Source organism: Narcine bancroftii, chromosome 3 (genome assembly GCF_036971445.1).
Source record: "Narcine bancroftii isolate sNarBan1 chromosome 3, sNarBan1.hap1, whole genome shotgun sequence".
Classification (NCBI taxonomy): domain Eukaryota; kingdom Metazoa; phylum Chordata; class Chondrichthyes; order Torpediniformes; family Narcinidae; genus Narcine; species Narcine bancroftii.
This window is the reverse complement of record NC_091471.1, coordinates 340,458,318-340,590,118: the sequence shown is the minus strand read 5'-3', so window position 1 is coordinate 340,590,118 and position 131,801 is coordinate 340,458,318. Positions and strand designations below refer to the sequence as shown.

Below are 131,801 nucleotides of genomic sequence, written 5' to 3'. Positions count from 1 at the left end.
AGAACTTTTCTGAACTTGTATTCACATACACGTCCGCTTAGAATTAAAAGGGGGTTCAGTTAAGGAATAAGTTAAAGTTTGATCCTGTTTTCATGTATAAAGATAATTAAAAACAATTTTTCTTTAAGTAACCATTTGTCTTGGTGAATTTCTATTGTTGCTGGGTTTTGGGGCCCTCTGGGCCCATAACAGTTGAAAATGATTTTAAATGAAAGCAACACCCCCATGAAGAGTAACATCAGCCACAATAAATAGCTGCATTTGACTGGCTGCCAAGAGACGTTTCTGGAGCCTAATAACTTTTTTTTACAAGTTCTTCTTGTGGACTGTTGTCTTAAAGCACATAAATCATTTGGTCTTCATCAAGCAGACTTGGCCTGTTTTGCACAGCAAAATTAAGTCCTGTTATCTTAGTGAAGTTCAGGTTACGTTCTCATATATAATGTTTTGCTTTTTCCATTGCACATCCCTTCACCTCATCAGATCTTCTGGAAATAAGCAAATCCCCACACTCGGAAGACTGTAGACCTGTTTCCTTTAAAACATCTTTATGACTAGAATATAAAATGTGTGGTAAATCCTGAAGCATGCAGCAAGCTGGCATCAATTGGTGTTTGTTGGAATTGATTTCACTGGCATGTTATTTAGTGTGTTGGATAACATACCTGCTCAACAAGGATTTTTGGGAGAAAGAAAGTGCCATAATTAAACATTTAAGAGGAGAATTCCCTTGAGAATTTGTTTTGATCATATTGGGTCTGAGGTTTTAGCAAGAGATTAGTTCTTATGATGAAACTTTTAAGATTTTTTTTTTAAAAAAGCAAGCTTAATATCTTTTTCTGGTGCCAATATGGAAATCTTTGAGAAATGTGGGAAGACAGTGGCACAGTCTTATGGTGTGAGTGGCTAGACCTACTCCTCTTGTTTCTACTTCAGGAAGAGGAGTTAGAAAAATGTTCTTGGTTTCTTAAAATAATTTTTTTTATTTTTCACACTGTGAACTATATCAAAATATGTACAAATGTATCTCATTAAATTTACACAGTGGTCTTTTCTCCCCTTACCCCCCTTTCCCTCCCTCCTCTCTTCTCACCCCCTCCAAAAACCCATAAATATTCAACATATACAATCTTCTTTGGCTTGGCTTCGCGGACGAAGATTTATGGAGGGGTAAATGTCCACGTCAGCTGCAGGCTTGTTTGTGGATGACAATTCCGATGCGGGACAGGCAGTTACGGTTGCAGTGATTGCAGGGGAAAATTGGTTGGTTGGGGTTGGGTGTTGGGTTTTTCCTCCTTTGTCTTTTGTCAGTGAGGTGGGCTCTGCGATCTTCTTCAAAGGAGGTTGCTGCCCTCTGAACTGTGAGGCGCCAAGATGCACGGTTTGAGGCGATATCTGCCCACTGGCGGTGGTCAATGTGGCAGGCACCAAGAGCTTTCTTTAGGCAGTCCTTGTACCTCTTCTTTGGTGCACCTCTGACACGATGGCCAGTGGAGAGCTCGCCATATAACACGATCTTGGGAAGGCGATGGTCCTCCATTCTGGAGACGTGACCTACCCAGCGCAGTTGGATCTTCAACAGCGTGGATTCGACGCTGTCGTTGTACCTCTTGGTGCACCTCTGACACGATGGCCAGTGGAGAGCTCGCCATATAACACGATCTTGGGGAGGCGATGGTCCTCCATTCTGGAGATGTGACCTACCCAGCGCAGTTGGATCCTCAACAGCGTGGATTCGACGCTGTCGTTGTACCTCTTCTTTGGTGCACCTCTGACACAATGGCGAGTGGAGAGCTCGCTATATAACACGATCTTGGGGAGGCGATGGTCCTCCATTCTGGAGACATGACCTACCCAGCGCAGTTGGATCTTCAACAGCGTGGATTCAATGCTATCGGCCTCTGCCATCTCGAGTACTTCGATGTTAGGGATGAAGTCGCTCCAATGAATGTTGAGGATGGAATGGAGACAACGCTGGTGGAAGCGTTCTAGGAGCCGTAGGTGATGCCGATAGAGGACCCATGATTCGGAGCCGAACATGAGCGTGGGCATGACAACGGCTCTGTATACGCTTATCTTTGTGTGGTTTTTCAGTTGGTTGTTTTTCCAGACTCTTTTGTGTAGTCTTCCAAAGGCGCTATTTGCCTTGGTGAGTCTGTTGTCTATCTCGTTGTCGATCTTTGCATCCGATGAAATGGTGCAGCCGAGATAGGTAAACTGGTTGACTGTTTTGAGATTTGTGTGCCCGATGGAGATGTGGGAGGGCTGATAGTCATGGTGGGGAGCTGGCTGATGGAGGACCTCAGTTTTCTTCAGGCTGACTTCCAGGCCAAACATTTTGGCAGTTTCCGCAAAACAAGATGTCAAGCGCTGAAGAGCCAACCCCCCCACATCTCCATCGGGCACTCAAAATGGTCAACCAGTTTACCTATCTCGGCTGCACCATTTCATCGGATGCAAGGATCGACAACGAGATAGACAACAGACTCGTCAAGGGAAATAGCGCCTTTGGAAGACTACACAAAAGAATCTGGAAAAACAACCAAATAAAAAACCGCACAAAGATAAGCGTATACAGAGCCATTGTCATACCCACACTCCTGTTTGGCTCCGAATCATGGGTCCTCTACCAGCATCACCTACGGCTCCTAGAATGCTTCCACCAGCGTTGTCTCCGCTCCATCCTCAACATTCATTGGAGCGACTTCATCCCTAACATATACAATACAATAAAACTATAAAACAATATTTTCACACAAAGGAAAATAAACAAGAAAAATGCATCATCTGTTTATTACACACTGATCTAGTCCTTTTGTCTTATCACTCTCATTCTCATTTTAGGGGATGGAGGTCATAGGCAAGCTCTCTCTGATATGTTCCATGTACGGTTCCCAATTTTGTTCAAACAATGTGACTTTATTTTTTAAATTATATGTTATTTTTTCCAATGGAATACATTTATTCATTTCCATGTACCATTGCTGTATATGCTCTCTTCCATTTTACAAGTTGACATCATACAATTTTTTTGCTATCGCTAAGGCTATCTAATGAAGTTTTTTTGCACTTTATCCATTTTGAATCTAATTCATTTTTTTTTAAATATCTCTGGTTTTTTTGGTATGTTATTTTTTTGTAATTTTATTTAGTATCTGATTTAATTCTTCCCAAAATGTATTTACTTTCTCACGTGCCCAAGTTGCATGTAATGTTGTTCCCATTTCCTTCTTACAGCGAAAACATCTATCTGATTATGTTAAATCCCATTTTTAAAATTTTTGAGGATGTCAATATATACCCCGTGTAACCAATTATACTGTATCATGCATAACCTTGTGTTTATTGTATTCTTCATAGTTCCAGAACATAACTTTTCCCATACTTCATTTTTTATCTTTATGTTTAGATCCTTTTCCCACTCTGCTTAGGTTTATAATTTATTTCATTTTCCTTATCTTGCAGCTTAATGTACATGTTCATTATAAATCTTTTAATTATCATTGTGTCTGTAATCACGTATTCAAAGCTGCTTCCTTTAGGTAATCTCAAGCTGTTTCCCAGTTTATCCTTTAAATAGGCTTTCTGTTGATGATATGCAAACATTGTACCATGAGTTATTCCATATTTGTACTTCAACTGTTCAAATGTTAATAAATTATTTTTTAAAAAAACATTTTTTTTATTTGATTCCTTTTCTCTCCCATTCTCTAAAGGAAAGGTTGTCTATTGTAAAAGGGATTAGCGGATTTTACATCAATAGTAATTTTGGTATTTGATCATTCTTTTTTTTTTCCTTTCTAAGTGGATCTTCCATGTATTAAGTAAATGATGCACCAGCTTTATATTGCACCAGCTTTTCATCCCACTTATAAAGTATATGTTCTGGTACCTTCTCCCCTATTTTATCTAGTTCTTAGGCCAGTCTGGTTTTTCTCGTCAGGTAAAAATCTGGTAAATACCTCAATTGTGCGGCTCTATAATAATTTCTAAAATTTGGTAACTGTAAACCTTGATTATACCTCTTTGCTAATTTATCTAATGCTACCCTTGGATTCCTCCCTTTCCACAAGAATTTCCTTATTATTCTCTTTAGTTCCTGAAATAATTTTTCAGTTAAGGGAATTGGTAATGTTTGAAATAAGTATTGTATCCTTGGGAAGACATTCATTTTAATGCAGTTTACCCTCCCTATCAACGTTAGCGATAATTCTTTCCAATGTTCTAAGTCTTCCTGCAATTTCTTTATTAGTGGCTGATAATTTAGTTTGTACAAATTATCATCTAACCTGATCCCTAGGTGTCAGATTGCTGTGCTTGCCATTTAAATGGAGATTCTTTTAAAAATTCTGTTTAGTCTGCGTTACTCATTGGCATCACTTCACTTTTATTTGCATTGATCTTGTACCCTGATATTTCTCCATATTCTTTCAATTTCTTATGTAATTCTTTTACTGATACCTCTGGTTCTGTTAGGTATACTATGATGTCATCTGCAAATAAGCTGATTTTATACTCCTCCTTTATTTTTATCCCTTTTATTTTCTATTTTATCAATTCTGCCAAAGGTTCTATTGCTTAGGCAAACAATGAGGGGGATAGTGGACATCCCTATCTAGTTGACCTACTTAATTTAACGTGACTCAATGCATATTCATTTACTGTTACCTTCGCCAATGGTCCATTATACAATGCTTTAATCCAATTTATATATTTTTCTGGTAGATTGAACTTCTGTAATACTTTAAATAAGTAATTCCACTCTACTCTGTCAAAGGCTTTTTCTCCATCTCGAGCAACAGCCACTGTTGGTTTCTTATTTCCTTGAACTGCATGGATTAGATTAATAAGTTTGCAGACATTGTCCGCTGTTCGTCTTAATAAATTCAGTTTGATCTTGTTTTACTATTTTAGGTACACAATCGGCCAATCTGTTTGCTAATAATTTCGCTATTATCTTATAGTCTGAGTTAAGTAGAGCTATTGGTCTATATGATACTGGTGTTAATGGATCATTCCCAGTCTTTGTTATTACTGTAATTATTGCTGTCTTACATGTATCTAGCAAGTTTTGTGTTTCTTCTACCTGGTTCATTATTTCCAGGAGAGGAGGAATTAATAATTCTTTAAATGTTTTATAAAATCTATTGGAAATCCATCCTCTCCTGGTGTTTTATTTTTTGGCAGATTTTTTAATATATCCTGTACTTCCTCTATTTCAAATGGTTTTATTAGTTTGTTTTGTTCCTCCTTGCAATTTCAGCATTTCAATTTTAGCTAAAAATTCCTCTATTTTATCATCTTTCCCCTCATTCTCAGTTTGATACAATTGTTCATAAAATTCCTTAAAGTTCTCGTTAATTTCCATTGGATTATATGTAATTTGTTTGTCCTTTTTCGTTGATGCCAGAATCGTTCTTTTAGCTTGTTCTGTTTCAAGTTGCCAGGCTAATATTTATGTGGTTTTTCTCCCAGTTCATAATACTTTTGCTTTGTTTTCATTATGTTCTTCTCCACCTTATAAGTTTGTAATGTTTTGTATTTAATTTTTTTGTCCACCAATTCTCTCTTTTTCATTATATCCCTTTTAACTAATTCTTTTTCTGTACTTACTATCTCCCTTTCCAACTGTTCTATTTCCCAATTGTATTCATTTTTTATCTTAGTTACATAACTTAATATAAATTTGTCTTTCACTGATCCTGTGTTTATTTCAAAATATGTTTTAATTTGGCATTCAATAAACTCCCTAAATTCCTGTCTTTTTAGTAGCATGGAGTTTAACCTCCATCTATATGTTCCTGGTGGGATGTTCTCCAGTTCTATTGCTAATAACAGGGGTGAATTATCTGATAGTATTCTAGCTTTATACTCAGTTTTCCTAACTCTCCCTTGAATATGGGCTGACAACAAAAACATATCAATCCTTGAGTAAGTTTTGTGCCTACTCAAATAATATGAAAATTCCTTCTCTCTTGGGTGTTGCTTCCTCCATATATCTGTAAGTTTCATTTCCTGCATTGATTTAACCATAAATTTGACTACTTTATTCTTTTAATTGTCTTTTTTCCAGATTTATCCAACATTGGGTCCAAATAAAGGTTAAAATCCCCTCCTATCAATATATTTCCTTGTGTGTCTGAAATCTTCAAAAAAAATATCTGCATAAACTTTTGATCCTCCTAGTAAGGTGCGTATATATTGAGCAAATTCTAAAATTCTGAGTATATCTGACACTTTATCATTGCATATCTCCCTGCTGGATCTATTATTTCCTCCTCTATTTTGATGGTACATTTTTGTTAACTAGTATGGCTACACCTCTAGCTTTTGAATTATAGGATGCTGCCATTACGTGTCCTACCCAGTCTCTCTTTAGTTTGTTATGTTCCACTTCAGTTAGATGCATTTCCTGCACAAATGCTGTCTATTTTTACCTTCTTCATTAAATTTAGTAGCCTCTTCCTTTTAATTTGTTTATGTATTCCATTAATGTTTATAGTCATATAGTTCAACATGGCGATCTTATATCTTGCATACACCTCTTTTCCACCTCTTCGCCACCTCCATCCTCCTTTTCCCCATTTTCATCTCTTAGTTTTCTCTTATTACACTTAATGTACGTCAACACATTTAAGATATAAAGTGCCCCCACAGCTCCCACATCCACGAATACCTTAAACCCAAAAGTTCCCTCCCCTCTCTGAGTTGCCCCATACCCTTTGCCAGGCAACCACAATTCCCCTTTTCATTCAGGTTGCGATCTTGTTCGCAGCGTCAACTGATTTTGCAGTGACGGTTATTCCCCCTCAACCCAGCCCTCTCTAGAAAACACTTTTTTAAACACATATAACAAAGCTCTCTCTCTTCCCCCCCCCACTTACTCACTCCCTTCCTTCCTTTCTCTTTTCCCTCTTTAGTTCTTTACATATACATTGTTTTTACATTTTTATATATACTTTATCGCCGTTCTTCATTCTTGTTACATCATCTCTTCTCCTGTCCTGCAAACATTCTGCAAATTCTTGTGCTTTCTCTGGATCCGAGAACAGTCTGTTTTGCTCCCCGGGTATAAATATTTTAAGCACGGTTGGATGTCTTAATATGAATTTGTAACCTTTTTTCCATAAAGTTGATTTCACTGTATTAAATTTCTTCCTCCCCTTTAAGAGTTCAAAACTTATGTCTGGGTAAAAAAAAAATATTTTTTGACCCTTGTATTCCAATGGTTTTTTATCTTCTCTAATTTTATTTCTTGCCCGTTCCAATATATTTTCTCTTATCGTGTATTTCAAAATTTTACTAAGATGGATCATGGTTTTTGATGTACCTGTGGTTTCTGAGCTAATGCTCTGTGTGCCTTTTCTATTTCCATTTCTTCCTGAATTTCTGTCGTTCCCAGGACCTTCCGGATCCATCCTTTTATAAATTTCTTCATGTCTGTGCCTTCTTTACCCTCCTTCAGGCCCACTATTTTTATGTTGTTTCGCCTACAATAATTTTCCAACATATCAATTTTCTGAGATAACAACTCTTGTGTCTCTTTAAATTTTTTTGTCACTTTCTTCCAATTTTTCTCTTCAGTCATTTACTTCCATTTCTACAGCCGTTTCCCGCTCTTCCACATTCTCTACTCTTTTTCCTATTTCAGTCATTACCAGTTCTAACCTTTGCATTTTATCTTCTGTTCTTTTCATTTTCCTTTTAATTGCATTAAACTCTAATGACCATTCTTTTAGTGATCTCATTTGTTCTTCAAAAAAGACTTTATCTATTTTCTGTTCATTAGTTTTACCTTTTATTTTTCTTTGTCCTTCAGTTTTACCTTCTATTTCTCTGTGAAGATCTTGGTCTTCTTCTTCCTCTTCTTCTGTGTCCCTATTTGTTTTTGTGTCTTTTTCTTCTTTGTGTCTGTGTCTCTTCTGTTCTTCCTGATGAGCTGCTTGTATCTCTTTGTCGGGCCTCTTCTTGCTGGGCCTCTTGTTGCTGTTCCTCCCCTCATGGGCTGCTCGTCTGTTGTGCTCCCTGACGTTGGTCTCCTTGTCGATCTTTCCTCCGTCTGTCTTCCACGTCTGTTTTGTCGCATCCTCTTCTGCTGTCTTCCTTATCCTCCAGCTGAGAGCCCTGGTGTCGGGCGTCCCTCAGCTGCTCAGTCTGTGACAGCCCGCTCCTCTGCTGAGCCCCCCTCGTGCCGGTGTCCTCTTTCTCCTTTGATTGCGCACTTTTGTTTGGCTCCGAGAGCCATTTTTGTAGCGCACCAGCTGGTGGGTCGCGACTCTGTAGGGCAGGCCCTGACCTCGAGGTCGGGTGCTTGTCGCCACAGCGTCTTGTTCCTTCCTGCAGGTAAGGCCTTCTTCTTTCTTCTCCAGCTGCTTTTTTACTTTTTTCCAGTTGTTCTTACTTTCTGCTTCTTGGAAGCCATCTTCTTTCTCTTCTCTGTTTCTTTATCTTCTCATTTTAGGGGATGGAGTTCGTAGGCAACCTCTCTCTTTTCCTCTCTTGCCTCTTATCTTAAATCTGTGCCCTCTTGCTCAACAATCAAGAATGAGACCATGACTCTGTGTGTTAATTTTATCCGTGTCCTCGTGATTTTATACGCTTCAACAATCTCATCTCAAAGCCTCTCTCTATAATTCAAGCCCTTGAGCTTTATAGTTCCATCTGTGAAGCCCACCTGTCCCACCCTGACCATGCTATGATTGTTACTGGAGACTTCGACCACACCAACCTGAAAACATTCTAACCGCAGTTTCAACAGCATGTGAACTTTGCCAACAGAGGAGAGAACACCGTGGATCATGTATTCACCAATGTCCCTGGTGCATACAAGGCCGCACCTCACCCTCATCTTGGTTACTTGGATCATGTGTGCATCCTGCTAACCCCGACATACTGCCAAAGCTAACTACGTCAGTTCACAGGGTGATCAGGACTTGGGTGGGGGCTGGGCACAGCAGGACTACAAGACATTTTTGAGACCATGGACTGGAGCTGTATCAAGGAGGTGGGCACCTGCAACAGGCATGTAAACATAGAGGTCAATGACGGGCTATTGAGGATATCACTGAGATTAAATACTTCACAACAAGGGCTAACCAGAAACCATGGTTGGATGCAGAAAAGTTCATGATGCTGCTTTCAGGATATGGAATAAAATGGCACTAAGTTCAGTCAGGGCCGATCTCTCCCATGTAATCTGGAAGGGAAAGCAGGGGTATGCACTGTGAAACTGGCACATGTGGCAAGTGATCAAGGCTGTACCAAATTACAAATCAACCTTGCAAGTTAAAGACAACACCACCTCCCCTCTGAACAGGCTGAATATCTTATATGCATGGCTTAATAATAAGAACAAGATGATGCCAAAAAAAGCTCTCTGTCCCTTAATGAATGTGGCTGAGGTGAGGTTAAGCTTATTGAAGGTGAACCCACACAAGAAAGCGGGACCAGATAACATACCTAGTCAGGAACTGAAGGACTGTGCAGACCAATTAACGGAAGTCTTCATGGACATCTTCAAGTCAAGTCAAATTTATTGTTATCTGATTGTACAAGTACAACCCGACGGAACAATGTTCTCCAGTCCTCGATGCAAAAGAAACAGACATGGCTCACGTACAGACAAAGAATACATATTTCATCTATACAAATAAATAAATATTGCTTCATGAATATGAGAGTCTCAGGTTGTTGATGTGAGCAGTTCCTTTGGTCGTTCAGCATTCACACCCCTCTTTAGGAAGAAGTTGTCCCTCACCTCACTTCAACACCTTACTGCAACAGTCCATCATACCTGCAGGGTTCAAGATGGCCACCACCACCCCAGTACCCAAAAGAGTGACAATAACAGGCCTCAATGACTACCTCCCTGTGGTTCTGACCTCCATCGTTATGAAATGCTTCAAGCGTCTGGTGATGGAATGTATCAAAGCACACCTCCCAGAGACATTGGATGCATTTAAATTTGCCTATAGAAGAAACTATTCCACTGTCAATGCTATAGTCTTGTCTCTTCACTCCATCCTGACCCATCTGGAGAACAATACCTCACACACCAGCCTGCTGTTCATTGGGTTCAGCTTGGGATTTAATAGGATCATTCTCCAGAGGCTGGTGGAGAAGCTGTCCTAGCTGTGACTCAACACCCTTCTCTGCAACTAGATTCTGGGCTTCCTAACAAAAAGAAATCTGTTTGTCTGGGTCAGGAGCAGAACTTTGAGCACTGTGTGCCCAGCCCACTCCTCTTCATGGTACTGACACACATCTGCATCACTAGATCCAGCTCCAACAATGTCATCAAGTTTGCCGACCTCATCAGTAGCTGGCCTCATCGATGACAACGATGAGATGCTCTACAGAGAAGAGGTGAGAAATCTCGTGAAATGGTGCAAGGATAACAACCTGAGACTCAATGTTGACAAGATGAAGGAGATGATCATGGACTTCAGGAGGACCATCCTCCACCGCACATCAACAACTCTGTAGTGGAGAGAGTGGAGAGCACCATGTTCCTTGGAGTTCACTACTGACCTATTGCGGACACACAACATCTCATCACTTGTCAGGAAGGCACAACAGTGTCTGCACTTCCTGAGAAGACTGAGGCAGACAAAGCTACCAACCTCCATTATGTCAACCGTCTACAGGAGCTCTATTAAGAGCATCCTGAAAGGCTGTATCAAAGTGTTGTATAGATGCTGCAGAGACATGAATCAGAGGTCAATCCACAGGACCATAAGAGTGGTACAGGGAATCACTGGAGTCTCCCTCCCCCCACCCCACCAACAATCAACGTGATCTACCGGGATCATTGTCTGAAGAGGGCACACAAAGTCATTGAAGTCCACTTCCACCCCACACGTGGCATCATCTTTCAGCTGCTCCTGTCAGGAAAGAGATACAGGGGTATCAGAGCCAGCACCGCCAGGTTAAGAAATAGCTTCCTCCCATGGGCACTGCTGACATTAATACCCGAAGTTCCCATATTCATGAAATGATTTTTATTTTTATGTACACTTTTATCTGCACATTTTAAAAATTTTTTACACTAACAATAAGTGATAAATCTGCCTTGCCCACCGAAAAAAGAATCTCTGGGTTGCATGTGATTTCATGTATGTACTTCGACAATAGCTCTGAAATCGGAATTTATGTATACTTGTCCTGCATGTGTATAGTTGTCTGTATGTTGTTATGTCTGGTGGTGTGTCTGAGCGTTTTGTTTCAAGGATCAGAGAACATCTGAAGGAAGCATGTTGCTGTATAATCTCAGAGCACACTGTAACTTGGATGATTTACGTAAGTATATCTTCATTTGTATTTTTATATTCTAGATTTAAAACACAAAGAGCTAATGTTGATCAATTCTTGTTTTAATTTAAGACTTATTCTCACTTGTTCCACGTCATCGGGATTTCAGATTTATTGTTATAGTTCACACATTCCATCACATACAAACCTGAGATTCTTTTTCCCGCAGGCAAGACAGAATCACCACCTATTGGTAATGCAAAGAAAACTATACACAACATACACATGTAAACAAATAAGTGAAAAAGTAAGACCCCTGGTTGAGTTTGTTGTTGAGAAGACTGATGGTGGAGGGGTTGCAGCTGTTCCTGAACCTGGTGGTGCGAGTCTTGTGGCATCTATACCCATTTCCTGATGGTAGCAGCAAGAACAGACCATGTGCTGGGTGGTGTCGATCCTTGACGATTGCTGCTGCTGTCCGACGGCAGCGTTCCCTGTAGTTGTTCTCGATGGTGGGGAGGGTTTTGCCTCTGGCATCCTGGGCTGCATCCATTACCTTTTGCGTGGCTCGACGCTCAGGGGTATTGGTGTCCCCATTACCAGACCCGGTCAGCACACTTTCCACCACACCTCTGTAGAAATTTGCCAGGGGTTTCGGGTGTCATACCAACCCTTCACAAACTCCTGAGGAAGTAGAAGTGCTGGCGTGCTTCCTTCATGAAGCCATCGGTGTGTTGGGTCAGGAAAGATTGTCCGAGGTAGCGACTCCCAAGAACTTAAATTTGCTCACCCTCTCCACCTCTTATCCCCCTCTGGTTTTCCTTTCCTGAAGTCAACAATCAGCTGGTTGTTGGTGCACCATTCAGCCAATTTTTAAATTTCCCTCCAGTAGGCTGACTCATCACCCCTTTTTATACAATCAACTACCATGGTACTGTCAATTAATTTGTAGATAGTGTTGTTGTCATACCGAGGCAAGTAGCGCGAGGGGCTAAGAACACAGCCCTGTGGTGCTCTGGTACTGGTGGAAATTGTGGAGATGTTTTTACCAATCCTCTCTCATTGTGGTCTGGAGGTTAGAAAATCCATGATCCAATTACACAGTGGGGCTTGAGTCTCATGTCTTGGAGTTTTCTGATCAATTTTACAATACAAATGAATTTATTATCATACACATTGTACTTTATAAAGAAATAAACAGCAATGACGAACACATCTAAAAGGGTGTCACGGTTAGTGGTTCTAATTACACGGGTTTGAATCCGCCACTGCCTATAAGAAGTTTGTACGTTTTCTGCATGACTGCATGGTCTCCTCTGGGTGCTCTAGTTTCCTCCCATGTTCCAAACAAGGGATTAGTAAATTAATTGGTCCTATGGGTGTAATTGACCAATATTAGGCTCATGGGCTGGGTGATCCTGTTACTGAGCTGCAACTCTAAATTATAAAAAAATTCCCAACAACAATAATGTACTTCATTGAATTAAAAAGAGAAAAAAATATAACAAAAGTGGATAGATAATAAATATTCAGTTATCCTAGTGCAAAAATATGTTGCTTTGCAATAGTGCAGACAATTCTTTGGTGCAAATGTATAATGCAAAGGGAAGAAACAACCAGTGTGATCAGGTGAGTTGATCATTTGCTTCATGATCTATGATATATTATTAACATGCAAGAAATGTACAGTGGAATAGAACTTCTAATTATGGATCCCATTTTGATAGCTCACAGTTGTAGAGTCATAGAGTCCTACATCATAGAAACAGGCTCACAAGCCCAGTTTGACCATGCCTAACAATGCCCCCCCCCCCAACTTTATCCTACTTGTCTACATTATGCCCATATCCCTTCAATCTCCTCCCATCCATTATTGTTATCCAAGTGATTTTTTAAGGAAGTTAATGTAACAACCTCCAGCTCTTCGTCTAAATGCCACCCCCTCATCTATAGTGATGTCCTCTCATCTAGATTCTCTCACTCTTGATTTATTCACTTCTCAACCTCCTACGCTCTAAAGTAAACAGGCCCCGTTTTCCTGTCTTTCACAATAACTGCTTTCCCAATCTTGGCAATAACTTTGTAACCTCCTCTGCACTTTTTCCAACTTTATAATATCCTTCCTATAAGGTGACAAAAACGGCACATAATATTCCAATAACCTTCTTTCCTCTAGTCTTGATAGATCCGAAATGTTGACTAAGCATCTCTACCCATGGACACTGTCTGACTCGGTGGGTTCCACCAGCAAATCTTGGTCTGATCAAGATTCCAGGCTTTTATGCATCTCATCAAAGTGAATGTTTGGAAACGCTGTACTTGCGTTTGTGAATTGTAGGAGGTATGGTGCCATCTAGAGCAATCCGATGATATTACTGTTGTAAGCAATTAAGTCTCCTCAGTCACCACAGCAAACCTGGAAATACACATTTCTTCCTGACCTATTCACGTTGTAGCAAAGATCTGGTGTCCCAATATTTAAGGTTGGGTAAATTGACGCCAATATGAATAACACAATCTGAGGATAGAGCACGGTTTAAAAAAATAAATTTTCCTTGAGAAATACATGACAATGTTTCAGAATTTATTTACTTATCACTACATGTCTTTGTTCCAAAATGCTCAGCATATAAAGAAGGGAACCAAAACTTCATGTTTAACTAAGTTGAGCACCCTAACATTCATTGTCACCACTGACCACATTAAGCAATTTAATTTGAATTAAACTCTAACAATTCCTTGCTGATTCACTTCATTGTTCAGCATCCAAGTATTTCAAATAATAATCATTCCACCTTGATATTGAGGAGCCAAGAAGATTAAACCACATTTGCCTCAAGCTTGCATGAATTATTGTTGTGTATTCAAGCTTGCATGTGCCACTACCATTTGTTTTAAAGTGAAAAATTGATTTACTCAGAATTTTTTTTCAAAGAAGCAAAGATAATTCTCAACATTACCCTGCCTAATCTACCTTTTCTGGGGTTCTATAACCTGAATGAAACATTGTTTAAATGGGAGATCTTCTGCAAAGCTTTTTTTTGGAATGATATTTAGCTGTCAAGCATGCAAATGAACATTCTTGTAAAATATATTTGTGGTATTTGTATTTTGTGCAAGTTCATGGGGACCCATAGAACATTTGGGGCAGCACGGCTAGTGTAGCGGTTAGCACAACGCTGTTGCAGCGCCAGTGATCAGGACCGGGGATCCAACCCTGCCCTGCCTGTAAGGAATTTATACCTTCTCCCTGTGTCTGCGTGGGTTTTCCCCTGGGGCTCTGGCTTCCTCCCACTGTTTGAAACATACTGGGGGTGGGTGGGGGGGGGGTGTCCTAGGTCAATTGGGTGTAATTGGGCAGCATGGGGTTGTGGGTCGTAAGGGCCTGTTACCGTGCTGTACGTCTGAATTTAAATTTAAGGTTTTTTTTATTGCTCCATGAGATCATTAGCGTTTTTTTATGAAAACGACTAAAAAGATGAGTTTGTTATTACTTTTCCTGAGAAAGATGAATAATATTTTTCTCATCTTCAAATTCATATAATAATAACATAACATTTACAGCACGGAAACAGGCCATTAGGCCCTTCTAGTCCGCACCGAACCAAACACTCCTCTCTAGTCCCACCTCCCTGCACAATGACCATAACCCTCCGTCTTCTTCTCATCCATATACCTGTCCAACTATTTCTCCCGGAAGATCATTCCACACGGCTACCACTCTCTGAGTAAAGAAGTTCCCCCTCATGTTACCTCTAAACCTCTGCCCCTTAATTCTTAACTCATGTCCTCTTGTTTCAATTTCTCCTACTCTTAACGGAAATAGTCTATCCACATCCACTCTGTCTATCCCTTTCATAATCTTAAATACCTCTATCAAATCCCCTCTCAACCTTCTACGCTCCAAAGAATAAAGACCTAATCTGCCCAATCTCTCCCTGTACTCTAGATGCTTAAACCCAGGTAACATTCTGGTAAATCTTCTCTGCACTCTTTCCACTCTGTTTATATCCTTCCTATAATTAGGCGACCAGAACTGCACACAGAACTCTAAATTAGGCCGCACCAACGCCTTATACAATCTCAACATCACTTCCCAACTCCTATATCCATGCAATGATTGATAAAGGCCAGCATACTAAAAGCCTTCTTCACCACCCTATTCACGTGAGTTTCTACCTTCAGGGATCGATGTACCGTTACTCCTAAATCCTTCTGCTTTTCTGTATTCATCAATGCTCTCCCATTTACTACGTATGTCCTGTTCTGGTTCTTCTTCATTGCAAATTGAAGGGTAAAAATAGATTATATTAAAAAAAAATACATTAGACATCAGGAGTGAAAGACGGGGATGATAACAAGTACCCACGTTACCGCTGTGCATGAATTGAATGTTCTGTGGTTCTAAATTTGAGGCAAGAATCAGCGAGGACGGTGGTTAAAATAGAAAACAGTAACACAAAATTAGTGCAGTCTCCTCTTCCCTGACTACACTACAGGTTATAACCTGGCAAGACCACTGCCCGTCCCTCTCTCTGGACTCTTAAATCCTATCAGGATCCCAAATAATTTGTAAGTATGAGACATGCCCACCCAATGGAGCCCAGGATATTGTGTGCAATTGGAAATTTGCAATGTGTAGGTGAATATGATAAATGTGATCACTTGCTGTCCATTACAACACCAGAAGTATGCACTAGAATTTCTGGCACATTTTTATTTCAGGATGCATATTTCTCATTTGAGAAATAAAACATTTTGAAAACTACTTTGATATTGCTGTTATTTTTATTAAGAATAGCAACTATTAAGTAGTAAATCAGACTGTACCTTAGCCCTCAAAAATCAAACTCTATTAAGTTGCAAGTTTTGTTAAACGTTCTTTGGCATAAAAAGAAAATGTTGGTCAGGCAATGCCTTTGGCATTGTCTCTAGTAAATGTCACGGATCTACAGTGGCCAAACATTTCAGATCTACGTCCCACTCCCATACTCACATGTCCATCCATCCCACCAAGATCACTCATAAATTGGAGGAACAACACTTGAATTTCCGTCTGGGCACTCTCCAGCCGGATGGCATTAACATCGACTTCTCTGGTTTCTGCTAACTCCCCTCTCCATTCTCCCTCCCTTCCCTTTCCCCTTGTGTTCTTTCCCTTAGCTCTCTACCACCTTCCCTCTATATTCACAGGACCATCCCTCCTCCCCCTGTTTGATGCAGTGCCCTCTCTCTCTTATCCACCTATTACCTTCTGCCTTTGGGACTGGGGTCCTCCCTTGCCCCTCCCCTCCATCATTTTGTTGGGGCATCTGCCTACATATTTCCATAACTTCATAAAGGGCTCAAGCCCAAAATGTTGGTTATGTATCTATATTTTTGTTATATGAAGTATACCATTTGGCCTGCTTTGTTTCTCCAGCATGGTGTTTTTGCTTCAACCACAGTGTCTGGAGATTTTTGTGTTTTATTTCTGTCTCTAGTCAGGGACCTTGGTACAGAACTTGACCTGCTGATTATTTCCAGCATAATTTATTTTTGTTAAAAGTTTACATATGCCCTTTATTACTTATGAAGACGCTGTTTGACTTGTTTGAGATGCAGGAAGCCACGAAAGCCATCATGCCTACCTTACAAACTTTCCACTACAGGCATCTCCCAGCAGGGGTCACTGGAGATTGTATAACCATCAGGAAAAGGAATCTCTCCCAAAGTTGCTCCACAATTCCAGACAGAATTGATCAGAGGAAGCCAAAAATTGAAGCTATTGTAAGAGAGGAATTTTCTTTCATATACATGGACTCCAGCATTGCTCGATGGCAGCAACTGTACTGGGCAAAATAATGCTACGGATAGCTTGCTTATATTATCTGCCTTTCCTGGAGCACCCGTTTTCTGCATTCATGTAGTTTTACTTCACCATTTGCAAGAGGAATGGGGGAACAGTGTTAAATGCTTTAAAGGCTTTAACATTAACTTAATAGCAAAAGTAGCATACGCTACAGGCCCCGCATTTTCAAGGGCCCCGCACTAAATGCTTGCAAGCTATCTATTCCGATTCTGCTCTATTCTTTCTTTCTCTTCTTCTTTGGCTTGGCTTCGCGGACGAAGATTTATGGAGGGGGTAAAAAGTCCACGTCAGCTGCAGGCTCGTTTGTGGCTGACCAGTCCGATGCGGGACAGGCAGACACGATTGCAGCGGTTGCAAGGGAAAATTGGTTGGTTGGGGTTGGGTGTTGGGTTTTTCCTCCTTTGCCTTTTGTCAGTGAGGTGGGCTCTGCGGTCTTCTTCAAAGGAGGCTGCTGCCCGCCAAACTGTGAGGCGCCAAGATGCACGGTTTGAGGCGTTATCAGCCCACTGGCGGTGGTCAATGTGGCAGGCACCAAGAGATTTCTTTAGGCAGTCCTTGTACCTTTTCTTTGGTGCACCTCTGTCACGGTGGCCAGTGGAGAGCTCGCCATATAATACGATCTTGGGAAGGCGATGGTCCTCCATTCTGGAGACGTGACCCATCCAGCGCAGCTGGATCTTCAGCAGCGTGGACTCGATGCTGTCGACCTCTGCCATCTCGAGTACCTCGACGTTAGGGGTGTGAGCGCTCCAATGGATGTTGAGGATGGAGCGGAGACAACGCTGGTGGAAGCGTTCTAGGAGCCGTAGGTGGTGCCGGTAGAGGACCCATGATTCGGAGCCGAACAGGAGTGTGGGTATGACAACGGCTCTGTATACGCTTATCTTTGTGAGGTTTTTCAGTTGGTTGTTTTTCCAGACTCTTTTGTGTAGTCTTCCAAAGGCGCTATTTGCCTTGGCGAGTCTGTTGTCTATCTCATTGTCGATCCTTGCATCTGATGAAATGGTGCAGCCGAGATAGGTAAACTGGTTGACCGTTTTGAGTTTTGTGTGCCCGATGGAGATGTGGGGGGGCTGGTAGTCATGGTGGGGAGCTGGCTGATGGAGGACCTCAGTTTTCTTCAGGCTGACTTCCAGGCCAAACATTTTGGCAGTTTCCGCAAAGCAGGACGTCAAGCGCTGAAGAGCTGGCTCTGAATGGGCAACTAAAGCGGCATCATCTGCAAAGAGTAGTTCACGGACAAGTTTCTCTTGTGTCTTGGTGTGAGCTTGCAGGCGCCTCAGATTGAAGAGACTGCCATCCGTGCGGTACCGGATGTAAACAGCGTCTTCATTGTTGGGGTCTTTCATGGCTTGGTTCAGCATCATGCTGAAGAAGATTGACCTTACAAAGCCGTCCTGTCCAGAGAAGAAACAAGCCTTCCGTCGCACATGCAGCCATCTTCAGCGCAAACTCCGGGAGATCCAAAATGAGTGGTGGACTAGCCTCGCCAAACGAACACAGCTCAGCGCGGACATTGGCGACTTCAGGGGTTTCTACGAGGCTCTAAAGGCTGTGTACGGCCCCTCACCCCAAGTCCAAAGCCCGCTGCGCAGCTCAGACGGCAAAGTCCTCCTCAGCGACAAGATCTCCATCCTCAACCGATGGTCAGAACACTTCCAATCTCTTTTCAGTACCAACCGCTCAGTCCAAGATTCCGCCCTGCTCCAGCTCCCTCAACAGCCCCTAAGGCTAGAGCTGGATGAGGTTCCCACCCTGGATGAGACATATAAGGCAATCGAACAACTGAAAAGTGGCAAAGCAGCAGGTATGGATGGAATCCCCCCAGAAGTCTGGAAGGCTGGCGGCAGAACTCTGCATGCCAAACTGCATGAGTTTTTCAAGCTTTGTTGGGACCAAGGTAAACTGCCTCAGGATCTTCGTGATGCCACCATCATCACCCTGTACAAAAACAAAGGCGAGAAATCAGACTGCTCAAACTACAGGGGAATCACGTTGCTCTCCATTGCAGGCAAAATCTTCGCTAGGATTCTACTAAATAGAATAATACCTAGTGTCGCTGAGAATATTCTCCCAGAATCACAGTGCGGCTTTCGCGCTAACAGAGGAACCACTGACATGGTCTTTGCCCTCAGACAGCTCCAAGAAAAGTGTAGAGAACAAAACAAAGGACTCTACATCACCTTTGTTGACCTCACCAAAGCCTTCGACACCGTGAGCAGGAAAGGGCTTTGGCAAATACTAGAGCGCATCGGATGTCCCCCAAAGTTCCTCAACATGATTATCCAACTGCACGAAAACCAACAAGGTCGGGTCAGATACAGCAATGAGCTCTCTGAACCCTTCTCCATTAACAATGGCGTGAAGCAAGGCTGTGTTCTCGCACCAACCCTCTTTTCAATCTTCTTCAGCATGATGCTGAACCAAGCCTGCTCTATTACTATAGTACTATACTGCCCAGCTTTTATGAACGACTGGGTGTTTAAGTTTAGCGATTTTAGCCAATCATCACCTTTAATCAGGGTTATTAGTTTAACACAGTATTTAATGGGAGTGTGGTATCCATGTGATACATATACCATGCCTAAATATGAAGATATTTGAAACTGAAGTCTCAGCCGCTGCATAAAGATGAAAATGAAAACACTGAACAGTGAAAACAAGCCTCAGGCCTTCATTTAGCTGGCTGGTTTGTTTACATGTTGGGGGAGCTGCAAGGTACCTCGTTAATAACTTGATACAAATAAATAATTTTGTTCAAGTTAAGTCTAGACCAGTGGTTCTCCAGCTTTTTCTTTCCACTCACAGACCACTTCAAGTATTCCCTATGCCATCGGTGCTCTGTGATTAGTAAGGGATTGCTTAAGGTGGTAAGTGGGTGGAAGGAAAAAAGTTTGGAAACCCCTGTTTTAATCGTACGTAATTGTCTCGTTATGTGCACGGTTTCATCACTCCAATGGAAATGGGCCAATGACAATTTTTCTCAAGTAAGATATTTCAGTAAAAATGGGTCTAGAGCAGTGATTCTGAACCTTCCCTTCCCACTCACACACCACCTTAAGCAATCCCTTACTAATCACAGAGCACCGATGGCATAGGTGCTTAAAGTGGAAAGAAAAAGGTTGAGAACTACTGATCTAGACTGATAAGTGTTATGTAAAAGTATGGTGAGATGTGAGGGAGTCGTGTGGATGTGCTTAGTGATGAGAAGATGTGGTGGATGTTTCAACTGTTTTTGTGGTACGACCCAGTTTATGATTTAATGAACGAGAGCTTAATTCCGTGTGGAACTGCCAGCATGTCTGAGATAAAAATCTCTGGAGCTTTAAGATTTTCATGTCAATGGGGAAGACTCAGATTTCATGAACTCCCCATGAAGTCTGCCAGTTGAACTGTAGGTTGGGAATGCATTTTTAGATCTTGCACCAAGTTCAACCTGATGCAGAATCCAAGAGTTCGCTCTCTCGGTTGGGTCTTGATAAACTCTAGAACAAAGATGGAAATAATACCAGTCATATTTTGAAAGTAGTTCTGTGTTTCAAAGGACTTTGAAGAGGTTTTGTTTGATTTTGCTTTGCATATTTTTGACATTTGTATTCAATTTTAGCTTTTTAAAATGCATGTTTATTTGTGTTAGCATTTACATGCCCCCAAATTTCAGGGAATCCTTTGAAGACTCAACAGCAAGCAACACGAGGTGGGGCTTTCAGTTTTCAAGGACTTCCAATGGAAGCTTGTGGTGGAACCATCCAGCATCATTCCACTACATCATCCCAGGCATTGTTGCCACTCTGGACATTGTTCTTGGTCCAGGGATAACCTGAGAGTGGCCTTCTGGGTTTGGAGTAGGTGAGTCTGAATTATGGTGCATGTGGGCATTGCACTACACCAAAGTAATTTCAGGTCATTGTTTGGTTAATGAATAACTAGGATTGGATATGCAGATATTTATAAAATATAAGGCAAGGTTGCATAAGAGAAAACTGCAGTATATGGACAGAATATAACTCTGTCTAAAAATCTTGGGATGTATGGGTGTGAAGCAATAATTCTCAATATTTTTTTCCCACTCACATTCCATATTAAGTAATCATCAGAGAAACTATAGCATAGGATGCTATCGGTGCTCAGTAGTTGTTAAGGGATTACTTAGTGGAAAGAGAAAAGTTGAGAACCACTGGTGTAGAGTATTATGGAACACATGGACCAGGAAATTGTAACCAAACCAACTATTAAAAACCAAGTACTTAAGATTGCATTAAGTCTCAATTGTTAATAGATCACAGCACTTACAAGGCTGGATGAGTGCAGTAGAGAAAGTAGCAAATGCTACAGGCCCCAGATGTTTAAGGGCCCCTGCCATTAATGTACTATGAGAAACTTTTTCATTTTCATCTTTGTACAGCAGCTATGAGATAATCTGTGTTAATAACCCCAATTAAAGGTGATTGGTTAAAATCATTAACCTTAAATTTAAGGTTAGTGATTTTAGCCTATTATCACATTTATTTGGTATCTCATTGCCACGGCACAAAGATGAAAATGGAAATGAAACACGCCTTTGCGGAACTAAAAATAATCCTCACATCAGTCCCTCAGTCATTGGTTGACTGGCTGGTTTCCTTTGTTTACACGTCGGGGGAGCTGCATGGTGTAGATAGCAATGGGAAACATAGAGCAGTTCCAGCTCCGTGGGTAACCAAGATGGCCATTAAACTCACATTGAGCCAGCCGCCGCCATAAATTGGTTTTGTTTTAACAAAATGTGCAAGTAAGTTGTAACAGGGGAAAGGTGGGGGGGGTGGGGGGGTCTAATTTCAGTGTAAGTCAAAAATGTGTATTTAAATGGGGGGGGGAGGGAGAGGTGGCAGCTCAATTTCAGTGCCTGCCATAGGACTATGTTCCCTAGACATGCCATTGGTAATCATGGAATACACAGTGATCTGAGAAAGCTAGCATCATTTTGTTAAGAATAACATTTACTGAAACGGACCTGCAGGGTCAGTGTCAGAAACTCTTTCGGTGGGGGTAGGGGGGCACTGCAGTCACACTTCCTCTCATTGCACATGCACCAGCCACCACTTCATACGCTGCCATCACACGTGTTCCCCCCCCCCACCTCACTGTGCAAGCGCCAGGCAGCACTATTTAGGGCCCCTTTAAAATAAATGCTACAGGTCCCACAATATGTTAATCTGGCCCTGAGCACTGGTGCTCAATATGTTAATCCAGCCCCTAGATCAGGGGATCATCTCCATACTCAAGCAGAATTACAGGCGTGCATTAATGCGTAGAATTGTAGATGAATCAACAACACTGGAAGACTATCTGAAAAGCATGAATGTTAAAGAAGTTTACTACTAAGGTGGAAAGGGCTGGGCAACAGTCATCTCCTTGTGTGTGGGAAAAATGCTGGGAGAAGGGTCTGGGACCAGCCTTTTCATCACGAAAATCCACCAAGAAGATGATGAGCAAGAATTCTACGGCTTCACAGATGAAGAGGTGGGTGAGGCTGTTTCAAGTTAGCAAAGAGGATTTTCACCAGTGGTCCTCTGCCGATGACGAATGTCTGACATACGAGCATCTGTCGGACTCCGAGATCGTCCGTAACGTTATTATAGCACTGGTTCCCGAACCACAGCAGGATGGCGATGAGGAACCTCCACCCCCCATCTCCGAAAGTGTCTGAAGCCACTGAGTACCTCGAGGCTAGCCTACGTTGGCTGGAGACCCAGGATGTGGACATGCAATAACAATCTGGTTTTAAGTAATAAAATTATGATTTTAAGAAATAAAAATGATGATTGCAAATACAGGTATTGAACATGTGTTCTTTTTTTTTTAAAGCACTATTTTGTGACCCTGATTTAGCATGACCCCGCTTTTTTCACAATCTGATTTTTATTTTTGACCTGAACCATCGCATTATAACGGGGTTCCACTGTATTTACTCTTCTTGAATAACATTTTTGTTTGCTTGTCATGATATTTCAGTAAAACTTGGACTATTGAAACATTTACTGTCTGTAACGACATGCAGGTCAGTATAACCAGTTTCTTCGTCTGTACTAATCTATTTATAAAACCATGACAGTCAGCTACAAAATGTAATCTAATAGTTTACTGCATGTAATATTGAGTCAATGAGTACCAAATTACTATCATAAAAACCTAAGAATGATGTGCAAGCTTTTCAAAATTAGCACAGATTATCTGACCTTAATATTGAGTTACCAATTTCAATTGCATAAAGACCATAGTTTATTATTACATCCATGGGAGAAAGGAAAATTATCATTTGAATTAATTTGAACGTGTTAAATTATACTCTGCAGTTTAACAATTGCCACTAAATTGTCCAGGATTCCAAGATGACCATATTATCTCTGCTATTTGCAGTTCCTTAAGAGTAATTAACAATAAATCAAATAAGATAATTTGTGTTTTAATTTATATCGAGGAAAAAGGGATGCTAGGCTACAAATTGTAGAATACTTGAAAATGTGCTAAATTTGGACTTGATTTGGACCAATGTGAATTTGCTACCGAATTCTGAGCATCTATATTTGTGCACTCGCAAAGCGCAGGAATTACAGATCCTGGACATTCACCAAAGACCAATATAGTCCTGCGAATTTTCATGAGAACCACACAATGAACCCTTTTCACCTGCCAAGAGTTCAGAAAATAGTCATTCTTGAGGGTAGGCCCGACTTAAAGAAATGGGTACAAACTGGAGTTCCTTTGTTTTGGCTTGCAGCAATTCATTGAATAATATTCTGTGTCGGTAACGTTGTCATGAAACACACACTGAATGACTTCTATGCCTGCTCCAAGCAACCTCTGAATGATGGGATGTCACACTCGTGGAAGTCAACGATTCATTTCCTCCATTTTTACCACAAAAAAAATCCAGAGGTGTTTTCAAATTAAATTTAATTACAAAATACCTCTGGATTTTGCACTTGGTTCTGATCAGGAAATTGTTATTTAAACATGGTATACAATCTGATAATATAATGCAGAACACAGCCAATCAATGTAATGTTCATTGACCTCGACATAACTATAGCAGCCATGGACCATCACTCACAATCACTATCTAAGGTCATGCTAACCTTGCTCAATTTTGCCCAAATTCAGAGGGCTTATCATGACTCTGGAAGTCTGATAAATCTTGATTTGAGGGCCTCAATCTATGCGAGGGCCGATGCCGTGGCTCTGCAGCATCCTAATTGGTTGCCATCTGATGAAGCCCTGGCTCCAGGATCAAGACTATGGTCATTTTCAATGCTTCTGAATCTCAATGTCATTTGGAATGTATTGCAAGTCAAATAAATAACAATGTTAAAAATTACCACTTTATTATACAAATAAAATGAAGCATGTACAATGCTTTCAAATGCTTAAAACATTAAATATAACACAAATCAGGAAAACAAATAAGCAACCTCTCTGTTTCTTGCTCAAGGAATCCCATGGGATTGAGAATCTTGCATGGATTGCGACCATTCCTTAGTGTAAATGCTGGGGCACCTCCGAGAGAGCTCCACCACCAGGGGTCCAAATTATGCCACATTTGAAGAGGCAGGAACATCTAGCCCTTGCCTTCTGCCATGCTGCGATCTCTGAAAATGATTGTCCACAGGGATAACCGCTTACACGAGCAATGAGGGTGAATTGGAAAGTAACATTGTCAAGTATGTAACACATGCCAATTGAATGCTCTGTTGGTTTTTATCACATATCCTCAGCCAAGAGCATTGTTAACTAAGTTCAAGACATTTGACTGCCCATGCACAGGAAGTCCAGAAATGCTGGACATTTACCAAAAATACTGGCCAAGTGTTTGGGGTCCTTATTTCATTCAATTATTTTTCCTAAATGGACCAATTGAAATGAATAAATTCCCAGTTACTCTATAATTCATTAAAACATAACCAGTCACATGAAGTGGTGAAGAGTTCGGGTCAACAAATGAGCTTCCAATTCATGATAATGTTGATTTTGCAGCACACTGATTGCTTGTTATATAAGGGTCCAAATGATTGTTGAAGAATTACTGGTTGTGGCTGTGTTAGAGATGCTGGTTGTTGTGTGTTGTCTGGTATTTCCAACCTCAAGGGCTCACTAATAGAATGAAGATCCTTTGTTGCTCTGTAACTGGTGAGCAATTAACATGACTATGCTCATTCATACTTCTGTCCGTTGTTGACCAAATCAGGAGCTGGAGGACAGACTTCCTTCTTTCCCTTCACTGGGTAGGAAAGGGATGTGGATCCAAAAGTGGAGATTGAGGGTTAGAACTGCTGGCAATCTCTGACAGGAGAGGTGGAAGGCTGGTTGAGTGATAGGATTGGGAAAGTGGTGGGTAGGTCTGATCACCTGGTCAATGGATGTGGATGGACTGGTAACTTGATCAGTGTTGTTATCAGTCAGATGATCAGTAGGTGCAGATTTGAAGACAGTAATTTGTCTTGGGATCAGTGGATAGAGGAGGACTGGGTCAGGTGATTGATGGGCTGTTGATCTGATTGATTGGTGACTAAGTTTGAGGGTGGACTGTTGGTACATACACTTGGTTGGGTCAGATGATCGCAGCATGAGTTATTGGGTTTTGCAAGGGTGGTGATCTTAACGCATTGGGGATTGGAATATTTGATTACTTTCTTTTGATCTCTGATCAAAGTTTGCACTTCAAAATATTGATTTCAAAGTTTGTGGCATTTTTTTGCATTTCCACTTTTTTTTATTCTCTCAATACTCTCTCTTTTGTCCTTTTTAGCAATCTTTTTAATTTCCAATATTCTATCACAAACCCTTTCTTAAAATATTTCAGCTCTTTGATGGCTCTCAGCTTTGATAGATGTTGGATCTTAATCTCCATCGGGATGAAAACCTTATAAATGTGTTTTAAAATGTTGAAAAATTATTGTAAGACATGAAGTCCTACAACTTGAAAGAATATACGTATGGACAGCTTGGGTCATTTGCTGACGCAGTTTTAAAGTTAACCACAGATAACAGCTTTAAATATATTTTGATAGACATGTAAGGAACGTGATCACCCAAGAGGACATAGTTCATGTGTTACATAGCTTAGAGATGGTTGGAAGCTTACATTAAGATATCATATGAACTGGATGCTAGAACTGTTTAACAAGTAAGAATTAAGTATTTACTGCACATTTTACTGGAATCTTACCAAGAATTACTTTATGAAGAGAGGCAAGTCAAGCAATAAACAGTGCACTGGCATTCATATGTATCATCTGCAACATGTTTTGGTGATCCCTGTGTAAACAATCACCTTTTTTGTTACAAATTGTTTGCAATAGAAGCCTGGTTTGAGTCTTGCAGTACCTACCAGGGCTCTGTGTCTAAAATCTCCCACTCTTATCTTCTGCATTCGATATTGACGTGTTGCTTTGGGAGAATGGAATGCAGTGGCTCAATATATTTGTCTAGAAATTCATGGAAATGTGAACTAAAATGTGGTCATTTAAAAAGGTTCAAGGTAACATCTCTCTGAGCTGGTAGTTTGTATGTGCATCAGACTCGTGCAGATTAAAGTCATGGATGCACTGTTTTATGACTTTTGATTTTGTCCAGTCTTGAAAGTTATTGTGCAGTATGAATGGCTCTCTTGGAAAATTGACTGCACAGTTTGATCAATGGAGAATTCAATCTTGATGGGAGAGGCTGAGATCAGGTGAGCTCTGCATGTAAGGGGGTCATCAAAGTCATCGGGGCCAAAATAAAGCAGAGGGTGACCTGAGACAAATACCTTGAACAATTTCCTGAGGATGTTGGAAGTGTTTTTCAGCTTCATGTGTGTGATTGTTGGGAATTGTAGACCTCAGTAATATCTCCCAATGTGCAGAATATTAATGCTTGAGACAGGAGTTCTCAACTCGTGGATATTTCATCTTATTCTGGTGGAGAGTCAGTGGGGACATGTGGCTTCTGTAACCCATGAGCAGCAATGAATTATACCAGTCACATGCCATTAAAGATCCTAACGAAAATCCCAAACCTTTATCAGAATGGCAAGATGTTACAGTTTGTGATTCCAGGCAGGGCACCAGGAATTGTGCAGAGTGCTTCTATTTATTGAAGTAGACTAACCACCACTGGATGCTCAAGTTGGATGGGTGTTCACTCCAAGACATCCAGAAAAGATTGCATATTTAATTCCTAGCTTACATATATTGCCATATATAAGCATATCTCTTATTTGTGGCTACAGCGGGTCTTGAGGATGGAGGAGGCAATACTCTGTATATCACACAAGAGACTGATTAATCACCCTTCTGTTCTACTGAAGAGATTTTATTTGAAGGGAGATTTGCAGGGGTTAGAGAATGAAAAAGCCTGTCCTCACCTGCAGAAAGATATGGACAATATGTCGATCTGGGATGAGAAATGCCAAATAACAATTGTACCACACAATTGCAATACAAACAGGGAGAATTCAAATATCTCACCATGACAATGCAAAGTCCCCACCATCAACATTCTCTGAGCCATAATTGACTTAATTTAACCAGAGGAAACATAATTACTGTGAGTGAAGGACCAGAGCAATAGTTTGGAAGCAGTTGTGAGGGACTCTCTTGACTTCCCAATACCTTTCCAACAAGTTGAAGGCACAAGATGGGATCAGGAATAATAGAGAAATCCTACCACGGACCTCCAACACCTAAAATGACAGAAGCAGAAGACAACGAAATGAACTGACTCAGTTCTTTTGGCTTGGCTTCGTGGACGAATATTTATGGAAGGGTAATGTCCACGTCAGCTGCAGACTCGTTTGTGGCTGACAAGTCCGATGTGGGACAGGCAGACACGGTTGCAGCAGTTGCAAGGGAAAATTGGTGGGTTGGGGTTGGGTGTTGGGTTTTTCCTCCTTTGTCTTTTGTCAGTGAGGTGGGCTCTGCGGTCTTCTTCAAAGGAGGTTGCTGCCCGCCGAACTGTGAGGCGCCAAGATGCACGGTTTGAGGCGATATCAGCCCACTGGCAGTGGTCAATGTGGCAGGCACCAAGAGATTTCTTTAGGCAGTCCTTGTACCTCGTCTTTGGTGCACCTCTGACACGGTGGCTAGTGGAGAGCTCGCCATAGAACATGATCTTGGGAAGGCGATGGTCCTCCATTCTGGAGACGTGACCTACCCAGCGCAGTTGGATCTTCAGCAGCGTGGATTCGATGCTGGCGGCCTCTGTCATCTCGAGTACTTCGATGTTAGGGATGAAGTCGCTCCAATGAATGTTGAGGATGGAGCGGAGACAACGCTGGTGGAAGCGTTCTAGGAGCCGTAGGTGATGCCGATAGAGGACCCACGATTCAGAGCCGAATGGTACTTGGAGCGACTGACTCAGTATATAAAAGTAAAATACAAAAAAATTCTGTTTATTTTTATTAAGTGATGACATTGTTTAACGGGTTTAATGTATCTTATAGATTGAATTTTAAATAAATGGGAAGAGGGGGTGAGGGAGGGAGGGAAGGGAGGGGGGAAAAGGGGAGAAAATGACACTATATATTCAAGAGAAAAAATATCTGTATGTATTTTGGTCAGTATGGTTTATAGTGTGAAAAAAAAGAATGAATGCACTTAATCACCTAATGAGGACCTTCAGCTATCAACCTGAACAATTTCTCCATCCACAGCCACAACAACTAGTGGAATTGCTTACCAAGGGTTCTTTGACAATACCTTCAAAACCAACAAAGTCTATCTCAAAGAAGGACTAAGTGCATTAAATAATCACCATTGGCAAAGTGATTTCTATCACATGTCATGCTGATTTGGAATCATATATCAAATTTATTCATAGTTCTAATATGTGTTTAACTCTAAATGACTTTCCCAGAAGGCAAAGCAAACTCCTCCAATCCAAGGCAACTAAGAGTGGCCTTCCTGGTGGCATTCAGACCTCAGGATGAAATATGAAGAGAGGTGAGATAGGATTCCAGTTTTCAAGAAAACTAATGAGGGTGTCTCCTTATCGACAAACTATTGGACTGAAATACAAATTCTTTTCTGCGGATGATGAATGAAGTTGAAGGTAGACCCAACACTTAAGTTCTCTTTGTAATGTTTAGTTTGGTGTAAGTCTGCCAGCTGGCCATGTAAGTTCTCCTTTCACCATGGATTGATACAATTATAGAATTCTGTAACAGTCTTTATTTCATGGAAAAAACTGCAGCATCCATCCTTAAATGATACTGGACAACGAATATTTTGCTCCCTGAGCACTTTTACGTGTATTTTATGGATTTTGGCACAAATAAAACATCTTAAAATACTATATTTTAGCTATGACCCTGTTTTGCGATTTTGAGTCTACTAGTATATTGCCCACAAAGCAAGCTGTTTTGGTCAGTCCAAATATGCCTGGGCATGCACTCAGTTTGGGAGCGATGCAAATGTTGTCTTAAGCTTGGGTATGCTTAGTCAGGATAGATGCAAACAGGCTATAAAAGCAGTTCACATATACATATGCTGTGCATTACACTGATATAAATTGAACGCATGTTCTTCAGGCAATAGCATAGTGAGGGTACTTAACTTGGTCGCTTGGGGGGAGCGCTTGCGCTTTTATACCATTTCCCCAAAAATAAAAAAATTTAAAAATGTAAATAGCATTTAATGACTTCAGGAAGATTCAATCAAGCAGAAATGTCTCATCAATGTTGTAACAGCTGTGATGTGTTCTGTTACATTTGTGGCAACTGTACATAATTCAATAAAAGTTCATTTAAGGTTTCTCCAACTTCCTACATGATACAGCAAAAGTGAAATGATCTTTGCGCTCAACTTGAAGTTGTCTATCAGGAGCCCCCAGTTTACTCTCAGGAAACAAACCTTTTGAATAAAAAAAAAAGTTGTTCAGTGTTAATAATATAGGCCTCACAAAACAAGTCCTTTTTATGGACTTGATCAAGTCCTCACTCCTATCAGAGTATATTTATTGACGTCTAGCTTGTAATTTTACTTTGGAGGAGGAGGGACAACAAGGTAAAACAAGGTATCAGTAAATACAGGTGGAACACCAATATAATTCATTCAGTTCCCAGGCAGTATCTCTCCGGCAGCCAATTAAGTCCACACTAATTAAGGCAAAAAAGAGAGAGCTACCACTGCTGAGACTCTACCACTTGCGTTCAATCATATCCAGAAGTTCTTTCCAATGCAGAACCTTCAGAAATACTTGGTTTCAACATAGGAATGGAGCCTTGGAACTTTAAAGCTTTCGACAGAGAAAATGTTAATCATATTTGGGCCATGTTATGAATTACCAATGAATGTTTCCTTCTGTACAACATCACTGAAGAATGTTGGGAATATCTGTACATTGAAACTGTGTCATGTAACATTTTATTATTAACATTATCTCATGATGTTTCCATGAAACTTAAAGAGAAATGTCTATGATCAAGATTTATTGGCTTTATTCCCCCAGCGATTTTAATGAAAATTAAATGATGTACCGAAGTCCAAAACCCTTTTCTAAATGCTTGTCAAGTTGAAGTATTAAATGGAATATTCACAAGATTGTAGGTACATGCTTCAAAGAAATAAGAGATGGCAAGCTGAACAGTGTCCAAGCCACATGTCTGAAATGAATCCTTCGGCCAATGTAAAGATGATCTAAAATTACGAGCATGAATAAATTGAAAGTATTTTGATGTAGAAGTGAAACATGCATCTTAAGTTAAAAGCAAAACTTACATTTGAATGGTCCTTTCATGAGTTTAAAACAAGTGTTAAAATTCACAAATATGAGATTGAAGGATTTTCATGAGCCAATTGTATTGGAGAAATGTTATAAAGGCAGGTATTTGAAGTTACACAATATTTGGCCCTCAACTCCATTGGAATATAAAATAATCTCAAGGATCTAACTTTTGTTTCTTAGTCTTTTTTTATAACCAATTAATGTGCAACCATTATTACAATTTTGAAAATAGAGCAACAAAATTTATGCATGAGGTCCCACAAAAAGCAATTTGATAATATTTGGATAATTTGGTTTTTTTAATTAATATTAAATGTAAATTAACTAAGTACCAGGACATCAGGAGAATTTTCTGGTATTTAATGACATCGTACCATGGGAGGTGAAAGAAAAGATTGCTGAACCTCTGCCGATGATCTTAGAATCATCAATGGGGACGGGAGAGGTATTGGAGGGTTGCGATTGTTGTTCCTTTATTCAAGAAAGGGAGTAGAGAGAGCCCAGGAAATTATACACCAGTGAATCTTATTACAGTGGTTGGTAAGATAATGGAAAAGATCCTGAGAGGAATGATTTATGAACGTTTGGAGAGGTATAATATGATTAGGAATAGTCAACATGCCTTTGACAAGGGCAGGTCATGCCTGATGAACCTGATTGAATTTTTGAGGGTGATTAAAACTCATTGATGAAGGAAGACCAGTAGATGTTGTGTATGTGGATTTCAGCAAGGCTGTTGATAAGGTTCCCCATGCAAGGCTTATTGACTAAGTAAGGACGCATGAGATCCAAGGGAACATTGCTTTGTGATTCCAGAACTGACTTGCTCACAGAAGTGTTGTTGTAGATGAGTCATATTCTGCATAGAGGTTGGTGACCAGTGGTGTTCTTCAGGGATCTGTTCTGGGATCCTTACTCTTCATGATTTTTTATAAATGACCTGGATGAGGAAGTGGATGAATGGATTAGTAAGTTTGATCATGAGGCAAAGGTTGGGGTTGTTGTGGATAGTGTGGAGGCTGTCAGAGGTTACATCGGGACACTGATAGGATGCAAAACTGGGCTGAGAAGTGGCAGATGGAGTTCAACGCAGATAAGTCTGAAGTGGTTCATTTTGGTAGGTCAAATATGGTGGCAGAATATAGTATTAATGGTAAGACTATTGGCAGTGTGGAGGATCAGAGGGATCTTGGGATCCAAGTCCATAGGACGCTCAAAGCAGCTGCGCAGGTTAACCCTACGGTTAAGAAGGAATACAGTGTATTGGTCTTCATTATTCAGGGAATTGAATTTAGGAGCTGAAAGATATAGGACTCTGGTCAGCCCCCACTTGGAGCACTGTGCATAATTCTGATCACATCACTACTGGAAGGATGCGGAACCCTATAGAAAGGGTACAGAGGAGATTTACAAGGATATTGCCTGGTTTAGGGAGCACACCTTATGAAAACAGGTTGAGTGAACTCGGCTCTTTTCTCCTTGGAGCAACAGATGCTTCTTCCCAGGGCTGAAATGGTTGCCACAAGAGGACACAAGTTTAAGGTGCTGGGGAGTAGGTACAAAGCAGATATCAGGGGTAAAGCTTTTTTGTGAAGAGAGTGGTGGGTTTGTGGAATGGGCTGCCAGCAACGGTAGTGGAGGTGGATACATTATGGTCCTTTAAGAGACTTTTGTGGGACAAAGGGTTTGTGTATTGTGCTGTGTTTTCTATGTTTCTATGGACATTGGTATATTTTAATTCCACCTTATCGATGGAAGAAGACTCATTTTAACACCACTGCCACTAGCTTGATGACCTCAGTGCTGGGTTGCAGTGTCAGTGTCATTAAATAATAGTTTACTGAGTGTCATTTCATAATGCTAAATCCTTTTCCTATTTTTGAGTAGCGAGGCATTAATATAAATATAGATTTTAGTTGTCGGAAAAATCACAAATGTTTTAGATTTTAGTTGTTGCAGAATCACAATGGGGAAGCCTACAGGAGGGAGATAGATCAGCTCGATGAATGGTGTAATGACAACAACCTTGCGCTCAACGCTAGCAAAACCAAGGAGATGATTGTGGGCTTCAGAATGAAGTCAGGGGAACATGACCCAGTCCTCATCGAGAGCTCTGTTGTAGAGAAGGTCAAGAACTTAAAATTCCTGGATGTCAACATCTCTGGGGATCTGTCCTGAGCCTCCACGTTGATGCAATCACAAAGAAGGCTTGCCAGCGGCTATAATTTGTGAGGAGTCTGAGGAGATTCAGTATGACACCGAAAGATTCATGAAAAATTCTACAGGTGTACCGTGGAGAGCATTCTGGCTGGTTGCATCACTGCCTGGTATGGAGGCACTAACTCTCAGGACAAGAATAAAGTTGTTAACTTGGCCTGCGACATCACAGGCACCAGACTTCATTCCATCCAGGACATCGACATGAGGCACTCTTGTAAAAAAAAAGCAGCCTCTATCCTCAAAGACCCCCAGCACCACCCAGACCACACCCTCTTCACTCAGGTACAGGAGCCTAAAGACGAGCCCTTGATGGCTCAAAGGCAGCATCTTCCCCGCTGCCATCATATTTCTGAATAATCAACGAACCAAAGACACGGCCTTACTTTTCGTGCACTTTTTTTATATAGTAATGTTGTAAGATGGTTATAATATGAATGTTTTCACTGTGACGCTGCCGCAAAACACTGAAATTCATGACTTCTTTAAATTCTGATTCTGATATTAAAGGTGCATAAAAGCTGCTCCTCCTTTAATATTCCCTGGAAATTGGACTGTTTGAAACTGATGAGTTAGAAATGTCTAATATCCTATTTCAAGAGTAGTATCAGCAATATTATTTAAACATGTGAGTGCCTGTGTTAAAATAGCAATCAAAAGAGATTTTGGATGAAAGTCTTTGTCCTTCTTTCTCTGAAGCAACCCCTCAGAATCTAGGATAATTTGTACAAGCCTAATGTCAAAGAGCAACATGCAAAATGTGATGGATATGCAGATAATGAGAGGATGAGAGGTGAGCTGATAGAGGTGTATAAGATGACGAGAGGCATTGATCATGTGGATAGTCAGTGGCTTTAATGCCTCAGAATTTACTCATGAAAGTATGTTTCTTACAAAAGAAAGGTGAGAAATGGAGAGCAAGCAAAAATACTCAGGTTCCACATATTTCGTGGTGTTATTCTTAGACATGTTTCTTTGTACTGTTGAGTCAAGGCTATCATGAGAACGAAGACGTTAAAAATGTTAGATTGCACAAAAAATGATCACTTCAAATCCTTTAGGAGGATCAAGACAGGAAAAGTGATAAAATTACAAAATACAATAATCCACATTAATGAGATTGATGAATAATGTACCACAAAAGACGGAGGTTGTGAAACTGATAGGCTAATATTGACTATAGACTGGAGTAGTAGCCAACATCATCGACTAATCATGGCAAAATTAATGGGGACCATTAAAGGGGTTGTGGGCAGGATTGATCTTGGGAGGTGTGTCCGGCCGGCAGTAGCCAATCACAGCATTACTATGGTTTACCACAATGAGGTTGCCACTGATGGTCATGTAGGTCATGTTGTCCATACGGATTGAATATTCTCTGCAATAGTATTCATTTAGTTCACCCTTTCTCCCCCCCCTCATGAAAGATGATTTCTACTGCAAGTCCCAGTTGTTGATACTAGACTGGCAAAAAATGAGAAGATTTTGGTAAACAAATGCAAAAGAAAATGCAAATATACATGAAAATAAATAAAATTAGCATGCTAGACATCTGGATAACACTGACAAATTAAATTTTGACAATTAATGTGAACTATCAGATTTGTTACCCATGATTATTATATATCTTTGTTAGAAAACAGGCCCTATTCTCATTGAGTCTGCACCAAGCAAATGCTGGCTAAAATAATTTGCATTTCACTCCTTTTTTTTCTATTTGTATTAACCTGAAATATTGAGGCAAATCTTCTTAGTTGGGCCATCCATCTGCCTGGAATATCTGTGGTCCTAATCCAGGAAGATTTGCATTCATATACCTGGGAGTTACCATTTACCTGGACTAGATGCAGAGGGCTGCTCTGCTTGAGTCCTTCCATTCGTCATTCAGGTGATGGGACAAAGCTAGGCCTCAACAGTGAATGGACAACAAATGGCTTACTCCTGATATCCCTTGGAAACCGTGACCATCTTTGGCAAAAGCCAAAAATCTGATTGAAGGCTTTCTTTACAGTTTATGGTACACCCCGTGCCTTAATTAGCACATTATTTCAGTACCAACAGTCCGAATTCAAATTCAGTTCTGTCTCTAAGGAAATTGTATGTTCTCCCTGTGTTCATGTGGGTTTTCTCTGGGTACTGTGGTTTCCTCCCATATTCCAAAGACACACGGGGTTAGAAGGTTAATTGGTCGCATGGTGCAGGCCCGCAAATGAAAAATTAAATTAAACAAAAGAATATGCATATCTGATACATATAAACATTTGAAACATATTAAAGCTAATGTAAATAAAAGAAAATACAAACTTAGAAATAAAAAAGATATTTAAAACACATATAATTAAAAATATTAAACTGAAGTCAAATAATTGTATAATAAAATATGCTAGCATTCTGAATCTCCACCAAGAATTCCTATTAAAATGAAGGGAGGTTCAAATCAAACACCAAGTTTTAATTGGACTAATCATGGGGATACCCTTCAGGAGACAATGTCAGGGTACAGTGACAACTGTCACACAGTATATTGTGAATTTGTTGAAGATTGCTTGAAGACTTGGTCAAGTTTGTGTGGAAAGAGCTGAACCCACTGTGGAGTCACACCCAGAAACAGTCCACCCTTCGACTCTGCTTTTCCTTTCTCAAATGCAGATAGATCCGCTGAATATTTCCCTAATTTAACTTTTTTTAAAAAAAATCCTGTTTACTATGAGGTGATCTGAAAAGAATCAAACATTTATTTGAACATCTTGTTTTTATTCTTTCACATTTTCTGTATTGCTTGGGGGTCTCTGGAACAGATATTCAGTTAGTAAGAGCTCCTAGCTCCAGCAATCTACATTCAGTCCTGATCTCCGGTGTGGTCTGTGATGAGTTTCTCACCAAATGCATGGTGTTTCATTTGAATGCTCTGGTGTTCTCCCAAAATGTGCAGGTTGGAAGATTAATTGGTTGCAGTAAATTGCCCCAAGTATGTAGCTGAGTATATGTATCCTGGGAGAATTGATGGGAATGTTCAGAGAATAATGTGAGAAGAGAGTTGAGTTATTAGAAATGTGTTCCAAATAGTCAGAGAGATGAAATCCTGTTTATTTGCTGTATGGCTACTGCTTTAATGGATCATTGATATCCCTTGCCTATCAACCTTTGGATAACTTTCAAAAATCCCAGCAATGATAAATGCAATTTCATTCCACATCTGCAAATCTGCTGACAAGCATTTATTTTCTTTACAAAATGAAATATCTTGCTAATTACTACTCTTGACATAGTGAAGTTTATATTTGTATTTCTTTTTGAAAAAGACAATATTAGAAAAGTACAATACAAGCACAAATATTTAGGTCATGCTCCAACGTGTATAATAAATGAAAATTTTCATGAATAGTGTCCAAGTAAAATATCACCAATCTGATGTGATTTGTCTCCTCCACTAAGTAAAGTTGAAACCAAACTAACATTAATAATTTTACTACTGTAAATTAAACTCACCACTATATATGCCCCTTTCAACCTTAGGAAGATAATAAATAATTTTATGTGCAAAATCTGATTTAGTTATTAATTTAATATTACATTGATGACTCCAAGGGAAATTGTGTGTTCATGCTATTCACAGAAAGAGAAGAATAACCAAATTAGGTGCAATCAGAAATGAGTATTTTTTTTTAATATAGACATACAGGATGGTAACAGGCCCCTTCAGCCCACAAGCCCATGCCGTCCACTACCACCCAATTGACCTACAACTCCCGGTACGTTTTTGAATGGTGAGAGGAAACTGGAGCCCTGAGGGAAAACCCATGCAGACATGGTGGGGAGTTGGGGGGGGGGGGGGGGGGAGTAACGTACAAACTCCTTACAAACAGTGCGGGATTTGAACTCCGGTCCTGATCGCTGGCGCTGTAACAGCATTGTGCTAACTGCTAGGCCAACCGTGCCAGCCCAAGTTTAAGTTTATTATTATCATGCAACTGGATGAAACAGCATTTTTTGGTCCTCAGTGTTAAACATGCAAATGCATAACACACATGTTTACAATGCAGAACGTAAATAAATTTGGCTAAATAATAGTAGAGTCTCAGAGGGCTTGTATGAGCAGTTTATCCATTATTCAGCAGTCTCACTACCCATGGGAAGAAATTGTTTCTCAGCCTGGTGGTTCGGGCTCTAAATCGTCTGTATCTGTTTCCCAATGGGAGTAGGGAGACCCTGCTGCTCTTATGGTCCTGTGGATTGACCTCCGATCCAATGCTCTACACTACAGCAACCTGACTATGATGCAGCCATCCAAGAAGCTCTCGCCAGAGGTCCTGTTGAAAGCTAACAGGATGGTGGCCAGTCGCCTTGCCTGCCTTGATCATCTCAGGAAGTGCACTTGCTGCTGCTCCTTCCTTACAAGTGAGCATTTGTTGTGTGCCCAGGATAATTCACTACTGTACTTCAGTGGACCCCAAATGAATCAACACAAATGGTAATGAGATATCAGATCAGCCATATTCTTAGGGAATCGCAGAGCAGGCTTGAGGGGTCACATGGCTTACTATTTCCAGATTTCAGATTTATTATCAGTGTACATACATGACATCACCTACAACCCTGAGATTCTTTTTTTCTTGTGGGCATGGCAGAATCACCACTAATTGGAAGTGCAAAAAAAAATGTGTACACAGCATTAACATGTAATCAAATAAAGAACTGTAAACGGCTAATGAATGTAAACAAACTGTAATATAGAGAGAACAAAGAAAATCAATAAAGGGCACAAGTAAGAGTCCGTGATTGAGTTTGTTGTTGAGGAGTCTGATGGCGGAGGAGTAGCAGCTGTTCCTGAACCTGGTGGTGAAAGTCTTGTGGTATCTACACCTCTTTCCTGATGGCAGCAGTGAGAACAGAGCGTGTGCTGGGTGGTGAGGGGCTTTGATGATGGCAGCGTTCCCTGTAGATGTACTCAATAGCGGGGAGAGTTTTGCCTGTGATGTCCTGGGATGTGTCCACTACCTTTTGGAGGGCTTTATGCTCAGGGGTATTGGGTCTCCCGTACTAGATCGTGATGTAGCCAGTCAGCACACTTTCCACCGCACCTCTGTAGAAATTTGCCAGTGTTTCTGGTATCATACCAAACCTCGGCAAACTCCTGAGGAAGCTGACGAGCTTTCTTCACGATACCATTGGTGTGTTGGGTCCGGGAAAGCTCGTCCAGGATAGTTACACCCAAGAACTTAAATGTGCTCACCCTCACCCTCTGATCCCCCAGTGATCACTGGATTGTATACCTCTGGATTTTCTTTCCTGAAGTCAACAATCAGCTCCTTAGTTTTGGTGATATTAAGCGCAAAGTTGTTGTTGGTGCATCATTCAGCCAAGTTTTAAATCTCCATTCTCTATGCTGACTTATCCCCATCCTTTATACAATTCACTTCTATGGTATTACTGACAAATTTGTAGATGGTGTTATTGCCGTACGGAGCTACACAGTCATAGGTGTAAAGCCAGTAGAGCAGTTCATTCATTCATGTCACTAATGCTGAATATCACAGATCTATTAGACCTGATGCATTTTATCAGCCGACACTGTAAAGGAAAACATCTGCCATAGATATTGATGGCGCTTTGTGTGAGATCTATTGCTTAGCTGTTGACGATGGGATCCAGTCTAATGTTACCTGAAGAAAGGATCAATTATTACAGTGTTGACAGCCCTGTGCAACATGGCAACTATTTAAATAGTGCAAGCTACTATTTACATCAACACCAACTTCTGCATAAAGCACCTTTAAATGAAATAATGCTAGCCCAAGATGTACATTGTCACATAAAGAAAACCACACATCCATTTACGCATGCATCGTATAGGTGTCAATAATTATATTAACTGATTGCAAAATTGCATTGCAAGCAAAACAGACTAAGGCAAACACCACCAAATGCCAGAAACTCTAGCTCAGCAAAAACTGAGAATAAACAACATTAAGAATTTGATGGTTTGGGGGAATTAAGATTTGCAAGTATTGAAGGCTCCTTTAATAGTCTATTTAAACTTTGTAATAAATGGAAAAATCTAAATCTCTAGTTTTTAGAATGTTTAGTGAAGTATTCATTTCTTACATTTGATTTCCAATGTAATTGGTGAATAAGTTGTTCATAATATATTGTGATCGATATTTTAAAGACAAGAGATATTTTTAACACTGGTCATTCATTCAAACAAAAACAAATTAATCATATAAAAGGGTAAAACCACAGACTTGGAACATCTAGAGTGTTTAAAAAAATATATTTTGTTATTAGCAACGATTGCACCCAATCCTGATTTGATATTTGAAATAGAAGTATTCCTATCTGAGGGACCAAGTATCTGGCAGGAGAGAAGTCTGAGGACATCTGCAGATGTGGGGACAGGTCGTGGTAGAGTAATGGTCTTCACCTCGGAGAATAGACGTTCACTGACGGAAAGAGCTCAGCTCTTTGTGTCCAGATCTCTCTTCCCCCTTTGCAACACGAGTTGCACACTCATTTGTGCACACGTGGGGGTTTTTTTCCGGAGCAAATAATCAATTTCGGAATGGTTTGCCTGCAGTACACGCGAAGGCAAGTGGAGCCGTTCACTGGCACTGTTCATTTCGGTGCTAGGCGCTTTCAGATGGTGTGAATAATTAATCTAACAAGAACATAACGTACTAGAGTCGCTAGAAACTTTTTTTTAAATTTAAATTAAACTCAAAATGTTTGGTCAGTGGACACTTGACATAAAATCTTTTCGGATTTCTGCATTGGAAATCCGACACTGGCCCAGGCAGATTTAGTAGCTAATTGAATTAGTGGATATTTGACAAGCTATTAATAGTATTCAGTACAAATAGGACATCTGTTTTTCTTCGTTGATAATCGAAACCTATTTGTGACCATGCAGAGGGGGTTAATTTGCTGTACATGCAAAAAAAAACGAGGAGGTTAGTCGCCACTGAGATACATAAGATCTGACTGAACAGGTTGATGGAAAAGGCAGTCACTGTGGCTGAGAAACACCGAGCTCAGGGAACCAACTGAGGTGAGCGGAATAGCTGGGTTTTGGATTAAATTTAAAGGCGAGGTTTGGGATTAATTTATGAAAATAATTAAGAAAACTGCATCTGTGGAGACCTGCTTTCTCCACCCCCCAGCCACTTTTAAGAGGGCGTTACATTTGCCTTGGGCTTTGTTACTTTAAATGCTACCCAAAAACTTGGGCACGAAGTAAGTTGGATATCAATTTTTTTAAATTTTCACGGGTTTCTGATGCATTTGGATTTAAACAGGGTCTGGCCGTGCAGGAAGAGCGGCGGGAGGGCATCAGCCACATGCCCACACACACACACACACACACACACACACACACACACACACACACACACACACACACACACACACACACACACACACACACACACACACTCCTCTTCACCGTTCCGAGCTGGAGGAAGGTGTGCACTTCAATTAGTCAGGTCGCCAACTGCATAAACTTAAATGATGCCGTACATTCTGAACCGCAAACTCGACCGAATATCCGAACATTCCCCTCAACAACCGTAATGTGCGCCCCGCAGTGATTTCACTTCACTCTCCAGACCACAGTGGGGTTGCGATTTTCGGCATTCATGACAAGCTTTTGATGAGAAATAGCTTCTGCAACTAACACATCAGATCCCCTGCAGTTTTCCAATGGATACTTGAATGTTAGACTGTTGGCAACGTTAAGAACCACTGTGTTAATGTAACACTTCTCTTACTGCGATTTGAATTCCTCATTAATCACGTTATCGTCCATTAACAACATTCTATAGTTTTCTGTCTGATGTTGAAACTGCTGCCAACATTAATTACATTACACAATTAGAAAATTATTTAAATTCATAATGATATCCATCGTCTAATGCTGATTTATTTGGATAAATTATAATACTATTGGAAAATAATGATAGGAAAATATACAAAACGTTCGAGAGTTTTGGTTTTTTTTTGGGGGGGGGAGTAAAATGAGCTCCAGTCACTGTTCTCATTGGGGGCTGCTCACTGCCATTTGCAGAGATTTTGAAGGCTGTTGCATTGCTTTTCAGAGAAATGGACCACATTTGTCTTTTTCAAGGTGACGAACATTGCACTTTATCCCGAAGGCAAATAGCACAGTGGTGTTAGCAGAGCAGATTTCAACAAACAATTTCTCACATTATGAACCATATTAACCAAAATACACACCAACATTTCCCTCTTGACTTTTATGTCTGCATACATTTTGTCCTGTATTGCCAACCCGAAAAGTAACAATTTTTCAGTTGACTGAGCTACAATAAGGGAATATTTTGCTTTCATAATATTGTTGTTACCACCATGATAAAGTGTGAAATAGTTGCAACATGTATAAATTAAAGTCAATGGGTCATTTTCTCCCCTTGTTCCCCCCCTCCCTCCTTTCCACCCCCCTCCCTACCCACTGAACATTCAACCTATACAATACAATAAACCCATTAAACAATGTCCTCACACAATGAAAATAAACAAGAAAATTGTGTCATCCACTTTTACACACTGGGTCAGTTCATTTCGTCGTCTTCTCATTCTATCATTTTAGGGGGTGGAGGTCCGCGGTAGGCCCTCTCTGTTGTGAGAGCATAGCAATGGTACATAGAAATGAATAGATATATGCCATGGGGAAAAAAACATGTAATTTAAGGAATAAAGTCACAGTATTCGAACAAATTTGGGAACTGTACAACGAACACTCCTTGAAACAAAATTCAAACATGACCTTTGAAACATTTCCAGTTGAGAAGTTGGTAATATCTTGTTTTGCACCTGCTGCAATTATATTCCAGGCAGCAAGAAATTGAAATTGGTGTCAAATTACCTCGCAGAAATGGTTTCTGACCACTTGTCCTAATATACCTTCTGTTACTTCAGCAGTTTTGCCTGACTTTTATGTCTGCATACATTTTGTCCTGTATTGCCAACCCGAAAAGTAACAATTTTTCAGTTGACTGAGCTACAATAAGGGAATATTTTGCTTTCATAATATTGTTGTTACCACCATGATAAAGTGTGAAATAGTTGCAACATGTATAAATTAAAGTCAATGGGGTATCCAGGAGACATTACTCTTCTTCCTTAAAGCCAATATATTTTCACTCGGGCTGTTCTTTCTCAGGTAGGTGTGGTTACTAGATCTTTTCCAAGAGATCGAAGTGGATGTTAGGCAGCGGTAGGTGGGTGGAGTCAACCCGAGCACGTGACGGCATGGTGACCAGGTTAATCCCCAGGGTGAAGGTGCACAGTACAGGCCCTTTGGCCCACAATGTTGTGCTAACTAGGCCATAACAAGGGAGGGGGGGGGCAGGTTGGCAGAGGCCTACGATTTTGAGGGGACCTACTCCCCCGGTAATAAAAATAAAATTGCTTGCTATTACCCTTTTTCTGTTTTGTTACTTGTAAGTCCATGTGCATGTATACACCCATAAATAAATCATATGTATTTAGCACTGATTATAAAAAATACTTAATGAGCAGTTTGAAATGGGGTCTCCATTTCCCATCTGGCTTGGGCCTCTTACCAGCTTTGCACGTGCCTGGCGCTGACCCAATGACCCACTCTAACAAATGCCTAGAATCTCCCTACTGCACAATCCTTCAACCTTCCCAGTTCTGTAATTGTCTCATAAAAGGTGGAGATGGGACTTCTTCCCAACAAAGCCTGTACTGGATTTTTTTTTAAAAGATGAGACATTAAGAAAATTTTAAATTGAAGCAGAAACTGCACTTTTTAAAATGTTATCACTGTCTTGAATATTAGTGCCATCAACGACTGACCACCACTTACCAAGATGGCATTGGTTACAATATCATAACAAGCTATTTCAGTCAAAGTTAAATATTCAGTTGCATCTTGTTCAGTTGTGATTATGCAGGGAACTTGCTAATGGTGTTTTGATAAGAGGGTGAACAGGATACTTCTCTCTTGCTGTATCTGGTCTGGAGTATTGATGGACCCACAGAGAGCTTTACTCTGCTTTGAACCAGCACTGGGGGAATAGTGCAGAGAGAGAGCTTTGCCCTGTGTATCCTGAGCTGCAAGTGTTTAATTAAGACATAGTGTAGAGATATTTCCCTGTATCAAAGCAGCACTATATCTGATCTGAGATATTTAGTTCACGGACACATAGCGACTCTGAAAGGTCTCTCTTTTGCTTCTCTTTCTCTGACTGTAAGGGGTGTTGGATAATTCCTGGTGATAGTGAATCTTTGTCTGCTTTACAGCAGACTAAATGCAATTTAGTGCAATATTACATCTGTTTTGCATGACAATAAAGTAATCTAGAACATTAGAACATAGAAATCTACAACACAGCACTAACCTAATAACTTCCTCTAATAACTGCTTAGATTTTCCCTACTGCATAAGCTTTTATTTTTCTCAGTTCTATGTAGCTGTCTATCCCTAGCCACTTTCAGGTAGTCAGAATGCCCCAACATAAAGCCGCCTAAAATACCCGAATGCGGCTGTTGGGAGGCCACCTGAAAGTGGAGTACTTACCAAACCCTCCTCGGATACGTGTATTCTCCGCTTCAGAGCACTCCCCCAGGCACCTGAAAGTGGGCAGGACTATGGCCACAATCGACAGGAGCCGGTGTTTGCTCCGTGGCGCCTCTCCCTGCTGCGGACATTTCGGGTGCCAGAACAGCGCCTTCAGTGCTGACGCCTGAATGTCACTTCGCACACACCCGCAGCTGGGTCCAGAGCTGCATTCTCCCAGCTATTCCACCTGAAAGTGGCTAAAGTCTCTTAAAAGATTCTGTTGCACCTATATCAGCATTGTTGCTGGCAACACGTTCCAGCCACCCATCACCTTCTGAGTTTTTTTTTCAAAATCATACTTCTTGCATCACCCTGTACTTAGTCCCAAGCACCTTAAACTATACCCCTTTATATTAGCCATTTCAGCTCTTGGAGCCCTTTACATGATCAGTACCTCTCATTATCGTGTACAACTCTTTTGGGACACGGGACTATTGGGGAGGATGTGCCTATGCTCTGTTAAGTTTAGAAGAATGAAAGGTAATCCCAATGAAATGTAAAATCCTTGTGGGGCTTGATGAGGTATATTCCCCTGGCTGTGGAATCCAGTCGAGGGTCACAATCTCAAAGTAAGAAGCCAATTATTCCGGAACGAGATGAGAAAAAAAAAATCTTCAGCCAGATAATAATGAATCTTTGGAAGATTGAATGGCATGTGTACCAAGAAACAGTGAAACCTATTGGAGGGTGTTCAAGCTTGAGATAGACAGGGGAGCCAATTGCTATGGGGAACAGGTAGGAAAGTGCAGCTGTCAAGATTAGATCAGCCACAAATATATTGAATGGCATTATAGGTACAAGTGGCCAAACAGTCTATTTCGGATATTATTTTACCAGAATGTTTCTTCAAGAGGGGAACAGGTGTCATTAAATCCCGATTCCAAGAGCTGAATGCCAGGATGATGCAAAGTTCAGACACTAGGGGCTAAGGAGTTCCAGAGGTGGCCTTTGCTCTTTCAGCTCTGAATAAAGTTGGAAAATAACAGATGTAGCAGAGGAAGGCAGGCATCAATTACACCTACCGCCCACCATCCAAGATCACTTATTTAAACATTTGCAACAACATCTGATCTAATTCTTACCTTGTCCGTTCAGAGAGTTCAAAATTCTTTCAGATTTGCAAACCTTTAACAAACTGAAGTGAGAACCCAATTAGATCCTGTTACAGATGTGTAAATAGGTGGTTTCTAATTATTGGTGGTAGATATCATGTGAGCCCGGACCGGGTCAAAATGGTGCAGCACAGTTGAATTCCGTCTGTTTTTGTTTCAGATTTCTAGTCACTTCAGTTTTTTTTTAACCACTGTGGGCAAAGGTTGCAAAGGGATGAGGTGATGTGTGGTTGGTCGGGGGGACGGGGGGTGGGGGGGTGTTCAGAGGAACTTTTGGATCCAAGAACAGCCAACTTTCCTGTTTATTGGGGCTCTCTCAAGATAGATGGTGATTATTTTTATTTAAATGACCATAAAGCTCCAAAACTTGCAGATTGCATACAAACTGAACTCCATTACCAAAGTTAGGGGATGTACTTCAAAGTGTAAGTAACATTTTCATGGGTGATTAAACTTTTTAATTACTGTTGGAGATTTAAAAACTTTTTTTCACATTTTGTATCCCTTGTTAAATCAATTTTTCTTTGCATTTCTGATTTGCTTCAAGTACCTTATTTGAGATAAAATTCTACCTTTCCCGCTTCAAACTCTGCACTGCTGACTGATCCAGGTAATCCTGTAGAGGGAGCCATCCAGCCAACTTCCAATCAATAAGGTTTTGTGCTCTGAAATTAAATCGTGTAACACAGGTTTTGAGGGAACACGTGGTTCAATTTCAACAGTAGAATATGTGACTAAAATCAAGGATTTACCGGTTGGACTACGAAACTTGGATTTTTCAATCTGTTTTCCTGCTCTCGTCCAATGGGTAATGCAAAGCAAATTTCAAACCTATTCAATGCTGCCCAAAATAATAAAATCTAAAGAAAAATTAATTAAAGAAAACTGTAGATGCTGGAAATCAAAATAAAAGGTGAAGGTGCTGGAAGCACTCATCAAGTCGGTTAGCATCTGTGGAGAAAGACACTGAGATCATGTTTTCGGTTTGAGGACCCCTCAACAGGATTGGGATAGAAATGAATTGAGTTAAGATGACATTAGGCTTTTCCAGGTGCATTCTACGCTAAGAATGCGCCTGAAGAAGCAGAAGTGGCCTTCTAAATTGCCGTTCAGGTGGTAGCGTTTAAAGCACAACGCTGGCCACCTGAAGGACACAGCTGCACAGGATGCGGCTCTGAGCCCACTCCGGCTCCTGCCCAGTGTCAGCTGTGATCAGCAGCCTGACCCTTTAACATCTGCTTTCAGCCAGCTGCATTCAGCTGAGCTGATTATCCCTCTCGGAGGAGGGTTACATAGCTCACCTCAATTTGGACTCAATTTGGATGGAGCACAAAAAAGATTTATTATGATAGCCCTAGCTGTAGCAAAAAAAAATGATTTATGTCAACCTGGAAATTAGAAGACAACTTGACAATACAACAATGGCACATAGAAATAAATAAATGTATTCCATTAGAAAAAATAACATAATTTTAAAAATAACATCACAATATTCGAACAAATATGGGAACCATACATAAAACACAATACCACGGTCTTCCACCCCCTAAAATGACAGAAGGAGAAGACAACGAAATGAACTGACTCAGTATATAAAAGTAAAAGATAAAAATATCTTGTTTATTTTTATTAAGTGATGACATTGTTTAATGGGTTTAATGTATCTTATAGATTGAACTTTAAATAAATGGGGAAGGGAGGGAGAAAATGACACTATATATTCAAGAGAAAAATGGCTATGTATTTTGGCCAGTATGGTTCTTAGTGTGAAAAATAAAAAAAAATTAAAAAAAAAAAAGAGCACCTCCTGCACATTCATGTGGCCTCAAAACAGCCATATATTGCCTAAACATGCGGCTTTACATGTGGGACGACACCTGAAAGTGCCTACAGCAGAGATAGTGGAGAGGGAATGCCTCTAATCAGGCAGAACCAATTATTCTGGTGAAAAGCTGCCGATGAAACCCTCTGGTTAAAATTGGAGAAACTGGATTGCCATTAATCTAACTCATTCCGATCCAAGTATCATATTTCAAAACTGGGAATCACAGACACTGGGATCCCTGTTCCCACACTCCCATCCCACACGCTGTTGACCTTGTTTCATCTTTCGATATGACACACTGTGGGGTCCCATTCCTGTTCTTCTATCCTTTTCATTGAGGCCCTAATCCCCATACTCAATTTCAAATTCACTGAAGAATTTAAAAAGTTTATTACAATCCTATGTAAAATTTAAAAAATTATTTTCAGTGTGCTGAGTTACTAATTGAAATAAAATCCTTGTCCAGAAAATTTGCTTGTTTGCATCAGTCTAAAGCAATTGCCGAGCAATTTTATATTACCATTAATGTAATCTGTAATATAATAATAGATTATATATTTTGATAATAGAATATTCTGCTTTGTGTAACCATGTGGTTTAAAAAAACTTGGCGTTTTCCTTATTTGAGATAGTGGTTTACGGATAAGGATGCTGTATATCACTGCACATTTAGTGCCAGCCTCGTGCCACCTTGGCTTTTATCTGGAGTCAAGGCAAAGATTAAAGATGAAGGGAGAAAGATTTTGCAGGGCAAATTTATCATAGAAAGGATCATGGGTAAGTGGAGCAAGATGGAGGAAGGTGCAATTATAGTGTTTAAAAGACATTTAGACGGGTACATTTATCTGCAAGGTCTGAGGAATATAGGACTTATGCAGGGAAATGTGAGCAGCTTTGGTAGGCATCTTGGTGGGAATGGACAAATTGGGGTGAAGACCCTAAGTGTGTGCTGTAAAACTCTGATTCTATGAGACATCCTTTACACTTCTCCATTCCTAGCACTGCAATTTCTGCTCTAGCAGTAATTGTTTCCATATGTTCCAGAAGTGATCTATTCATAACAATACTAACTGACAAATGGAGAAGTGAAGTGATAAGCCCCGAACATATGTTTATGACTGATGTTTACATATATATGCTGTAGATTTTCCTGCTTTATTATAGAAGGTGTTTTTGATCATGTTTAACATATTCAAAAATGAATGTTTGCTCTGAAGCTATCATGACTTTTAATATACAATTAGTTTCATTTAATCTTCTCAAATTTTGTCAGGTGCAGATAATGTGTTCTATATGAAGATGTATTCACTCTATCTGCAAATGTTAATCATTAATTTATGACTTCAGTTTTAATTTTAGCTGCATGATTTATTTTTCCTCCTTTCTTCCCCCCCCTACCCCCCTTCCCCCACCCCCACCCCTTGTTTAGGTTTCATCTGGATTCAAACTTCTTCCCTGATTGGCCAGTGAGAACTTACCAGATTTGTTGGTGCTCTTCCGCTATTATATCGGATGATAACTTCGGCTTTTGGTGACCTCCTCTGCAATGTGGGAATGAGCCTGTTCTCGCTTCCATTTTCTTCAGGAGAATGTGTGAACTATCTAAATGAAGGTGTGTACAAGTCGTATTAAATCTAATTTTCCACTCAGAATAGCAAACCTACAATAATGGTTGTCATAGGTGACCTCAATTTAAAAAAATAGTCTCTGACTTCCACCAGTTACAACAGAAAATAAAGGTAGTAATTCTGAAGAGTACAGACCAAATTAAAAATCAAATAGCAGGGGAAATGAGGGATGGACAAAAAATACCTTTACTGGCCTTGGCAACAATGGATGCTTCCTGAAAAAAAAATATTGGTAGTGGACAGATGTCTGTGCCAATACTGGACAGGTTTAATCTATAAAATTCACTCCCCATTGAAGTAGTGGAGGCTACTTCAGTAAATAAATTGAAGGCAAGGTTGGATAGACTTTTATATAGTAGGAGAATTAAGGGATATGGGGAAAAGGCCTATCATCAGTTCAGACCTGATCTTATTGAATGGTGGAGCAGGGTCAATGGGCCCGATGGCCGACTTATGTTCTTTACATTCCCAATAATACAATCTGTTCTTCACCATTGGACCTTAACTCTTGCACTCCCAATTGAAGAGGTAATTGTGGGGGAACAAACAGTGCAGAAATAAAAATAATTAAATGATCGCTTCTTGTTTCAATTTAAGTAAATCCAGTTCTGATATTTTCTCAAAGCAGTCATGCTAGTTGTTTGCACTAATCCCATGGATTTTCTCTCTCATTTCCATATGGCCATTTTGAAATTCTTTAGCCATGATACATTTCACTGCCCTCTGGGTGAGGATATTTCTTTCTGTATGACCTCTTAGATTGTCAGCACTGGTTATAGACAGGTGAGGCGGGGAATCTTTGTCATACATTAATTCTGCTGATAACTAATAATTGCACAGGCTCCATTGTATTTGCTTCCCAGACCTGTACACAATATTCCAAATATTCAAGGCCCAGGTAATTGAAGCAAGATGTCTCTATTCTCAAATCCTCTCACAATAATGGTGAGCATATTATTACTTTCTCTGCCAAAATATTAGAAGTCATAAAAAGTTGAGTATTTCCAGCACTTTCTGGGTTTTTTTTATACTTTTGGATATTCCGCGTCTGCAGCATTTTGCTTCATTATCACCGTTCAGTTCATTGCCTTTTCCAGGAATGTCCAACATGAAGATGTGTTCCTTGTGGATACATTGTGGGCCAAAGAGCCTGTCCCTGTGCTGCGTGTCCCATCTCGGATGGGGTTTCCATTTGTCTTTTTTTTTTTAGTTGGCTCACCATCAACAGGGTGGCATGGTTGGTGTGGCAGTTAGCTCAACGCCTCTACAGCACCAGCAATGGAATCCCACGCCGTCTGTAAGGAATTTGCATGTTCTCCTCGTGTCTGCGTGGAGTTTTCCCGGGCAGGCCCTGGTTTTCTACCACCATTCGAAACTTACCGGGGGGGGGTGTAGGTTAATTGGGTGTAAATTGGGAGACATGGACTCGTGGGCCGAAATGGCCTGTTACCATGCGGTATGTCTTAATTTCTTTTTAAAATTAATCATTATAGCTTCATTTTTCCTTGATTTTGATACGTTAACTGCCACACAGTCCCATTTTTTCTTAGCAAATATCTGAGATTGATAGTTACTCTATACAGCACAGAAACAGGGTCTTTGGCCCACCTTGTCCATGCCTACCTGAGCTCATCCCATTTGCCTGGAGCAAACAACAACCTGCTGAAGGAAATTGCATTGGAACCTGGCCTGTTTGTATTCTCCCACTGATTCTCCTCACCGACTTCCATCACTCGATTGTTTTTTTGTTCCAGATTCCAGCATTGACAGCCTCTCCCATTTTACCTGCCTCCCATCGCGCATCTCCCATTGTACCCCCGTGTTTGGCCCAAATCTCACTTGGTCTCTACCCTAACGTTCCACCTCATCTCTCTCTCCACTTGCACAACTTAAACATGTTTGATTTCTAACATTTCCTAGATTTGATGAAAGATCATTGATATGAGACATTAATTCATTATCTAATACTTGAATTCAGTTACCTCCGATGCATGTAAAAGATTCAATCCTACTGCTAAAAACAAGGCCTTTATAAATCTCCCAATCTCTCCTTCACTAAAACTCATCACTGAGTGACTATCATATTTTTTTGACATTTGAAGCCATTGGCTTTTCGAGTTCATGTCAGCACTCAGAATAACTCCATCCCGACCCTTCCACTTATTTCCCCATGAAGTATTCTCTTTCACAATGTTTGTGGCAGCTGATGGTGAATGCAAATCTGTGTTTACCTGTCCCACATTTAAAGAGTGGCCACTCTTCACATATTCTTCTTGGGGTCTGAAGCAATAGGGGGAGGTGAGGAGAACTAAAAATGCTGATGAGAGCAAACTATTCCGAAGGGATGGTGTCAATAAGATCTATCAAAGCCTGGTCAGCAGCTCTTATTGAATGGAGACGTCTGATCAGAAGCCACTTTTCAGTGTTTCGAAATGAACTGCAGTTAATGCTGTGTTGCGCAGTGTTCGATGCTGGGGGTGGGTTACTGAACAGTAAGGAGTGCCACGGCTGTGTAAGCATCGTGTAAATTCCAATTTTAGCAGTACAAGCTTCTCACTAAAATTTGCTGAAACTGACGAACTGATCGATTTCAGTATGGGAAGGTCCGATCACTTTAAGCCCCGTTCACACTGGCACTTCAAACCAGTAATTAATTGCCAATCCACTGGTTAACATGCCAGTGTGAACGCTCATGAAGTGGCCCACAGGATTCTGTTCGCCCTGGAGATGAATGGCCTAGGGAAAGTATATCAACTCTGATTTGTTTTGAATTGATGTACCATTTAGCTCAATGTGAAAGGGAAAAGGGGTATGTGGGATGTAACTGTTGGAAGATAGGGGCCCCTTTGCTCTAGGATGCTGTGAGTGTGAAAGGGCGCAGAGAACCGGTTAACATTGGTCCAATGTGAATGCTATTTTAAATTGGTTCATTAAACCACCAATTTACCAGTTAGCCAATGTAAAAAGGGCTTTAGTTACCAATAATAGAAGGGAAAGATTGAATGTATTTTTCATTGTGATGCCCTCTGGGTATAACCTATAATGCATTTAAAAGCCCATCCCCATGAAGACTGAATCACTACTGGTTATGCTTTTCAGAGAGGAACTTTACAAAATCTGGGGCCAACCTTTTGTTCAACTCTGGGGAAACTTCACAGAAGGTTGAGGGTTGGCACCAGTTTATATCACTGCTAAAGTTCAGTTTGTATTTCAGGGCACCTCATGGCAAACTACTCACCTTTCTGCCTTTCCCTGCAGTTGAAGGTTCAACTAATATGTGTTAAAGGGGAATCCCAAACCTTCTCAGCAGCCAAGTTGCTCCATACTGCAGTAGGAATTCTAGGGCCACCATCACACCTCCTGAATATAACAGGACCTTCCGGGTACCAAGGTCCACTAGCTGCCCTATTGGAAAAGAACTCACTTAGTCTCTGGCTTCAAAGATTTGACAACTCTTTAGAGATTTCTCTTCAGTTTTCTCTCTTTCACAGTTCGAATGAAGGGTCGAAACATGAAAGTCTGCAGACACCGTGGTTGCAGTAAAAACACAATGCTGGAGATGCTGGTCAAACAGTATATAGCAAAGATAAAGATACATAACCAACGTTTTGGGGTTGAGCCCTTCCTCGAGGTATGTATGAACCAATAATAACAATGAACAATTAGCTAATAAAGGGCCACTGCTCCAAGATGTTCATTGTTTCTCCATTCAAAGATGCTGCCTGACCTGTTGAGATTTCCCGGTATCTTCTGTTTTCATTTCAGATTTCAAACATCAGCAGTTTCATTACATGAAATGGGCAATATTGTCTGGCAGGGGTGTCACCAATTGCTTAAGTATTGCTGCTGGTAAACTGACAAAAATGTTGACATGGAAGTTTTAAAATTGAAACTCAAGGTGGACAATAACCATCTTCAGTGTTGTCGAACGTCTCCAGAATAATTTCTATCCACTAACCCACGCCTCGATTGGCTGGTTCATTATCCCTAAACCACGCCACCCAACCCTCCATCTTCAGATCTTCTAATTCTGCATAAATCACTCTTACTAATGACCACTTGGTTCTATTGGGCACCTACAGTCAGTGATGTCAAAGTCCGAGCAACTTCCACCTCAACCCATTGGAAAGTCTTAAATTAACCCTTTAATTTTGCTGCAACTTAAATCATTGTCTCGTGGGCTGATTATGCCTGTTTAGGGATTTAATTAAATTCTGTTTTGGTATTTAATATCTACTCAAATCTGGGAATGTATTTGTTTGGTAATTGAACACATCAGATGCACATTAGTCAGGCACCAACTTGGTGTCCAAATACGCTGGGGAATCTGATACCTTGGATCCTTCTTCAGCTGAAATGTATCCTCATGTTACGCTACATACAACAATTGTAAGTGTTTGTAATATCCATCATTGTTAAGCAATTATACCATGTTATGAAGCCCCATTCACACTGGCAGATTAACCCAGTAATTAACTGCCAATCTACTGGTTAAGATGTCAGTGTGAACGCTTGCAGGTGCCAGATCCCCCTGGGATGAGCCATCTAGAGAGGACATGTCATCACCAATTATTTTGAATCCATGTACTGGTTAGCCAAGTGTGAAAGGGTTGGGGGTAAGCAGGATGTCACCGCTGGAGGATAGGTGCCCTCTGGAATGCCAGGTGGTGCAGGTGAAAGGGCACAGAGAATATTGGTCCAATGTGAATGGCAAAAGCACTATTTTGGACCGGTTCACTGAACCGCCAATTTACCGGTTAGCCAAGGTAAAAAGACCTTATTATTTCCTCCGCCAACTCCACGTTGGTGGTGAGGCCAGCTTTTTGCCGAGGCTCTTTTGTTGTAACGGTGACACGACGGCCGTCGGCATTTGATTAAATATTTAAATTCTCCAGCTGTTGTGATGGGTTAAATGTGGGAGCTGAACAAAATAGCTCGCCATGTAACCGTTCACTTGTGTAGAGCGTTTTGAAGAAGCAGTCAGCAGATCCTTTTCAACAAGTTGTGGTGGCAAAAGATTGAGTTTAATAATAGCTATTTTATGGGTCAAGAGATGTGAGGGGCGTAACCAGTTCATTCTAAAGGTGATGATGACTATTGTAAGGTAAAACATCATGAGATGGGAATGTGTAAGGAGTTACCCTGCCCTGTACAGGGCTGTAACAAGATGTAAATGCATCCTTGTACTTACAAGATAAGAGAGACATTGATGGATTGAGAGGAAGGAAGCTAGCAGGGAAAGGATAGCAACAGTTTTAGTCATTGGACAAGTAATGATATGATGATGTTCTAAGCATGTATCCAAGGGTATAAAAAATCACCATTTTGCTGATAACGGCAGAATGCATTCTCCGACTAACATGGTTAGTCGCAAGTGTTACAATCCGGTAATAAAGAACAAAGAACCCTGATTTCGACTCAGCCTGGTGTTTGTCTCACTCATTCATGAACAAAGCAGACCTAACACTGTTGTACTGCTTATGTTAACGAATAGGCACAGGAGTTCTAGGACATTAGAAACACTGAGCAGGCCAGATATCCACAGAGAGAGATTTGGTACTTGTCAATTTTTCCTTTGAATGGGATACTTGACTGGAAATGTTTGACATGCCTAAGATTGTCTCATCTCGGTAGTTAAGCAGGCTCAGGACTGGTCAGTACTTGGGGAGGAGACCATCTAGGAACACCAGGTGCTGTAGGTTTCTGTGAGAGGTGCTGGACAAAGTGATGATTCTCTCTCTGCCTTGTCGGAGATAAAAGTTTGGGTATGTTGCATTCTAAATGTAGTATTATGTGACAATAATGGAATCTTTACCTTTACTTTTTTAACCCCCTCTTTCCCCACCCCACTCTCCTTTCCCACAGATGCTGTTTGATCTGGTGAGTTAATTACTTCCTGCTTTCATTTAAATGTCTAGCAGAATAGGGTTGTTTTTAAAGACCGGAGACCCAAATCACCACCAGGAGAGCAAACTGGCCAGCACGCAGATCAAAAGAATGAATAATCGGCAGGTAAGTAGTGATAATAAAGTACTCGCCCTGACAGAAATCAAGTTGCTTGTGTTTCTTTAAAGTAGCTTATCAAATCAAGGGCTGGATGTGTTGGTAAAGCAATCAGTTACAAATGGGGTTTCTACTGTTCAAACCCCACCTTGTATACAAACTGGTGGAAACATTATCCAGAGGGAGGCTATGCACCGAAGGCTAATTTACACACAATTTCACTAAGCACAAATCCATTCCAGGCTCAGTGCCTGACCGTTCTTAAGCAACTGTGTAGTATTCTGGTCTATGGATAAACAAAGGAGTGGTACAGCAGGGGGCTGGGCCCTTTCAGCCATCGAGTCTACATAGACTGATCTTCCATCAAGATATACTAATGGTAACATAAAACCCATCATATCATGTACATATCATAAATTAGAAGCATAACTTGTTTTGTTCAGGACATCAAATTCTAAACAATTAAATCATAACTCATACTATGTCCAAAAATAGCATTGAATTCAAAAATAATACACATAAAATTATGTATGTTATACTTCTCTGATGTGATCATGTTCTGTGAAAGGTGGTCCTTGTTCAAGAAAAGGTGGGGTGGGTTTAACTACAGATTATAGATCCTATCCAAAATTTTATATCAAGGGTAATTTATAATGACTAATTAACACACGTGTTCTTTGAATTATGTGAGTAAACAGACATGCAAACAGTCTCGAGGGGGAGGGGGTGAGGAATTAACCCCCCTCCAATCCTGCCATGAGACAGTGGCTCCTCCAGCTGTACTGCCCAACTCTGTGCTGTTGAGTTTTGTCAGCCTCGCTGGGTTTGCTCTAAATGATCGGGTGCACAGAGCCCCGTGACTGACCAGCCATTGAAGGAAGTGGCCTTGGTGGCATAAGAAGTCAGAAATATTAATGTTAAAATCATTTATCAGAGGAGCCATGTGGGAGCCTGCTGAATAACTAACAGCACTAAACCCTGACCCATATTCCACAGAAATGCTCAGTAAATTATGGGCAGAAGTTTGGGCTTTTTTTAAAATATATGAGGACACCTTTACATCTAAGGAGATATAATACAAGTTAATAGATGTTCGTGTTCGGTATTTTAGTCACCAGTTAGTTAATTGGAGTCTGCAAAAAGATATTTACAATTTAAGTGCACGGATGGGCTAAAAAACAATGCACTCTCGTGTTTCCTTTGATACAGATCTTATGATACAGATGGCGGCCTTCATTGCTTGAGGGATTTAATTTGGGAGCAGGGTGTTTACGCTGCAGTTATAAGATGAAGCCGCATCTGGAGAACTGTATACAGTTCTAGTCTTACTGGAGAAAGGACTTACTGGCTTTTGAGGCAGCACAAAGGAGGTTCACCAGGTTGATTCCAGAGATGAGGGGGGTTAACCTCTGAGGAGAGTTTGAGTCATCTGGGACTGCACTCATTAGAATTAGAGGGGCTCTTATAGAAATGAATAAAATTATGAAAGGCATAGATGAAGAAGAGGTAGGTTTCTATTGGTGGGGACGACTGGAACTAGGGGACATTGCCTCGACATTCAGGGGTAGTACTTTGAGGATAGAAACAAAGAGGAACTGCTTTTTCCAGAGGGTGGTGAATCTGGAATTTGCTGTCCATTGAACCAGTGGCGACTACCTCAGTAAATATATTTAAGATAAGGTTGGAATAGATTTTTACTTAGTAAGGGAATTAAAGGAGATGGGGGAAATGTAGGTCAGTGGAGATGAGTCTATCATCAGATCAGCCATGATCTCAATGAATGGGGGAACAGGCTTGATGGCTGCCTCCTGCTCCCATTTCTTAAGTTCTCACTGTTGCTGTCCATTGCTGTCTTCCAAATTTGGTCTAAATCCATTCATTGTTGAAGCTCTAATTGATCGCACAGATTGATGGGAACACTCAGCAGGCCGGGCAGCATCTGCGGAAAGAGAAACAGATGCGGCTTGAAGGCCTTTTGTCCCAACCCGAGGGAAACAAGATCAATCTTGCCAAGGTGAGAGAGAGAGAGAGAGAGATGGAAAGGGAATGTCTCAGACAGGGTTAGACCTATGTATCACGTGCTACTTCTGTTCAAGCCTTCTCTCCAACCCAACAGGGAGTTGGTCTTTGCTTCTTCCAAAAGACGCACCTTTGCAGCATGTTTGATGTCAGATTTCCAGCACTTCTTTCAGACCCATTCTCCAAGATGCTGGAAATCGTCCTGAGCTGCCAAGTTACATGAGCCTCTCTCCCCTGGGTGGTATAATGGGCCGCACCAGCTTCTACAAGCTGCGCTCCATAATTACACCCTCACCAGGGACCGTTCTGCTCAACCGCTCTCACTTTCAGACTTGGCCTCTGGCCGGACACATGCGGGCTTTGGATCCCTTCGAAAGTGTGAACAGGCCGCCTGGGAGAGGATTTCCACAGGCGTTCTGTATCTGCCACTGGAAGTCCCGAGTTCAACCCACTAACGTTTGTGGATCACGGATTCACCCAGCAACAAAATTCATTTAAAGTTGCCAGAGCGATGCATAAAATATTTCCCCAACACCGTTTCAAATATGACTGGGGAAAACAAGAAGCCCCAGTCCATCCAGGTGGTCGGTGTCCGACTCTCCTCGGCTTCCTAATTCCTTTTAATGGTCTTTGCTTCTTCGAAGTCCCCATTTCATAACCCGGAGTTGGGCTGCGTCCCGGGGGCTAGGGATGCCCTCCAGGGGTCGGGGTTGGGCTGCGTCCCGGGGGCCGGGGTTGGGCTGCGTCCCGGGGGCTAGGGATGCCCTCCAGGGGTCGGGGTTGGGCTGCGTCCCGGGGGCTGCCCTCCAGGGGCCGGGGGCTGGGCTGCCCTCCAGGGGCCGGGGAATGCCCTCCAGGGGTCGGGGTTGGGCTGCGTCCCGGGGGCTGCCCTCCAGGGGCCGGGGGCTGCCCTCCAGGGGCCGGGGGCTGGGCTGCCCTCCAGGGGCCGGGGAATGTCCTCCAGGGGCCGGGGGTTGGGCTGCGTCCCGGGGGCTAGAGATGCCCTCCAGGGGCCGGAATTGGGCTGCGTCCCGGGGGCTGCCCTCCAGGGGCCGGGTGCTGGGCTGCCCTCCAGGGGCCGGGGAATGCCCTCCAGGGGCCGGGGGTTGGGCTGCGTCCCGGGGGCTGCCCTCCAGGGGCCGGGGGTGGGGCTGCGTCCCGGGGGCCGGGGGATGCCCTCCAGGGGCCGGGGGTTGGGCTGCGTCCCGGGGGTTGGGGGATGCCCTCCAGGGGCCGGGGGTTGGGCTGCGTCCCGGGGGCTAGAGATGCCCTCCAGGGGCCGGAATTGGGCTGCGTCCCGGGGGCTGCCCTCCAGGGGCCGGGTGCTGGGCTGCCCTCCAGGGGCCGGGGAATGCCCTCCAGGGGCCGGGGGTTGGGCTGCGTCCCGGGGGCTGCCCTCCAGGGGCCGGGGGTGGGGCTGCGTCCCGGGGGCCGGGGGATGCCCTCCAGGGGCCGGGGGTTGGGCTGCGTCCCGGGGGTTGGGGGATGCCCTCCAGGGGCCGGGGTTGGGCTGCGTCCCGGGGGCTGCCCTCCAGGGGCCGGGGGTGGGGCTGCGTCCCGGGGGCCGGGGGATGCCCTCCAGGGGCCGGGGGTTGGGCTGCGTCCCGGGGGTTGGGGGATGCCCTCCAGGGGCCGGGGTTGGGCTGCGTCCCGGGGGCTGCCCTCCAGGGGCCGGGGTTGGGCTGCGTCCCGGGGGCTGCCCTCCAGGGGCCGGGGGTGGGGCTGCGTCCCGGGGGCTGCCCTCCAGGGGCTGGAGGTGGGGTTGCGTCCCGGGGGCTGCCCTCCAGGAGCCGGGGGCTGGGCTGCCGGAGTTGGACCGGTCCCTCCTAAGGCTGCTGTTGCGAACAAACGACGGGAGCCCCCTCTTCTGATTCACTCCACGGACTCTTCACGCCGCAGTCAATGCATTTCCAGTCGTTGGCTCGCTCCTTTCTACAGGGTCTATGTTTAACGAGCTTTGAGTTACAACCAGTTTCATAATGAGGTGGAAGAGGGAAATATTGCGCCTTTTTTCCCGCCAACCTCCTCTTCCCTGTAACAAACGGACCTGTAAAGAACCCCACATGACACTAAGTTGCTGCACTCCAGGCGAGGAAACTTTTATTTGTCCATGCCCCTGAAATAATTGTTGACTGTATCGTTCTGAAGAGGCCACAGCGGTGACACCAGGGTTTGGAAGTCGGGGAGGGAAGCAACAAGTCTTAACCCCTCTCCGTTTGTCCGCAGCTCGCCCGATTTCAAGGTCGATGTGTGTCTGATTGAGGGTTTATTCGTGGGCGTCGGTTTCAGCAAATTAAAACAAGTGGACGGTGGGGAAAAAAAAGCCGGACTGCGTGCGCCCGGTAGAGGTTCGGATAACAGATCGGGCCGGGCAGCACCCGTCCCGCGATCGGAAGGGCTCCTAACCTGTCTCTCTCTCACTCTCTCTCTCCCTTCTCGCTGCTTCAGCATCTCTTCGTCAGTGAACAAAACCCTGGAAAATGAATTTGGATCCGTTCCTCTAAGGACCCCCACTGCCAATCTGAGATTAACAATTTGCTGGCCCCCTGTGGGTCTCAGGTGAGTGTGAACTGCAAAGGATCGGCGGGCACAAACCCGGAGGAGGACGACATGTGGTTTGAACGAATTCGCGCTGAATTAGAAACTGACCCTCCCAAATGATGGTCTGTCCACCCGTGGCTTTAAATGGAGGGGGAGACAAATGTCTTGGCGCGGCGAGCGACAGGTGGGGTTGTTCCAGTGGCAGTGCCCTGGGGAGAATTTGCTGCGCTGTTGGGACATTCCAGGCTCCGACCTCTCACCACTTTAAGATGCTCGTGTAAAGTGATCCTTTCATCCTTGGTAAGCGAGCCGAAGGAATATCGCTGACAAGGAAATAGTTTCAAAAGCCCCTAAATTAGACTGTGTTATTTCTGTGATCATATTTTTTTTATGCCCACTGGGTATGTTAACATTAACGTTGCTTGTCGGCACTTATCCAAAGGGTTGTCAGAAGAAGGAACAAGAGTGGTGAAGTCATGCCAACTCGGGTTGTTTCTTTCCCCCAAGAATTATATCCTTAAAGTAACATTTGGAGGAAATTAACGTCATTCCCAGTACAGATTAGCAAGTCCCAAAAGTTGATGCTGAAGCATCCGCATCTGTTAAAAGAGGTAACGACTGGAAATAGTCTTTTAAACTGCGAATTCGAAGCAAAGAGGAGATAGTTACAAAAGGGATGGCTTGAACCATTCAAACACTTTCTACTGTGGCCCATAAACCTCTCATGGCTGAGTTAATTGACAAAGGCAAGCTTTCAACATCAAAGCATCCATCATCTGTGCCACTTGAATCATTTAGTCAAAGCTTTCTCATCTCTACTGAAGCAGTGCTTAACACAGACCCACTCAAACCGTTATTTAAAGAACACACCCATTTCGTTTAATATCAAATGAATTTATTGACCAGGTAGGTAATGATTCTAATGTTTTGAGAGATGAATAATATCCAGTTCTACTTCATCTCAGTTTAAATTTTGACCATTTGGAATGGTAGTAATGTTCCAATAATTTGTTACATGGTGATGCAAAGTGACTTTAAAGATCAACATCTGCTCAATATTCCTGTTTTATTTTATCTTTATTTGATGGAGAATCTCTCATCCAGATGGAAAGTTGAAAACTGGATATCTATATTTTAATTTCCCCCCCCCCAGGGTCCAGCTATCATAATTTACTAAAATCAGATACAAGATCGATGATATATGATTTACCATTATTAAATAATGTGGCATCATGCTTTTTTTTATTGAAAAGCCCCGACAAGGCAAATTTTCTTGAGCAAAGGGAGGATCAAATACTTGTTAACTATATTTTAAAATAGATTTTTACAAAAGTTATAATTTTTCAATTGATAACTATAACTAAATCTGGAGCTAGTGTGATTAGAATTATTAGAATCAAAGGTATCAGCTTCCAGAACGTCTTTTCTTTAAATAGAACAATCTTAAGATCCTTAAAGTTATATTTATCCCACAGCTGTCACATTATATTAATATTCAACTATTCTAAAGTCTTAACATTCTTAAAACAAATTACTTTGATTGCTCTCCTATCAGTGTAGCTTTATTAGCCTTTTGCAGTCCTTGAAAGAACTGATAATATCACAAGAACTGTACAGTTTTCTTTGGTAAAACACAGGATTCTGTTGACACTGGTGCTTAATTGAAAAAAAAAACCACACAAATGCTGGAGAAACTCAGCAGGTCAAACAGAGCCTTTATGTAGGAAAGGTGAAGATACATCTCCAATGTTTCAGACTTGAGCCCTTCATCAAGGTGTGGGGGGGAACATGAGAGATTCTTTCTTTGCTCAGTTCAAAATAACAATTCATACATTGTTAATGCAGTTTTAAAGATTAAATTATAATGTTATTTTATTTGTTTTGTGTACTGGTTGCAGTCATAAAAAGCATATTTAATATTTTTCACTATAATATGTGAACTTGCATGAAAGATAAAACATGAGGTGACAGTAGTTGTTCTGCAGGCAGCAGAATATTGTCAAAATTTAAAATGTAAAATCATAGGCTGAAAATATCCCAGCATAGAAACGACCACATTGATCCATTGACTTTTTTCTGACGTGAGTGATTCACAAGCAAATAAATGCCGATAAAGGGAGATCAGAGAAAGTTTCAATTGAAGACATGCATCTGGGAACACAGAAACCCCCCCCTCTCTCTTTCTCTCTCTCTCTCTCTCTCTCTCTCTCTCTCTCTCTCTCTCTCTCTCTCTCTCTCTCTCTCTCTCTCTCTCTCTCTCTCTCTCTCACACACACACACACAAATGGTGTGACCTTGTTGTTATCTAAGACAGTAAATTCCTCTATTTGACTTTCAGTATGACTCTGCCATAAGATTTATTTAATTTAGTCCTCACCACATAGAATCCTTTTTCTGTCATTATGAGGTTTCCTTTTGCTTTAGAGTTATGTTGCCCTCTGATTGTTGCACATCACTTGATCTAAGTTTTTAAATGTTGGAGTGATTGTTTTTCATCAACAATGATACCAAAGCCAGATCAAGTCCAACATTCATATGTTCAGATTTTCAAGAAGTCCATTGGATATGGAACACATGTCTTGACCCTGGAATACTGAAGTTGGCTATCATCCAGTCAGGTAACCTTCTCAGAACAGAAGTAAAATGTGGGATTGTCATCCACATTTAGCTTGGTGTCACATTTTAAAGCAAGTCACCAATGGAGCAGGACTCGTTCTCTTTTCGACAATATGTGTATTGTTTCTCTCCTTTCCCTTTAGTTTGTTTTTAAATCTTGTGGCCTTAAAAATCACTCCAAGCCACCAAATTAAATTTCAGTATTTTTATTTTATGTATATTTTTAGACCACATCTTTGATTTTGAAATTCATTTCTCTTCACTTTTTCTGCATTGTGACTCAGATTTATCTTGCCCCGAGTGAGATTGATGAAAAATGATCTTTTTGGCTTCTGTTGCTATCCGAACACAATTAATTTTTACATTTATATGTCATCTTGACCAAATTATTCTGCAAAACATTTCTACTGGAGGTTTAATCATTAGAAAAGAATATGGAGAATTGACCAGTGAATTTGACAGAGATTATTTATCTAATACTGTTAATTAATAGTCTCCTGAATAGAGGACAATTTCAGATTATAGCCACTCTCAGTTTTTCAGAACAGTTTTCAATAATATGTTATTGCCACCTCACTTCCTATAGACACATCATTTGTGCCTTTTCTTGTCCCATTTCCATCCTCTGTCATCATTGTTTTGACTTTATTTCATCACTGATCTTCCCTTCTTTCCTCTTCTCTTTCCCTTTCCCTGAACTGGCTGAAAACCTGTCACACTAAACATCATCCATAAGATGATGCATCTTATGCATCTTTCTATGCATTTATATAAAATCACCCCTCATTGTCAAGTCCTGAGCGACTGTGCATGTTATCCCCCTCATTTCTGGAATCTACTCGGGTAATTGGGCAGAATTTAATCATAGAAATCTACATTAAACAATATTCCATGCAACGTAGAGCATTGCTAAATATTAGTTTGATTAATAAACTTGAAATTGCCTGGATGTGGAAAGGTGGGTTTGTAAATTTAAAATAAACCCTCCATTTTTCTCAGTTCATTGTAGCTACCTAATAGTTTCTCAAGAAATCCTGCTGTTCCTGCTTCCACAGCCATTACTGGCAGCACATTCCATCCACCCACCACTCTCTGTGTGAAGAATTTACCTCTTACATCCCACCCCCACCCCCCCCCCCCCCCCCCGTACTTACTCTCAAGCACCTTAAAACTGTGCCCCTAATATTAACCATTTCAGCCCTGGTGAAAAAAGCCTTTGGCCTCTCATCATCTTGTACATCTCTATCAAGTCACCCCTCATCCTCCATTGCTCCAAGACCAAGTTCACTCACATAAGCTATGCTTCTCCAATCCAGGAAACATCCTTGTAAATCTCGTTTTCACTCTCTCTATAACATCCACATATTTCCTTTAATGATGTGACCAGAACTGAAGACAATATACGAAGTGGAGTCAAATCAAGGTCTTATATTACTGTCACATTAACTCATGGCTCTTGAACTTGCTCCCATGGTTATGAAGGCCAACACACCATATACCTTCTTAGCAATACTATCAACCTGTTCAGCAGGTTTGAGTGTCCAAAGGATATCGACCCTAAGATCTCTCAGATCGTCCAGACTGCTCAGAAACCTCCCATTTAAATTGCATTCTGCCTTCAAATTTGACCTACCAAAATGAGTCACTTCATACTTTTCAGAGTTAAACTCCATTTGACACTTCTCAGCCCAATTCTGCATCCTATCAGTGTCCCTCTGGCAACCTTCCAGATGATCCACAACATTTTGTGACATCTGCAAATTTACAAACCCACCCTTCCACATCCAGGTCATTTATAAAAATCACAAAGAGAAGAGGTCCCAGAACAGATCCTGTAGAACACCACTGGTCACTGATCTGCATGCAGAATATGAACCATATACAACCACCCTCTTCTTTCTCTGGGCCAGCCAATTCTGTATCAACAAAACAAGACCTCCTTGCCTCCTTGGAATCCATGCCTTCTTACTTTCTGAATGAACCTTGCATGGGGAACCTTATCCAATGCCGTAATGAAATCTACATGCACTACATCCACCACTCGACCTTGATCAATACTCTGTTACATCTGAAAATAATTTATCAGGCTTGTGAAACACAGCATTCCCCATCCTGACTTATCCCTAATCAGATTATGCCCTCTAAATGCTTCTAAATCCTGTCTCTCAGGATTTTCTCAAGTAGATTGCCCATCACTGAAGTAAGACTCACTGCTCTATAATTTGCTAGGTTTTTATTAATCTTTATTAATGTCAACATGCTCAGGCATTTCAGTCCACTTTAGTCATCTTCACAATTGCCAAGGTCTGTTTATCAGTGAATACTAAAGCAAAGTATTTATTAAGGATCTCCACTTCCTCCTCTGACTCCATGCACCCTTTTTCACCAACACCCCCTCATCCTCTTGCTCTTCACATACTTGTAGAATGCCTTGGGGGTTTTCCTCAATCCTACTCGTCAATGCCTTCTCATTGCCCCTTCTGGCATTTCTTTCTTAAGCTCTTTCCTGGAAATCTTGTAATTCTTTAGAGCAGCCATTCTCAACTTTTGTTTGGCTATGGACCCCTTGGGAATTTACTCAATGTTTACAGGCCCCCTTCCCTGTGAAGCATTCGTTTAGTTGGTTTCTTCCAAACTTCCATCCTACCATCTATGTAAAAAGCATGAAGTATATTTATATTTTGGCATATAAGTCAACCTTCAGATGTCATGTCCCCATTTTCAGCCTCATTTTCATGGTGTTTTAATCATATAGCGGGTGCAAAAGTTGATCCCGGCCCCCCAAAAAATCCCAGTGACTGAATTATTTGGTATTGCCTAAGGGTGATTATTATCATGGAGCCTCCAGCCAAATGACAAAAGTATGAAGCAAGTTGTAAGTTAAAGGTGATAATATACTGGTACTGTGGGGAGCTCCCCACCATGACTACCAGCCCCCCCACATCTCCATCGGGCACACAAAACTCAAAACGGTCAACCAGTTTACCTATCTCGGCTGCACCATTTCATCAGATGCAAGGATCGACAATGAGATAGACAACAGACTCGCCAAGGCAAATAGCGCCTTTGGAAGACTACACAAAAGAGTCTGGAAAAACAACCAACTGAAAAACCTCACAAAGATAAGCGTATACAGAGCCGTTGTCATACCCACACTCCTGTTCGGCTCCGAATCATGGGTCCTCTACCGGCACCACCTACGGCTCCTAGAACGCTTCCACCAGCGTTGTCTCCGCTCCATCCTCAACATCCATTGGAGCGCTCACACCCCTAACGTCGAGGTACTCGAGATGGCAGAGGTCGACAGCATCGAGTCCACGCTGCTGAAGATCCAGCTGCGCTGGATGGGTCACGTCTCCAGAATGGAGGACCATCGCCTTCCCAAGATCGTATTATATGGCGAGCTCTCCACTGGCCACCGTGACAGAGGTGCACCAAAGAAAAGGTACAAGGACTGCCTAAAGAAATCTCTTGGTGCCTGCCACATTGACCACCGCCAGTGGGCTGATAACGCCTCAAACCGTGCATCTTGGCGCCTCACAGTTTGGCGGGCAGCAGCCTCCTTTGAAGAAGACCGCAGAGCCCACCTCACTGACAAAAGGCAAAGGAGGAAAAACCCAACACCCAACCCCAACCAACCAATTTTCCCTTGCAACCGCTGCAATCGTGTCTGCCTGTCCCGCATCGGACTGGTCAGCCACAAACGAGCCTGCAGCTGACGTGGACTTTTTACCCCCTCCATAAATCTTCGTCCGCGAAGCCAAGCCAAAGATACTGGTACTGTAGCATGAAAATTTGTTGCAGGTTGGGGTTTTTTTTGGGGTGTTTCAAGGGTCGACTTATGTGCCGAATCTGCTTCAGATGGATTTTTGAGCTGAACTTAAGGCCTCATTTTTGTATCTGGCATATTAGTTAACCCCTATCCCCCATTTTTTGAGGCGTTTTGACTCGACTTATACATGTGAGGTAAAAAGACAAAAGAGTTTTACTCTGACCGTACAACTGCAGCTTGTGATTCCAGAACAAACCGACAAATAGAAAATCATCCTTATTGAACATGTAGGAAAATCATTCTTATTAATTTTTTTGTGAGATCCTTGAGCTTGATGTTCCTCTTTCAGTTTTTTTTTTAAATGCCAGGTTCCAAACTGAATAGTGACAGTCAAAAGGGCACATCTTGTTGTGATATCAAGACTTTTCCTGGATTTATCAAGGAAACTACCTTGCTGTATCTACATTCAACCAAGTATGTTGAGAGAAAGGCAATGAAACATATTTTGGTCTTTTTGCATATTTTTGGACATCTATTCAGCAGATTACTCTTAACCCAAAAATCTTATTTAAAAAAAATGTTGATTTATGGCTTTAAAAGGATACCGACTCAGGCTGCACACTGAACAATACTGAGTTTGGGAATATTAGGTGAATCTTTACTGTCCAGTTGCAATGAAACATCCATGTCTCAGGGTGAAGGAGCAGCCTATGAATGCTGTGACTGGGTCGGTTGGGGCGAATGGTGCTCCATGCTTAGATGCAGAGTTCAGAGCTATATCTAGGTTGGCATGGTGAGTATGGCCATTGGTGAGGACTGATAATAGCTCTCCAAAGTATTAACTAGGCTTCAGTTTTATGTAGTCTTTCTCATCACCACTTGTTGAACGTGAATCAATTGCATCATATTCTCTTTCTCTGACAGTACAGCTCTACCCAGCAATTGACCATTGGGTTTGCACATCATACAGTGGTATAACAAATCTTCCAATGAATCTGGTGAGTTTAAAGGGTGTGGGAAATGTACTAGCACTCTAGATTCTGGGTCCAGCCACAAAACCACCCAAATTCCAGATCCTGGTGTCTCAGACTGCATTCTCAGCTCTGTCAGTATATTCAGCCCAAATTCAAGAGCCCATCCAAACTGTAGTCTGGACCCTCAGGTCTGGCTGCATACCCTGCTTGGATTCTAGTTTCCTGGCTCATATTCTGGAATAATGATGCTGAACCACTTGATTTTTTTTTTTAACAAATGGACATCCGATCATCAGAACTTTACTGCACTTCCTTTTTATTATCTTACCATTTCTAATAAACATGAGTAAAATTGTCAAATTATATGTTAAAGGAACTATTTGCTGCAGTAAAATATTTAGTATTCTAACCACTGTAGCAAGCCTTTCAGATGGGCGCGCACTGAATTCAATCCAAACATGCTACAATAATGCCAAGCGAATTTAATATTTAAAAAAAATTGATGACTGCATCTCGATGCCCAGATTTGTGCAGTGAAATTTACATCGTAACCAACCCCTTCCAGCCCAGGACTCTTTCCATGTGATGTGAGAAAATAATCTGGCATAGAATATATTTTGCATCTCAGCTAGTGATGGAACAATAATGGAAAGCTCTACTGCAGTTAATAACTTCAATTTACTTTACCATCTTCAGACAAGAAGCCAGTTGTTATGATGCAGAGGGGGGTTAGGAAGAAATGGACGGAACGAAAGGAATAGAATGGGGACAAGATTGCCATTGCTGATAAAACCATTTGCTTGTTCGATTCGTTCATTCAGCAACCTTGCCATTCGACATAGGCGATCATGTCTCTCCATCTGTCACTATCTCTGAACCTCTGAATTGCAGTTGTTGCCTCCCCTGTTCTTCTTCGGTGAAGGCTCCATCTTTGAGCTAATCACCTTGCCCAAGGAGGACCTGTGGCTATCGGACAGAAAGGAGTGCCTTACACCTCCTTTTGCTGAGCAATTGTGCAGCACCGACACTTGATCAATTAATAAGAAAATTTAGAGAAAAAATGAATAGAGGGATGTATTAAGACTGTGAAATGTAGGTCAGGGCTGCAGGAAATGCCCAGTGCTTTTGGATGATTTTAATGAGAAACATTATGTGAATTGGGAAGGCGGTGAGCCAAGGATTCATGGAGGACACCAGAAGTATCAATTCCGTCACTGAAAATGATTCTGTAGATTAATAATGGAACAAGCTTAACTGAACGATGGCAGGGGGGTGTTGGAGGAGGATGCTGGTAACGTTGTGTCAAAAGGCTGCAGACATGAGAAAGTTTCTGTATTTAGACAGTCAAGAAGCATCCAGAACAGCTGATAATTCATTGCAAAATTGAATTAGCAGCTGCCTTATAATGGAAACTACCACTGTACTGAAGTGACATTTGGATCATTGGCATGGTTTTAAAATGAAAACCTACAGTTGGGCAAATGGCAGTCAAGAAAACTGCATTTAACATTATTTTACAATTGAACTTGAGGTAACAGTGGTAATTAATAATAATTCACAGTCTTAGTTTATCTAAATTTTACTTATTATCTTAGAGTTTTAAAAATAATTCTCTTGTCACTTTGCAATGGCTGATCTATAAAAATCTAACCAGGTCCTTAATTCCATAGCTTGAATTGTGGTTAGGTGTGCTCAGTTTCCTCAAAAAAAACACAAAATTGGAAATTGTTCATAAAAATCCATAATGCTTCCCTAATATAATTGGCTTAAGTTGTCAGAGGGGCATGAAACAAAACGCCCTTACATGTACATTCACATGAATATTTTTAAAATGCAATAAAATGTCATGTGTTCATTTATACTGCACACTATGGTCATCTTTTCTTTAGTGTGAGTTTACTCACCATCTCTGCAGGTTTTTGAATTTTTGCTCAGGATTGCCACGAGTAGATCCTCAGGAAAGGATTTCATTTGATAGCCAGAATTAAAATCTCCAAAATGAATTGAAAGGCCATGCACAAAACGCATGGCACTGAATGCTAGTCACTGTGTACAAATTGCCTTGTGGATGCTGAGTGTTAACCTGAGTGAAACTGCAAATGGACAGCATTCCTTTTTTCCCTCAGTCCTGTAGGTCAATACATTTTACAAACTGGCCTGTCAGTGCCGAACTCATCCAACAGCAAGACAAGTTAACACAATTCAAATTTCTCATGGTTACAGTAAAAACTCAATGCTGGAGAAACTCAGTAGGTCAAAGAGTGTCCTTTATCTATCAAAGACAAAGATTCATTACCAATATTTCAGGCTTGAGCCTTTCATTAAAAGTTTCACTGAGAGAAAGCAGTCAATGCTGTGCAGGTACCTCAGATCCTTGCGGCGGCCAAACTTGGAGCAAGGATCTGAAGTACCTGCACAGCAGTGAAACAAAACTCTGACCATTACAGTACAAATTTGGTTGAGGAAACCTAAAATTAAAATCCATGAGACAACTTATAAACTTGTGTTCTCTATTAGTGCCCATACTCTGGAGGTCACTGCCTATCCTAGGGCCATTACATAACCCTATCCCTGCAGTTTTTACAAGTGAAAGGTTCCATCGTGGGAACTGCAGATGGCCTTAAATGATACACGGGGACTCAGGACCTAGGCACTTCAGTCTTGACCATGTAACCCCTTCTGGTCTCTCTATCATGAAGAAAACTCTCAGAATAGAGTGGAAATTTATTTTTTATGTAACTTATCTCCCAGGTTGGAAGGCATTTTTTAATGCCTTTCAGCATCTGCTGGGTCCATAATGTGCCTGGCTTTTGAGACGTACTGGTCATCTTTAATTATTGCAAGCACTTACCACTTGCCACTGCTCTGCCATTCACTAAGGTTGCAGCTGCTTTAATTGTTGACATCAATTCATTTAAGTTTTAAATGGTGCAAGGCACTTATGAAATATGGCAACTTTCTGAGAGGATAAAGTAGTGAACAAATTTATCACAGTTGATATTATATATACAGTAAAAGAATGAACATCTGGATTCCAGAAATCTGGATCATCTGAGAATCCAGACTTCTCAAAAACTGTTGTGTGTGTGCGTGTGTGCGTGTGTGCACACGCGTATGCATTTTAAACATGCATGATTGCATTGGGTAAGCATCACAGATGTACTGCCCGAGAATCCAAAAATCCAGATCAACCCGTTCCCTGAGGAGTTCAGATTTTAGGACTTTTACTGTAAGTGCCCAAGTTGCAGTCATTGGAAACAATGGATACATTTTTGTTGTGCATTTGTATGTTCTCCCCGTATCTGCATGGGTTTTCTCCAAGGGCCCTGGTTTTCTCCCACCGTTCAAAACGTATCAGGGGTGTAGGTTAATTCGGTGTAAATTGCGTGGCACAGACTCATGGGTCAAAATGGCCTGTATGCTTAAATGTTTTTTTAAATGAAGAGATTCTTAGGGTCCAACTGCAGAAGAAAATCAAAGTATATTTAAGCCAGAGATAACTGAATATATTTGTTTGTTGTGGGTCACAGCATGGTTAGAATTTATATAATGTCCACTACTTGAAAATTCAGGTCTGCATTGAGAAATCAAGAAGATATTGAAGCTGAGAATCCAGCTGGTTCTAAGACAGAAAAGCAAAGATCTGACTACTCCCATGAGATGGAGGAAATCAGAAAGTGACTGGAAGATGCTGGTGGTATAACTGCAGTACAGATCGAAATGAACAAAAGTACTATATCAGAAAATGCTTTGTGATCTGGAAGAGTTGACCCTCTATCACGAAGACATGGCTGCAGTTCTCCCCACAACAGGCTGACAGCATTGCAGAGCTCAGGGAACTGATCGACCATCTGTAGCGTCCATGAAATAACTGCATCACAGGCCATTCTTGAAAAGGACAACAGAACTCTTGAAGACCAACCGAACGAAATAATGTCGAAACATGCCAAACGTGTGTTTAATGTCTGACGTGGCAGAGTATATGTCCCAGCTAATGCTCTTGCTCTCGAAACCAAAAGGTTAATTTGATTTAGAGGTAACAGGTCTTTCTGGCCCATGAGCCTGTGCCACCCAAATACACCTATGTGACCAATTATTCTACTAGCCCCATTTGCCTTTGGAGTGTGTTAGGAAACCAGAGGACCCAGAGGCAACCCACACAGGTCATGGGGAGAACGTACAAACTCCTTACAGAAAATGTCAATTCAAATCTGAATCACTGGCATTGCATTAACACCTACACTAACAGTGCTCCCGAGGTCAATTGAATTGGCGATGTCATCTCCCTTGCTAAGGTGAACTAACTCAGAGGAGAAAAAAACAAGAACAAAATTCTGGAAGAACTCAACCAGTCAAACAATCTCTGCAGAAAGAGAACCTAGGCAAAGTTTTGGATCAGTGACCCTCAGAAGTGGGGGAGGAACAGAGGGTTTACAGTTTCAAATTAGACCTGAGAGGAGTGAGATGCAAGACAAAAGCCAATCTGGAGATAGATTAAGACTCAGAGGAGCTTCTTGTTTAGTTTTGTGGTCTTGCAGCTCCGTATCACAATAAAAATTCAAAGAACTGTCCATCTATTGTTTAGCCTTACAAAACCAATAAGCAGTTTTTCAGATCGCCATCTTAATTCAATATTTAGGCATTTATAATTTTTACACAGACTGAAGGAATAACTTGAGACTTCAGGACCTGATGGATAAACTGTAAGTTAAAAACTACAAAAGGCAGCCTGAGGAGACTGAACGCTATCCTTTCATCTCTTGTATTACCTTAAAAAGTGAGCACATTACAGAAAAATGCTAATTGCCCGAGTCAATGCTACAGTTTTGTGAATTTATCCTGAAGACCATTCGTTTTATCAGAGTTTCTAAATTGGAATTATGTAAAAATCTTCATTTAGTTTTAAATATACTGTATACCAAACACAAGAAGAATGTTTAAAATCTGCAAGGTGAACAATGGGACATTTTACAATGTACACTGTTATAGCTAACCATTGTTCAGCAATACACAATGATGCTCTATTAATTATTAGGATTGGACTATTACTATCAACAATATGCTTCACCATGACTGTAAGTTCTACCCTTTTTCAGGAATGCATCTTCCACTCAGATTTGCTTCACTTTATAAAATTTCTTATTTCAATGCACACAAAATTTGATGGCATTCTGGTATCCTAAAAGGATTTATTATAATAGGTAAATGGAACTTACATTCGTGGCTTCCTTATCAAACTTAGCAAACCCAAAATTGAAATAAAATTAAATTATAAGCTGTCATAATGGTTGCAAAAATGGGTGAAAACTTAATTTGAAGAGAACACTTTTTAACTAAACCGAAAATTTCCATGATTGCTCAGGTCGGTGTGGAGGAGTAAGAATGTAATTTCTGAGAATGCTTCATGGAAAGAGTTAACAATAAACTCACATTAATACATGCTTTATCAGGTTTCCCTTAAATGTTCTAACGAGCTTCAAATGTGAATGGGTATTTATGTGATTTATTTTTAATGGTTTGGATGATTTTAAAAAGAACCAAAGGAACTGCTCACAATAGCCATCTGAGACCCTCATTTGTACAAAACAATATTTACTTTTTAAAGATATAATACTTATTCTGCATATGTATTATTTGTATGTGTGTTGTGTCTGCATGTTTTTTTGCTCTGAGAACCGGAGAATGCTGTTTTGTCAGGTTGTACTTGTACAGTCAGATGACAATAAACTTGACTTTATGTGTCCTGTTGTTTAGGGCATTGGTTTTCAAACTCCCCCTCTAAACTCACATTTCACCTGAAGCAATCCCAATGCCATAAGTGCTCTGTAAGGGATTGTTTCAGGTGGGATGTGAGTGGGAAGAAAAAGGTTTGAAAGCCACTGTTTTAATCGTCCCTAATTGACTCGTTATGTGCATGGTTTCATAACTCCAAAAGAAATGGGCCAATGGCAACTCTTCTCATGCAAAATATTTCAGTAATAATTGGGTCTAGAGCAGTGGTTGTCAAACCTTCCCTTCCCACTCATCTACCACCTTAAGCAATCACAGAGCACTTATGGCACAGGGATTACTTAAGGTGGAATGTGTTTGGGGGGCAGTTTGGTTTTCACCACTGGTTTAGATCAATGAAAACCAGCATCGCCGCTCTTTTCATTTTGCACTCTAATTTCATTGGAACTTGCAGATGATGGATAACCTGCTGTTCATTGTCTTGATGTGAGGTTCAGTTGATTTTGCAACTGGTTGGCAGAGGGTCATTGTGCCTCAGAGATTCTCCAAATGACCTACCTGTGTATAAAATGTGAAGGAACAAGGCTGTCTGTCTAGAAATTCATTACTAGTTGGTAATAATAATTGGACCTGACAACAGTAATAAAGTGAAGTAATTTGCCTTCAAAGCTTGTTTCATTGTAAAACAGGATTAATTAAAGATTAGTATAACTGGGTAATTAATGCAGAGCTTGGGTTTGGTGGGCCGAAAGCCCTGTTGCTGTGTAACATTTATCTGTCTCCATGAATTTCTGAGGAATATCACACACTGACAAAACTATAAAACGTGTTTAGCAGTACCAACTGGCGTTGAATTGCTAGACAAAATAAACCTGACATATATCAGTTACTTTCGACTCTGAAGAGAACATTACAACATCACTCTCATGCTATTGCAATGCTGAAACTCTCCAGTAAATTCCAGCTTCAACACTCAATGCAGCCAAAACTGCATTGCCATAGCCTTTAAAAGTACTTGTAAAGTAACTGCACTAGAAACCTGAAGGTCAAGATATTACCTTGCAGCCTGAATACAAAAAATGACGCTGGAGAAATTGTAATGGGAAACAAGGAGATGGCAGAGGAACTGAATAATCTTTTGCATCTGTCTTCACTGTAAAACGTTAGAAGTATACTGGACTTCAAGGGTGAGAGGGAAGGGAAATGAGTGCAGTCATGACCACCAGAGAAAAGTTACTTGGAAAGCTTAAAGGTCTAAGTGTAGATAAAATCTCCCAGACCAGATGGAATGCACCCTTAAGTTCTAAAAGAAGTAGCTATAGAGATTGTAGAGGCACTTGTAATGATCTTAACCATATAACCATTTACAGAGCGGAAACAGGCCATGTCGGCCTTTCGAGTCCGCACCGGTTCACTTGAACAACTCCACTAGCTCAATCCTCTCGCTCTCCGCCAATATCCCTCCAACCCCCTCACCTCCATGTACACATCCAACCTTCTCTTAAATGACAGAAGGGACCCTGCCGCAATTATCTCATTCGGAACAACATTCCATTCTGCCACCACTCTCTGAGTGAAGAAGCATCCTCTAATATTTCTCCTAAAGTTTTGCCCTCTTACCTTTAACTCATGCCCTCTTGTTCCAACCGTCCCTGCCCTCAGGGGAGTCTGTTTATGTCAAGACTATCTATTCCTTTCATAATTTTAATATTCATGCATGTATTTTCTTGCCATATATTACTCTGCATGTTCTAAGAATCAGTAAGTTCTGGCATGATTCCGGTGACTATTTAAAGAGGGAGGGAGACGGCAGAAAGGAAATGATAGACCTGACAGCCTAACATTGATGGTCGGGAAGTTGTCAGAGCCGATTGTCAAGGATGAGGTTACGGAGTACCTGGAGGTGCATGACAAGATAGGCCAAAGTCAGCATGGCTTCCTTTAGGGAAAATCTTGCCTGACAAACCTACTGCAATTTTTTGAGGAACCCTCAAGCAGGCTACACCAAGGACAGGAAGCTGATGTTGTATGTTTGGCCTTTCAAAAGGCCTTTGAGAAGGTTCCACACACGAGTCACCTGAATAAGACGAGAAGCCCATGGAATTACAGGAAAGATATTAGCATGGGTAGAGCATTGGCTGATCGCTGGAAACCGAGAATGGGAATAAAAGTTGGCTACCAGTTACCAGTGGTTTTCCGGAGGACTCGGTGTTGGGGCCACTTCTCTTTATGTTGAATGTTAATGATTTGGTTTGCTGAATAAATGGCACTGGGGCTTGGCTTGCAGATGAAACAAAGATAGGTGAAGGGGCAGGTAGTGAGGAGGAAACAGAAAGGCTGTAGAGAGGGATAGATTGGGAGAATGGGCAAAAAAGTGACCATGATGGAAAGTGCACGGTCATGCTCTTTGGTAGGAAGAAATAAATTATTTGGATGGAGAAAAAAATTCAAAATTCAGAGGTGTCATGTCCCTTTGTGCAGGATCCCTAAAGGTTTACATCCAGGTTGAAATGGTGGTGAACAAGGCAAATGCAATGTTGCCATTCCTATTTAGAGAAATAGGATACAAGAGCAGAGATGTGATGTTGAGATTTATAAGGCACTGGTGAGACCTCACTTGGATTACATGGGTTCAGTTTTAGGTTCCTATTTAAGAAAGGATGTACCAGCAATGGCAAAAGTTCAGAGAAAATTCACAGGAATGATACATGAAATGATGGGATTAGCATCTGAGGAACATTTGCCGACTCTTGAACTTTACTCTTTGGAGTTCAGAGGAATGAGGGGGGACCTCATTGAAGCATTTCCAATTTTAAAGGCCTGGAGAGAATTATTGTGACAAAGGTATTTCCCATGGAGGGGGAATCTAGGACATGAGGGCACAACTTCAGGATTGGTTCCCCCATTTAAAACAGAGATACAGAGGAATTTCTTTTTAGCCAGAGAGTGGTGAACCTCTGGAATTTGCTTCCTAGGCAGCTGTGGAGATCAGGTCATTGGGAATATTTAAGGTGGAGATTGATAGGTATCTGAATAGTCAGGTATCAAAGATTATAGGGAGAAGGCAGGGGAGTTGGAGAATGGATTAGATCATGATGGAATGGTGGAACAGGCTCAATGGGCCAAATGGCCAACTTCTGCTTCTATATCTTATGACCTTATAAGTGCACTGTTCTGTTTTTAATGATTCCCTTCCCTTTCTCTTTTAGGAAGGGCAAGCCCATGCCACCTATCCAAATTAGGAAAGTGCAGCGAGCTGGAAGAGGCAGAGGAACATGCTGATATTTCAGACTATCAAGTCAATAAACACAAGGCTGAAAGCCACGATTTTTGTCAGCAAGGTAATGGATGCACTGTAATACGGTATCACATACAATGTATTGTTATGCTGGCCACCACTGGTGAACGATTTCAAATAACATGAAAGTACATGGTCAGATTTAATTGTAACAGTGCATCTAATGGTTTCAGCCCCAAGTTAAACTTGTGTTTATAGATTCATCTCAAATCGTCTTTGCTCTCACGTTATTCCAACCTAACACTGGTACACAGAGAGGTGGAGGGTATCTGGGATCTGAGGATACAAGATCTTTAACCATTGAGATTTAAGAATAGTAAAAATATGAAAAAACTAGGAGAATGAATTGGCTTAATCAGATATCAAATGAAAAAAGGGAAGGATAGATTGCATTGAGAAAGAGAAAAATTTTTTTTCCAATTTTGAGAGGCTTTTATGAAGATTCAAACTTCTGTTCATTAATTTTCAATATTTTAACAATTGATTGGCAATATTTCACTAATAAAAGGAAATCACACTCCTAATTCTTACCCCTAAATAATTGCACTGTATTAATTTGCCAACCAAAGATTCAAAATTTTGAGTGCAAGTTAATGCAGAATCAAAATATAATTATCAGGAAGTTACCATTGGCACAATTCCAGCAGCGACCTCAGAAAACATGAGATTAATGTGGTCCTATTTCTTGCCAAAATTAGTGCATTTATGAGCTTCAATTCTCTCATTTTCTCTGTCAAATTACTTGCAAATGTATCATTAATAGTAGCAATACTGTCCTTGACGTAACTACGGTTTTTAATTTTACTTTACAGAAAAGACTAGAACTCGATGTGGAAATTGAAGAGCGACAACAACAAATCAGTATGATGTGAATTAGCTCAGCACAATGAAAAAATAAACTCTTTGCAATCCTTATTTATCCATTGCTTTCAACCACTCATAGCTTATTTCTTTTCCTAAGTAACTTTCCACACTATACTCCATCCAGAATATCTTTCTCCACTCATCTAGACTGTCTACATTCCATTGAATCATCTTGCTCACAACTTACATTCCCACTTCTTTATGTATTGTCAGCACACATGGATATAATACATATGTTCTTCAAGAATCTAGGAAATATTGGGAGGTGATAATCAACGCACCCACTCTCATTATTCCCTCTCTCAAATTATTGGAATGTGGCTGATTTATTGTGTTTCAATCAGATTAATTTCTCTGTAACATTTTTAACTAATCACAGTTTTTATTTTCATCTTCCTTGACCTGTTGGTATTCCTGCAAGACCTTTTTGTTTTCTCCTCTGAAGGCACACAAAACATTAATTTTGTTGGTATTTCTGATTTTAAAAACTCTTTGTATTACCCAAGGTCAGGGTTAGCAACAGGATAAGAAAATTCCAAAACCTGCAGATGATAGAATCTTGATCAAACAAGGAATTCCTGGAGGAACTCAGCAGGTCAGAGAGCATCCATGAGTAGAAATGGTCAGTCAAGGTTTTGGGTCAGGTTCCTTTATACAAAGCAATCATCTAAATGTTAATTAACAAAACTAAGATTGACATGATTGCCATTTCAATTACTGTATTTGTATCACCATAAATACTGTACTTCTACTCAGCCCCAATGAATTTACAACATCTAATTTCTTAATTTAGACACTTCATAGCTGCATGGACTCAAAACTATGTTTATTAACTCTCTCTTACTTTTGCTAATTCCAGTGAAAGGCCCTTGACCTAAACTTTAATGCTACACAAAGCCCTGGAACACCTGGACAGTAAAGATGCATTCATCAGGATGCTCTTTATCGACTACAGTTTGGCATTTAACACCATCATCCCCTCAAAACTGATCAGCAAACTCCAAGACCTGGGAGTTAACACTCCACTGTGTAATTGTATCATGGATTTCTGCACCTCAGGACCACATTGAGCAAGAATTGGTAAGAAATTCTCCTCCACCATCTCCATCAGTACCGGAGTACCACAGGGCTGCATTCTTAGCCCTCTGCTCTACTCACTTTACACCTACAACTGTGTGGCTCGGTAATACCATGGTAGAGGATTGTATAAAGAAAGATGATGAGTCAGCATGTAGGAGGGCGATTGAAAACTTGGCTGAACGGTGCACCAACAATAACCTTGTACTCAATGTCTCCAAAACTAAGGAACTGATTGTTGACTTCAGGGAGGGAAAACAAGAGGTAAACAATCCAGTGGTCTTTAGTGGATCAGCGGTGGAAAAGATGAGAAAATGTAAGTTCTTGGGTGTCACCATCTCAGAGTATTTTTCCTGGATCCAAAAAATTAATGGCATAATGAATAAAGCACGGCAGTGTCTCTACTGCCTCGGGAGTTTACAGAGGTTTGGTTTGACACCAGAAACATGGGCAAGTTTCTACAGATGTGTGGTGGAAAATAGCTGCATCGCAGTCTGGTATGCGGATACCAATTGCCCTGAGCATAAAGCCCTCCAAAAAGTAGTGGACACATCCAGGACATCACAGGCAAAACCCTCCCCACTATCAAGAACACCTACATGGAAAGCTGCCGTCGGAAAGCAGCAGCAATCATCAAGAATCCACACCACCCAGCACATGCTCTGTTCTTGCTGCTGCCATCAGAAAAGAGGTCTAGGTGCCACAAGACTCACACCACCTGGTTCAGGAAGAGCTGCTCCCCCTCCACCATCAGACTCCTCAACAACAAACTCAATCAGAGACTCATTTAAGGACCCTTTACTTGTGCACTTTATTGATTTCTTGTATTCTCTCTGTATTGCACAGTCAGTTTGTTTACATTTATTACCTGTTTACAGTTCTTTATTTGTTTACATGTTTACACTGTGTATATTTTTTTGCACTATCAATAATTCTGCCTCATCTGCAGAGAATCTCAGGGTTGTATGTGATAGCATGTATGTTCTCTGACAATAAATCTGAAATCTGTGTAAAGTGGTCCATTTGTGTTTACAGCACTTTCTATTTTTATTATTACGAGGAGTAATAAATTGGATGGTAAAGAAGTAGATAATAATTATTGGGAAAAGAGTTACAGATCACCAATGGGATGAACGAGTATTGGCTCACATTGTGTAAGGAATAATATAAAGATAATTGACATACACAGTATGGCAAGTTCACACATGGCAGGATTGTCTGAAAGATTAGATCACATGTAATCCATCATGATGGAGCAAACTGAGACACAAATTTAGGAATCAGCCAATAATAATGGATTTTTTTTTCAATTTGGAGTCCTAGTGCAGTAAATAAAACAGGGATGGGTCCACTGCTGTTCGTCATCTAATATTAACCATTTGGATAAGTATATAGTTGGCATGGTTAGTTAATTTTCCATTTGGTAGACAGTAAAGAAGGCAGCTGACGTTGACATTACCCCTCCATAAATCTTCGTCCGCGAAGCCAAGTCAAAGATGTGTTTAATGTTGTAAAGAACAATTTTAACATCAATTTTAATGTATGCAGCAAAAATGGTATAATAGGGCAGCTACTAGAAGACCAAATTGTAAATGTAGTGCTCAGTGAGTAGAGAGAGTTAATATTTTGGTGATTGTTGCAGCCCATCTACATTTTGAAAATCAAAGCAAATATGCAGATATAAAAAATCTGACATATAAAAGTTAAGTATTGGAAATATTCAGTCAGTCAAGCAGCATGTGAGAAGGAGAGAAACAGAATTAATAATTCATGTCAATCATCCTTTATCAGAACAGAGAATATGAGAGTTTAAATGTGTATTAATTGTGATAGTGTACAGAACAAAACTCTCCAGACACAATGCAATCAGACCCATCTCATGAATGGATCTCGGGGGGAAAAAAAGCAAAAAAAAAGTTACATATTGGAATTAGGGGCTGCAGATCAGTGGAGTTACTGAAAATCTGAAACAAAAGGGATAATCTGCCTTAAAGTAACAGGTGGATGACTTTGCATCAGTACAGGAAAGGAGAGTGATCTGAAATTATTCAATGCAATATTGAACAACACTGACTGCAATCTGCCAAGGCAGGAATCCAGGTACTGCAACAACAAAGTTATCAGAGATCATTCAACCCATCAAGCCAGCCTGTGCTAGTACTCAGAGCAATCTCACCATTCCTATTGTCCATCTATCACCTCAAAAGTATTCTCTATCACATTTTGTTTTTATTTCAATGCTCTTCAAATGTTTGTTGATAGCAGAACAGGCTGCCCATTTATTGAGGCAGGGAAATAGTGTTTTGAATTTGATAGCATTGTAGGGGAAATTGTTGAAATTTGGCAGCAACTGGAAACTATACAGGATATTCTCCATATTTGAGAAGTGAGAAAAATGATCCAGTGATTTGGGTTAATTGAGAATATGACATTTTTCTCACTGACAGGTTCCTGCTGTTGGGGGGGTGGGGTGGATTTTTGCTTTGATCTGAAGATTACCTTGTCCTCTGTGAAATAGGCATCATGGGGTTACTATGGAGATGATAATATGCCAGCCTGAAAATGTATTTTCTTGGGAGTCTGGGGTAAATTGTCTATTTGCCAATGCACAGACGAATCATTGATCAGGGAAGAAGTTAACATCACTGCTTTTTCATTTATTTCTGCAAACGGAAAAGTTGTCTCTGAGCAGTCAGTCGGACACTGCCTGAAACCAATCAGAGAAAGAAATTTAATTTCACTTAGGTTTTATGCATAAAGTGTGGGGACGCCAAAGCAAGACTGAGCTTTAAACAAGCACCTGGATTTACATTCCGAATCCCTTCATGTACCAGTTGTTCACTCACATTGACAAGGACTTTGATCTGGCTGTCCCCACAGCTTAAGAAATATGAGATCTGCTTTGGCGGAGATTTAATTTCACCTTGGTTGTTTCCAAACGCAAGATGTAGGAGCAAAGTTCCTTGCTTAAGTTAATTGTTTCTTAAATAAGGTACAAAAGGTATCAGCAGATGCCCCTTCCTGAATTGTGTTTATTATTTGCCATTATTGAAGAGAATTGTATTTTAGGAGCTATAAATCACTAAACATTTTGGTTAGAATCATACAATTTGGAGATACTCCCCAAACTCATTTAATCTCCAATCTGTAATGTTCTTTTTTTTCCCTCTTAACATTTATTTGTATTTAAAATGTATTAAAAAAGACTCACATCTAGCAATAATTCCTACTGCATTCAATGAAAGCAGCTCACGCCATCAATCCAAATAGCCTAAGAGCTGGACCTCTTCAAGACTTGTTCGTGTGTGTGATCACAGCCAATGGCAAAGCCGACTGCAACACTATCGCTGCAGGAATAAAGGCAGGCAGATCAATGGGCAAGAATGAATCAATTGTTGTCTGACATACATGTCCTATCTGCCTTTCAAGTTGCATCGGAAGGTCGCCGAGGGGCAAATATCGAAAGTTGCCTCCACACCCTATCTTAAAGGCGGTTCACTGACGTGCTGGGGAAACTCAGCAAGCCACGTAGCCGGGGCTCTCAACCTTTTTTTTTTGAACCCCGCTCACATCCTGTGGCATAGGCGCTCTGTGGTCAGTTCTTTCTTTCTTTTCTTTGGCTTGGCTTCGCGGACGAAGATTTATGGAGGGGTAATGTCCACGTCAGCTGCAGGCTCGTTGGTGGCTGACAAGACCGATGCGGGACAGGCAGACACGGTTGCAGTGGCTGCAAGGGAAAATTGGTGGGTTGGGGTTGGGTGTTGGGTTTTTCCTCCTTTGTCTTTTGTCAGTGAGGTGGGCTGCCCGCCGAACTGTGAGGCGCCAAGATGCACAGTTTGAGGCGATATCAGCCCACTGGCAGTGGTCAATGTGGCAGGCACCAAGAGATTTCTTTAGGCAGTCTAAGGAATTACTTAAAGTCCTATGTGAGTGGGGGGGAAATAGGTTGAGAACCATTGTCATAGAGGCTGTGCGACCTGATGAGGTTCTCCAGGTCTTTTGTGCATTGCCCTATAGACAACGCGCCTGCAGGCTTTACTGTTCTATTATCTCAAGGCGACATCTTAAGCAGGTTGTCCATGAACCCACCCCACCCCACCCCACCATTGCAGATTTTGCCTCCGAAATATCTTCGCTCGCAGGCTTCTCACAGACATTGACGTGGCTCTAAACCATTTCAAGGTGGGAATTCCCGCTGAGTTCCACGACCCACGTCCTTGAGGTCTTACCCACTCCCCCGCAAGTTGTTGAAGCGAAGTTGGGGGGGGGGGGGGTGGATTCTTTGAACTGAAAACTCTGGCAGAATCCACACTGAAAAGTTTTTGTCAATGTTTTAACGCAATAAGCAATTTCTAGGAGCAACTCAGAATGTGTGTGGGGGGGGGGGGAAGAACAAGCGCCCTGGAACAACACTTGTCTATCGATTTCCAAAGATAAAAGGTTACAACATTAAAAGGTGTGCTGTGTTTTCTAAATCGAATCGCTGCAATAGGTAGGTCCAAAGATGACTTGGACAGTGGACACGCTTGAATTTAGGCTGCAGATTTTCAATTCCAAGCATAATTTTCTAGCCATGACTAACCATGCATGCAACTAAACTTCATTTCAACATTAACAAATGGCAGGTTTAATTTGGAATGAAACCTTTCAGATCTCATTAACAGGTTGAGTTAACGCAAGCATCTTGCCTCTGTGGGAAGGGAATAGACGCGGGCGTTGATCCTTTATGGCTGGGGAATTCTTTGGCTGGGTCATCCCTTACACGCATTTCTACTAATTATAACCCATCCCTGTGAAAATGATAGTTGACAATCCCTTCAGGTCAATAAATCGGTCCAATTGTATTTCCATAAATGGTGAGGTCAGCTGTTCAGCGGACAACATTCTTTTTAAAAGCAAGGGTAGTGGGTGCTTCAGGGGCATCCTTCAGTGAGTGGACGGCAAGGTAGGTTCTCGCTCTACTTGTGATAGATTGAAAGGAGTTAAGTCATGTAAACCCTAGACTTGCTAATGCGACCATTGTGTGTAGGAGACCCCCTGATCGCCCTACTTCTAAATGAAAAGGGCAAGACTTTACATCCCCCCTCCCAAATTTAGTAGGCAATCAAAATTCACCGGGTCCATCTCTTTCTCGAGACGTCTTGCTTTCCATGCAGGGAACAAACTTAACAAGGGTCAATAATCCCCAACTTTAACGCAGCCACCCCTAATGGGAAGTGGATAACTCTTATCCTTAGTCCGGGACAGTCATTCTTAAAAAAAGGGACCATGACTCTGGAGCTGTCAGTAAGTCGTTAACATTGGGATGTTATGGTGGGTGGGGACGAGATCTGCGGTCGAAGGGCAAGACGTGGGGAATCACATCACACCTCGAAAGACTTCAGAGCTCAAAAGGATTAATTTCGTCAGCTCTGATCGATAATAATGAAATTTACCGCATTGTATTTGATTCCAGCTTCTGGCAGCTTGATAAGATTCGACACCTTCCAGTTTCTTGTCCAGAACAAGGTAACTATTGTACCGATCTTTAATTTTTTTAATCGTATATTTTAACCATAAAACTAAACAAACATTTTATATCAAGTAAAGCATTTTTTTTTAATGTAAAATCTCCAATTTTTGCACCTAATAGAAGATTGCTACAATCTGGCCCGATTTACATAAAATAGATACTCCGAAGGGTTTCGCTATTTAAAAAAAATCTTGACAGAATTATTCAAATAGATTTCGGAGCATGCAACTGACAACTCTAAAGTTTCTGAAGACTACAGAGATTTTCTTGGATCGTTTGGATATTAAAAAAAAAACAGCTGAAAATGTGCCTGTTGCCACGATGGTCGCCAAGCGCTACTTTGTCGACTGTGAGCATTGTAAGAATGTACTGTTCTTACTGGTTTGTAGCTAGCATTGGAATTGTGCCTAACCCAAAGGTCATGGCTGTCTAAATGAGAAGAGCCCTCAGCCTTGAGGTGCACATGTGCTGACAGTCAATGAGGAGGAGACATTGCTTCCAATTCGTACTGACTGTGGTCATCCGATGAGGAAGTCCAGGATGTGGACACCTCGAATCATACTAGATCAATAACACCAGGGAAACATTCTTCAGAAGGCAAAATGTTTTGCCTTCACTCATTGGTTTAAAACATCTCAAATCCAAACCTAGATTCAGCAACCCCCCCCTCACAGTAACCCATCTTCAAGGCTCTAAAGTGGGTTCCAGTGTACCTCAAGTAATTGGCTTTAACTTTTGAAAGATCTGCAGATGACGCAAGTCTGAAATAAAAACAGACAATTCTAAAATCACTGCAATGGCCGGCAGCATCGTCAAAGGAGAAAACGAGTAAATGTTTCAGGTGCAGACCCTGCATAGAGCGGGCGGAAGATATGGGACTTGAATCGGTAACTCAGCTTTCCTTTTGGGGGTTCCATCCTTTTAAGGGTTATTGGAATTGACAGACGGGTTGGCAAACTGACTCCACCTATGTCATTTTCACCTGGAGCATGGCTCCGAACTGCAGCTGTCTCAGAATGGCCTTGAATGGGTCAAGAAATGACAAAAATCCCACCAGGCCTGTGTTAATACACAGGTTGACACTGGGCATAGATTAAATATGACTGAACATGGTATTGACAGAGAAAAACACAAGAAGGACAAATACGGAAGAAATCCCCCCATAAATCATAAGGTGGAAATTTGATAAGCAAACAATTTACATTATACACTCTTAATATTCTTACCGTTTGGTTTCTACAGTGAGGCGCAACCATGAGTGGGGACGCTGAAATGGCTGTCTTCGGGGAGGCTGCAATTTTCCTGCGAAAGCCCGAGAAAGAAAGACTTGAAGCCCAAAATCGACCCTTTGAAGCTAAAACTGCATGCTTCTGTGTCGACCCAAAGAGGGAATTTACAAAAGGCACTATTAAGAGCAAAGAAGGTGGTAAAGTGGTTGTTGAAACCCAAGAGAAACAGGCACGTGGCGTGGTTAAAGCAGGCAATACTTTGGACTCAGTGGGGATGGGATTATAATTCTATTTCAAAGAATTAAACTAATATTTTTATTATCTTGCAGACGGTGACTCTTAAAGAGGACCAAGTCTTCCCAATGAATCCTCCAAAATTTGATAAAATTGAGGATATGGCAATGATGACCCATCTCAGTGAGCCGGCAGTGCTGTTTAACCTCAAAGAGCGTTATGCAGCCTGGATGATCTATGTAAGTGAATATTATTTTGCCAAAAAAAAGAGAGAATGATCAGAAACCTTCCTCTTTGCATACTTCTACAGATGTTGCCTTCTCTGCTTTTAGACATACTCTGGATTGTTCTGTGTCACAGTAAACCCCTATAAGTGGTTACCTGTGTACAATGCTGAGGTCGTGACTGGCTACCGGGGCAAGAAGCGTCAGGAAGCACCTCCCCACATCTTCTCCATCTCTGACAATGCTTATCAGTTCATGGCCACAGGTAATACACTCACTTTGCTAAGATTTTATCAATGCATTCATTACCATCAGGCTTTAAAACTCAGAATCAGAATTTATTGAAATGATCAAGTCACGATATTTAGTGTTTAGTGGCAGAATCATCGTGCAAATATAACCATCTTACAACATTACTATAAACAATAAAAACAATAGGGCACGAAAAGTAAGGCAGTGTCTTTGGTTCATTGATTGTTCAGGAATCTGATGGGAGCGGGGAAGAAGCTGTCCTTGTGTCATTGAGCACCGTTTTTAGGTTCATTTACCTTTTTCCAGATGGTAGCAGAGTGAAGAGCTCTTGGCCTGGGTGGTGGGGGTCTTTGGGGATTGAAGTGCCTTTTTAAGACACCGCTCGATGGAGTGAAGGCTGGTGCCTGTGATGTCACAGGCAGCATTAACAACCCTTTGGAGTTTATTCTTGTCCTGAGAGTTGGCGCCTCCTTACTAGGCTGTAATGCAACCTTCTAACATATAGAAGTTTACAAGAGTCTTCGGTGACACACTGAATCTCCTCAGACACCTCACAAAGTATAGCCAGTGGTGAGCCTTCTTTGTGATTTCAACAACGCGGAGGCTCCAGGATAGTTTCTTGGAGATGTCGACAGCCAGGAATTTTAAGTTCTTGACCCTCTCCACTACTGAGCCCTCGATGAGGACTGGGCCATGTTCCCCTGACTCTCTTCTGAAGTCCACAATCATCTTCTTGATTTTGACAAGGTTATTGTCCTTACACCATTCAACAAGCTGATCTATCTCCTTCCTGTACATTTCCTTATTGATGTTTGTGATTCTTCCAACAACTGCAGTGTCATCGGTATCAGGGTGGCCAACCTGAGTTAAGATCCTCTTTGACCAGCTGAGTTTCTCCAGCATTTTGCGTTTTTTACTTCAACCTCGTTATCTACAGATTTTCATGATTTACCCCTGTTACATTTTGCATGATCATTAACATTTGGGTTTTCTGTTCACAGACCGTGAAAACCAGTCCATTCTCATCACGTAAGAGTTTTTTTTTTTCATTTTTCAGGCATATGTTTTAATTATTAATTAATTTTAATTTATTAAACAAACTCCACACTTCTTTGTGCCTCCAGCGGAGAATCCGGTGCCGGGAAAACTGTGAACACCAAACGTGTCATTCAATACTTTGCATCAATTGCAGCCAGTAGTGACACGAAGAAAAAGGAGCAGAGTGTCAGTTCGCTGAAGGTAAGCCAACATGCTCTTTTGTGGAGGCGTGGATAAAACCGTTGGTATGGCGTTTCATGGGCAACCCAGCTCGGAACTTTATCATTATAGCCAACAATAAGGGTGTTTGCGCTATACAATATTGGTGACCAGCATAGAGCCTCTTGTGCTCCGTATCTCAATGAAGTATTATAATTACTTATCTCAAGTTTTTTTCAAAGAAGCTTCCCACTAATCAGTATCGTTTTTGTGTGTGTGTGTGTGTGTGTGTGTGTGTGTGTGTGTGTGTGTGAGTGTGGTATGAGAAAATCGAGAATGGATGAATTGATACAGCCTCTGCCCTGGTGCACTGAGTACCCCCTGCTTCTTATTCTTAATTCAAAATTCCACCATCGGCAGTTCCTGCGTTTTTCTGCTTCAAAAAGTATTTCAAGTTATTTTGATGCTGTCTAATGCTTCAAGAATGATCACTTTTGTTCTAAAGCATTAGTTTTCAAAATGCCACCCAACTCATATTCCACCTTATGGAATCCCTAATGCCATCAGTGCTCTGTCACTAGGAAGGCATTGCTTAAGGTGGGATGTGAGTGGGGAAAAAAGATTGAGAACTACTGCTCTAGACCCAATTGTTATTGAAATATTTTGCTTGAGAAAAGTTGTCATTGGTCCATTTTCTTTGGAGTTATGAAACCGTCCACATAATTAGTCAATTAGGCACGATTAAAACAACGGTTTTCAAACCTTTTCTTTCATACCTCACACACATCTTTAGCAATCCCTTATTAATCACAGAGCATTTATGGCATAGGGATTGCTTAAGTTGGAATGTGAGTTCGGGGGCAGTTTGAAAACTACTGAGAGTTGGGGGGAGGAGGTGTTATTGATATGTTGTTTCATTCAATAAAATTGCTATCTCATTGTTAATACTTGCAATTATACTTCTAGGGAACACTGGAGGATCAAATCATCCAGGCTAACCCTCTGCTGGAAGCTTTTGGTAATGCCAAGACAGTGAGAAATGACAACTCATCTCGCTTTGTAAGTGTGCAGTTCTGCGAACATTAAAAAAAATAATTGACATATTATCTGCATAAATTACAAAAACAACCAAAAAATAAATAATACTTGATTGCAAAGGCATCATTCAGGAATTTCAGCTAATATTTATTTCAACATTCTAATTTTAAGGGTAAATTCATTAGGATTCATTTTGGAACCACAGGAAAACTGGCCTCCGCTGATATTGAAACGTGTAAGTGTTCTAATAGTTTGGAAGTACAATCTAATATTTGTAACACTAATTAATTTATTGGAGAGAGCAATATTCTTGATGAACTGCTATACATCCAATATAGATCTGTTGGAGAAGTCCAGGGTGACATTCCAGCTGAAAGCAGAGAGAAGTTATCACATATTCTATCAGGTTATGTGCAACAAAAAGCCAGAAATAATTGGTATGAAATCATAGCATTCATGTAAAAAAAAAATTCAAATCCACGTTACAATTTGAAGAGCATGCAATCTAAATATATTATTTGATTTCAGAGATGTTGCTCATTACCAACAACCCCTACGACTTTCATTTTGTTAGCCAAGGTGAAATTTCTGTGGCCAGTATCGATGATGGTGAGGAACTGATAGCTACTGATGTAAGTTACATCACTTATCTCTGAGAATTTAGTGTTCCACCATTTGTCAGCACAGCTCTAAAGTTATTGGTGGTTCCTTTTGATCCCCAGGAAGCCATCGATATCTTGGGGTTCACGGCTGAAGAGAAAGTGGGCATCTATAAACTCACCGGTGCAGTCATGCACTATGGTAACCTAAAGTTCAAACAGAAGCAGCGAGAGGAACAAGCTGAGCCTGATGGCACAGAAGGTAATTTCAATTAAAATGAAAATTATATAAAAGAAGCTGCAGTTATGGAAATCTTTTCCTTTTAAAATATTTTTATTGAGTTTAACATATAAATCCTACATACAAAGTCTTCTAATATAAAAAATAGCATGTCTCTCTCTTCTCTCTTTGGCTTGGCTTCGCGGACAAAGATTTATGGAGGGGTAATGTCCACGTCAGCTGCAGGCTTGTTTGTGGCTGACAAGTCCGATGCGGGACAGGCAGACATGGTTGCAGCGGTTGCAAGGGAAAATTGGTGGGTTGGGCTTGGGTGTTGGGTTTTTCCTCCTTTGTCTTTTGTCAGTGAGGTGGGCTCTGCGGTCTTCTTCAAAGGAGGTTGCTGCCCGCCAAACTGTGAGGTGCCAAGATGCAGGGTTTGAGGCGATATCAGCCCACTGGCCAATGTGGTCAATGTGGCAGGCACCAAGAGATTTCTTTAAGCAGTCCTTGTACCTCTTCTTTGGTGCACCTCTGTCTCGGTGGCCAGTGGAGAGCTCGCCAAATAACACAATCTTGGGAAGGCGATGGTCCTCCATTCTGGAGATATGACCTACCCAGCGCAGTTGGATCTTCAGCAGCGTGGATTCGATGCTGTCGGCCTCTGCCATCTCGAGTACTTCGATGTTGGTGATGAAGTCGCTCCAATGAATGTTGTGGATGGAGCGGAGACAACGCTGGTGGAAGCGTTCTAGGAGCCGTAGGTGCTGCCGGTAGAGGACCCATGATTCGGAGCCGAACAGGAGCGTGGGTATGACAACGGCTCTGTATACGCTAATCTTTGTGAGGTTTTTCAGTTGGTTGTTTCTCCAGACTCTTTTGCATAGTCTTCCAAAGGCGCTCTTTGCCTTGGCGAGTCTGTTGTCTATCTCGTTGTCGATCCTTGCATCTGATGATATGGTGCAGCCGAGTTAGGTAAACTGGTTGACCGTTTTGAGTTCAGTGTGCCCGATAGAGATGTGGGGGGCTGGTAGTCATGGTGGGGAGGTGGCTGAAGGAGGACCTCAGTTTTCTTCAGGCTGACTTCCAGGCCAAACATTTTGGCAGTTTCCGCAAAACAGGACGTCAAGCGCTGAAGAGCTGGCTCTGAACGGGCAACTAAAGCGGCATCGTCTGCAAAGAGTAGTTCACGGACAAGTTGCTCTTGTGTCTTGGTGTGAGCTTGCAGGCGCCTCAGATTGAAGAGACTGCCATCCGTGCGGTACCGGATGTAAACAGCATCTTCATTGTTGAGGTCTTCCATGGCTTGTTTCAGCATCATGCTGAAGAAGATTGAAAAGAGGGTTGGTGCGAGAATGCAGCCTTACTTCACGCCATTGTTAATGGAGAAGGGTTCAGAGAGCTCATTGCTGTATCTGTCCCGACCTTGTTGGTTTTCGTGCAGTTGGATAACCATGTTGGCGAACTTTGGGGGGCATCCAAGGTGCTCTAGTATTTGCCAAAGCCCTTTCCTACTCATGGTGTCGAAGGCTTTGGTGAGGTCAACAAAGGTGATGTCGAGTCCTTTGTTTTGTTCTCTGCACTTTTTGTGGAGCTGTCTGAGGGCAAAGACCATGTCAGTAGTTCCTCTGTTTGCGCGAAAGCCGCACTGTGATTCTGGGAGAACATTTTCGGCGACACTAGGTATTATTCTATTTAGGAGAATCCTCGCGAAGATTTTGCCTGTAGTTTGAGCAGTCTGATTTCTCGCCTTTGTTTTTGTACAGGGTGATGATGATGGCATCACGAAGGTCCTGAGGCAGCTTTCCTTGGTCCCAGCAGAGCTTGAAAAATTCATGCAGTTTGGCATGCAGAGTTTTGCCGCCAGCCTTCCAGACCTCTGGGGGGGTGGATTCCATCCATACCTGCTGCTTTGCCACTTTTCAGTTGTTCAATTGCCTTATATGTCTCTGCCCCGGGTGAGGACCTCATACAGCTCTAGCCTTAAGGGCTGTTGAGGGAGCTGGAGCAGGGCGGATTCTTGGACTGAGTGGTTGGCACTGAAAAGAGATTGGAAGTTTTCTGACCATCGGTTGAGGATGGAGATCTTGTCGCTGAGGAGGACTTTGCCGTCTGAGCTGCGCAGTGGGCTTTAGACTTGGGGTGAGGGGCCGTACACAGCCTTTAGAGCCTCATAAAAACCCCTGAAATCGCCAATGTCCACACTGAGCTGGGTTCGTTTGGCGAGGCTAGTCCACCACTCATTTTGGATCTCCCGGAGTTTGCGCTGAAGATGGCTGCATGCGTGACGGAAGGCTCGTTTCTTCTCTGGCCAGGACTGCTTTGCAAGGTGAGCCTGGTGGGCAGCTCACTTCTTTGCCAGCAGCTCCTGGATTTCCTGGTTGTTTTCGTCGAACCAGTCCTTGTAATCCTGGGCAAGCATTGTGTCGGCGAGTGCAACGACAACAGGCGCCTCCTGTTGGAGCTCTGTGCAGAACAGTGGCTTGTCATTACAAACACCCTTTTTCAGCAGAGGGACAGCCTGAAGACTACCTGGATGCATCCCCGATCCAAACACTGGCACCTCCTGGACTACGTCCTGGTGCGAGAAAGAGACAAACGAGATGTGCTCCACATCAGGGTCATGCCCAGCGCGGAATGCAACACTGACCACCAGCTTGTTCGCTGCAAGCTCAACCTTCACTTCAAGCCAAAGTCCAGGAACAGTAAAGCCCCCCAGAAAGGGGTTCAATGTTGGAAACTTGCAGTCAGGCGAAGTGAGAGGAAACTTCCAGGCAAACAAAGCAAAGCTCGAGGATGCAATCCACCTCACGGACTCGTCCCCTGAAACCCTCTGGGATCAGCTGAAGACTGTCAGCTCAGCTGAAGAAGTCAGCATGTCATATCATATACATATCACAAATTAATATAAATATAATTCAAAATACATATACATATTTGTTTAACATTATTTCTTTAAAATAATTCTGGATAGAGACCAAGTGAATTGCATTATACAATCTTTTGGTAAAGATGCTGAGTACTTTATGTCTCAGTTGATGATATGATCTAAGACAACCCGTATACAAACAGTTTTCTAGAAAAAGGAATAAAAAGAGAAAAAAAAGGAAAAAACCAAACTAAATCTAGTCTACCCCCTCCCTCTAATCTAGATAGTTACATTAAACATTTTGTTTAGTCCAAAATGACGTGATTTTCCTTGAATCGCAAATTCAAATATTCTTGATTTTTTTTAAATTTAAGTTGTTCACGGTGGATTAGTATTATGTGGCTGGGATCAAGAATGATTGGGAACGTGATCTGAATATAACATTCTCAGATGAAGATTGGTACTCCTCTCTTAGCTTGATGAATGATTCTTCTTTTTGTGCAAGGCTTTGCTTATTACAATTTAAGGTGGTCCATCGAATACATATGTTTAAACTTAAATTATCTCGCTTTTATGCAGAAGCTGATTCATTATGTGAGAAGAGCAAAATTTTCGAAGTTTCCTTGGTCCATATGTTTTGAGAGTGTCCCAATTTAGGATGATTTTGGGGAAACATTGTTCAAACTTTAACAAGTATTTTTAAGGTCAAAGTAGAACCATGCTCTTTAATTGCCTTGTTTGTTTTTTTTCTTGTGAACTGGATATACTTCTGTATGCATCTCAATAGAAAGCTTTAGCTTTTATCATGTTGATAGCCAGACGAGCAATTTTCATGAAGTGGAAAGATGACACTTCACCTACTCGTACATAGTGGTTACAAGATGTAATGTCATAATTAAGCTTGGAGAAAATTAGATGAAACATTATGGATAGAAAGTTTCAATTTGAAAAGATGTGGGGCCTATTCATGGAATACTATCATGTTTGGAAGATTTAAGAAATTCGGACCCTCTGATTCTCTGTCTATTTTCTGATGGTCGCTATTTGATCCATATCTTTCTTTTCTATAAGATAACCTTGTTTTTGGAAATCTGAACGAAAATTAGGAAGTGTTAGAAACACTCAACAGGTCAGAAAGCATCTGTGGGTGGAGAAACATTTGTCATTTCTAATCTGCCAAAGGGGAAGGGGGTCTTAGACATGAAACACTAATCCTGTTTCACTATGCATCCACACTGTCAGATCTAATTTTTGAAAATTATTAAATTTAGATATTTAGCACAGTAACACGCCCTTTCAGCCTATGAACCTGTGCCGCACAATTATTCCCAATTGACCTGCAGCCTCTGTTATGGTTGGAGAAAACCAGACCACCCTGGGGGTAAACCCATGCAGGAACAGGGAGAAGGTGCACACTCCTTACAGACAGTGCAGGATTCAAACACCGTTCCCAATCACTGGCTCTATAAGAGTATTGTACTAACTACACCACTAACCACCCCACCCTACCTGCTGAGTATTTCATGACCCTACCTGCTGAGTATTTAATTTGCTACTCTGTCTTGCGTCATATGGGATTTTCTTTTTATTTTGATTGTTCTACCATGTAGGGGCTTTGTCATATATGAAAGCATCACCCTTATCAACCTTCTTTACACCTCATCAACCCCACTTTCCCTTAATGAATCCACACTGGTCCTAATTCATTTTTGCCATAATATATGAAGATTTATATTGTCTTTTGGAATGGATTCTGACAACATTTCCATTACCATTTCTCCAATTATCTGCCATAACTCCTGAGAATACATTGTAGTCAGAGCATCCACAATTTTCTCCCTTACTTTTTTTTACCAACAGTCTTTCTAAGTGAAGCAACAATACACTTGTGAATCAACACGTACCCTCCACTGCATCTGGTCCTCCCCTTGTGGTCTCCTCTACATCAGAGAGACTGGAGGCATACTGGGAGATTGATTTGTTGAGCACCTTTGCTCTGCCCACTGCAATATCTCCCACTCAATTCAATTCCCCACCCCATTCCCATGCTGACATGTCTGTCCATGGCTCCATGTGTGCTCAAACTGAGACCACCTGCAAATTGGAAGAACAAAACCTCATATTCTGTCTGGGCACCTTCCAATCAGCTGGTGTTAACATTGACTTCTCCTGTTTCCATTATATCACCCCCCCCCCCCCCACCCACTGTCTCTCCCTTTTCCTATCCCAATGTCTCCTTTTCTCCAGCCCTGTCTTTGCTCCTCTGGACACTCCAGTATCTGCTGAGTTTCTCCAAAAGTATTGTGTATTCAAGGCTGCACTAATATTTTGGGATTTGTCATTAACTTCTTCTATCTCCACAGATAACGCCTGACGTGAGAATTTCCTACATTCTTCTGTTTTAATGTGACATTTCGAGCAGCTGCATTTTTTTTTTGTCGTGGCACCCTTTAGCTGCTTCCACAATCTTGCCTGTAAGCCACTGATAATTCTTTTTGAGTTGTAACATTGCAAGATGATGACGGAAACATTTTTTGTCTATTTAGTTGCTGACAAGGCTGCTTACCTGATGGGTCTCAACTCTGCCGAGTTACTCAAATCTTTGTGTTTCCCACGTGTAAAAGTTGGAAATGAATATGTGACTAAAGGCCAGACAGTGCAGCAGGTAATTTATTCACTATTGATTCCACAATCAGATTCCTTTGACAATGTTAACATTTAAATAAATCTGCTGGCACATACTGTCCGCTAATGTATACTTTACCTTAATAGGTGAACAATGCTGTCGGCGCCCTTGCAAAATCAGTCTATGAGAAAATGTTCTTGTGGATGGTGCTACGTATCAATCAGCAACTGGACACAAAACAATCAAGGCAGTTTTTTATTGGTGTACTGGATATTGCGGGCTTTGAAATTTTTGATGTAAGAGATCAAACAATTATTGGAATTTCTCACCTTTTTTATTTATATGATAACAATGATCTTTTGTGATGGGAAGCCAGGACTAGCACAATTTTCAGTTTACTTTAATGCATCTGCTCTAATTTTATACAAGATCTTTTCAATGGAAATGATTGTGGATCTATGATTTAAAAAAATCTCATGTGAATATACTGCACAGTAATTATATTCTTCTGTGGCCAAGGGCATATCAGTTTCTCCACCAAGGGTGAGCCATGCAACTAGTGAATACAGGTATGCTCCGCTTTATGAACACTCGCTTTATGCAAATTTGCTTTTACGAAGAAACCTGTGTTCACTATCCGAATGGGTTTGCGCTTTTACAAAAATATTAGTGAATGAGTCTTCACTTTACGCCATTTGGGCTTATGAAAGGTTTCATAGGGACACTCTACTTTCGTAAAGTGGGGCATACCTGTAAATCATATTGACTGCAGTGCAGTGTCCACAATTTTGCCTCTGAAGTGGCATATTCTAGGTTCTCTTCCTTGGAGTTCAACACATAATCCAGTTTGACACTTCAATGGAGATGGCGAAATTCCAAAAACGCAAACAATCCATTGGACTATTTAAGGAACATTAAGGGACTCCCCCCCCCACCCCCCACCATTTTCCAGGAATGATCTTAGTCAAGACGAGTCATTGGTGCTCGTTGACCTTGTGCAAACTTTCCACCTTGTTTTCAATTTTCCTCAATAACTACAGGTATATTCAAATTTATAGGTTTAATGTTCTTTAGAGCTATTAGAAAATCAAGGAATTTACTATTTAAAACACATTTCATTTACATGTTGCCAAATCTACATTGGCATTTTATTCTAAAGTGGACGTAGAAATACTTAATGAAAAACATTGGTGGGGTGTTATTGGAGATGTTATTTTTAATATGAAAACAAATCACACTCAAAATGAGATAAGAGACTAAGGAATTGAGTTCAGATATAATTCTGTACACCGAGTTCAAATGTAATTCCGTCTACGTTATGTTGCCAATTTCTTATACAAGTGTATTTGTTCGCAATAATATTGTTTTCTTTCTTTATGAATTAGTATAATATCTGAACAACAGTTATTCGATATGATTTTATTTTTCTGTGTATATTCAGTTTAACAGCTTGGAACAATTATGTATTAACTTCACCAATGAGAAATTACAGCAGTTCTTCAACCACCACATGTTTGTTCTGGAACAAGAGGAGTACAAAAAGGAAGGAATTGAATGGGAGTTCATTGACTTTGGGATGGATCTGGCTGCTTGCATTGAACTCATAGAGAAGGTGAGGAAGGTGGATTTAATGCCAGTAATGGGCACAATGTGGTCCTGATTTTTTTTTCTGGGAAATGCTGGAAGATCTGTGTGGAACTGTCAACATTTCTCATCATAAATCTTGGTAAGTTTCAATTTTTAATTACAAACTCAATCATCCTAAACTTGCTATTTTAATTCACAGCCCATGGGGATCTTCTCAATCCTGGAAGAGGAGTGTATGTTCCCCAAAGCCTCAGACACTACCTTCAAGAATAAACTGTATGATCAGCATCTTGGAAAGACAAGTAATTTCCAGAAACCCAAGCCTGCGAAAGGAAAGGCTGAAGCTCACTTTGCTTTGATTCACTACGCTGGTACTGTGGATTATAACGTCAATGGATGGTTGGATAAGAACAAGGACCCACTCAATGAAACAGTTATTACACTGTACCAGAAAGCTTCACTAAAACTGCTGCAAACACTCTACCATACCCATTCTTTGGAAGGTATGTTTGATCAGTTCACAACCATTTTATTAATGTGAAGAATATCCTGACAGATCACTATTATTTACCATTGTTTTTCAATCACTTATTTCTGAATGTGTTACTTGCAGCTGAGACTGGCAAGAAAGGAGGGAAAAAGAAGGGTTCTTCTTTCCAAACGGTGTCAGCTCTTTTCAGGGTATGCCGTTTTATATAAGAAGCTCCTGTGTTTTTGTTAAGGGGCATAAATTCAATGGGATACAACAGCTGGTGAATGCTGGAATTTGCTGCAGAAATGCAATGGATCAAACAGTATCTATGGTAGTTAATGCCTGCATCATGTTCTTGACCCAAAATAATGACCCTTTCCCTGCACAGATGCTACTTGACCCACTGAGTTTCACCAGTAGTTTGTTTTTGACAAAAATTCAAGGGTGGTTATTTGTTAACCTAATTGTTAAACTATTGAAGCACTGATCGGAATATTCACTACTTTCTAAGAAGGCAACACCATCACAAAAACTATAGAAAATCTTAAAATTGTATTGTCATCTACAGGAAAATCTGAACAAACTGATGACTAACTTAAGGTCCACCCATCCACATTTTGTCCGATGCTTAATTCCCAATGAGACAAAGACGCCAGGTAATTGAAATAGTACATATTAATAATTCGAGAATAATATATCGTCACTAAATTGAGCATTTCTCATCTTTCTGTGATCTCTTTATTGAGTTTACTAATAAATATCAAATGAATTTAATTTGGATAAATATGCAACTCAAGTATAGAATGTCTCATATTCTTTAGAATAAAGTCATTCTTAATCAATGTAACATATCCTAGGTGTCATGGATAATCACCTGGTCATGCATCAGCTCAGATGCAATGGTGTGCTGGAAGGAATTAGAATTTGCCGAAAGGGATTTCCAAGCAGAATTCTCTATGGTGACTTTAAGCAAAGGTGAGGAGCTTTGCTTAGATGAAATACAGAATTATCCAGCATTGCTTATTTTAAATCAATATAACTATACAAAAGAAAATAAGCTTAAAGTTTGATTTTTTTTTTACAATGTTTGACATTAAAATGAACAGATATAGAATTCTGAATGTAAGTGCCATTCCTGAAGGCCAGTTTATTGACAGCAAGAAGGCATCTGAAAAACTCTTGAATTCGATTGATATTGATCGCACACAATACAAGTTTGGTCATACCAAGGTAAGATTCTATTTATAATGATCTTCCTTCTATAATAAATTAATAAGTGGGAAGTGTTTCATGATATTTGTATAATGTTCAATTCCATTTTCAATTGCTCAGGAAAGGAAGGAACTCACAATGACATTGTCCTCAGCAACATACAGGCTTGCCAATCCAGTGCACAAGTGACGAGAAATGACAATCTCCAATGTGAAACAAACCTTTTTCCATGATATTCAATGACATTACCAATGGGGTTCAATGGGGTATGAAACTAAAACCCCAGCCTTAATGTGTTATTCCAAACACCAGCTAAGCCTGTATCCTTACCTTTTTCCTAAATTTCAATGAATCTGATCCAATTATCAATGTCAAACATTTTATTTACATGCGGTGATTGCAAATAAATTGTCTTGATCTGGATTTGCCTGACTTACCACTTGTTTTGCCCCAAATCAGAATATCTTATGAGAATAGAGCCCTGATTCAATCTGAACCCAACTTGTTGTTCTTGGCAGTCTTGCTCTGGTAGCCAATCTTGAATTACAATCAAGGGTTCCTCATCCTGAACATTTCTCTAGGAACATAAATGGACCAGCCACTAATATAACTAGTTACAAACGCAGACGAGAGGCTGAGTATCTTGTCACATGTGATTCATTTCCTGTCACCCCAAAGCTTTCCTTCCACCTTTTAGGTATGTGCAGGGTGTGGAAGAGCACTGTTCACAAACCAGAATTAATGCAACACCCACCACATGCTACTTTATTGTCACAATGTCCACCATCTTCTAACCACCATCATTACCTTGCTGCTGTACACTTCTGACTTCCCTGTCAGTACATCCTAATGCCCTCAAACTATTTTCACAAAGAAGGAGAAAGATAGAAGATGCATGGGAACAGTGGTACGTTTTCCTCCGTCATTGTTTTGACCAGTGGTTCTCGACCTTTTTTTCTCCACTCACATGTCAACTTAAGTCATCTCATAATAAATTAAGGTGGTATGTGAATGGAGAAAAAAAGGTTGAGAACCACTGCTTTAGACTGATATGGAAATATATTCCAATTAATTCATCAGCATTGTTTCTTAATTCTAAAACTCTACCTTCAACACAAAAACTGCAGAGATGCAGGAAAATGGTGCATCAGCATCTTTCAGTTAGAGATGGGAAATATAAGAAAAGTTTAGATAGGACATGGAGGGCAATGGAGCAGGTCAATAGGAATAAGCAGACTATTAGTTTGGCACAGAGAAGATGGGCCAAAGGGCCTGTTCTATGGATTAACTGACCTTGCCAATGCAGCTCATGAATAGAAAATATAAAGAAATATACTATATATTTCTGTTATCGTTTAGTGAGGAAAAAGTAGACCAGGATGCAACCTGAAGCTATTTGTTCCATTAAAGGTATTTTTCAAAGCTGGTCTCCTGGGCACACTCGAAGAGATGAGGGATGAAAAATTAGCCAAACTTGTAACCCGCATACAAGCTGTTAGCCGTGGCTATCTAATGAGAGTTGAATTCCAGCGGATGATGGAAAGAAGGTAAAGTGAATGTACATACAAGTTGACATGCCTTGTTTTAAGAAACATTTAATAAAGAACAGCATAGCTTGCCATTGGTTGTGCCATTGCCTTTGTAACTGTTTCTTCCAGGGAGTCAATCTTTACTGTTCAGTACAACATCCGTTCGTTCATGAACGTCAAGCATTGGCCATGGATGAAACTCTTCTTCAAGATCAAACCTCTTCTAAAGAGCGCTGAATCTGAAAAGGAAATGCAGAATATGAAAGAAGAGTTTGAGAAAACTAAAGCGTTACTTGAAAAATCTGAAGCGCGGAGAAAAGAACTGGAGGAGAAAATGGTATCTCTAGTCCAGGAAAAGAATGATCTCGCTCTTCAAGTACAGGCGGTATGTTTACTTGAATAAATTTATTGTAAATATTTTCAAATTTTTCAATATTAAGTTTGATTTTAAAAAATAATTCAGTCTAATGCCAGAATAGTTCTGGCCTGAATTTAATGAGTACTGTTTATGATTGTAATTTTGTACGTGTCGAGAAGGAGATTAAATATTTTTCCCTAGATGTCACACAAATGAATCTTCATCTTTATTTTTCACCAATTGCCTTGATAATATTGTTATAGGCTCAGATGACCCAAAAACCCAACAGCAATAGAAATTCACCCTCAAATAGTTACTTAAACAAAAGTTGCTTTTAGTTATCTTTAAACAAGAAAACAGGGTCAAACTCTAACTTATTACTATTAACAATTCCCTTCTAATTCTAGGTGCACATGTATGAAATGTGTGTATAGGTTCAGAAAGGTTCTTTGATTCACAGTCCAATTTCACTTCTCACTCCTCCAAATTCATTGGTATCAGGCAATTCTTATACTGTGCACAGAATTTAACATTTATTAATTTCACCAGTTTTCAGAGAGAGATTTGTTGCTCTTTGGACATAAACTGATTCCTTCTGATCAGCCACTTCTGTGTCTTGCCAAAAATACGTGCCCCATCAGGGTTTTCCAAATGATGACCTCTTTCTTTCTGCTCATCACAGAGTTCCTTTTTGTTTCCCTTATTTCAAGTGAAATATTATGCAGCCGGACATAATATTTGTATGAACCACAAGGCTTTGACCAGGCTGAACAAAGAACTCACACTATGTCTTCAAAATTGAATTTTTACACAACCCATGCCAGCTTGTCATGTTCGTCCCAGCTGCTGCTGCTCTCTCTCTCTCTCTCTCTCTCACTCAAAAAAAACCACATGACCCTCTTAGAACAGAAAACTGCACTCAGACTGTGGCACTGGACCCAATCTTCTGAGTTTATTCATCTGTTGCTTTCCAAAACAATAATCCATTACTCCACTGCATTTCCAATTAACACCTACTTGTGAAGTCCTTATAGGCATTCTTCAAAGTTTTTGCAAAGGCACCCGGAGCCTGGACTGTCTGGCTTGAGCAGAGCTCTGGCATTTTAAATGAGATCTGTTTTGAAATGTTTGCATGTTTGCATGTGACCTGCCACAATTTATCTCCTTTAAAACATATACAATATAAAATATAACCTAATCTGTCACAATATTTGAAAGAAAAAAAATTCTACTTCTCACACCAGTTATTCATATAAAACCTTTGAGGGGACATTTTTAGATTTTGTCAAACCAAGAGAAATTCTGTATTGAGCTTTGGCGAAATGATGATGGTGGCAAATGCATCTCACATAGAACCCATAGAGGTGGTGAAGTGAGAGTAATTTTATTTTGGCTATCTGGGTGAAATGGATCTTCAACCTCTGAAGGAAAATCACTGGTCTTCAATAAAAAGGCAGACAATGATATAAATTGGTACAAGAAATAAATTAGTGGCACAATTAGGCTTATTTGAAATGTATTTGTTCAAGATCTTTAAACTTGAAAGGGAACAGTTTTCTTTTACGAAATAAAATACTCCAAAGGTTTTTTTAAAAATTAAAAGAAAAGATTTTTGCCACATTAAGGTATTTCACCTTATGAAATGCACAAAATTACTGGAGAAACTCAGCATGCCATGCAGCATCAACAGGAAGGAAAAGTCAATTGCCGTTTGCCTCAGTCTTTCGGCAATTACATTTATATCTCAGAATGGCTTTGTACCTACCTATGCTTGTTTTAAAAATATAGTCACTTTTTATATTTTCTTTTTCAATATTTTTATTAACTTTTTCAGTGCACAAACAAAAATACAGAATACGTAAGGATATATGTTAAAAGTCCAAAAGATACATTACACTTAAATCATATCATTTTCATCCAAGGTATCCCACATTTTAATCAGATTATATTGCACTATTTTAGTATTTTATTATAAAACAGGAAAATCTAAACCCACGACCAAGAAAGAAGCTATTTGGCCAAAAATAGAGACAGAATTCTTAACAAAGTGATAAATGACCTCATTAATCAACGGTTCTACCTTCATAACAAATCAAAGGTTATAAAATCATTTAAAAAGGACCTACATAGTATTTGAAAATTTAAATTCAATTCAGAAATTGAGCATCTAATCTTCTCTAAATTTAGAAGTGATGTCCCGTAGCCATTGAGCATGCATAGGTGGGGTAACATCCCTCCATCTGAGCAACATCACCCACCTAGCCAGAAGAGAAATAAAAGCTAATTCATATTAGCTCAGATGCTGTTAAAGTTATGTCACTCTCTCCAATAATACCAAATAAAGCAGTTAAGAGATTAGGTTTAAAATTAACTTTAAAAAGAGCAGAAAAAATTTGAAATACTTTGTACAAATATTTCTTAATACTCTGACATGTCCAGAACATATGAATTAATGAAGGATCTCCATTGTTACATTTATCACAACGAGAAGTTACATCTGCATAAAAACAAGAGTTTGGACACGTGAATCCTATGGACTACTTTAAATTGTAGGAGAGAGTGACAGGCACATAAAGAAGAGGTATTAACCACTTTGCATATTTTGACTGTCAGGAAAGTGAAACTCTGGCTGATGCAGAAGAAAGATGTGAGGGCCTCATTAAAAACAAAATTCAGCTTGAGGCTAAACTGAAAGAAGCAAATGAAAGGCTGGAGGATGAAGAAGAAATTAATGCTGAGCTGACTGCCAAGAAGAGGAAACTGGAGGACGAGTGCTCAGAACTGAAGAAAGATATTGATGACTTGGAGCTCACCTTAGCCAAAGTTGAAAAGGAGAAACATGCCACAGAGAACAAGGTAAAATACACGTGTAATCTTAAAATAATTATTTAATTCCCAGGAGAGAGTATACGATCATGAAGAAAGAGTGGGATAATGTTTCAGAAGGTGAAGTGAAAGCATTTACCTTTTACAGCATTAGGTAAAAAGCACTTCAGAGATGTATCTTCTTCTTTCCAAGATTTTTTTAAAAAATCACAGATGCAATGATACCCATGGCTGATGGAGGTGTAACTGTCCTACATTTTGTGAAAACAGGTTAAGAACCTTACAGAGGAAATGACAAGCCTTGATGAAAATATTATCAAGTTGACAAAGGAAAAGAAAGCTCTACAAGAGGCCCATCAGCAGACTCTGGATGATTTGCAAGCAGAGGAAGACAAAGTCAACACTTTGACCAAAGCCAAGTCGAAGCTGGAACAGCAAGTTGATGATGTACGTTTCTTCTAAAACAAACTAACATCCAGGAGTGCGGTGCTGCCGGAGCTCACCAGAGTCCTGCTCTGGCACCTCATGGGGCCGCGAGGGTACCTGATCGCTCCGGTCTCTCCCCCACCCCCTGAGTGCTATGCTGGACATACAAGGTTCCTGTTTCTTCCATGACTGGTCGCCCTTTCTTCTCGTCCTATAGTTCGCTCTCAGTTTTACAACACCAAACACAACATGGCGGCTACCAAGGCCAGGTCTCTTGTTAGGTCTGCTTTGTTCATGAATGAGTGAGACAAACACCAGACTGAGTCGAAATCAGGGTTCTTTGTTCTTTATTACCGGATTGTAACACTTGCAACTAACCATGTTAGTCGGAGAATGCATTCTGCCATTATCAGCAAAATGGTGATTTTTTATACCCTTGGATACGTGCTTAGAACATCATCATATCATTACTTGTCCAATGACTAAAACTGTTGCTATCCTTTCCCTGCTAGCTTCCTGCCTCTCAATCCATCAATGTCTCTCTTATCTTGTAAGTACAAGGATGCATTCACATCTTGTTACAGCCCTGTACAGGGTAACTCCTTACACATTCCCATCTCATGATGTTTTACCTTACACTCACGAGACCTCCTTGTTGCCATTTTTGGTGAGCTCTGGCACCTAAAAAAAAAAATTAGCACTGCCCCCCTGCTAACATCCCTTCATAAATCCTGAATGTTTGTTGAATGTATTAACTTGCTTTCACTTAACAAATCAGCTTGAAGGCTCTTTGGAGCAAGAGAAGAAGCTTCGGATGGATCTTGAAAGATCCAAGAGAAAACTTGAAGGTGACCTGAAACTATCGCAAGAAACAATAATGGATTTAGAAAATGACAAGCAGCAAATGGAAGAGAAGCTGAAAAAGTGAGAATTGTTGCTATTTGCTTAAGTTGTTAAACTGCGTCACTTTTTTCCGAAGGCAATAATTTAATCAATTTGTTCCACAGAAAGGAATTTGAAATTAGCCAACTTCTAAGCAAGGTTGAGGATGAGCAAGTTCTAGGTGTTCAGTTGCAAAAGAAAATTAAAGAACTTCAGGCAAGTTTCATCATAAAAAGAATTTAGAGGGTTTTGAGCAACTTGTGCACATACAAAATCCAATTATGCAGCTGGTAAATATATCAGTATGCTTTTTTAGGCTCGCATTGAGGAGCTCGAGGAAGAAATTGAAGCTGAACGTGCCGCTCGTGCAAAGACTGAGAAGCAGAGAGCCGATCTCTCTCGGGAACTTGAGGAGATCAGCGAGCGGCTGGAAGAAGCTGGTGGGGCAACCGCAGTGCAGATCGAAATGAACAAGAAGCGGGAGGTGGAATTCCAAAAAATGCGCCGTGACCTGGAAGAGTCGACCCTCCAGTACGAAGCCACGGCCGCTGCTCTCCGCAAGAAGCAGGCCGACAGCGTGGCAGAACTTGGGGAGCAGATCGACAACCTGCAACGTGTGAAGCAGAAACTGGAGAAGGAAAAGAGTGAGCTGAAGATGGAAATTGACGATGTCACCAGTAATATGGAATCTGTTTCTAAATCGAAGGTAAATTCTAACAGACTTCAATGTTGGTTGCATTAACAAATAATCAAGTTCTTTAATTTAATACACACAATTTATCTAAATTATTCTCTTCAAGGCTAATTTTGAGAAGCTTTGTCGTACCCTAGAGGACCAACTTAGTGAAACTAAGGCAAAGAATGATGAGAATGCAAGGATAATTAATGATCTAACAACTCAGAAATCTCGACTGCAGACTGAAAATGGTAACATCCGGAATTAAACTAAAATTTCCAACAGTTAAATCTCAGCATTTGCATCATTTATTGGAGTTAATTCTCAATTTATTTCCAGGTGAATTTTCACGGCAAATGGAGGAGAAGGATTCCCTGGTTTCTCAAATGACAAGAGGTAAACAAGCATTTACTCAGCAGATTGAAGAGCTAAAGAGACAACTGGAAGAAGAACTGAAGGTAATTTATCAAACAAACTGGCTCAGGGGCTGAAATGGAAAATTTTTAGACAAGATGCCAAATGCTCAATCCAGCCTTTGTACAGAAAAAAATTGGAATGATATTGTCATCTGCTGATTAACCAGTAAGGGTCTTGATTAAGTAAAAACAGTGAAATCTGAGTTCATCCTTGCATTAGTACAGGTATATCCCGTTTTACGAATACTTGCTTTACGAAATTCACTTTTATGAAGAAACGTATGCTTGCTTTTACGAAAGGATTTGAATGCGTTTTTGCCTTTACGAAAATGGCCTTCAATCGTAGTGAATGGGTCTTTGCTTTACGCCATTTCAGCTTGTGAAAGGATTCATAGGAATGCTCTACTTTGGTAAAGCCGGGTATACCCATATTTGTAATTTTTTAAAAATGTTGATTGTATTGCAATAAATGCCACATATATGCTTTCTGCAAAGGATTTTGATGATTAATAAATGCTTTTGAATTATGCCAGTACTGGAAATAAACACTATTTTGATATTTTCCCATATTGTGACTTGAAGGCCAAGAATGCCCTGGCTCATGCTCTTCAGTCTTCCCGCCACGACTGCGATCTGCTCCGTGAGCAATATGAAGAGGAGGTGGAAGCGAAGGCCGAGCTCCAGCGTGGCATGTCCAAGGCCAACAGTGAGGTGGCTCAGTGGAGAACAAAATACGAAACTGATGCCATCCAGCGCACGGAGGAACTGGAAGATGCCAAGTACGTAATAAGGAAGAAATCTGAATTCACCTTCTGGCAGCTGATATTAAACATTCTTTTTTTCAGGAATAAAAACTCAGAAATGAGCCATTTAGTCCTACTTATCATTGCCAACATTGTAGGCCCAATTAAAAACCTTTGCCAAGATATCTACCGTAATCCTATCAACATGTCTATTAATTTTTGCCTCATGAACTTATCTCACTTCCCCTATTTGCTCCATCTCTGCCGTCCACTTCCTAAACTCTCTCTCTGACCTTCCAGATTTATTGATGATTCATTCTAATTATGATCATTTTAATCTGAAATCTCTAAGCGGAAATATATTTTGCCAGATTATCAAATCTTTGCATCAATTTTACAAATTTATGAGTGAATAAATTGGGAGGAGGAGTAAATGCTTCAAGTCTCTTCCACAATCAGATAAGAGTATGGCTAATGTGACTGTTATTGCTTATTCCTGCCTACATCTGGTAACCTTTCACCCCTTCTTGGGAAGAATGTATCTACTTCTACCTTAAAAATATTCAAACCCTGTTTGTATTACCTCTGAAGGAAAAATAAACATGTCTGATTTATGTCTTAAATGGCCAATTCCTCATTTTCAATGACCACTTGTTCCAGAGTCTCTCACAAGAGGAATCGCATTCTGTCCACAGCTCTCATGGATATATATATAAAAATGCCAGAGAATTTCAAGAAGTCACACTGTGCTCTTTATGTAGCAAAGATAAAGAGGCATAACCAATATTTTGGGCCTCAGCCCTTCATCAAGATATGAACAAAAAGCAGGCAGCTGCCTAACTAAAATGGTTGGGTAGGGGCAGGGCACCAGAGAGCATAGGCCCACAGGCAAGAGGACATAGGTGGAAATGGGTGGGAGGAAAAAGCTGAGAATGGATGGGGGAGGGGGTGGCTCTCTGAATGAAGGGGGAAGGGGATGGAGAGCTGGAGTAAAGGATGCACAACGTTACTTCTCAAACTTCTTTGAGAGAAAAGAACCCCAGCATATTAAAATAATCATGAGATCGCAGTGTAATGATCATTCTTGTAAATCTTGCTCTACTTTCTCTCTACGGTAAAATGGAAAACAGAATTTTGTCCATTAAGCAAGGTCTAGACATCATCTTTAAAATATACATTTCATTCCTTTGTTTTTTTTTCTTAAGTGCAATTTTATGCACAATTTTGCATTTGTTGGTATGTTACAGGAAAAAACTTGCCCAGCGACTCCAGGAGGCTGAGGATCAAATTGAGGCAGTGAACTCTAAATGTGCCTCACTAGAAAAGACCAAACAGAGACTTCAAAATGAAGTTGAAGACCTAATGATTGATGTGGAGAGAGCTAATGCAGCCGCCGCTGCCCTTGATAAAAAGCAGAGGAATTTTGACAAGGTATGAATCAGATCTTTGAATTTGATGAGTAAGATGAAAAGCAAGATCCACTTCCAACCGTGATCAATGGGAAACTGTTTTGTGATGTCAGATCCTGGCAGACTGGAAGCAAAAATACGAGGAATGTCAATCTGAACTGGAGGCCTCTCAGAAGGAATCTCGTTCTTTGAGTACTGATCTCTTCAAAATTAAGAATGCTTATGAGGAATCATTGGATCATCTTGAAACACTGAAAAGAGAGAACAAGAATCTTCAACGTATGTTATTGTTCAAATTTCCTTTAGCTTTGTCTATTGTGGATCTGAATTGTTTTAAACAGTTACAGCCATATGCCCCCTTTGAGAACCTCAGCTCCTTAATACATTTCCTAATCATTCTGCCTCCCTGGCTCTCTCACTTTTTTTAAGATTCTGTTTAAAACTCATTGAACAAGCTTAAGTGGAGTCAAGTTTATTGTCTTCTGAGTGCACAAATATAACTCAATGGAACAGCACTCACCAGTCCCCAGTGCAAAACACAGACACACAACCAAACATATCATAAATACAGACAAACAATACATAACGCAGACTAGTATTCATATAGAGAAATAAATAAACAAATGGTTTCATTAATTTGAGTGTCTCGGAAGGTTAGTGTGAGCAGTTCCTTTGGTTGTTTAACATTCTCACTGCCCGTGGGAAGAAGCTGTTTCTCAGTCTGGTGATACTGGCTCTAATACTCCTGTATCTCTTTCCTGACAGGAGTAGCTGAAAGATGATGTGTGGGATGGAAGTGGTCCTCAATAATTTTGCTCACCACCTCTGACAATGATCTGAGTAGATCACATCAGTGGTGGAGGGGAGGGGTGGTGGTGTGGGGGAAGAGAGAAGGAAGACGCCATTGATCCTCTCTGCCACTTATGGTCCTGTGGATTGACCTCCTATCCATTTCTCTGTAGCAACCATACCACACTTTGAAGCAGCCAGTCGGGATACTCTCTATAGAGCTCCTGTAGAAGGTTGACATGATGGTGGCTGGCAGCCTTGCCCACTTTAGTCTTCTCAGGAAGTGCTTTCATTGTTGCACCTTCCTGACAAGTGAGGAGATGTTATGTATCAATGATAGGTCACTAGTTAACTGAACTCCAAGGTACTTGATGTTCTCCACTCTCCCCATGACAAAGTTATTGATGGGTAGTTGAGGGTCGATGATCCAGGTCCTCCTGAAGTCCTCAAGCATCTCCTTCATCTTGTCCAAGTTGAAAGTCAGGTTGTTACTGCGCACCATACCACAAGGATTTTCCACCTCTTCTCTGTAGTGTGACTCTTCATTGATGCTTACGAGGCCAAATAATGTGTCATCTGCAAACTTGATGACACTATTGGTGCGAGATCTGATTAAGTTGCTTTGTGTCAAACCTGATGATACTGCTGTGTTAACGCATGGAATGTTTCACTGCGTCAAAGCACGTTATGTGGATTGTTGTCAAGAAAGGTTCTTCACCACAAACATGATTTTCTTCAGAGGAGATCTCCGATTTGACTGAACAACTTGGAGAAAGTGGTAAAGCTTTGCATGAGATGGAAAAGGCAAAGAAATTGGCAGAGACAGAAAAATCTGAAATCCAGAGCGCTTTGGAAGAGGCAGAGGTAAGTAAGCAGTGGCCAATTTGTCATTGGCGAGATTTAATCACTTACAGAAGTTTGAAAGCGAGTCTTCAGGAAGCTTGGTTAAACATTTTCTTCCTCAATAGGCAACTCTTGAACATGAAGAAAGCAAGTTCCTTCGTATCCAGCTTGAATTGAATCAAATAAAATCGGAAATTGACCGAAAGATTGCTGAGAAAGATGAGGAAATTGACCAAATTAAGAGAAATAATCAGAGAGTTGTGGAAGCTCTGCAAACGTCATTGGAGGCAGAGGTCAGAAGCAGAAATGATGCTCTGAGAATCAAAAAGAAAATGGAGGGCGATCTGAACGAAATGGAGATTCAGTTGAGTCATGCAAACCGCCAGGCTTCAGAAGCTGTAAAGCATCTCAGGAATGTACAGGCTCAACTTAAGGTATGGTCAATATTTCTTTCTCATATGCCTTTCAATTCTTGAAATAAATATTGAAATTGAATTAGCATCCCTCAGGTACAAATATATTAGAGTGGAATTCACTGCAAAATGCCGGTACTTCTGCCCAACTGTGAGAAACTACCCCCTCTAGAACCATCAGGAGGTGTGCAGCACCTGAACTTGCGCTCAACTGCACTCCATTGTTAGAGCAGAACTCTCGGCATCCAGTAGCAGAGTGCAAACTTGCTGAATCCCCAGTTGTAAGGGCGAGGAATCCACCAGCTGAAGCTAAGCCTAGCTGACATTGGCACAGAAACTGAGTCCAACCATTTTCATGGAGAAAAAAGGCTTTGAGGCCCAAAAGTAATACAGTATTGATATCATTTGAATTATTTGAAATAAACTAATATTTGTAATATTTTAAATGTTAATTATTTAAAAGTGTGGAAGATAAATTGTACGCATTTATTTAATTAGTATCATCAACAATTAATTAAATAACATCATGCACATTCTGAAACCCTCAAATGGCCAGCAAAGCTTTCCCATTTATCAATGTCTAGTTCAGCTGAATTATGGGTACAGTGGCACCCATCTACTCTACATGACAAGTCTTGTTCCCCATAGAGCTTCCCCATTTAGGATTCTACTTTTACTTACCAGCAAGATGACATTCAGACATTGGCCAAAAATTAGCCCATTCTTTTTCTATAACTCAAGGAGAAATATTGCCACTCACTTCCGCTGCAAACATTTCCCCTTTAATTTTCAGAAACAACTAATGGTGCTACAAAGCATACTTAATTCCAACTTGACTAAAACCATTTGTGTCCTTATTAAGGAAGCACAGATACATATAGATGACATTTTGAGAAGCAACGAAGATCTCAAAGAGCAGTTGGCCATATCTGAACGTAGAAATAGCCTTCAACAAGCAGAGATAGAGGAACTGAGAGCAGCTCTGGAACAAACCGAGAGAGCTCGCAAGCTGGCTGAACAAGAACTTACTGATGCCAATGAACGTGTGCAACTTCTTCATTCTCAGGTACATAGATTCCAGACAGATTTGATCACCATTGTTGAAAATTGCTACTTCCCAGTGAAAAATCATTTCCTCTGCCATGTAATTGAGGGACTATTGTTTCAATTTCAATAGAATACCAATCTTATCAATATCAAGAAGAAGCTTGAGATGGACATATCCCAGCTTCAGTCTGAGGTAGAAGATGCCATTCAGGAGGCCAGAAATGCTGACGAGAAGGCCAAGAAAGCCATTACTGATGTAAGTTTTAAATTCAAATTTGCTCTTAGATATTTTAGGCTGGCATTATGACTAAATGTATCATATGTAATTCCCTTAAGGCTGCAATGATGGCCGAAGAGTTGAAGAAGGAGCAGGATACAAGTGCCCACCTGGAGAGGATGAAGAAGAACCTTGATCAAACAGTGAAGGACTTGCAGCATCGCTTGGATGAGGCAGAACAGCTGGCCTTGAAGGGAGGGAAGAAGCAAATCCAGAAACTGGAAGCCAGGGTATTCAAGAATACAAAGCACGGATTGATTATTTGAATCGAACTCTTCAGCAATTGAATTGCTTGTCCTCAATATGAATACTTTCCAACCTTAGGTACGCGAACTGGAGAGTGAGTTTGAAGCAGAACAGAAGCGGAGTGCAGATGCGATCAAAAGTGCTCGCAAATATGAGAGACGGATCAAGGAGCTTACTTATCAGGTAAGAAGCTCAAACTTATATTTTGAATAGAAGTAACAGGCATGACTCATTTAACAGATAAGGAACATTTGAAACTCAAACGTGAATGGGTTGGACAAGTTTTTTATTCTTCATTTAATTCAAAGGCAAAAGGAGTGGCAATTTTGGTGCATAAGAATTTACCATTTCAGTTACAGAATGAAGAGAAAAATGGTGGAAGATTATTAAAATTGAACTGTACAATTTTTAATGAAGCTTGGACTTTGCTTGATGTTTATGCTCCGAATGTTGAGGATACAGCTTTTGTTGTGGATATGTCTTTATTACTTGGACAATCAAATTCTAATGTGATGACTGGGGGAGATTTAAACGTGGTATTGGAGCCTTTATTGGACAAGTATCCAAGAGTAATTAAGAAATCGAAGATGGCAGTACAAGTGCACTGATGACAGATTTGAATTTAGTTGATATTTGGCGAAGATTTAATCCTACAGAGAAAGATTTTTCTTTTTATTCTTCGCGCCATAATTCTTTTTCTAGAATTGATTATTTTTTAATTTCAACACATTTGCAGGATAGGGTTGTATCGGTGGATTATAAGGCAAGATTGGTTTTGGACCATTCTTTATTATTATTAGAATATCAGAGTTCACAAGATGTTCAGAGAGCTCCAAGATGGAGATTTAATACTATGTTATTACAAAAACCAGAATTTACTAGTTATTAAAAACAAGTTGAAGTTTTTATTAGTAATAATACTAATTCTGTTTCTAGTCATTTTGTTTTATGGGATGCGATGAAAGCTTTTTTACGAGGTCAAATTATCAGTTATGCTTCTAAAGTAAAGAGAGAGAGACTTAAGGAGATTGAAGATTTAGAGAAAAAGATAACTGCTACTGAAAAAGAATTTCAAAAAAGTGCTACTGAAATGCAAAAGAATCGGTTAACTAATTTAAAATTTAAATATAATGAATGACAAACTTATCGGTTTGAATGTTTAATGAACCGAACTAAACATAAGTTTTATGAATGGGGTGAGAAAGCTCATAAAGTTTTGTCATGGCAGTTAAAAAAGGAACAATTATCTAGGATTATACCAGCAATTAGAAAAAAATCGGGTATTACTTTTAGCCAAAAGGAAATTAATGAGGAATTTTTTAATTTCTATAAAAAATTATATACTTCAGAATGTAAAGATGTAACTGAAGATGTTATAGATTCTTTTTTGAAAAATATTAAATTGCCACAATTGAATCAAGAAGACAGACAAGAGTTAGATAAATCTTTTACAGAAAATGAAATAGAAATGGCGATGAGATATGCCAAATGGAAAGGCACCTGGTGAAGATGGGTTTTCTATAGAGTTTTATAAAACTTTTTATGCTGATATATCTCCTATTTATAAGGATGTATTACAACAAATTTATAATACTTTTCAATTACCTGAGTCTTGCTCTAATGTAATAATTACAGTTATACCAAAAAAAGATAAAGATCCTTTACAGGTTTCTTCTTATAGACCAATATCGCTGTTAAATGTGGATTATAAAATTGTAGCTAAAGTTATGCTAATCGACTAGCTCAATATTTGCCTAAAATAATACATAGTGACCAAACGGGATTTATAAAAATAGATGTGCGTCAGATAATATTTTGCATTTAATAACTTTGATAAACAAATCTAAATCTCAGATAAATTATCCAATAGTGGTTTCACTGGATGCAGAGAAGGCTTTTGATAGAATTGAATGGAAGTTTTTGTTTAAAGTACTTGAGAAATTTGGTTTCGGTTCTTTATTTATTGGATTGATAAAGGCTTTATATAATAGTGTGAAGGCTAGAATTGCTGCCAATGGGCGGATTTCAGAATCTTTTAATTTAACAAGGTCTACTAGACAAGGATGCCCGTTGTCGCCTGCTTTATTTGCTATAGTTATTGAACCTTTGGCACAATTAATGCGCCAAAACGAAAATGCTAAAAGTATGAGAGTTTTGAATGAGGAATATAAGATTAATTTATTTGCTGATGATGTTTTATTATATTTGGTGGATCCGGGTATTTCTTTACCAGCAATTCAAAAATGTTTAGAAAACTATGGTCAATTATCTGGTTATAAAGTAAATTGGGTTAAAAGTGAAATTCTATCAATTTGTAAAGATGATTATTCAATATATAAAAGTATTACCAATTTGAAGTGGACTACACACATTAAATATTTAGGAATTAATGTTAATACAGAGTTTCAAGACTTATATTCAATTAATTATCTTCCTTTAATAAAAAGGATTAAATTAGATTTGATTAGGTGGAAGGATTTACCTTTGGGTTTATTAGGGAGGATTAATACTATAAAAATGAATATCTTTCCTCGAATACAATATTTGTTTCAATTAATTCCTTATTTTTTAAACCAAAGTTTTTTAAAGGATTTATATAAAGCAATTAGAGATTTCTTATGGAAGGGAAAATTTCCGAGGGTGGCGATGAGAAAGTTGATGTGGGATTTCCAATTTGGAGGTTTAAGATTACCGAATTTTCAGCATTATTATGAAGCAGCTCAATTTAAATTTCTTAGTGCAATAATGAATATGGATGATCCGCCCAGTTGGGCAAAGGTAGAAATGACGGTTATTTTAGAAAAATCTCCTCATGAGTTTTTGTTTCGATGGAATAAAAATTTATTACGAACTTATGATGTACCAATATTGAAGCATGGACAAGTAAACTTAACAAATTCGGGCTCAAAAATAAATGGTCTGGACGATTGCCATTATATAATAATCAACTTGTTCCTTTTACGGTCTCCAATATCACCTTGAAACAATGCGAAAGGAAGGGAATAAAAAACTTATCTGATTGCTTTTCTGAGGGATGTTTTTGTTCTTTTGATGAATTACAAAGGAAATTTGGTATTAGTGGAAATTCTGTATTTGTGTATTATCAATTAAGATCTTTTGTAAAACAGATATTGCCTGATTCTAATTTTGAGGAATATGTTCTTTCAATACCAAAAAAGGGATATATATCTGATTTGTATTGTATTTTACAAGAAACTGAAAATAAAAAAGATTGGGATAAAGATAAATTGAAATGGGAAAAAGATTTAGGTTTTACAATAGCTGAAGAAGCCTGGATGGAAATTTGTCAGAATAGTATTTGGAAATTAATTAATGCTAGATTAGCGATGATTAATTATAATTTTATACATTATTTATATTTAACACCGGAGAAACTAAAAAAGTTTGGCCTTAGTAAGTCGGATTGCTGTTTTCGTTGTGACCAGGCGGCTAATACTTTTTTGCATACTGTCTGGCTTTGTGATCGATTGCAACAGTTTTGGAAAGGTATTCAATCTATACTTAATAGTTTATATAATATTTGTCTTGTATTAGATCCTAATATATTTTTATTAGGGAATATCCAATCACTAATTGATTTAGATTTAAAGGATAATCAGATTTCCTTTATCTATTTAGCTTTAGCTGTGGCCAAGAAATATATAGCTCTTACTTGGAAAGATAGAAATATATTAACTTTAGATAAGTGGTATTTGGAGATGAAATTTTGTTTGACTATGGAAAGGATATCTTTTTCAATTCAGGATAAGATGACTTTTTATAGGTCAAAGTGGACTCCATTTGTTAAATATATGCATTTAAGTTTGCTTTCAATATGTTTTTAAGTGTGATATTTTAGTATTGATAACTTTTTTTATTAGTATCTTTACTTGTTATGTTTTATCTTTTTTTTGTAAGTGGGCTTTTTTTAATATATAACATTGTTCATTTTATTAACTCTTCACTCTTTATTTTGGGGGGGGTTAGACTAATTTTAAGTTAGGTTATTAATGTTGTGTAATAATCATTGCGGGGGGGGGTTAGTTTATTTAGTTTACGGATGTGGTACTGTAATTTTATTATCTTACTTTTATTCTTTTTAAATGTAATCCTTTATTTTATTCATGTTATAAAATCTTAAATAAAGTTTAAAAAAAAGAAGTAACAGGCATGGAGAAAATCATTTACTTTGACATTCTGACATTTAATAGCTTTTGCAATCAAGATCTATGCCCTTTTCATTTCTAGTCTGAAGAAGATAGAAAGAATCTTTTGAGGCTGCAGGATTTGGTTGACAAATTACAACTGAAAGTGAAAGCTTACAAAAGGCAAACAGAGGAATCTGTAAGTCATTCTGAATTTCTTTGATTATTAGATATTGGGTAATGTTTGGAGAAAAAGAACAGAAATGTAATCTTTCCACTAAAAAAAAGTATTAATTATATATTTGAACAGTATCCCACACCTTAACCCTTCATGTTTTTGTTTCAGGAGGAACAGGCTAATGTTCATCTGTCCAAGTTCAGAAAAGTACAACATGAGCTGGAGGAGGCTGAAGAACGCGCTGATATTGCAGAATCCCAGGTTAACAAACTCAGGGCTAAAAGCCGTGACATCAAGGTAAAGGGTTATGATTTATATTATTTATGATCATCTAGAGCCCATTTGTGTCTGTAATGTTGATCAATAGATCTTAAATGTGGATGATAGCTGTAACTGGAATCCAGATGATGGAACTGCATATCATCGAAACATCTGTAGCAATCATGTTCAGGAGGGAATTGATGGGATTCCAGTGTTACGAGCCCAGAGGACCTCTAAAACAAGCAGCAATTGAAATTCACCAAGACAATGGTTTCTTAATTAAAAATGTTTTTAATTTTCTTCATACATAAGATCAATATTTAACATTACTATTAACTTAACCCCCTTCTAAATCTAAGTGCACATGCATGTAATGTGTATGTGTTCAGGAAAGTTTTTTGTTTCACTATCCATTCACTTTTCACTTCTCCAAGTTCACTGATATCAGGCAATTTTTCATACAGTGCACAGAATTTAACCATTTATGACCTTCACCAGGCGCTGGTGCTTTTACTTAAATGGTTACCCCTCAGGAAGGTCTTTGTTAGTTTCAGAGGGATATTTGTTGTTCGTTGGACACACACAAACTAATCTCCTTCAGTCAGTCACTTCAATAGTTTGCCGAAGAAACTTGCCCCCTCGTAGATTTTTCCAAAAGATAACCTCTTCTTCCCGGTTTCCACAAAGAGTTCTTCTTTTTCCCCTATTTCAGGTGAAATACCATCTTTTCTTTGGCTTGGCTTCGCGGACGAAGATTTATGGAGGGGTACCATAATCAGCCTGTAATTGACTACAGAGATTTATAATAGGTTGAACCGGGAACTCAAAACCCGTCTTGAAATGGGGTTTTGCAGCAGGTCTGCAAACTTGCAGTCTTTAACCCCAACTGCTGCAGTAAACTCACTGTCTCTCTCACTCTCCTTAGAGAATGGCATGGTTTTTTTTCTCTGTTTGCAAAACTACATGACCCCTCTTAGAACAGCAGACTTCAATCAGAAATTTGGATTGCTAGCACCAGTTTAGCAATAAATGATTAATCAGTTTCTGAGCCTGGATTTCTGTTCCTTTAAAGGACAATAGTCCATTTCAATTCTACAACATCAGTCTAATTAACACCCACTTGTGAAGTCTTCACAGGTACTCTTCACGGTTTCTGTAAAGACCCTGGCAGACATGGCGTCTACACTTAGGCATAGCTCTTGAATTTCAAATGAGATTTTTTTGTGAAATGTTAATGTCTCTTGTGGATTGTAAACTAATACGTAAACCCCTACAATCTAACCTTACCCCTTTAGATATATTTTATTCCATAATTGTATCAACATTCTGTAACACCAGAAGAACGGGCAAATAAAGCCAATCCTAATAAATGTACATTTAAAAAGTTGAGGAAAATTATTATATTCACTGGAATATAATACAATATAATGCAATACAAATCCGAAGGATTTGTAAACCAGAGCTGATCAAGCAAGCAATGTGATTTCAGGTATGTGACACTTCCTTCTATGGATTCTCAGATTGACTCTTGTGGACAGCAGAGAATACTTTATACTATGAACACACCCTAAATTGAGGTTATCCTGCAATGATAGGAAAAGTTTGTATAAAGATGCAAATACCTTGCTAAAATATTGTTCAATTACTGGATCTTTGGCTGTTAAATTGAGCCTTTTTATTTTACAGATGGTGGTTCAAGCTGAAGAGTAACTGATAAGCTGGAAGAGTTCACTGAAGAAATTCACAAAATGTGCATTTCTTAGTAACTTATTTTTGTATACTAAGTTGGACTTGTTGGTCATGCATTACTAATAAAGAGCATCAACCTGAAGATGGTCATGTCCTAATTTGGGAAACAAGAGTAAATCATTGGAGATTGTCGGACTCTGGCTTTACCTTACTCTTAATTTAGTCTATGTGTGGTCTGAGTCCAGCGTGTTCTTTGAATGAAGTGATAGGAGAAGGTATTCGGGTCAGCAGTCAGTTTATTACATACACAGCACAAGAATAAAGCTTAACAGAGCTCTGGGTCAGTCGTTAATTCATAGGTCACCTGCACAGTGAGCTACTCCCCAAGACTGACCCCTACTGTCCAGTTGGCTCAGTTTATATAGATCAACCTTATCATACAGACCAAAAGTTGGCTTCCTTTGCTAGATTTCATTATCATACAGAACAAAAGTTGTCTTCCTTTGCTAGATCTTTTTGCATAAGGGTTAACACAAGTCATCTCCTGTTTTGCAGATATCTGGGGTGTAGCACTCCCATCTTAATCCTCCAAGCCAGACTATCCTGTTGATTGGATCAGAAATTAATTCATCCCCAGATATCTCTAATCACCATTCTGTCCCTGTCTGGCCAATTTCTGCTGTTCTCTTTAACACCTCCTCATGCCTTAATCTTCCTCCTAGACTGGTTTTCCATTCCCTTTGTTTCTTGCAGGTCATCCTTTGTTCTGGTCTGGCCTGTGTCTCCTGTGCTACTCACCACCTCCTTCAGTTTGAGCATTCCTCCTAAATTGTTTTATGCATTTCCTCTCCCTCTATTTGGGAGCAGACAATTTTGCTCAGCCAACTTTGCTCCATGCTGTGATTGCCACTTAATCACATTCCTCTTTTTTCCTGACTCATGCAGTACATATAAACTTATTAATTAATCATTTCTTCCATAATGTTTTAACCCCTAGATTCCAACAAGATAAAAAGGATAAATCAGCTATTAGATTTTAAAATGAGATGTAATTCAATTATATTTATTCTTACTTGTCAACTTGTTTTCCAACTCAATATAACTGCAAGCTTTCGTGATATTTCAATTACTTATCCAATGGATAATCCAAATTGCAAAGGAGATTTCAAATTGTTCACTGGACAACAATTTTTTTCAAAAGATTTGCTTCCTAAAAAAAATTTGGGGATTGTGTTGGACACCTTCAAGCTGAACACAAAGATAATTTCAGATATTCTGTACCACGTAGGAAGTTGGAGAAACATTAAATTGACTTTTATTGAATTTAGCATGTTTCATCGCATAATGATGAAATCATGTGCCACTGATTTTTGTTTGCACTCAGTAGCTGATGCCTCTCTTGTCAGTGTTGAACAAAAGTCAGCCAACATTGATGAATTCTAGTTGCCCTGATTCCAGTTTTCCATGGTTCTATCTGTACGCTTGAAATAGACTTAAAATATGACAGGAAATCACAAAAACATTATATCTAACATGGTATGTGATAGGAAAATGTAATGGTGATCAGCCCAAAATTTATAAAATACACCCAGTATTCAGGAGGAAAAATCTTCATTGCCCAGTGTAATTTCCCTGCTGAAGGAAGGTTGTGAACATTGCCAGGTGAATGTTGGATAGCACAGCTGCACTCCCTTAGCAGGGCAGTTATCATGTACAAATGATGTTCTTTGCATTAAAACTGCAAGTTGCAATGGTATCTTCTGCTAAGATGGTTAAATACTCATCCCCATCTTGCACTCCATAATCTTGCCCTTGTGATCACTCATGCGTAAACACAAAAATCACTGTAACCATCACGTTCATCAAAGTTGTTCTAATTTAAAGATGGCATGAAAAATTCTGCAGAGCAAGTTCCCGAGAGGATATCATCTTCGCATCATTCCTATATCACTTCTTTGAAGGAGTTATCACATTGAAGTTGTCCTACAACTTTTATCCCTCTCAAATATTTTTCCAACTTTGAAATGTATATAAGATAACGTTTATCGTGATATTACTTTCATAAACCTTTCTAACTGTGTATATGAGATAGGTAAACTCAGATTTTGCAGTTTGGGGGAAAGAAAAACCCAGCAGTCACCATCCGAGCCCTTGTAGCTGACCAGGGATATCGGTGTGCTTTGACTGGCAGCTAATGTTCACTGGATATCCCTTTCTCTGTGGCACCCTCTACAGGGGCCTATGGTGTATGTGATTGAGGCATCAACGTATTTCTTCAACCCATTAGATCGTCAAGTCCTCAATGAGCAATGCAGAAAAAAAATTGTTTCAGGTCTAAGTAATACTATTTAATTCCATCTACTACCATCTACAAAAAAACCAAAATGACATGAAAGAAACAAAGACAAAATGAGGGAGTCATGGAATAGAGAATGCAAAAAAAGAAATAATTATATCTGACATCAATCAAAATATAAAGATAAACTATAGCCATGTATATTTTTTTGGCAGTAATTATAATTTATCACTGTTAACTATTTCTTTACAATGGAATCCACATCTTTTTATGTATTTGGCGAGTACTTAACAGGTAAGTGCAATAAATTTATTATTTTTATATATTCAAACTGAATCTAATACCAGTTTAGTCACCATTTTGGCGTAGCAATGGGGCAAATCAGACAGTAAGCTCCAAGATTCTGCATTTGGCTGTAGATGACTCAAGATTCAGTTCCATTTATTCCAAAATAAAGACAAGCACAGATTGCCTCACCACCATTTCTACTACAATAGCAGGTGATCTTGAGATTATAAATTCAAGGAACAAAGTATCCAGCAGCATTATGCGAGGTAGAAGTGGACATGAGTAATGATTCAAAATGACAAAGGTGTTTGTGCGATAGTGGAAGAAAATAATCAACATGATTGGGCATATCTTGACTTTAAATTGGAGTTAAGGTAAGAAGCTCAAAGGAATAGATTTACGCAAAAGAAAAATTATTTGTATATAGTGTTCAATTATATTTCTATTCAGTCCAGTCATGATATTTAGCAGGCAGGAAAGTTGCAATAAAAACTTTATTCCACAACATCAGGACATCCTGAATCATCTTACATCTAATAAAATTCCAGGTGAAATGTAGTTAAAAGGCAGGAAGCATGGTAATCAAATGAACACAGTGAAATGTTATAAAACAGCAATATGAAAATGGCCAGAAAATCTAAAATGTTCTTTGCAGTACAAATATTGTGAAGGAAACTGACTAATAACTGTCCTTTATTATTCTTCAAAATAATGCCATTTACTTCCACATGAAAACCACCAATTAACATTTAATCTGAATGGAGAAACAGTGCAGCACCCCCCCCCCCCACCCCCCACAATTCAGTACAGTTTGATATTTGATTTTTCCAATTGTTGCAGGAAGGAAAGGTTCTTGGATGCTACACGCGTAGACAACAAAGTGAGAGAGAGAAAAAAGGTCAAGGATACAGAAGGATAAAGTTGTGGAATATGTAAAGTCATCCATTGACAGAGACTGTTCAGGAAAGGTGCAGAATTAATGAACTGGCGGTTTTTTCTTTGAGAGAAGCACAGTTGGAATCAACATCTGTTTTTGGAAGGTTGCCCTATTTGACGGTGGGGGAAAAAAGTTGATCTAAATGTTCAGAGTTTTCAAACATGCATTCTGTTCTTCCAATAGTCCTTGAGTTATTCCATTTCTGCTCGTAATAAATTAGGTAAGGGCAGGCATAAAGACGGGTGGTAACTGGTTTTGTTAACCAATTTTGAACATACCAATTTCTGACATTGAAGTATTGAGCAAATTTAATATGGATACTGAATCAAAATGAAATGTAGAACATGATGTTTTTTTCTTCTCAAAATGTAATTTTTTTTCCTTCTTGTTCCTATATCAAATTATTACATTTCAAAACAGATAGGTTATCCCCATCAACATTCAGAGCTGGAGAAGATGAAGGAGAAGCCTCTTCCCTCTCTAACCGGGCAACATGTGGAGAGTAGACAGTTAAACCACTTTTTCTTTTTTAATGCAATGTGGAAACAGGCCCTTTGATCCAACCTGCCACTCCAGTCCCACCTTGTAAAGAATTACCCCCACCATCATTTTGCAGTATCAACCCACAGCCCTTCCTAGACCATTGAGGTTGCATAACGCACGTTGAGGCCATTATTTTGACCTTTGTCAGATTTATCATCGAGATTCCCTCATCTTTAACGGTTACGGTCCAAAAATTAATCAACTGGTAAATGTGACAACAGTATATACAGCAGGGAGTTCAGATGTTCATATTCAACTGCACTGCTGACCCTCTAAGCCACTGCCCCAACTGTTGACTGCATCTTTCATTTACAATCCTTTAACTTCAGAGATAAAAGCAGACAGGTTTGGCCACCTCTGCACTTTCAGCCGTTGCGCTGAGATGATGCTATGGCTCCAAGCTCTGGAATTCCTGAAGCCCCGTATTTATGATCCCCTGTTGGGATGTATAAGAAATGTATGGATTGAACCCACACAACAGCAAGGGTCATGTGTTAAATTTTAACGGGAACAATGTATTTATTTATTATTAAAAATTTGCTTATTTGAACTGAAGCTAATTAGTTACTCCTTGTAAGGAAAACCGTTACTTTAATTTCTAAATTGCCATTATACCTACCTCTTTCTTCTTGGCCACATCAGAATGATTCACAATAGAGGATTCATTCGCAAAACATTACATTTCCAGTTATTCAATCTAAACACAACCTGCTGAACATCACACGGGTTTTCAAATGCCTGCTATCTTTCTGATCAGATTGACAACAGGGTCTGAACGTACTTTGAAGATTCAAATTCAGATTGGTCATGTGGTCATGTTATTATCGTAATCTCATTTTTGTGATTCAGCAGAGCACGGCTTTTTAACGTCCACAGGCGCTTGTCAGATCTGGCCATGCATGGTGTTGTGAAAAAGCACAACGCAGGGCTTAGCTCAATACCAGATCAATTCACTGAGAACACCTTCAAAATGCAGCGTCCAATTCCATTCAGTTTTAGAATGCCAATAACATTTTTAACATGTCACTAGAAAGTAAATTACATGGATTCATTACGTTTCATTTGCACTAAGTATTTCTGATTTGTTTGTTATGTAATTGTTGGAAATGATGAACGTCATCATGCTCCACTATCAATCTTGCTGTGTCGGTGAGTACCAACTACTTGTAATGAAGTACCTGACAACAACTCATGCCAATTCTTTAAAGTGCATTTCACGTGTAATTTAAATTTATGCTCTGTCTCCAAACTACAACCAACTCTCATTTGCAGAAATGTCACACTTCTTTCAAAACATTTGCTCATTCAAGCATCCCTTACCTATTTTCAGTTTCAACTTAAAGAATATCCATGAGAAAGAACTCAATGATGAATGAAAACCACACTGAAATGCTGGAGCAACTCAGCCGATCTTGCAGTGTCCTTAGGAAATAAAGACATATTGAGCCTGAGCCCTTCTTCAAGGTATAAATAAAGAGAATAAAGACAGTGTTGGCTGGGGCAGGAATCCACACCAACAAACGGTATTAATTGGATGTGATAAGTGAAGAGGTGAGAATTGATTTTGACTCTGTGAGAGGAGATAGAGGGAAAAGAGAGAGAGAGAGAGGAAGCTGGGAAATGGCGAAACGGGAAAGGGGGGGGCATCTAACAAAATCCAGGGAAGTCGATGTTAATGCCATCCAGTTGGAGGGTGCCCAGACGGAAGAGGAGGAATTGTTCCTCCAATTTGCAGGTGGTCTCAGTCTGGCCGTGGACAAGGGAATAGGATAGGGAGTTAAAATGGCCCGCCACAGGGAGATCTATGCTAGTGGAATGAACAGAGCCGAGGGGCTCAACAAAGGATAAATGAATGTTGCATCGTTCAGGAACTGATCTAATCCATTATATTTGTTGGTCTTTAATAAGTTTGCTAGTTTTCTGGACCATTTTCACCTCTTCAATTATTTATTATCTAATGGAATGTATTTGCCTATTGCTACCCCTGTGGCCTCATGGGATGGTACAAACTTTATATGCTGGAGAGGCTTTAACACAGGACTTATCTGCCCAACATTTGGTGGTTGATAAACCTTAGACTGCAGTCCTTCTCCACAAAGCTTGTGTATTGGCTGCAGTGGACTGCAGTGCATTCCTGAGCACAAGAAAATGCACCTGCCCAACAATGATGGAAAGTGCCTTGGCAGTCCCTATTAATGAAACAGTTGGGCACTTCCAATCCATTCTTAATGAAGGGTTCTGGCTTGAATATGGACCATTCTTTGACTCCCATGATGCTGCAGAACCCATTCAATTCTCCCAGCAGATTGTTGCCCCCATGTTCCAGGGCTTTTAGTCTCCTGTATGTCTCCAATCCAGCTAAATTTGCCCAATTAGTCTACTCTTAAACAACAGGGCAATGATGGAAGGTGTCTTCGGCAATGATGTGAGTGAGGTATAATTACCAAAAAGCTGCTCACTGTTGAACAGATTAGCTGTTTACAGTTCTACTTAGCTCAAATATTTACATGGGATTTGTCTAAACAACTTGAGCTAAGCAATCTCACAGCCAACAGGTTCAATGTCTCCTTTCATCCAAGCTGTCCACATTGAGTGGAGCAGAAATGAAGTACAGAAATAACTACCTTGACTTCAAGGTAGCTTTTGACTAAACATGATCTCAAGGAGCTTTGCTAAAACTAAAGTCTTGGGCAGCAAATGTAAAATAGTCCGATATCTGGAGCCATTCCTCATGCAAAGGAAAATGATTATAGTTATCAGAGGTTAAGCATTGCAAGTCCAGGCCATCACTGCAGGAGTTCTTTGGGGCAGCGTCTGATACCCAACCATCTTCATCAACACTTTGGAATGGGGAAGAAACCTTGACACCACAATGGGCGTGTGGCAAAGACCATTTCCATCAAAAGAGAGTCGGATTCTCTCCCCACGGCATTACCATTATTGAGTGTTCACCATTAATATCCTTGGGGTTACAAGAAACTCAATGAGACCAGCAGCAATCATCAAGGATTCACACCACCCAGTACATGCTCTGTTCTCGCTGCTGCCATTAAGAACGAGGAAGAGGTTCCACAAGGCTCACACCACCAGGTTCAGGATCAGCTGCTATCCCTCCACCATCAGACTCCTCAAGGACAAACTCAATCAGGGACTCATTTAAGGACTCTTACCTTTGCATTTTATTTTATTTTATTTTTTCACAACCACATTGATCAAGATACATGCATTTTCCTTTTCAAATATATACAGTGTCATTTTCTCCCCCCCCCCCCACCTCCCCTCCCTTTCATTTAAAGTTCAGAATCTAAGATACATTCAACCCATCAAACAATGTTGTCACTCAATAAAAATAAACAAGAAATTCCACTGAGTCAGTTCTTTTCATTCTCTTCTCCTTCTGTCATTTTAGGTGTTAGATGTCCCCGGTAGGTTTTGTCTATTATGTTTCATGTATGGCTCCCATATTTGTTCAAATATTATCTTTGCATTTTATTGATTTTTAAAAATTCTCTCTGTATTGCACAGATTGTTTACATTCATTGTCTGTTTACAGTTCTTTGTTTGTTTACATATGCTCTACCAATTAAGTGGTAACTCTGCCTCAACTGCAGGAAAAAAGGAATCTCAGGGTTATATGTGATGTCATCTGACAATAAATCTGAAAATCTCAGATAGGGTGGTAAAGAAGGCATATGGTAATGCTTGGCATCATTGGGTGGGGCATTGAGTATAAATGGAAGGAGGTAATATTGCAGCTTTATAAAACATTGGTCAAATGCATTTGGAATACGGTTTGTAATTCTGGTCACCCCATTATATGAAGGACTTACTGGCTTTGGAAATGGTACAGAAGAGATTTACCAGGATGCTTGGAGATATAACCAACATTTCGGGCTTGAGGTATTTTGGGCTCATCAAGGTATGAGGAAGAAGCAGGCAGGCACCTACCCAAAATAGAGGGGGAGGAGGAAAGAAGAAGTAGGGCAAGGAACAAATAGATGGATATGGATAAGAGGGCATGAGAGAAAAGCTGAGAATTAATCGGGATAGCTCTGTGAATGCAGAGCTGGAGGAAGGGAGGCAGAGGGATAGGGGGACGAGCAAGGGGTGGGGAGCTGGATGAAAGGAGACATGGGGTTAGGGAGTGAGAGAAATGGGGGGGGGGTGGGGGCTAACGGACATCCATGTTAATGCTGTCTGGTTGGAGGGTTCACAGGCCGAATGTGAAGTGTTATTCCTTCTATTTGCAGGTGTTCTTCATTGGGGAGTGCATGAGACCATGGTCAGACATGTTGGGATGGGAATGGGGTGGGGAATTGAGATGGAGGGAAGGTGCCCAATGAAATGATCTCCCAGTCTGCATCCAGTCTCTCCGATGTTGAGGAGGACACAATGGGAGTACCAGATGCAACCAATTTCAATTCCATGCCCCATTCCCTGCCCCTTCTTCCCTCCTCTCATACCTTTTTATTTAGGTACCTGCCGTCTTTTTGCTCATATCTAGTGAAAGGACTCAGGCCCAAAACCTATATCTTTGCTTCCTATGGATGCTGCGGGGCCTGCTGAGTTTCTCCAGTACTTTTGTGCATTCACTACAATGAGTATCATAATAATAAAATGGGTGTAAATTGGATAGCACAGACTTGTGGGCCAAAATGGCCTGTTACCATGCTGTATGTCTAAATTTTAAATTTAAACTACAATAATAAATATCTGCATCTGCAGACTTCTTGTTTCGTTACCAGGGTGGTGTCCGGATTTGAGCGAATGAGTCATAGGGAGAGATTGGACATACTTGAGCTGTTTTCTCTAGAGTGTAGGAGACTGAGGGGCAATCTGATAGAGATTTATAAAATCATGGGAGCCATTCATATGGTGGTGTTATGTGCCCAAAGGACCCCAAAACCCAGCAGCAATAGTCATTCACCAAGACAAGTAGTTACTTAAACAAAAGTTGTTTTTAATTATCTTTAAACATGAAAATAGAATCAAACTTTAATTTATTTCTATTAACTAAACTAAAACCAACGTAACCCCCTTCAAATTCTAAGCGCACATGTACATGATGTGTGTGTAAATGTACAAAAAGTTCTTTGGTTCACAGTTCAATCTCACTTCTCATTCTTCCAAATTCTCCGGTTGCAGGCAATTCTAATACTGTGCACAGAATTTAACATGTATAAAGTTCACTAGGCTTTGGTTTACCGCTCAGGAAGGTTCTTGTAGGATTTGCAGAGAGAGATGTGTTGTTCCAGGATTTCCACAACTGAGGTACCACCATTAGTCACCTCAATGTCTCGGTGATGAAATTTGCCCTGTCACGGTTTTCCAGATGGTAACCTCTTTCTTTCAGGCTATCAGAGAGTTCCTTTCTGTTCCTCTTTTTTCCAAGAGAAAGATCAGACAGATAGCACTTCCAGCCATCCGCCACTCTGGAGCTTTTCTTCAGTTCCAACAAGCTTCCTGGCTTGCCCTGTTCAGCTGCTTTCAGTGTCACACACACTAGCTGAGAGAGCGTGTTTCATCCCTCTCTCTCTCTCTCTCTCTCTCTCTCCAACTGCCAGAAAGCCCATGTGACTCACTTGCAAAACCCCTGACCTTCTCCAGCAAACAACAGGAGTTAGTCTTCTTGGTCAAGCTGTTGTCTTAGGTAAACAAAACCCAGGGGTGACCTTTCTGTGCACTCTGTCAAACACTTTTCAAAGAGCTTCCAACAGCCAGAATGTCTCCTGCTTGTTGCTTTAATTAATGACATCATTTCAATTAGCACCTACTTGTCCCCAGGCAATAGCATCACACACTAGAGGACATGAATTTATCGTGAAGGGGTAGGAAGTTTAAGGGAGATATGAGGAAAATATATTTTGCATCGAGTGTGATAGGTGACTGAAACAGGGTGCCAGGAGTTGTCGTGGATGAAGTTTCAATGGTAGCATTTAAGAGGTTTCTTGATAGGGGAATTGAAGGAAATGGAGCATGATACGTTATCAATGACTCACATTAGACTAGAAGTCATGATTAATAAGCTTTAATAACCATAAACTGCAGACATGTCTCACATGTTGTTAGTCCGGTTCCAAGGCAGGTACTGAGGGAGGGTTTGGGCATAACCACCTTTATGGGAATCCTGAGGGGAGGAATTACAGGTACAGGGCCATATAATACATTCATATTAGACAGCACTCGTAGTTACACAGTAGTTCCACCACAGAGCCATATCTACCAGGTGCATACAGCAGAGTTTTAATTTGACTTAGGCATCATGTTCAGCATGGACACATGGGCTGAAGGGCCTGCTCATGTGCTGTACTGTTGTATGGGGTATGGACTATTATTTCACAGAGTTTGAAGCCCTTCAGCGAGTGGAAGGCTCATTCTCATGACCATTATCCCCATTATTTGGGGATGTGACCTGTGGTCTTTGATGGGCAGACCGACAGATCCAGTACATCCAGTGATTGGATGAGCTAACTAAGCCAGAAAAAAAACTCAGATCCCCTAGTGATAGGACCAAAATCAGAAGGATTTTAACCTTTAATCTTTAACCTTTTCTTAAAGGTTATTTTTGTCATTAAAATATTTTTTTTTGAAACACGTTTAATATTTCAAAATACATGAAGTCACCACAATAATATCATGTGTCTTACGGTTGGTGATTTATTCTTCTGCATTTCATTTGATGGACGTGGAGGACAGGGATAGGTGTGGACTTTCACCACTCCATGGACGTGGAAGTTAGTGAATGAGTAGTTATAGAACATTATGGAAGAAGGATAAGGCCAACTGTTGGAAGATGGGAATATGAATGTGTGCCTGCTGGTCAGCATGGACATGGGGGACAAATGGAGTGTTTCCATGCTGCATGACCGAATGACTCAATGTGAAGGAGTATTATTGTGCCATACATCCAGCGTAAATGCTTGACTCCTTAACTGAATGTTAGCTGTGAGATCATTTTCTGGCCTACGAATCAATCAGGTGATCCAGTAGTCGAACATTTGACATCTCGCCTTTCTTCTCCACATTGTCTTCCAAATTTGATGACCAGACACTTTCTTCTGAACCTCCAATGTTTTGATGTTCTGTATTTTGTCTCACCATGACAACCCTCAAGAACTTCTACCTGCCTCTACATGGGGATGTTGCCAAGGGGTGGTGGGGGGGTGGAATGGAGGGATATTTGTGGAGAAATGTGTTGTTGATGGTAAGTCACAACTCCCAGGACCAGCTCGGAAATTTTCCTTAAGGAAACTGCAGAGATCTGCGGCTGCCTAATGGAATATTCTGGCCCCATTGCTTTCTAGATATATTTTTCTAATGGACGAGTAAAACTGAGATCAATCTTGATAATGACACTGGCCTTTCAGATCTTACAAATCTTCTTTGCAGTGAAAGGCATGTTTCAAGCTCCAGTGTCTATCCAACACACCTCACTGTTTCTGTGACATCCGTTTCACCTCTCTTTTATCCAATAAGGGCAGAAATGCAACAACTAGAATTAAATTTTGTTTTTAAGTTTCTACAGCATGGTAATAGGCCCACAAGCCTGTGCCACCCAATTACACTCAATTTTCCTATAACCCCACCCTCCCCCGGTACGTTTTGAACAGTGGGAGGAAATCGGAGACTCCCAGAGAAAACCCATGCAGACATGGGGAGAACGTACAAACTCCTTTCAGACAACGCGGGATTCAAAACCCTTCCCGATCACTGGCACTGTCACCGCATTGCGCTAACCGCCTCACTAACCGTGCTGTCCTAAAACAACAAAAAAATTTGATTTTACTCAATAGGTCAGACAAGAGCAAGATACCAATTTTTAGAGCCAATTATTTTTTATTTCAGATTTACAGCCTCTGCAGTATTTTCCTTTGTGGATCTTTTCAATTTCCAAGTAACTGTTGTATCAGCAAAATGCTATTATTGTGAACTGGGGAAAGGTCTGAAGCTTCATTTTTTTTTTTTCCCAGGCCTCCTTAGTTCTGAATTGGATGGCAACCAATCTCTCTTAATTAGTCTGGAAATGTTAGTAATTCTCAGAAATCACTATCTGCTGGTTAAATTAATTTCTCGTTTTGTTGGAATGGTTGTAACCCACTCCCTGACTGAAATAGGTTGGGATGCATAATAATTTAACACTTCCCAGATTCCCACCTTCACTGCACATGTGCAGCATGGGCCCACTATATTTCTTGAGGATAACTGCATGATTAACATTTCAGAGTCAACTTGATACGTTGTTAAATGTTGCTAATTTTATTAAAAATTAGGGGATCAAACTTTTAATTGTGAAGGTAATATCATCTTGATAAATGCACTCAACGTCATTTAATACTCCAATAAAACGTAACATTTTGAGTGGCATCACTATAAATTTCTTCTTTGATCTGTGGATATGAAGTGACATGAAAATATTCCTGGTATTGCTTTGGCTTCTTTTATAGCGGTGATAAATTATGCAGCCTCTAGCTTGACATAGTTATGGAAGTTTTACAAGATTGCTGAGAGCAAGTCCAAAGTACTTTGTTATTTTAATTTCTTTAATAGCATGTGAGGTATGAGATAAAGTATTAGTGTCGTGCTCCAAGACAGGCGTCACTCACGAGAAAGGAGTAGAGCATAGCAAGTTAACTCCTGTGGCAAATTGTTGAATTGCAGAGTGGTTTCATTCCACGGAGGAGAGGAGAGGAGAGGAGAGGAGAGGAGAGGAGAGGAGAGGAGAGGAGAGGAGAGGAGAGGAGAGGAGAGGAGAAGAGAGGGGATGGGAGAGGAGAGCAGAGGGGAGGGGAGGGGGAGGAGAGAAGGGCATGGAGACAGAAACAAAATATTGGACTAAAGGTTGTGGAAAAGTAGATTTTAATAGCAGCATTGGGATTATGGGAATATGCAATTTCAACAGGGATTATACTTTTTCATTTGTTGTAGAGTCTGGGGAAAGTTTACGGGAATATGGGGAGACTAAAAATGAGGCTACTGTAATATTGCAGTAAGTAGGTCATTGCTTCTTCCAACAACAGCCATCTGATAGATTGCAGCCGTGATACCAATTGGTAACTGTTTTACATAGAGGGTGGTGAGTGGAATGACTTCATCACCAACATCGAAGTACTCGAGCTGGCAGAGTCCGCAAGCATCGAATCCATGCTGCTGAAGACCCAACTGCGCTGGGTGGGTCATGTCTCCAGAATGGAGGATCATTGCCTTCCCAAGATCGTGTTCTATGGCGAGCTCTCCATTGGCCACCGAGACAGAGGTGCACCAAAGAAGAGGTACAAGCACTGCTTAAAGAAATCTCTTGGTGCTTACCACATTGACCACCGCCAGTGGGCTGATATCGCCTCCAACCGTGCATCTTGGCACCTCACAGTTCGGCGGGCAGCAACCTCCTTTGAAGAAGACCGCAGAGCCCACCTCACTGACAAAAGACAAAGGAGGAAAAACCCATCACCCAACCCCAACCAACCAATTTTCCCTTGCAACCGTGCCTGCCTGTCCCGCATCGGACTTGTCAGTCACCAACGAGCCTGCAGCAGACATGGACATACCCCTCCATAAATCTTCGTCCGCGAAGCCAAGCCAAAGAAGAAGAAGGTGAGTGTATGGTATGGGTGGCTGGAAGAGTGGTTAAGGCTGATACCATTGCAATGTTTAAGAACAAAATAGACAGATGCATGAATAGGTTCAGCAGGATAATGGCTCGGTACCAGGCAAGTGGGACTAGTGTGGATACGATTTGCATGAGTTGTGGATCTTCCAATGAAAAGCCAGAAGAGAGAAGTGCTGTTCCTCCTGCCCCTTCTCCTCACCTCTCCTCTCCCCACCCCTCCTCTCCTCTCCTCTCCACTCCTCTTTTCTGCTCTCCTCTCATCTCATCTCCTCCTCTCTCTCCCCCCCCCCCCCCCCCCAGGCACCTGCCTGACTTTTGCTCATGCTTTGATGAAGGTCTCAGGCACAAAATATTGGTTATCGGCCAATAGAAGCTGCATGACCTGCTGAGTTTCTCCAGGACTTTTGCACATTGAGTTGCGATTGATCTGCTTGATTTTCACCCTCCCCCAATGTCTTGTATCATTCAGGTCCCTTAGGGATATTCATTAACTTCCATATCGAACCTGTGGGAGAAAGATGCATAGAATCACAGGGGATGATGTGAATGGACAGTTCTATTCCCACCCTGCACAGATCACAGAGCATAGAGATCAGCAAAAGCTCTGGAAATATTCTGTCACTGTTTGAGCTTGGATACAAAATGCAGGATCCCCAGATCCATACTACCTTTAAGATATTCACCTTCGGCACAAAATCAGATGAGCCTCATAACCAAATGCATTTCAGCTTTTGGGTAATCCATGACCAAATTCTTATGAACAACAGAAGTCCCAAGCCAAAGATGATACCAACTGGCCTACGGTTCAAAATTCTTTTATTGGCTGGAGAACATTGAGATTTGTGCAAAGTTGCAATAAATTTTGAATAGGTGCTTAACTTCCTTGCTTTCAGTCCTCAACGTTTACACACACAGCGATAAGATGTGAGATGTGACCAGAGACATTTCAAATTGCAAGCAAGTACATGCAGAAAGATGAATAGATACAGGGGTTGTGTTGGAGGTGTGGTACTCTCCAAAATTTGCTCAGTGCATGGAGATGTAAATAGAGATAGAATAGTAGAGGGCCAATGCTACTGTGCATATCCTGGCATTCATTATTTTTCTTCACAATTACCTTATGAAGAGAGCAATCTGGTTGGCATAGAGTGACTGTCCACCTGCATCTGTGGACTCTGAATTAAACCACAATAATTCCTGCAGTCTCAGGCACCAAAATAGTGCCCCTGCTCTGAAGTCCCGCACTGGTCGCCCCAGCCCCGATGTCCCGCACTGGCCGCCCCTGCCCTGACTCAGGAGCCAGCATTTGCTTCATGGTACCTCTCCCCGCTGTGGACCTTTCAGATGACAGAACAGCGCCTTCAGTGCTGCCACCTGAACATCATTTCGCAGGCACCCACAACCGGCTCCAGAGCTGCATTCTCCCGGCGACTCCACCTGAAAGTGGCTAGAGAGAGAGAGAGAGAGAGAGAGAGAGAGAGAGAGAGAGAGAGAGAGAGAGAGAGAGAGAGAATTCAATTCTACCATTCTACAGTTCAACAGCACCAGCTGGGACTGCAAAATGACAAGCTGGCAAGCATGTTTGAAACACCATTTTGAATACAAGTTGTGAGTTCTTAGTTCAGCCTGTTCAAAGCCCTTGTGGTCCATACAAGGGGAGATGGCTGGCTGTATAATGTTTCACTTAAAATAAGGGAAACAAAAAGGAACTCTGTGGTGACCAGAAAGAAAGAGGTTATCATCTGGAAAACCCTGATGGGGCAAGTTTCTTTGGCAAGACACTGAAGTGGCTGATCGGAAGGAATCAGTTTGTGTCCAACGAGCAACAAATCTCTCTCTGAAAACTGACAAGAACCTTCCTGAGCAGTAACCATTTATCTTTCAAGAACCAAAGCCTGGTGAAGTTCCTAAATGTTAAATTCTGTGCACAGTATAAGAATTGCCTGATACCAATGAACTTGGAGGAGTGAGAAGTGAGATTGGACATGCACTTAGAATTAGAAGGGGGTTAACTTAGGTTAAGTTAATAGTAATAAGTTAAAGTTTGATCCTGTTTTCATGTTTAAAGATAATTAAAAGCAACTTTTGTTTAAGTGACCATTTGTATTGATGGATTTCTATTGCAGCTGGATTTTGGGGTCCTCTGGGCCCATAACATTAAAAATTGAATGGTGCATTTGATAACGAGTGATAAATCCTCACCATCTTGCAAATGTGTCACAATTTATGCTGCTTTCATAAATCTCCCAATATGTTTATATATAATTTCAAATAACTATATTTAATTTGATGATTTTTATTGCAACAAATTAGCTGAACCTTAACTGAAATGATAATCTTTAATCCAACCCATTTTACCAATAAACTTGGGAAACAAAAGCATTGACATTTATGATTCTGTTTCTCGACATGGCCTGATAATTGTCCATCTTCATCTTGAGTCTACCATTAGCCTATCAAGCTTTTTGGTCCTTGAAATAAGCTTTCTCCATCAATATTTGCATAACTCTTGAGTGAGCATCTCTGGTTTCCCTCCCCATCCTAAGAACACATGGAATGGTAGGTTATCAGGCCACTAAAATTGAT

General features: G+C 40.5%; 1 protein-coding gene and 1 long non-coding RNA gene across 2 annotated transcripts; both read left to right on the top strand.

The window, feature by feature from the left end:
• Window positions 1–58,723: 58,723 nt before the first annotated feature.
• LOC138756595 (uncharacterized) lies at window positions 58,724–76,079 on the top strand. Its single transcript, XR_011353178.1, has 3 exons — window positions 58,724–58,810; window positions 75,094–75,225; window positions 75,995–76,079. It is a non-coding gene; the product is annotated as an uncharacterized lncRNA (long non-coding RNA).
• A 7,810-nt stretch (window positions 76,080–83,889) lies between these two features.
• LOC138759295 (myosin-4-like) lies at window positions 83,890–115,638 on the top strand. The gene is made up of 39 exons (XM_069929488.1): window positions 83,890–84,105; window positions 84,194–84,337; window positions 84,431–84,587; window positions 85,576–85,603; window positions 85,699–85,813; window positions 86,738–86,830; window positions 86,981–87,044; window positions 87,148–87,246; window positions 87,338–87,441; window positions 87,532–87,670; window positions 93,041–93,159; window positions 93,267–93,416; window positions 94,562–94,732; window positions 94,907–95,210; window positions 95,321–95,388; window positions 95,748–95,835; window positions 96,037–96,154; window positions 96,286–96,409; window positions 97,802–97,938; window positions 98,050–98,305; window positions 100,892–101,134; window positions 101,375–101,551; window positions 102,309–102,454; window positions 102,538–102,628; window positions 102,729–103,118; window positions 103,213–103,339; window positions 103,428–103,546; window positions 104,087–104,283; window positions 105,495–105,678; window positions 105,770–105,935; window positions 107,185–107,309; window positions 107,414–107,722; window positions 108,564–108,767; window positions 108,879–109,004; window positions 109,085–109,255; window positions 109,350–109,454; window positions 113,520–113,615; window positions 113,763–113,891; window positions 115,542–115,638. Exons 1-39 carry the CDS (start codon window positions 83,890–83,892, stop codon window positions 115,563–115,565), a joined length of 5,823 nt encoding a protein of 1,940 aa, XP_069785589.1. The 3' UTR covers window positions 115,566–115,638.
• Window positions 115,639–131,801: the final 16,163 nt, after the last annotated feature.

What these genes read in the sequence shown, in the direction of transcription:
- LOC138759295 (XM_069929488.1), top strand. Translation starts at nt 83,890, where the DNA reads ATGAGTGGGGACGCTGAAATGGCTGTCTTCGGGGAGGCTGCAATTTTC. An exon ending in AACCAGTCCATTCTCATCAC is followed by an intron (nt 85,604 to 85,698) that starts GTAAGAGTTTTT and finishes TTGTGCCTCCAG; the next exon opens with CGGAGAATCCGGTGCCGGGA. An exon ending in CCAAGAAAGCCATTACTGAT is followed by an intron (nt 109,005 to 109,084) that starts GTAAGTTTTAAA and finishes AATTCCCTTAAG; the next exon opens with GCTGCAATGATGGCCGAAGA.